This window comes from Seriola aureovittata, chromosome 5 (assembly GCF_021018895.1).
Source record: "Seriola aureovittata isolate HTS-2021-v1 ecotype China chromosome 5, ASM2101889v1, whole genome shotgun sequence".
Classification (NCBI taxonomy): domain Eukaryota; kingdom Metazoa; phylum Chordata; class Actinopteri; order Carangiformes; family Carangidae; genus Seriola; species Seriola aureovittata.
In genome coordinates this window covers 27,173,647-27,317,825 of record NC_079368.1, presented here as the reverse complement: position 1 = coordinate 27,317,825, position 144,179 = coordinate 27,173,647, and the positions used below count along the sequence as shown (strand labels likewise).

Sequence of the window (144,179 nt, the reverse complement as noted above, 5' to 3'; positions counted from 1 at the left end):
AAAGCGAGTAATATGGTTCATCCCCTCTCCCTCTCCATCATACATACACACTCATTTACACAGTGAGCTCAAGTTAAGATGTAGGCTCTGAAGCCCTCACTTTCCAATCCATGGAAATCACTGTCCATGGGGGAAGATAATGCATTTTTTCCCCAGGGGTGGTGAGCAAAGAAAGAATGATTGTGTGTATGCATTTGTGTGTGTATGAGTGTTTTTACAACAGTGACATTGTTCCAGATGACAAAAAATGGATTTAATGTCAAGTGTCAATTAAATCTCCCTCCCTCTCTCTCTCTCTCTCTCTCTCACTCACTCACTCTCTCTCTCTCTCTCTCTCTCTCTCTCTCTCACTCTCACTCACTCTCTCTCTCTATATCTGACTTTGCTCCAAGCTCTTGTGCTCTAAAGCTGTCACTCCTGTACCAATCTATCACAGTCAGACTCAGCCCACACGCTTAGTACATTCATTAAATCTTTATTAATCACAATTCATGATGGGGATGTGGCTCGTACTCATCCTCTGTCACTCTCTTACTCTCTCCATGTCTTAATGATGGTTAATGACTGTGTGACTTCTGCGTGTTGTTTATCATAGTTCGGCTTGATAACATAGTCTGGGGGTGTTCCAGTTCACCCCCACACTGTGCTTTAATGATGCTTAATTGAAAACTTTGTTGACAAAGTGTATGACATTGGACCCTGAGAGTGCTAATTGGAATAATTAAGCTTTGCAAACTTTACTTGAGGGGACCAAAGACTCGTGGGTAAATAACCTCTCTTACCCCATTCCTTGGGCTTCAATATAATGAAACACTATTGAAAGGGCGACATGTTGGCTCAGTGACAAACACTGGTGCCTCGCAGTCTGTAGTGAGTGGTGGTAGGGCTTGTGTTGGAACATTGGCCCTGCATGTTTCTCCGTGGTGTCTCCATCTTCCTGCTGTGGTGACCTGAGCTCTGTGTGTTTCAGTGCCTTTCAAAAAGTGTAGCGGCTCTACATATGTAGATCTGTGGATATCAGCCATACCTCCATTTAAACCAGCTCTGTTTGAATGACATCTTTGCATTTAGTTTCTTGTCTTCCCAGAGCATTAGTGCACACAATAACATCTGTGGCTCAGACAAGGGTTATGCAATACAAGATTTTTAACATGGATTTACTTTTTCACTTGACTTCATTTTGCTAGATGGAGCATGGCGTTTGCTGTGTCTCTTGTGTGTGATAATTTGTCCAGTAAAAGAGAATGCCAGGCTCCGATGTCGGGGGACTGCAGCAATTATGGACCGTGTGTTTGTCAGAGGGAAATGGGGTGAGTTGGAAAGCGAACAAAGCTTGAGCGTTGTTTGTAGTTTGCACCTGTTGTGCAATAGAAGCCATGCTGTTTAAACTTATAATTTGAAATTATTCATCATCGTGGTGATGATATGTTGACAGTCCTCAAAAGTCAAAAGAGAAAATCAACATGTTTGAACTGATCAGGATGTCTGATGCTGTTCGACAGTATGTTCAACAGTGTGTTATCTGTTCCGGACTCTCCTCCTCTAAACACTCAGCCATAGAAATTCAGCAAATTTCCTCAATATCCAATCAAGTTGTGCACACTGTAACTGCAAGACCAGCATGTTATCGGAAATGATCAGTCGACGACTATGAAGGTCACTGGAAAGACTTCCGTAGTTTACTATTTTTATATTTGGCACCAAACTAAATCCACTTTAAAACAAACTCAAATATGCACCGCCAGAGGTGGAATAATATTTCTGTCTGAGATGACTCCAGCAGTCTGTGGTTGAATAAACAGACTTTCCAGACACTGAGGTATTGATATGTGGCTGTGGGTCAGCGTGCTTCAGTCTCAGCTTCTATCAGTTTTTTTCTTTTTTTTTTTTACTTTAACACAAGAAGAGAACAATCAGGAGCAGGTGCCCTTCACCTGAGTCTGCAGAGTCTCTCTGCTCCACACTAAGACTCAGTCAATGACCTGCTTGCAAAAGTGGGAAAATGATTTGGACGAATAAAGAAAGTGACTGCAGCACAGGTCAGCTTGTAGTTGTTCTTTTGACTCTGTGATTTTTACCACAAAGCAGCAGGTTTGGTTCGTTCTTTGAAGCAGGTCACATGATGCAACATGATTTAACAACAATAATCTGATGCTTTATTGATTCCCCATCGTGTCTACAGACAGGTCAAAAATTAGCTTCAGCAGGCTTTTAGCTTGTGGTGATTCAGAGATGCTTCAGCGGGTTGTTTGCTGACACGGGTGCTAGAGTTCAGCTCTTTAGTTGAAGGCTGGCCTCCCTAATCACTCTGTCACTCTCACTACTTGGGAAAACTACAAGCAATGCTCAAACTCTGTGAACTCTCCAACTCAGCCCATTTCCCTTTGAATTGAAATGCCAGCAGCCACACAAGGTTTCACCTTGAAAAACCTGCTATACGTCTGTCTCACTGTACAGGTTTTAGTGCAGATATTTTCACAAACAAATCACATATTTTCTAAGACATGCTCGTACTCTGACAGCAAAACTTCAAACTCTTCTGACGCAGCAGTCATCACAGCTACAGTGAAACTGCTTCCAGAAACTTTTTTTTTTTTTTTTTGAGTTATTTATAATTATATGAACATTATTCTTCATCATGTTTTCCTGTGAGGCTAACACCAGTGAGGCAGCCAGAGACCGCTGATGTTGCCAGCTCTGTGTTAAGCTAGTAACTGAGGTGTCAGCTCAGTGTTGTTCTCATTTAAGGAGCTGACAACCAACAGTCGTCACAGAGTAACAAACTCATTTTAGCATAACACTTCTGTCTCTCATCCCCTTTCTTCCATCCCCCTCTCTGCTCATTTCATTTGACATTCTTCTTCTGCTCACTCATCTCATCCATTGTCTTTTCTCCTCTCTTAACTCAGCTTACTTCATCTACCCCGTCTCCCTCTGCTTTCTCTGCTGTGCTCTCCTTTCCTCCATTGTGTGATTTTGTTGTCAGCCATCCACCCAGACTGATCATACTCTGTTTTTTTTTTTTTTTTTTTGCTACCCACTCATTTTCTCACACAATCTTCTTTTTTCCCTTATTCTCCACCTCACTCACTTCTCTTCTCCCTCACGTTCACATTCTCTCTTCCACCTCTCACCTCACCGCAACTTCCACTTTTCACTGTCTCCAACTTAAAATTGTGTTTGCTACAGAGGTGACAGGAGAAGAATATTCGCAAAAATGATCAAGACTGTTGTCGTTGCTGCAGACATATTTCGCTGTTCCTCATACGGTAGTACGCGCTGAGACGACGCACTATGCCTCGACACCTCTCACAGAAACAGTTAAGAGGTCTATCTAGCCGGTTCTGAAATTCACTCAACTGTTTCACATTATGCTTGATCATCTAACTCACACTGCTCTGCATTTTAACTGGCTACAGCTGCAGTAAAACCTGCTGCTGGGGAAAGAGCAGCATGGGACATAACCTGCATTTATAGAGGCCTTATGGATGGGCCTGGGAAAGACTGCAGAATCAACACAAGACATAGAGTTACAGTGCATTTAAAGGGGCAATAAGTGAGATTTTATTGTCCCATAGCAGAAAACAGCTATTATATATCTAGAGGGAGTTGATACCCGAGTTGATCAATACCAATGACTCAACGATCAGTTTGCCAGGTGCTGAGATAACAGGCTTTCAAAACTCACTTTGTAGTCTACAGTCTCCAGTTCCAACAGTCCCACCATCCATTTGAGTCAGAAAGACACCCCGTACCCCAGCAGTGGTGCAGCAACACAGTGTGAAATCTCTTAACAGTCCATTTTCACTCCAGTAGGGATATCATTTATAACGTTCGGGGCTGCTCATTAAACTGTTACAAATAGATGCTGCTGTCAAATAAAGTCAAATGAGCTCCTAAAAGCCCTCTTTTTAGGTAATACATATTTAAACATGAAATGTTTTTGTTTAGAATAAATTATAACTATTCCAGCTCATAAAAGGTCCTTCAGAATCTTGATTAAGTCAAACACGAGATATTGACTTTCATGTCCAATAAAGGCTGCATCCTGTTTTTAATATTCGGCTTTTTTCGTTTTGAATCTAGTGATTTAGCTTCAGTGAGTAAAATTGTATTTGTGTGTTTGCTCACACATGTTTGTACATGTCAGGACAGTTATTAACATAATGCAATCACTTCTGTCCCCTATCTAAGTCACTGTGATATTCTTCCTTTCAGCTTGAGTCAACTAATAATGTGTGATCATCCTACCATCAAGGCTGCTGCCATAGAGTTGCCATGGCAACATCTAGTCCACGCAGTAGCAGCCACTGCGGAGAGAACGGGGAGGCAGAGACATAGCACACACACACTCTCACACAGACAAATACACACACAGATACACACACACACACACACACACAGAGGCATACAGCAGTTGCCCCTCACCACACAAGCAACCCCTGCTCATTTGCTTTAACAGCCAGTGGGAGTGTTAAAGTCATTATAGATCTCCCCAGTCAAAGTCAACGATCTTAAAGCAAGGTGATAACTCATTACACACACACGGTGTTAATGCGTCTCACAGCACACCAGCTGTTTCATAGACGCCGCACTCCAAGACGCACGGAGATGCACACATGCATACACAATACACATACATTCAATATAGTAAGACGCTATTACAAAGAGGCGCACACAGTCCTGCTGCACGTGCACACACATGCACACACAGGGCAGCTGTTTCACTCAAAGAGGCCATAACAGACACATAGACACAGTTAAATTAACCCTTGTTCTGTAATTACATTTGATCTATCAAACACACTTTACTCTCCTCATGCATGCAGCTGACACTGACATTGAAACCGTCACATATACGGTACATTTTAGTTGACAATGATGCATTTAATTAGATGTTAACATGCAGTTGACATTAAACCCCAGTATTATATAATGCAGGACATGACATTAATACCTGTACTTTACATGCTCAGACTACACTGATATATAGTGGATGCTATTCTTAGTGATTAAGGCCTAGTACACACGAACACAAGGTATTTGTTAAAACAGGGGTTTTCCTCCTTTATTCTTAAAAAAACATGTCAAAAAAACAGGCAGTGATAAAACCCTAACCGTAAAGCCATGCGAGCCAATCAGAAACCTGAAAAAAATGATTACCTGTTGCAGTAGGCTAACAACAAAGACATCACAAGCCAAAAATTCTGTTTTCCCTGCCTACAAATCAACATCATCAATGAACATCATCACCTTGGAAGTCTTTTTGCAAAAGCTCAGTTTTCAGTGACACAGTCAGCTTGTGAACGAAAAGCGATAATAATAGAAAAGCTACTTTTTTTTAGAAATATACCAATGGGGGCGCCTCAGTGGTCACCTGGTATCTGTCACTGTCCTACTGGAATAAAGGCAAAAATGCCCCCCCCCCCTAAAAAAAATGAAATATAACAATGTACTGGACGAGGCCTAAATTGATCTATTTCCTGATACTTCAGGCAGCGTTGTGCTGACTAATGACATCTTGAGGAAGAAACACAAACAGCCCTTGAAGGAAGGAAAAAAAAAAAAAGAAACACATCAACTGCACATTCCTTCAGTTCAGTATTCAACATGTCCAAACTAAAATTAAAGCAAAAAAATGTTTTTAGATAACTGTGCACGGAAAAAACACATTGCTGTGGGGTTAAATAAATGAGCTGTCAGATTACTTCTCCTGTGCTTTACCATGAACTCCATCAATCTCTGTGTAATGTAGTGGATCTTTCATGAAGACATGAAGGCCATGACACACACACACATGCACTTTAATTAGCTGCTCCTAGCTCTCATTATGTCAGTTTGTAATTGTTTGCGAACAAACTGTGCATTACAGAATGGTCGTGTTTTTTAAATGTGCGGTAGCAGCAGCCAAATTAAAAATCTAGACAGATGGTGTACTGTGGGAAACCTTTGACTCAACCCATGTTTTTGTCAGGCAGCTCACAGTGGCCTTTCATCCTGACGTTCAACCATGGGATAGAGATAAATGAAGCACAGTGGTCACTGCTTTCGTGAGTTAAAAAATGAACATCACCTTGCTCACCTTCTCTCACAAAGCATCAGTATTCCTTGTCTAGTAGCTCCATGAGTTGACAAAGATGCCTGTTAAGCTTGTCAATAACTGATCTTCTATGTGTGGACTCATTGTGAACACACTTACGTAATCTGTAAGTGACCAGGCTCGAGACGGACACATCATCAGTGCAAGAATTACTCTGTCACATTTGTATTCCATTCATAGGTTCATATTTTTGGATTGCTGTCATATTTGAAAGGGACCTGCTGTGTGGCACGTGAACGTCTTCCTCTTCACTTGGTTTGCACCATCTGTCCAGACTCAGGCAGGGCTGAGGATTTTGATGTTTGGAAAAACATTAATTCCTCTTTCCTGCAAGTATTCTACAATTAGAGTCAATCCAGTGTATTTATTGTCTAACTGTGGGCAGGATAAAGGCAGCTTAACCTCAATGAGATAAATGTAAGGTAATTGTATATGTAGCCATTGTGTGTGTGTGTGTGTGTGTGTGTGTGTGTGTGTGTGTGTGTGTGTGTGTGTGTGTGTGTGTGTGTGTGTGTGTGTGTGTGTGTCTGGGTGTGTGTTCTTAAGAGTGCATGACAGTGCTCAGGTTTGATTCAAGGGCCTATCAGGAAGCAGCCTTTGCATAACTCTGATAGGCCAATTACTGCAGAATGATAGATGATGAGCTCCACAACCAGACAGGTCGTAATATCATGGAGAGAAAAAGCTCTCTGTCCTGAATCACAAATCTGTTCCGCTCTGTCCTCCCTCAAAGTTACATACAGCTTAGTCACATCCTAATAATTTCTATGATGAAAGTCTCTTTTTGAAATGTTTGTTCTTATGTTTTGATCTGTTTGATCTTTGATCAAGTTGGGGGGTACACCTTTTAGTTAATCTTTGTTGTTTTGTTTGGCATCCTTTTGATTGTCTAGAATTGGAAAAGGTTGGCATTTAGTGAGTTTTTTTTTCATTAATATTTGAGAATCACATCAGAGAAGGGATCTTTAACTTATAGATACAGCCAGCAACCTCAACACACACTATTATATTTAAAATGATCAGTTTTTGGTTTGTTTTTAGATTTAAATATTAACTGTGAAAATATTTCACAGTTAAATTCAGGTGACATCGCTGTTTCTCTCTTCAAGAAAAGAAATGTTAATTACCCTTTCCAATGTTTGTCTGTTTTCCCTCAAAGGTCAGCAATAAACATCTTTTGTAGCATTTTGTCACAAAGGCATTTACTGTCCACAGTAATTGTGTTCACAGATGTTAAAGTGGATGAAACAAGAAAATGCCTTTGCTTATTTGCCACTATTTAAGTGCCACACAAAACCAGGGTGACATGACATTTGTTACACATAAGAGCAGTCAGCGCGTGAGCAGAGATAACAGACAGCGACTCCAAAACATAAAGCGTGCCTCTTCTTTTGACAGACATGAAAGACGTCAACTCAAACAAGAAATCTTTAGAAGTTGGCTGAATTCCAAGCAAGAAATGAAATGATGAAATATTTTGACAAAACATCGCCTGACTTCTTTGATAGGTGGGATTGCTCTTATTCCATCTCATTAGCCTGTGTGTAATCCGTCATTCTCTGAAGCTGTCTGTCAGAGCGCAGGCTTGTTTATTTTGTATGTGTGAGAAGCATCTGTTGTCAGAGTGACAGATGAAAAGGTCAGTAATATGTGAAAGGCAAAACATTTATCTAAGAAAAAAGACTTGCTTTGACTTTCATTTACAATTGTTTTTCTGTGATACTTTCGTCAGCTAAGAGCAAACTCGTAAGGATGCTGTTTAAATTTTAATTAAACACAAGGTGCTGTTCAAAAAACTCATCTTAGCTATTTGAAGCTAGCAAATCAACAGTGAAGTGTTTTTTTTTTGTTTCTTTGTTTTTTGTTTTTTTGCACCATTGCTCCTCCAGCAATCAGAACTGTAGCACTCGGAAGGAGCATCGAGTGGTCAGGCATGAATCAGTGTCAGAAGGAAAAGTCCGGTGTTGTCTGACAATACGGTCCGAAACATTTTTGAAAGAGAAAGGAATAAGGACCCACTGCACTAAGGAAAAAGAACAAATTCAGAGCTGAAGTGCGTGGAGGCATATTCATGTCAGCAGGATAATAAGCAGGGCATATAACTAGGCCATACTACGACTGCTGAACTATATATACTGTATAATCCTGGTAATCAGCACAGATCAGTTTGATTTAATTTGTTTTGTGTCAATACTGCATATCATCTAAACAAAGTCTTTTCCAATCTCCGTGTTGATTGGTCTGAGACAAACAATCCCGCTATCCAGCCAGCAGTTGGTGGACACGATCTCCTATTAAAATGACTGTTGGTGGATGTGCTGTTCGAATTAGTGTTTTATGTGTCTCTTCTCTTTTCTTCTCTTCGCTCCTTTCCTCTCCTCTCCTCTCCTCTCCTCTCCTCTCCTCTCCTCTCCTCTCCTCCTCTCCTCTCTCCTCTCCTCTCCTCTCCTCTCCTCTCTCTCCTCTCCTCTCCTCTCCTCTCCTCTCCTCTTCCTCTCCTCTCCTCTCTTCTCCTCTCTCTCTCCTCTCCTCTCCTCTCCTCTCCTCTCCTCTCCTCTCTCCTCTCCTCCTCTCTCCTCTCCTCTCCTCTCCTCTCCTCTCCTTTCCTCTCCTCTCTCTCTCTCTCTCTCCTCTCCTCTCCTCTCCTCTCCTCTCCTCTCCTCTCCTCTCCTCTCCTTTCCTCTCCTCTCCTCTCATCTCCTCTCCTCTCCTCTCCTCTCCTCTCCTCTCCTCTCCTCTCCTCTCCTCTCCTCTCCTCTCCTCTCCTCTCTCTCCTCTCCTCTCCTCTCCTCTCCTCTCCTCTCCTCTCCTCTCCTCTCCTCTCCTTTCCTCTCCTCTCCTCTCTTCTCCTCTCTTCTCCTCTCCTCTCCTCTCCTCTCCTCTCCTCTCCTCTCTTCTCCTCTCCTCTCCTCTCCTCTCCTCTCCTCTCCTCTCCTCTCCTCTCCTTTCCTCTCCTCTCCTCTCCTCTCTTCTCCTCTCCTCTCCTCTCATTCTGCCCAATCAGTTACAATCACAACTGGCATTTTAACCATGCAGTTCCCCGGTTCCTACCAGCACAGTAGCGCAGAGGAAGTGATAAGAGAATGTCCCTAAATGAGAGTGACATGGTTATAGTGCGACATGCTGAGCCTGTTTTTCTGATTTACATTGAAATGAGCCGTGTTTTTCTGGCTATTGTGGATGAAATTAATTATGTAAACTGTCTGCAGGACTAATTTGCATTTCTTGATTGATTTTCGGTCCATGTTGCGTATTCTGTATGAGGAAAAGGGAAGATGAGAGATGGGCACCGTCATTCATGTCAGCATGTTATCATTGAAATTTCAGGAGGCATTTGCCCCCAGGAAGTTCTGCAGATAATTGCAAACATCTGTCTCTAAGTACAAATATATGAATCCTGTTAAAGTTTGCTTGGGCGTGCATGTAGTCAAATTTCTAACTTTGTTCATTTCTGAATGTGTATCTGCCCTGTTGGTGTCAATCAGTGTGGTGGATTAGTTTATTAGTTCATTATTTGCATCTATTTGTTTTCTGTCTTAGTATCCATGTGTCTGTGAGGGAGGTATATCCATAAACACGTGCACGCACATTCCCAGACTGGATTTTTCGTCTTTATTTCTGCCTTTCCATGTGCCCCTCGCTCCTCCACGGTGGATCGCCTGTTAAATATCCAGCCGAATGCTAACGGAATCTTTGTACGCCTGGCTGTCTGTGTGTGTGTCTGCAGCTCCCCTCCAAACCAAAACGAACGACCCAGTTAAATAATAAGCTGAAGCCTAACAGAGGGACCCTATCAACCTCTGAGCTGTATCCTCTCTGAAGCCATCAATCGTGGGACTAAAGCTAGGCTGCATAATGACATTGTGGCAGTGTACTTGCGCTGTGCTGCAAAACATATTAATGTTAGCCATAATGAGTTTGACAGCCCAATATGGTTGTCAGAGATCAGGGAGGATTTCAACTGGCAAACACTGCCCTCAAATGGAAGAGAGCCGTTATAGCATCTGCAGTCAAAGCTGCAGTGTTGTCAGGTTTTGTGCAATTGACTTTTGAAAATTTGTTTTCATTCTTTTGAATAGATAAGAGGTGTTTTGTCTCTGTGATCATTAAAATGGCACTCACACCATCAATTATCATACCCAGTAACTAATTTTATTCTGGACAGTGGTGTGTTACTCTTCTGAATGTCGCTGCTGGCTTGTTGCTGATTCATGCGTCTGCACATTCATTCATGTATGCCTGCCTTTTCATGTATGCTTGCTTCTTTATGTGTTGACCTTTTTCACTTTCCATAAACCTGAAGTTATAGGGTAAACAAATCTAAAACATAGATTCATAAATTGAAAATGCAGATACAATATTTTAACTAAGTGATATATCGGATAAGATTTTGTAGCTTCTGTGTTCTGTGTGTGTGTTCTATGCTTACATGCCCATGTTTCCTGCCAATCTCCTAGAATCTTGGAGCTCCAACAAAACGGGGACATGGATATACTGAAACTCAAGTGGTGGCCCAAGGACAGCCCCTGTGACCTCTACAGCTCAGTCCAGACACGACAGCGTGGCAACGCCCTGGACATACACAGCTTTGCGGGAGTTTTCTGTGTCCTGGCAGCCGGCGTGGTGCTCTCCTGCCTCATTGCCATGGTGGAAAGCTGGTGGTCACGGAGGAAGGGATCCAGGGTCCCCTCCAAGGAGGTAGGAAAATGACGACTGAAAGGACAAATTAAGGTACAGAGAGCGGTATAGGGCCTATAATAGATCCCAGCCCATCTCTTATTTTGAGAGAGGGGAAGGAAGCAGTGCAATAGGCAGAAAAATTGAATTAAGGGAAGAAGAAGTAAGGTAAAAATGCACAGATGGTGATGGGATGGGCGATGGGTTTAGTTTCAGGCCTAGCTGAGGCAGAAAAAGAAGGACGTAATACAAAGTCTAGACTTTGTGGCCAGGGGTGCTAATCTGACAAAAAAAAGTACTTCCTCAAAGTCAGAACGCAGGAGGAATAGTAAAATGAACAGAGCCTTCCTTGTGAAGGAGTTGTGACTCAGCAGCATCTGGATCTTTTGAAAACCTCCTGTGGTCACAGTGTCACTTCCCTTGAAGTAAATTTTCACAAAGGCAACATCAGCAATACTATCCTGATACCACAGGCAGGACGTTTTATTTACACATCTGTCAAAAAGAATCTTGGAGGTCCTATATTAGCTCTGCACTGCTAGAACTGACATTGATCTTTTGCGTGGTCTCGTGTATATAAAGCTGCACAGTCTTGTGTGTACAAAGGTATCTCTCAGGCTCTGAGAGCATTGTATTCATTTCCCTTTCTCACCCATAATCATGATCTTAATGGGTCCGTAAGCTTATAAAATGTCCTGTCATGTTATTAATTCTAATTTTTTGCCTAATTAAAGTTACCGTCAAATTATAAAAATGATTAACCATAGAGACATTCTCAGCCAAAATAAAATTGAATGTGAGTGTAAACTGAATTAAGCAGCAAATTTAACTCAACTTAATTGAAGAGGATGTTTATTTTTCACTCATGTTATTTCTTCTTTGTCTTCATTAGTTTATCTAAAGTATTGCCAATTATAGCAATGCCAAATAAGATGTCTGACATTACGTATGATGTAATTTTAGGTGGCCTGGGTGACACATCCACAATACACATACTAACACACTGAAAGAGTTTCGGTTTAGTTACTGTGAATGAGTTGATGTAGCTGCATGTCTTCATAGTTACAGTCTAGACCATAAGTATTTGGACAGTTACACATTTTTGTTGTTCGGGCTCTGAGCTTCAGCACATTCAGTTTAAAATGAAACAATGGATATGACATTAAAGTGACAAGCACCAGCTTTAGTTTGAGTAGGTTTACATAAACATAGAGAGAAGTGTGCGGGATATAACCCACATAGTGCCCAAAGTTTAGGGATTCAAAAGTAACTGGACAGATGCACATTAAGTCAAACAAGATCATCATAATGATATATTGTGGAAAATCCTTTGCATTCAGTGACTGGCTGAAGTCTTTGACTCTCAGACAACAGCAGACACATTCTATCTTCCCTGGCAATGCTCTCCGAGACCTTCACTGCTGCCTCCTTCAGCTCTTTGTTTGCTTTGGCTGTACATTTAGAATAATTTTCCTGCTGAGTGATGAAATGTTGTCCAATGAGTTTTGATGCATTTGGCTAAATCTGAGCACACAAAGTGATATTATACGTATCTCTGCAATCATCCTGTTGCCTCCATCAGCAGGGAAATCATCAATGAATGTCAGTCCAAAGGTTCCATTGGCAGCCATATATGCTTCAGCCATAACAGAACCAACATCTGACAGATGATGAGCTGTTCCTTTCCAAATTGAATGTGCAGAAGCACAGAGCCCAAAAACACAAATGTATAAATGTCAAATACTCCCCCAAGACCATGTTTACATTGTATTCACATCCTTACATTTCTTAATACGCTGATGATACAAAATCACAGTCTAGAACCTCAGTATGGATAATTTAGTGGCATTAATCCCCATTTACTTGTTTAAAACTAGTGAGTATTTGCTCGGTTGACCTTGTAATATATTCAGTAACCTGCTAATGCTCGTGTTCTGCAAAATCTCACCTTTTTAAATGTTTTATTAATGTTGCCATGATGGTGCTGATTAATTTAAAACAAGCCAAATGTGTCAGTGTCAACAGGGTAATCAACCACTTATCTTTCTGAAAAGTTCATTTTTTGGAGAAAAGACGACCCTGGCAACATTAAAAGCAGAATACCAAAAAAAACAGCCTCAGGGCCTGTTGGAGGCTACAGTGTGCCTTGACCAAGGCAGAGTCAGAAACTGACTCACAGTATTAAACATGGATATTTATACCAGTGTTCTCTCCAAAACAGTGGCAACACCCCACCTCGTAAATTAGCAGCAGCACCCTGTGAAATATCCAATCAGCCTATGTGAGGCTGATCACCTCAGCAGGGATATCATTTGAAGCAATCACAGTGACGCTGGCAGCATCTTCTCTTGGTACAAACCCTGCACTCTTTTATGATGATGGTAGCTTTGTTTGGTCTAACATAGACAAGAAAGGTAAGACTGTCAAAGAAAAACCCAAATTTTCTATGAATGCAGTGTAGTTACATAAGCTCGGGCCCTTTTCACCAGAATATAACAGAGTGATAACCGTCATTGCAACCTCTCTATTTCAGTAGCCTTTTATCCACAAAAGGATTTGACAAGGATTTAAACCAGTTCCCAATTCAATTTCCAACCCCTACCCACCTCGTCACGTCCCATGCCTACTGCTATGTTTACCAAAACACAGAGGGAGGAAGTGTTTGAGTAAATGACTGAAATCAAAAGTGTGAAATTGCAGCCAAGTGTGGCAAATTTTGTATGCAAAACATGCCACTGATGAACTGAAAGAAATGTAATTATGTGTGAAATAATATTTTCACTTTTGGTTTAACGATTATTATGTATGTGTTGGTAAAAATTAGGCTGAGTCATGAAGAAGCACAGATTAATTTTAGCAGAAAATGTTTTTGCCACCAGGTAAAATTACTTTGGCTTCAACAAATGCATTTTCCCTTTTTGAGGAAGCTATTTGATAAAGACAGGTTAAGATTAATTTGTAGATAATGACTCGATAATGAGAATTACTGTATCATACAACCTCCAGTCCTTAGCTATAAAAATCAAGAGGAATTTTAAAGTCTGTCACAGTGTATTACAAATATTGTTGCCCGGTTACCAAAATGGGCTTTGATGGGGGGAGAGAAGATGACCATTACACTAATTAGGATTGTCTAAGTGATCATCTCTGCATTACTACCAGAAACAAGTAAGAGAGTTCTGTCCCGTCACCTTGATCTTTGGCGTCATGATAATTTAAAGTTCCACCAAGAATAAATTAAGAAATATGACAAAAAAGATGGGAATGGAAATTGTGACTATACCCAGGATGATTCAGTGTGAGGTCAGGTTACTTTTCATGATTAAAAAAAAAAAAAAACTAACACCAATCCACTCAAAAGTAATGTCTGCGTCTACATGAAAACTCCATGAACCATCTGTTCCAAATGATGAAATGAGCAGCTCCTGGTCGAACACTGGTGCATCATCACAAATTATTGCATCACTGCAATTTCTAGTCTTTGGAGACAGATGCTTAGTTTCATTCAGAAGTAGTTGTTTAATTGCTGTCAGTTAATGATGTGACTTGAGTGTTGACATCCTTTAACGTGAAAGACAGAAAAATGCTACAAACAAAACTGAAATTGGTGTGTTATTGCAGGCAAAAATGTGGTTTGTGACTTGAATTATGTGCCTCATTAGTTGTAATCACTGCAGTGTGCACAGGCTTGTTTGACAAACTACTTGTAAGTTTCATACAGCTTTGTTTACTGCAGTCCAATAAACCACCTGCAGTTGCTTGTAACTGATCAACAGTGGCAAGTGATTAGTTTTATTCATCACATGTCCTTTGGGCTATTTGTTCATTGATCTATTTAATTGCTTAATTTTACTCACACTGCATGTAGATTCCTTGTTAGAAACGGAATCAATTTAAGGCTAGACTTGCTGATGCTGTAATGGGATGTGTGCACTTCTATGACTTCTGCATAAAGTCCCATGCAGACTCCTCCTATCTCAGTCAATTCGCCATGTGCAATTTCCCCGTGCACCTGGCATGATGTGCCATTAAACCGACTACAAGCTGCAGTGAGAATAGAGCAACATTATTCAACAGGAGGTAGACTGCAGTCTGCTTGAGCTTAATTTAGTTTCTTCTCTATTGCTAATTTCCCCATCATCTAATTGTTTTTGGTAAATCAAGTTTAATATATTAGATATATACACAGCATGCTACTGCTCATCATGTTGAGAGCCTGTCGTATGTGACTGAAACAGAGATTGCACATCTCCTAGTTGATTCAGCATTGTCAGTGTTCTCTCATTTATTATCAGGCAAGATTTTTTTTTTCTAGTACACACACAGACACACACAAACCACATACCCCCTACCTCCAGTCCCCTGCTCAGTTACCAGCTTTAATCTGTCATTCAGACCAGTAGTCTTGTCCACCCCTGAGCAGCCACAAAGACACTAAAGCTTCAGTTGAGTCCAAAGTCATGTTAAGCACAGTGTGGTTCAGCTGCAACATACCCGCCCCCCGCTATCTTCATTAGCCACTAAGAGCAGCCAGTGGAATCAGCCCCTGACTGAGCGCAGAAGGCAGAAGTGTAGTCACAACAGTGAATAGGAGGGACAGCAGGGATCTAAACGGTAATAGTCTTTGATTCTCTTTGTAGATCTTGTTAAAGGTTTTGCATGTTTTGTGGATAAAAGGCTACTGAAATAGAGAGGTTGCAATGACGGTAACAAGGAATCTACTGCGAGCAGCTTATTACGATGGAAGGAGGAAGTTAGGTGCCTGAACCTAAAACTGTGACTGTTACCATGGCGATGAAGGTCCGATATGCCTGCTGCTGGTACACTCTATGAATTGTATCCAAGGTTCTTAACGAGCGAAGTTGGAGGACTTGTTGGACAGTTGAAAATAGCCACTATTGAGTTAGAAATCACATATGGACGCTCTTTATATAATGCAGTTACATTTAGTGATCTCACATTTAATATCTGATGACAGTTAGACTGTGATATAGGTTAAATAATCTACCCCAATGAGGGACTGTACTATGACCACAAAATTTCTTTCATTTCTTTGTTTTCTATACTATGGGAGTAAATTGTATTTAAATACACTTAAAAACAAAGATAGATATCAGTGGGAGAAAAGCAATGGAATATCCAAGTTAAGTACAGACTAATAGTGTATTATTAGAAGAGCCCTTCCGTTGACTCCATGGTGAAAATGAAGTTGGCTCAGTCAGCCATGATTGTTTTGATGGTTGACCCCTGACTTTTATCCTTCACCCTGCCAATAAATTGACCTATTGATTGCCTTTCGTTTAGCTCAAAGGTTACTCAGAGTAACCACTGAACCTAAAGGGGTCAGAATCCTTCAAACAAAGTCTTGTCGGATCACCGAACAGCGTCCGAAACCCCCCGCATCCGCACCCTTACGACACCCGCCAGAATTGGGCGAGCCGCACCAGACCGCTTTTGTAATTTCCTGAATCTAACAATTCACCAAGCATGCCCACTTCACTCAGTGACTGGCCAGGAGGATGGAGGTGAGAGAGTAGGCAGGATTTTAATTTTTCTCTCAAGCTTGATGTTTTCATTTTCTAGACAAGCACTGTCATCACTTTTCATGTGTATAAACAAGAGCAACAACATGAATGCCTTAGAGGAATTATTGTGTCTCCTGTCTCTATGACTGCAAATGTTTCACCTCACCCTTGAGTGTGATAAACATTTTCCCCTCAGATGTGGTCAGACATGTTGTACAAACCAGTTTGTTTCCAACACACTGACACACAGCTTGTCTGTAAAGGCCACTGCAAATTATAAATAGAGCTCACCTCGTCAGTCAGTGTTTTTAATTTGGCTGAGATATTTTGTATACCTTACAAAAGTCTCGTCATTGTTCATCCATACGAATCACTGTCTGTGCAGAATGTTTTCAAGCTGCAGAGATAGTTGCTGAGAACAGAGGAGGAGAGAGTCAGAATGGTACCACTGCAGCATATCCTGACTCAGTGGAGGACGGAAGACAAATTTTAGTCAACTTCAAAGCAGCTAATTAGATAAATTGCATATGTTGCGTTTTATCGGCTGGGGAAAAGTCTGCCTCTGCATGCAATTTGGCCTTAGTCATGGCCAATGGAGTAAGTCTGGTGTGTTTAATGTCATCTAACTTCCTAAAGTTGAATTAATAAAGTGAAGCAAACCATAAAGCTTGTAATTAACTCCACCAGACGCCTTGCTCTCTGTCAGTTTAAATGAAGAACTCGTTGGCCTCCATCTTGCTGTCACAGTGAATGGAAACATCACTTGAGACCATCTCACTGGGCCAACATCACGCAGCCCCCTGCGTATTTTTGCAAACTTCATATAAAATAGGAGCTTGTGGTGTCCCACTCTTTATGAATGGGTCTAGAAGACTTGGCTTAGTGAGATACACTGGCACCACGAGTATGAATTAGGAGTGCAGACTTGGCATGAGGACTCTACTCCCACGCAGTGAGAGACTTACTGTATAGAGAGTTCAGGCTAATATCAGCCACAGTGTTTCCCATGCATTTCGCAACCAGTACTGAATATATTTTATATTACTGAATGTAATATTTCAGATACAACCTCACAGTGTTCATGGATATCTCTAGAATCATTCTGTTACATAGAACATTTTAAAGTTGGGTGCAGTTTTGCCTTTGGGATTATCAGTCGGGTCTCACCACTCACATGTTTGCTAACCATCTCTAAACATTTTTAATTTGAAAATTAAAAGACATATCCTCATTTGTCTTCCGTGAAGATGATAAACACCTTCCCCAATATGGCCCCCCTTACTGTAACACACACACACACACACACACACACACACACACACACACACACACGAGCTTGCCTTCTCACATGCATGCATACACATCACCATTTAGCTCACCTCTTCCATCATGTCAGGCTTGTGTCGATATAACGAATGCTCAAACTTTGTGTCAAATACTCCATGTCATGAAACCCATTAATGCAAGATATACTGTACATTTGTTCAGTTTGTTTTAAACATGCTTCATAAGCCCCAGTGTTTTTCCGTTCATGTTCACTCTATCTCTCAGCAGTCAAGAATCAGGTTATCTCGCCCACAATGACACACACAACTTAAGATTGATGCGATTCACTTCAAATTAGTAAATACTGGCATAAATCATGACTGTCCTCATCCATCAAATTGTATCGCCAAAACATCATCACCACTTGCAACATACATGCTTTCTGTATACATGGAAGCGCAGAATCCACCGTTCAGACTAATTCAACTGAGCTTTTTGTGTCTGTTTTATTATACATACTAAAACATGCATAATCACATACTGTGCATACTGTCTTTACATGCCTTTACATTCATACCTTACGCTGAAATGCTGTGTTAACTGCTTTTGACTGTGGGCTCTCTGTCAGTGTTTGTGTTGTGTGTTTTGTGCTGTGGTTCTGTGTTGTGTGTTGTGTGTATTGGAATGGCTGACACTGTTATCTATGAGGCTGCTTTTCGACGTATGCTTATTTGTGTTTCTACCGGGCTTAAACAATCACAAACACAAAAGCACACTCTTCTAAAGAGCCGACTCACCTGGATCACCAGTGATAAGAGACGTATCATGATTGAGCACATGTAACAAGGATATGTACACAAAATAAAAGGGGATTGTGTAACTGTGTCCCTGGAGTTTTGATAGTACACATTTGAGTGAATTAATGACTACAGTGCAGTACAGTGTGTTCCATTTATAGATTTGGCAACACTTTTTGGAAATTAGTCCTCCTCTGTATTGCTTCTCTTTTACTGTGCTACAAGCATCTAAACTCATTTTGGGTTGGGTGTGTGATGTCTGGGTATGTTTGTAATGATAGTGCTGTATATCTGATGAAAAATAGATCAAGGTGCCCTTAACGCTGTTTTGCGGGCAAGTCTAAACTTTGACATCTTGATTCTTTTGACAAGCTATTTGCAGATTGCCAGTGTCCTGAGGCCCATTTCACTCATAACAGGGCGGCTGTATTGCTTTAGCCTTTTAGGCCTATATATGTTCTTCCTGAGGTTTGTATGAAAGAGTTCTGTCAATGGAATCAACGCCATCTGCACAAATTCAAAACTGAGAGTAACTCTGCTGCTGCAGATATTCAAAATAGAGATAATTGTCATTGTCAGAACTCTTCCATAATAGTTACATCTGTGGTTTTGACCATGTCTGATGTTTCATATAATCCATATAGATTTAGCATGAGAAGAGCAGGCACTTCCTTGCGTATCATCTTCTTTGATACACCTAAAACATCTGACCTCTTATTTTTGAACATTTATGGTTTGGATGGGAATTGCTGATCTTCTCGTTCTAACTCTATACAATGATCTGTGTCACTGTGGCTCAAAGCTCTCATATTTTGTCTCATGTTTTGTTTTTGTAGATAAGTACACTGTGTTGAGGGGTGTAGCGGGCGAGGGGGAGAGAGAGAGGGGGAGAGCAATACAAAATGCCATTTAAACATCTCCCCTTTCCAGGTATATAACGACTGTGTGAATGTCTCTCTGAGGACACAACACAGAACGACCTGCTTAACTGTGTGTGCTGACTGACTGCCATGTCTTTCTTCTCGCTCACCCCCCACCCGTCTGTCTCTCCAATTGACTTCTCTCTCTCCTCCACCTTACCATCCATGTGCCTGATCTTGTCTGTCACTCATCCCCTCTCTGTCTCCGCCCGTCTGCCGATTGTCTGCCTGTCTGTCTACTTGGCTTCTTTTTTTTTTTTCTTTTCTTTTGGGCTCGTTTTTAATCTTCCCACTCAACGTGCATGCACACAAACACACAAACACATTTATATGAATTACTCCACATTTCTCTTTCACCACCCTCTCTCTGTCTGTTTTTCTCCTCCTGTCCTTTTTGCTCAAACACACACACACACACACACACACACGTCACACACTCACACCAGACACAGGCAGATGGCTCATCTGCCAGGCAAGCTGCCGATCCGTGCCCTCACAGCCCCAACGAGCATCCTCTTGCCTTGGGCGGTCAGACCCAGAACCAGACGCCCAACACCACCAACACCACTGCCCCCACCGCTACCCATTACCAGCCCCCAGCATGCTGCGACATTCCCTGCGCCCTGATCGTGCAGCACTCCTACGAACCCACCAACCCCTCCGAGCTCACCCCCAAAATGAGAATGACCACCTTCACCACCTCACCTCCCACCCCAAGGTTATACATACAATAGAAGATAAAAATAAATCATTGGTTAGTAATGATTAAAGATAGATTTTATTTGAAATGTCATGATATATAAATGATAATGGAGTTAGATAAATGACACACACAGAGAGAAAGGTTCAAACTTTGGTGTTCACAGTACAGCAAAGCTCTCAGCTGGAAACAGATGTACCTCTTTGAAACACTTACCTGGCAAGTTGCCAGTTGACTATATGTGCAATGATGCCTTTCTGCCATTAGATGGTGCTGTCTCTCTATCTAGAGGCAAATAGAGCATCATCTTTGACCAGACAGTCAAAGTTACATGCTCTGTATAATTATGTATTTCAGGTAAAAGCCTGCAATGGAGTATTTATTTTATGTAACATAGAGAGTTTATTACAACTGAAGCCAAAAAACCATTTCATGGTCTAAACTTGGCTTTGTTGTCCAATATAATGCCTTTGCAATACGCAGTAAATTAGAGATGTATATTTAAATACATTTCAGGCACCCTTCATTTTATTATGTCATTTATGTCCGTATAGGTTATGATCATTTGGGGGATTCATTGTTGACTTCTCCTCTGTAATGTTACAGTGGGTCTTGCAATGGAGGGAAAAATAACGTTTTGCTTCATTGTAATATAAATGCAGTCAGGTCCTACTGCTTTTCCATCAAAACCTTCCACTTTTCCTTACCTCAGTCCCTTTCAATCACTCCTTGTAGTTACCCATTAATCTCCTGTCACAGACAACACACTGACCATTTGTGATTCACTCTTCTCTTTCACTTCCCTTAATTTCTTTTGATACCAACTCTACCCCTTCGATATTCCCTCCCTAAAAACATTTAGTGTGTGTATGGTAGTGTCAGGACAAACATTAGCGCCCCCTCGTCCCCTCCTTCCCCGCACTGTCCCCTCCTTAGGTGGCAACCAGGGGGCGCCACTGTTGGTCCACTCTGTGCGTGAGCTACATACAGTAGGGCCAAAGCCCCCTCCAGACCCCCCAGACCCAAAGGACACGGTCAGTAAATCTACTTTTACCCACAATAAAGTGACTCCTTTACCCACAAAACCCTGTTTGCCTGAAACACCAAAAGGAGAAACCTAAAGTTATGTGACACCCCACACCACCCACCATCTACCTCTGAGACCCTTCAGGAAACCTTAACTCAGCTCACCTCCCATGAATGTAGAGAAGCACATTGCCACATTTGTGGACAATGCGAACATTTCAAAGTTTGGCAGCCTCCTTTAACACTGTTCACGTGAGCCCTGTCACGCTCTATCCTCACCTCATTCATTGCAAACTGAGCTCCCTTGCACGCCTGTCCACCCCTCCCCTATCCAGTAAAAGCATGAAACACCTCTCACTGAGTGTTACCATCCTTTAGACCATGTGGATAAGTTATGTATATGTGAATATAGTCATATAATGTATGCTTTGTAATTTTTATAAGTTTCATTTACCTTATACTATAAATTAAGCTAAAGCTTAAGTTAATGTATGTGCTTCCTCTATAGGTGGACTTGTTTAGATTGTTAAGACTATATTGTTTGATTGAAGTTAAAGCATCTGTTTTGTTCGATGCAGTTGATAAATAAGCCATAACAGCTGCAGTGATGAATTGTATTTGGCCTGAAAAAGATTCACTTGAAAATGAGATGTTAATCTCAACGTGAATTTTTTAGCATGATGGCCAGAATACAATACAGGTGACAAGAAGCAAAGAAATACATTAGATAAGTAAGGTATTATTGAGCATTTGGACTGCCTTATAGTATAAGTTGTATTTGTAGTGTAATATTAGATAATGTTTGGTAACGCTTGCTCGACAGTAGACCTAGCACCATGGAATGCAGAGCACACAGCATGACTGCGGTGTGTGTATTCCAGATTATCCGCACTCCCTTTAAGACCGTGTAGAAGTGTGTTTATGTTTCTCTCTTTCAATATCCTGACCACAGCTCAGAGTGTGCTTCTCTATCCTTCCCTCCATCTTTCCCCTCCTCTCTTTTTCACTTTCCCTGCTTCCTGTCACATCCATGCTCACCTTCCATCAAACATTTATGTATTACCTTTATTTTGTGTCACCCTCACTCTCACACTTAACCACTGCACTTATCTCAACTGGAATCTCTTTTTTAATTGTGCCAAAACTTTTGTTTGGCCACATGCATGCCCTCTTTCCTTCATCATATCATCATCTGCATTGTCCAACACTGTTCTCTTGCTTTCACTATTATTCCTACTATCCATTTATACTGGTCGGGTGGGCGATATCCCATCCCTGACGCTTGGATACAAAAACAACCCATCCTTGTCCACTTCCTCTTTTTTCAAAATATATCCTCTCTGCACATTTCCCTACTTCTCTATTTGTACTACCTTCACTCCTTTTCTTTCACCTCCTTCCTTCCCTTTCCGTCCTTTATCCAACTTCATCACTCCCATCTTCTTTCTCACCATCTCACTCCTCGTTCTAACATTCTCATCCCTCACTCTGTTCTGCTGTTCCCTTCTCTCTCTCTTTTCTTTTTCTCACCCCCCTGTCCCCTCCTATCCCATCCCTTCTCATCCCTCCTTTTCCAATATTTTACTTCCCACCTCATATTCTTTCCAATTTCCTTCCCTTCTCATTAACCTCTCTTCCCTTCTATCATTTACCATCACTGCTTCCTCTTCTCCTTCCTGCTCCTTTCCTTCCCCTCCCTACCTGCAGGACGATAAGGAGATCGACCTGGAGCACCTACACCGCCGGGTTAACAGCTTGTGCACCGAGGATGAGAGCCCCCACAAGCAATTCTCCACCTCTTCCGTCGATTTAACACCCCTTGACATGGATGCGCTTCCCGCTGCGCGCCAGGCACTCGAGCAAATCAGTGATTTCCGCAACACCCACATCACCACCACCACCTTCATCCCCGAGCAGATCCAGACCCTCAGCCGCAGCCTCTCTGCCAAAGCCGCCGCTGGATTTTCCGCTGGTTTCGGTAGCGGTGGCGGTGGCGGGGGCGGTCTCCAGGACCACCGGACTGGCGGGGTGGGCCCTTTCAGGCAGAGGGCCCCCAACGGTGGCTTTTTCCGCAGCCCCATTAAAACAATGTCCTCTATCCCCTACCAGCCCACAGGTCCAGGACCCAACTTTGGATATGGCAATGATCCAGACAGGGGCACCTCCATATGAGGAGTTGCTAAGGATACAGTTGGTTCAGGAGGAAGAGGAGGAGAAGGAGGAGGCAAGGTGGTTAGAGTCAGTTATGGGGTGGTAGAACAAATACATTATGGCTAAGATAAAAAGTCAGAAGATAGAGATCAGTGTACATAGGAATCTCTCTGTTTTATATGTGGAGAAAATGATGGAGGTTCAGGGGCGTTCCTTATCCTCCTGCAAACCATGCTGGTGAGGTGCAAGAAGGGAAGTGGGGGGTGGGTGGGGGTCTTGAATCTTTGCTTTGTTGTTGTTGTTCTTGTGATTGTTTGGGGGATTATTTTGGGGGATATGTGTGAAAGGGGATCTTTTTTATTGTTTCTGTTTTATGACATGAGGACTGCCTCATGTAATGGAGATTTGCTGAAATGACCCGACTCCTATTACTGTCTGAACCCCGCGTCAGAGGGTTTCGTTTATACGACTCCAACCACAGGAAATATTTCTACATTCTTGTGAGCTCCAGGGCTGCCATTTGTGGATGACTGGTTGTATCTTAAGCCAAGAAACAACAACTAATAAGCAATTATGGGGCAGAAGTTATTTTATGATGGTATATATAACCCATAGTTTTGTCTGTAGCCCTGGGAATGCATACAGCAGCCTCTTGAAGTTTTGAAAAGGCCCCGTCTCAGTGAATATTGGAAGATCCCACTTCTCCAGGTTTACGCTGCCTTTTCACTATGTGGGAGTCCATGCTCAGTTTTCTCTTCTTCTCTGGTGGTGTTTCACCAATACCTGGGGTTCTAAATGTGTAATCATCTCCAAGATGGTGTCCACACAGTGGCTGACTAGACCTAAGACTTTACAGCTGAACACATGCTGACACCTTGATGGTGCATCGGTCTGAAAACTGTTGAAATGCCATGACAGTGCAACAGTATGACACTGTAGAATCACCAGTTTGGTGCATCGATCTTAAACTATTTCTGCCATTTTGGTGCATCAGCCTGAAACTGTTTTCACCATTTTGATGCACATTAAAGACTCTTTATCAATCCCACTGCACTGTACCAGTGCCCACAGACCTGTAAGTGATTGTATGTAGATCTGACCTTTTCTTTTCTCACCTGTATTGTGTGCTTTTCAAGTCAAGGTGAGATCCTCTAATCAGACTCTGAGGGATAGTAAAAAGGGATGATACAAAAAAACAACTTAAAGAGAAAAAAAGATAAAAGACAAGCTGAAAGACTTCAAAAAGCTTATGCTTATTATATGTCTTTTATTGAATTTTGTTTTTGAAAAAAAATAGATTTTAATGCGTGGAATGTGTTTTGGTCAGGAAGTACAAAAAATAACATTGTTCTGAGCTGTCTACTTGTTTTTTCCCTCAGCAAACTTTGAAAAACTGCTAAATGAGTGCTGTAGTCTCTGGTTTTGCATCATTGTCATTCAAACTTTTACTTTTGATTTTTCTTTGTTTTGCTTAATTTTACTGCTGCCATGGCCTGGGTGTTTAAAAGATAAAAGCCCATTCTGTAAGGTCATGTCATGTTTGAGTTCATTGATCACTTCAGGTTCAAGTGAAATTGAGTTGATTTTGTGTTGAGGAGAAGCCATTGCAACAGCATCTTCAGTACAGGCCTTATGTCAACTAGAGAGTTGTACCCTTCCAATTTCCAGTCAAACCCAAAATATCACCGTGTACTGGAAACATTTAAGAGCAGCAAATCAGTGGTTGTGCTTTAGGGTCATGGGAATGTCACAAAGAATCAACGGCCATCAAAATCCAGTGGCTGCCTTTTATGAGATGAGTCCGAAATATACTTCTATTTCATATCTGTAATGTTAAGGGTACTGTTTATATAACTTGTTTTTTTTTTTAAAGTGCCAATTAAATAAAATGAGACCATTAAGGTGCATTTTGGGGTGGGGAAGGGAAATGGTACATTAAGACTATTAAAGGATATTTTGTGGATTAGAGGCTGGGGTGGTAAAATGGAACCAAACCTTTTTCACTAACACTGTATTAATAATTGATAATGTTAGTTGTTTAGAACAAGTTTTCAGTTTGTTATCTTTAAGAACTAAAACCGCAAAATGTTGTGCGTAGAGAACTCAGTCAAGCCACAGTGTTTTGAAGCAAGCGTTCTTAGGCATTCTTTTCTTATATTAGGCTACAGTATGGCTATTGAATGACAAATAGGACACAGACATTTAAAAAGTTTTATTTAGTATAAATGAAAGAGACATTATAAAATGTATATTTTACATGTTGATGCTATTTTTCTTTAACAAAAAGAGAAGAGTATATCATGATGAGCTTTAGTGCTGAGTTTAGCAGTCACATTACTGCAATTGGTTTTCCCTTGTCCTGCCCCTGGTCAACATACACACAAACTCTTTGCTTTTCTCATGTCACCCTGAGTTCATTCTATTATTTGCTGGCTAAATAACAAAAAGTGGCAAGTTGATTAAAAAGAAAGCATGCACAAACTTGCTATTGCTATCTGTTAACATTTTTAATTTCATACATAGAACTACAGGATTTACTTGATAATTTTCAAAAATTTATGATGTACAGTATTTAATATAGGCCTATTTTGTTGTATGTGTTGCATATTATTCAAAAACTGAACAAACTTGGGCCTCTGTTACAAGTGGCAAAGCTTTCTGTGTATAATTTGTCTAATAAACAGGTTTTCTACAGTGGGATCGTATTTGTTGTCTTTGCTAATCTAGACAACCATGAATGAAAGATGGCAAATTTCAAATAGCAAATTGTGAATAATTGCTGTTACATATTATTCTTTGTGATTTAGGGGCTCATCTCTGACAAGGCGGCAACAACACACCAAAGTCAAGTTCTCCTTCATGTCACACCGAACATCTGTAAATTTAAAGAAAAAGGCATGTCACTGATGAACAACTCGTCAGAGATCAAATTTCACACTGAAGAAGCTTCCACATAACAAGTGTAACTGTCTGCTCTTTTTAGTGAACAGAGGCATGATCAAATAATCAAAAGAATACTTGACCAGCAGACTTCACATCTTCCAACAGGATTGCCAGAGTTCCTTCACTCCACAGCACTCACAAGATGAACACACATCACATCTTACTGGTAAGTTGATCCAGGTACAGGTACGTAAACACTTGCATCAAGACAGCTGCTGTAACCACAGGGTTTTTGTATGGATTCTCTCCCTTACTTCCCCTTTTATTATTATTTTATCAACATTTATCATTAGCCAACAAAGGACAACTGATGTGTGATGTCAAAGTAAGATCTAGAATATTCAGTCTACAAATGTGGATGAGTCTGCATAAAAATTCAGTCTTGCAGTTCAAACCTGTAATAATGACTGACCCAGCCTTTGAGGGGGTTTTGTAAATTTGCATGTCACAGTGTAATTTTGACCTTTTAAATTTCAAAGAGCCTATTGATCCAGAACAAGTAAAATTGATTGATGCAGGCAGGGTGTCCTTTAATTGCTAATGAAAAGGATCTTCCCCCTTGTAGCTGCAAATTATGAAACCTAATAGATTTAGGGTGGAATATTTAACTGTTTTAAAGTAAATTGGTTTTAATTGACTTGGATGATATGAGATGATTTTTTTTTATGTGTGCAACAGATTTTAAGTTCAAGCATGAGCTGAGCTTTTGTGTCCTCCACTTTAAATGGGCCACCACTTCAAAGGCCTGTGTACTGCTGTTAACAGTTGGATAGACACACTGCTGAGGACAACTGCTGTCAAGTTCAATGGAGCACTGCATTGTAGTAACCTTTTGTAACCAGAGAGAGGCGCTGTTTAGCTCCCCCAAGTGTCAGTGAGATTTCCATGTCTGTCGGAGGTTGTTGTTATGACAAGATGAATGTCAGCCAGACATTGCCAAAATTGTTGAAAATTAGTGTAGAAAATCAATGTATCAGATGCTGGTGCCTTGAATTCCACTTGGCATATGTGAGTGACTGCCATCTTCTTAGTGTACAGGTCAAAAGAGAGATAACAGTCAGCACCTTAATGTAGTCTTAATCACTTTTGATTTTCTGTAATTTCACCCCCATAGAGAGCAATTCTACACCTAAAGTCATTCTGTCTGTCTTTTTGTTTGGTGAATGTTCCCCTTGATTTGAAGTGTTTTACAGTGACTGGGGGCAAGCAGGGTGTTGGGCACAAAAATATCAACTTTTTTTGTAGTGGAAGAAGTATAACTTTTACTTAAGCAAAAAATTGCAAGGCAACATTGTAGAAATACTCAATTATACGTGCTTGAATTGTACTTAAAGTAGCAAAAAAAAAAGGTTTTATATTAGGCCTATATTTGATGTACTGATGCATGTAAGCAGGCATAGTAATAATACATATTTGAATGAATAGCACATAATACTTTGTAACTAGCCATTATTTTAATATGTAAAATGTTGATCCTCAAAGTAACTTGTAACTAACACAGTCAAAGACTGGAGTAAAGTTTACAACATTTTATAGGCCTACTTATCAACTTATTTTGATGCAATATTTCCCTCTCAAGTACAGTGCTTGAGTAAATGCATGGTTGCTCTCCACCACAGTTAAAATAAATTGCACTTTGCAGGTATTAGTTTGGCAAACTTAAAGTTTGGAGACAATAAAGTTGCCATGGTGAAGCTACTTTTAGAGCTTCAAAATACATTTATATTTTCAGCCTATTTCATCAAAACCAATACCAAACGTGGATTTAGTGAATTTAGGAAAGCATACAGTTACGTTTTGAAATCCCTGTCCAGCTCCCCTCACTCCAGTCTCGTGCCCGTCGCGCCTCGGTCTCCCGGGAGATGGGAATGAGAAGCGGCAGCACGCAGACTCCTCTCGCGCATTGGAATGGGAGCCCCCACCTCTCCATGGAGGAGCCCCCCAGGCGTGACCAATGGAACATAGAGTCTCCATTGTGGCTGCGACACTTTAATAATCGCCAGCTACAATATCCAACCTGTCGGTAGCTTCAGGAGCCCGGCCCGGCCCGTTGGATGGGGGCCTTGTAGGTGGGAAGAGGGGGCGAACGCTCGGCGCCAGACCTCTTGCCCGCAAGACGTCCCCATGATGAATACATGAATAAAAATAGAAAAGAGTGATGTCAAGTTATCTCTGAAATTATGGGATTTCTTCCCACAAGTTGTGTTTTTCTTCACAATTTCCAGCTCCCATATTTTCAGATTACGGACCAAAGCACATATTTCTAACCATTCTTAACATATAGTGTGGGAAAGTTGTCAAAGTTATGATGTGTATACCATCACGGCCTACTGCCTATAATGTCGTTTTTCGTCATTAAATGTTGCTGACAAAAGGCTGTGACTGAGCAAGGATCTATAACAGGTAGGCTTGCCTTGTCCCCCTTGATCATTGTGCCTTATACATTGGGCTACTGTATTTAACATATAGCTGAGGGTATATCCTTCTTATCCAAAATCGACCATGGCAATTAAGTTGAATAGCCAATTTCCACCCAGCAATTAGTCCATTGTTCATTTCCCAGGTTAGGCCTGAAGTTTGCGTCTCAGTAAGCATGGCTTAGCTTTGATCAGTAGACGGTTTCATAAATGGCCGAGTTATAATTTGTCGAAAGTTTATTTTTCCTGTCTATAGCTACAATTTGTCCTTTCGACTTCTTTTCACAGCTCTTAATTAAAATGGCTTATGTGATAATGATTGAATTGAAAAGTGGACATTAGAAGTGATATCACTTGTACTGTCACAGCCTAAGGACACAGTGTGTTCTCTCTCTTTCTCTCTGTGTGTGTGTGTGTGTGTGTGTGTGTGTGTGTGTGTGTGTACTTTCTCCTCGCCGCTCTTCCAGTTGTAATCGCGCGCCACATACAGCTCGTGTCTGTACGGAAACAGTGTTGAGCGCAAGCCCCCTGCTCATGTTTCCGTTCCCTGTGAAGCCCTTTTTACCGACAGGGCGTTCCGAGAGCTGGATCAAAAGGTTTTAGAACCGCTACAAAAGAAAAATGGAAACTGGAGATGATCTTAGAATGAATGAATTGACAATGAGCGCGCGAGCCCCAGGAGCCGCAAAGATTTTTTTTTTTTACTTTTTTTAGGCTGTCTTTTGGTCAAGCCTACTTAGTCCAAAGTTTTTTGTTTTTGGTCAAGCTTTTTATCTGTTAACTGATAATTTGTACAACTTATTTCTTGTTTTATCTTGTAAGATAAAACAATATATATATATATATATATATATATATATATATATATATATATATAGGGTAGTGCCTATATTGAGAATGAGCTCCATACTTTAAGTTGGTTTTGTCTTTTATAGAATTCTTTTCTTTCATAATAGTGACTGTAATAGACACATGTGTACACCTAAGTCTGCCTATGGGACAGAAATGCAGCTTTTACACCGAGGATAAAGGTAGAGGGGAATCAGTTCAGACAGTTGAAGATGGCAAACACTTTTCAAACTCTCCAGCTCACTCTCTATCCTTCTCCCTCCCTCTGACATGCCTGAGATGTAAGACCCACACACGGACAGGTAGGAATTCTGTCCCAGCTGCGCACGTCTCGCGCACGCTTCTTAAAAAAAACTGTCGCCTCCCCTACTGCACGTGCGTCCTGTGGGAGGTTCCCCTTACCTCCCTTGCGTTAAACACTCCTTAAATCGTTACGTTATCATAAACAGTTCGGCTTCTGGGGGCCATAATCACCTCTCTCGGGCTTTACCGAGGCTTCTCATTGGACGTCAACACGCGACCAGCGCGAGGAGGGGGGCTCCCAGACGCGTGCCGCTTTTTAAACCGACGCCGCGCCGCGAGACACCAGAGAAGGAGTCCCGCACGCGACCGTTATAAACACACAGTGCGACAGCATAGCAGTGCGTGACTCCAAGAAATTGTTTTCAGTTATTGATAGCCGGTTTAACTTTGCCTACCTGTTGGCGTTTTGGAAACATGGAGGTCTTAAGTATGGACGACTGGAGCAAAGACGCACTGGAGGCAGTGGCAGCCCTGGGCTCACGGCAGCTGAGTGCGAGAGTGGTGGAGAGGGGAGGGAAGCAGCAGCTCGAGGAGTCCCGCTACGAACCTGGACTGACGCTCGTGGACAGCGGCAGTGATCCACGCGCCTGGCTGGCTTCAATGCAGCCTTCTGGCACCTGCGCGGCACACGCCACTTCACCCGACTACCTGCGGCACTCGCCCTGCCCGAGCACCGGCTCCTACCACGGTGAGAAAAGCTGCTTGTAAATTCTTCGCTGCGTAAAATATTTGGTCAACTTTCAAAGCAATTTCACCTGCAATGAAACATCATGTTTAACAGAAAGCTGGGATTAAGCGCTTTTGCATAGGCTACTGAAGGTGGTAGGCTAAATGGGCAGAAAAAAGCAACAGGCCTACTTTCCTTTACAGATAGGTTAAGTGAAAAGTTTATTTTGTAGCCTACGGTTAAAACATTGTTATGCTCTTGAATATCAACTTAAATTATCACAAGAGTTAGCCAATATGCCTTTATTATAAGTTATCAAACGAGACCAATTCATTGATATTTTTTTCTCTTTATTTTTCAGAGAGTGGCTCCCCGGGGTCATCAGGCCATCCCAGCCCTCCCAGCTACAGAAAATCTGCCAAGAGCCCCTCCTCTTCTTCGCTCAAAGTCAGGGATCTTTGCCGTCTTAAAGGCACGCTGACGGGGCCCGATGATGAGGAATCCATGAGACAGAGAGCCCCGTCCAGCAAACCGAACAATGGGGTTCAGAAACAGAGGCGCGTGGCCGCCAACGCGCGCGAGAGGAGGCGGATGCACGGGCTTAACCACGCGTTTGACGAGCTGCGCAGCGTCATCCCAGCGTTTGATAACGACAAGAAACTCTCCAAATATGAAACTTTACAGATGGCGCAGATTTACATCAACGCACTGGCTGAGCTGCTCGAAGGTCCGGTCGCTTCCAACAATAGCAGCGCCGACAACTCCAACAGTAACAACAACTCGCCAAAGTGTGACATTATGATTTCTTCCGCCGTAAGTTTTGACGGAGCGAAAGACAGAGCGTCCCCTTCACCGACAACCTGTAGGACAGCGGCGGCTGTGCCCGTCTCAGGTAGCAGCTTACCTGTCCACATCAGCGGTATGCCTTTCCGCTCCTCCTTCGACAACGGTTCATTTTCCGCCATGGTTGAAGAAGCGATGTGTTCGCCGTCTCCTTCATCCTCCAATCGGCCAGGCAGTTCGCTGACATCGGCTGGAGGTGGTAGGAAAGAGTCTCCCCGGAGCGACGGAGAGTTTTCCCCGCACTCCCACTTCAGTGACTCCGATGAAATAGCGATGGAACTCCACTCAAGCGAAGAAGATGACCTTTCAGAACTCAAGCTACCCAGCCACCACCATCACTCTGTTTCCTTCTAAACAATTAGCCTAAAGATAAAATTACATATAACTATGTTAACGGTTCACTGCAGTCCACAGCAAAATAATGTCAATCCGTGTCAATCGTACCTGTTTATCTGTTGCTAACAAAATGCATTTTTTGAGAGGATAGAAATTTTAGGTTCTTTAAAAAGTCATGTTCAATTTTCACAATAATTCTATTTTATCAACTTGTTGCATAGTCTAAATATGATTTTTTTTTTTTATGTGATTATAGCCCTAATTCGGTTCTGCCAATAAATGTATAGCCTATAATTTCCACTTTCCATGGAGACGTGGCTGGAAGACCCCTCTGCCATGTCGCGAGCAGCACTGCCATGGGTATTTCCCACGTCACTCCGACCAAAAAGCTGTCTTCCACAAAATCATACCTTTATGCATAATTGTTTATATTTGATAATGTAAAAAAACATTTTGTAGCTGTAAAATGCGTTTTGTTGTGATTTATGTTTTTATTTGTTAATTTGTTTGTATAATGTATTTTGTTTTGCAACTTCAAAAGTTCATGATGTGCACTTTAAAAATCTACAAGCCAGAGGCTTGAGAAATGCGATTTTTGTTTTCAAACCATAAACAATATTATTTTGATTTGTTTGATAGTGTAGTAGCCTACTGCCAATTCCATACAAATAGCCTATTTAATGTAGCCATCATTGCTGCCTTCTTTTGTATTTTCTTTTGTATCTTCAGATGAACTTGTGTGTCTTTTGCTTTCACTGGATGAGATTAATTGACATGTATTTATTACTATGTTTCATTTGATTTGCTTTTTATAACTCCATAGTTAAATTTGCTTAAACAAGCTAAAATCTTGCCATTTATTGTTATATTAATTTGATGTTGGGAATAAAAAAGATAACGAAAATATAAAGTTTCTCTGTATCTCCGTTGTTTCCACACAACCTTTTAGATTACTGAAATGAACTCATCAACTAGCCTGTTATTAAAATAAAATTTGACTGTATTTTTCCATGTAAATTCCACATACGCTATAATAATAATAATAATTATTATTATTATTATTATTATTATTATTATATAGCTGATTATTATTGCGATTGTTGTACTAATAATAATATTAATAATAATTATTATTATGATTACAACAATAGTAATAATATAATGCTTTTTGGGATTCAGTATGAAAGAATTATGAGTTAGGATTGTTAGAGCTTGTTAACAACTAAACAGGTTTATGTCTCACTATTAGCCTATAGCTATCAACAACAACAATCATAATAATAATAAGGCCTAATGATAATAATAGGACATGTACTAGGCATAAAAGATTATGATAAATACATTAGCTACTTAAAAAAAATAAAGGTAATTAAAACGTTTCACTACCTTTTTTGATATTACATTTATTGTATACGATGACATTTACATCTGCAGCCATAGTAGATCAGTCACAGTAAATGGACAGGGCCTTACTAAGGTTTGGAGATAATAAAGATGAGTAAAATTAAAAAGTTTACTGTTTGACGACCAAATTGATGTGGTGAAAATATCTATATGCTACTTGAAACCACAATTTCCATTAAATTGAAGAGACTTTCAACATTTGATTCCTTCTTAGGTAATTTATACAAACTAACAGCGACATGAAACATGTCCAACACGCGCTCGCTCGCCATATGCTGCAGGTGCACGCGCCCCCTGGCCTACAGTCCTGTGATTGAGTGTAAGCTACTGAATTGCAATGTAAGCTGCGACTTCTACGCAGAGAAACGCTGCATTAAATTACAGCACAAGAGTTGTTTTCTTGCAACAAACTTCTCCTCACTCGGCGAAAAGTTTTTTTTTTCCTGAACTGTTGCCACGTCGTCCATTTGGTAAATACCAGATATGGTAATAGGGAGTGTGCATTAATTTCAGGCTATTGTTGGCAGGCTCGTGGGCCGAGGTGTTGGATGGCCTCAATGAAGCACGCGCTGTCAGCTGGTGAGCGCTCACGGGTCCCCACCGTGTCCCCGAGGACCTGACTCGAGAGGGAACACACTTTCTCAACTGAAGAAAGACCCACACACACACACACAAACACACCACTTTTTTCTTTCTCTTTTATTTCTCTCTCTCTCTCTCTCTCTCCATCAGCTCAAACAAACCCGTGCATGTGGACACACGCGCTAGCTCACCCTGACTCTGGCAACTTGTCCTGCTGTGTGACTCAGACTAAAGTGAGTCTTTTTCTTTCTCCAACTTATTTGCGACTCATTTACAGAATTTCAAAAGCCTGGCGGACAAAGCATCGTGGTACAAAAAAAAGCAAAATACTTAGAAATTATTTATGAAATTACCTGAACTACCTGTTTGCTCCCTGTCAGCTCTGTCCCCCACCCACTGCTTCTAGCCAATCACGATGCGTGCCCCTTTGCTCGCCTCTGGAAGGCAGGGAATAAAGGGCAATATAATGAAGATGCTGTGTTAAATTATTAACAAAAGTTATGCAGGTGGAACTGTATCTGGGTATGATCAGACAGCCATCTGCAGCGAGTTCGTGTTGCGGTGAAATGTGATCAAGTTTCCGTGAACATACTAAAGGGATGCTGTAGAAATAGGCTACAACAACAAAATTACACCTTGTGGGAAAATAAAAGACAGATTACCATGATTCTCTAGCGAATTTAAAAATGATAATGATGATAATAATTTCTGGAGGCCACAGACAGTATTGAAATATCTCAGCTACTTTTGTCTCTGACCGAGTCTGAACAATCACTGGTATCAACCGCAGGCTGAAATTAGCCAAAATGAAACTGGGATGCATTGTCCACACCACGTTTTATATTTCTACAAAAACGTTTGTTTATATTTTTTAAATCACACGTGTCGTGTGCAAATAGCCTTAACCACTAGCAGTTCTACAACTGCGTCTGGGTTTTGAAACTAGTTTGCATGATGTTTATGATTAGATTCCTGGTTCACCTCAAAGGCAACATATTGTTACCACATTCCTATCTTCATCTTGTCAAGAGCTTTTTGCAGAACCTTTAACTCACTTTGCATTTTAGAGGGTTCAGTGGGGTTTTCAGATAAGATCAATTAATGTTCTTCTGAAATAATATAGATAGATGATAGATAGATAGATAGATAGATAGATAGATAGATAGATAGATAATAATGACGACTAATGGGTTTTAACTAATGGTGCTCCTATGGAAAGTGGGAGGTAAAAAAAAAAAACAGCCTGTGCTCAACAGGTGGGATGCTGGGCAGGTTGAGGTTTCACTGTTTCACGCGCATTAATTATTTACGCACAGACGTTACGAAAAATAACAACAGTGCTGGAGTTCGAGATAACCTGAGAAGCACTGGCGCGTGTGGACGTTGTTGTGAGTAAAAGAAGAAAAGGAAAAACTTCTGTCATCATGTAGAGTTTAACTTGTTCCTGACCATTCTTTTCGCTCCAATGTTATCTCTGAGCAGCTTCACCGTCACAGCTGCTTCGTTGCTGTCTTTTGATAGTCGTTCTGTTTGTTTTTTGGGGAAGTTGTTTAACAGCGATCTGTATCTGTCTAACACCTTAAGAGCCTCATAAGGACGGATATTCTTGTCCAGCAGACGCTACGATGCTGCAAATCACTTAGAAGTTCCTAAGTATCAAGAGGAATTTGTTGTTGTGGCAAATAATCTAAAGTGCATCAAGCAAAATATAAGATAAATACCAATGTGAAACCAGAAACTGTACTGACACTTCTGTAAAGTAAAAGTGGGCAGCACTAGAGGAACTAATATAGCTAATATTATCATACAAAAATGTAGATTTTATGCATAAAAAGAAAAATCCAGTGAAGTCAGGGGTTGATCTGAAATCTTTAGTCAAGAGGCGCATTCAACATGTTTAAAGCCTCCGCAGTCATGCTCATTTCAATAAACATATTCAGAATACATGCATTCCACAGGTTCCTTTTTTTAATGAAAAGAAAGGCGCTTGCATTTTGTATGAGATATGGGGAGTCGAGCTGTGTGCTGTCCAAAAAGCCACAGGTCTCTCTGGGGACCCAGAACAAAAGGCAGAACTGGGCCATAGTCTCCATCTGCTGTCCCAGAGAGAGAGAGGGAGAGAGGGAGAGCATGGCAAGTGAGGACACCATGGGCAGATAGAGACAGAATAATAAGTGAGAGGGAGGGAAAAAGAGTGAAGAGACAACTGCAAGAGGGGACATCAGGGGTAGTTAAAAGTAAGAGTAAGAGTAACCAAGAGACAGCCATAGATAGATAGATAGATAGATAGATAGATAGATAGATAGACAGATAGATAGACAGATAGATAGATAGATAGATAGATAGATAGATAGATAGATAGATAGATAGATAGATAGACAGATAGATAGATAGATAGATAGATAGATAGATAGACAGATAGATAATCATTTTGATTTTGTTCATATGAGAGTGGTTCAGCTCAATTCAACCAATTGGTTTAAGGACCAATAAACAATCCTTTGTTTAAGTTACCCTAAAGCCTTCACCTCTCATTAGCCACCACAACCCTGTATTATCTAGTGTAGTGTAACCTACAGTGATCACACAAACACACACAATGCAACTGTGACGCAATGAGCACCTGTTGCATTGCATGCTCCGACTCAGTGATGCTATTAATTGTTAATGAGTTTCCTTGGCAGTGCTGTGACACACAGTCACACAAATTTTGGCATTTAAATCCGGAAAGTTGTCTTTCGTGTAATGTCTACTGAAATGACTAGATAACAAAAACAACATGTACTATAATATAATAAAGCCTAATGTAAATATTATATTATAATTATACTATATTATATTATACATAACATACAACTCAGTATTTTGCCAGTATGATCTTTGAGCATTATTATTGGCATGTCGACTCTCTTCTGTTTGTATATAACATTAGTTTCAGTAATTAATAATTCATTCATTTTAAACTGTATTGTCCTGTAAAAGAAATTTGTTTTGCAGACAGGGATTACAGTAAAACAGGTGATTATAAAACATTAACATCATTAGGGACACTTCACCAAATCAAACAGTTAAAACAAAAAGTAGTTAAAACACCAAACAACCTAAAGAGAGCATAAACCATGCATAAGTACTATCTGATAAGGTCACTCGGGGAGTCAGCATCCTGGCACAAAAAGTTGGTCAAACAAAGCACTTACACAGGGACAAGAAGCGTCATCATTCCATGTGCAAATCCATAGCATTTAGTTATTTTCCTCTAGTGTTTATCCACTCTAAAGCAGCGCCCCAAGGCAGTCAGCTCAAACTGAGGAAGACACCAGGACACACAGGAGTCACACAGGAGACATTAAAGCTGTGCCCATGTAATAACCTGTAATACCTGTAGTAACAGTCTATTTATTTAGGCTATTAACTTAAGTTCTTATACTTAAAAAAAGTAAAAGTACATTCAGTAAAATAATGAGAGGATCATTTTACTGCACATTTCATAAAGTTTTATTTGTATATTTGTATTTGCATTTGTGTCTTATCACATTTTGGTATCCACAGTTATTTTCATGTACATACTGATGTTCAATATTTTGTCCTTTATAAAAGTTGCCTTTAAATGTATTAAGTTCTATATTTCTAATGATGTTCTCAGTATTCAACACAGGTAAAAAAAACAAAACAAAACTTTGCACTCACATAAAAGGATCAACAGTATGGCCGTCTCATTGTTTATGACCATACTACAGCAGAAAGCATGTAAAATACAGTAGGCTAATATACTGGAGCTGTGAGTTTGTGTAATGACAGTAAATCCTCTTCAAAATGAGAGAGAAAAAGTCTCCAATATCCTGACTTAATTTGAAATATGTATTAGTTATAGAGACAAAGTTATTGCAACATTTATTTTGAAAGTTCCAGAGAGCTGAGGCGTTTACATCTTCTAAAGAGGAGGTGTTAAACTATTTTGACAAAATACATCCTGTGGTTTCTATGATGACAAGCAGCCCATTCGCTTAAAGTCCTTAATGTCCACCTGCACATACACACACTGACCCAGTCACACACAGCATATACACACTGTCGCGAGGAAGAAGATCATTTATCTCTGTGGTTCTCTCCATGAAAGACATCTGTGGGTGAAGCAGGGTCTCCCAGGGCTTTGTTCTGGGCAGGGTTCAGTTCTTTGTGTCCGCCACCTTCAAAGCAAATGTACATGAACACGAACATGAGGCTTCTTGGGTAACCAGCCCATTGAAGAGCAGCACAATGGTGCTACCAATTATCCACAGTACTCAATGCTCCTGCGGAATCAGTTACATGGCTTTGTGTATGTTTGTGTGTGTGTGTGTGTGTGTGTGTGTGTGTGTGTGTGTGTGTGTGTGTGTGCGTGTGCGTGTGTGTTTGGGAGATACTGGTATCTTTCTGTTAAATATTATTTTATGCAAATCTGGGTGTGTATTTTTTTTTTCTGTGTGTGTGTGTGTCTGTATCATCTTTTAAATCACGTCCTAAAACTTAACCTCTAATCTTTTTGTGATGTTTTGTGTCCCTTTTTTTATCTTATATAGTATTATATAATAATATATCTATATCGTTTTATCTTTTGCTCGCTTCTTCTTGTAGCTCTCGTGATTTACTCTGGGTAATTTTTAAACACTTAATTTCTCTGTCATAAAAATGCAATGTAAACACCTCAACTGCAATGTGCAATGTGTGTATGTGTGTGTGGGTATGTGCGTGCAAGCGTGCGTGCTTGTGTGTGTGTGTAGTATAGTGTAGTTATACTTCCCATTAGGAAACACCTCAACTGCAAGGCTATTTACTCATTTTGACACAGTATGACTTCCAGCAGGGTCAGGTTACAGAGAGCGTGCAGCCGGCCCTCCTCAGCTGGGGAAGAGACCTTCACTCTGACTGCCTCCGCACACATGAAAAGGAAACCTCTGGCCACTTCGGAAGTGATTTGGCTGCAGGTGCTTTTCCATCTTTTTCACACCTCAGAACATGAGAGGTGTGTGAGAGGGTGCAGAGAGGTACGTTGCTCTTGTGTGTGTGTATCGCACGTATTGTGCGTGTATGTCCTCAAACACACGTGAGCAGTCATTAGTGTACCTCCAACACCTAAACCCACCCACCCACTCACTCGACACCGGTCATTTTCACCGCACGTAACCTCGACTGGCAGCCTGCCAGATTCACGTGTACTGTACAAACCTGTACATGCGAGAACATGGACCCATACATCACTGATTGTCACTTCGATGAGTAACCACTGTCCGGTCCATTAGCTTAACCAGTCGACCAAAGTCAATGTTGTAGCATCACCTCAGGAACCTGCACAATAATTGATGATAAGGAATTAAGAGTAGGAAGAATTAATTCTTTTCTTTTTTGTCATCCATTTGCATCATCAGGTTCAGAACTGTATGTAGACTCCACTTGTGTTCCCTAGCAGTCTCACTGTGGTTTGGCTTGGAGAATTGGGATAGTCTCCCACACATTTTGCTTTGCAAAAGTGCATGAACACACACCAATGCTTTGTCAGAGAGGGAATAGGACAAGAACAAGGGTGAGAACAAAAATGGGGATTAGAAGAAGAAGAGAACGATAATTGTTGAACGATTAATGTTAAACTCCCAAAACAACATGAATATATACTGTAACTGTCTAGTGCCCGCTGGTGAATCTTCCATCTTCATTTGAGTCCAATGAATGAAATTTGTAGTAGGGGACGATGTTCTCTGTCCTCTCTTTGCTCCGACTCACCTATTAACTCCATCTCTTCTCCTCTCCTCCCCTCTCCTCTCCTCCCCTCTCCTCTCCTCTCCTCTCCTCTCCTTTCCTCTCCTTTCCTCTCCTCTCCTCTCTTGTCCTTCCTAGGCCCATTGTACAGTTGCCTCCGCAGATCTCCTTTCAGCTAGCAGCCCTACTCAGGTGAGGGATACAGTATATTGAAGGAGATTTTGCTTGTATTTGATTCCGCTTCTTTTCATAATGGCTGAAAGCCTGGCCTCCATGCTGCCCCCCCGGCCTGTCCAGTTCCCAGGGGACCCCCACTCTCTCCCGGGCTGGCCTGGGTGGAGCGGCCTCAGAGTGGGGCAAGTAGGGAACAGACAAGGGTATCACTTACAGCCTTCCTCCTGCCCTCAAACAGCACAGAGCACAGACAGCGACAGTGCACCCCCTCACCTTGCATGTCTCCCTCTCTCCGGTGCGCATAGACACGCAGTGGGGTTGGTGCATGCTCACATGTACATGCACTTGCACATATTTTCCTCCATCTTACCAATTAGAGATATGTGTTCTATAGTTTTCACCCCCCTCATTTCAATCTGTCCATTCAACCCCCGATCCAGGAAGGAGGCAGACCACAATGGAGTTGTGGAAAGCCATTTCTGTGCACTGAAAAGCAAGCAATTGAGATCTGGTGACTAAGAGTGACACAAGAATTTACAAGGACAATGGCACAAGAGCTTTTACAGGGACACAAACTTGATGCAGTCATCGCACAGGCAGAAACATGCACACACACACACACACATGCACACACTTACATAGAGAATGAGCTCGACCTGGGCTCCCTTTTTGTCAACACACCATGTACTGACACACCTTCGGCCTGCTGCATAAACCAGCCAGGTATATCATATAACGTTCCTGTTCAATGTTACAGCACTAAGCTTTAAGCAACACCACTGTCGATGTGTTAAACTGTCTCACTTCAGATCCAGAACCAAGTTCAACTGCTTCACTGGTGGTAAGGCATGGACTGTAAGTACATTACATTCAGAAAACATTCAGTGTAAAGAACATTTATTTTTGAATACATATGATATACTGTGTCATGTTATGATCGCTGCATATTCTTACAAAGTGAGCTCTGTTTAAATTATGCAATAATATAACAATTTAATAGGATTAAATGCTAAGGGCACATAATTAAATGTTACGTCACTCTTAATCTAGGTAGAACCCAGTTTTACGTAATTTCTGATTTCATTGGTTTATAGTCCCTATAATTTATATTGTAGTTCATCTTTGCCCCATTGTACTGTCACAGCTGTAGTGCAGCCACTTGAAATGGTGATACCACACAAATACGGTGTATTTAGGGTTACTTAAGACACAATGTTTTGTTAAGTGTTGCTTGAGGATCAGTCCACTCTCAGACCCAGAGGGACTCCGTGTCCTGAGGAAAAGCCCACCCAATTGCACATCACCCACTCAACAGAGGAGCGGTGCTATCATGTATTTCTCAAGTGGTTTTTTTTAACTCACAGCAGTAGCTGCAGGGCATATTCAGAGACAACAAGCCCCCTGCTAGATTAAAACAACAGCACACTACTTCCCACAGTGAAGGAACTGGATTAACATGGATCTTTTCAATAGGACAGGAAATTTAACAGTGGGTCTGTGAACCACAACCCTCACAAAAATAGCTTGAATACCTTCTTATCAAGCGCTGCTTTTAAAATTTAATTACTACTATTTAAAAAATAGTCAAATCCTCACACCAGTGTACAGAGAGCTAGATGTGAAAACCTCCCTCAGATGGTCTTAACTCCATTCATTTCTAAGTATATTTGTTGTCTGTTGGTTGATAATGCCTCTAGGCATCTTTAGGAGTAAAGAACCCTTACTGATATACAAGATCCCAGCAGGATAACACAGCTAATATAGCTAGACATTTCCTACTGCTGTAACGGATTAGCAAGCCTCTCTGCAGGGGAACACAAACACATGAACAATGGCTGTTTGACCTGACTGTGAGATCAGGCTCATATCCCACCTGTTAAACTCCCTATTCCTTTTAATGAGACATTTTACTTTTCCTCTTTTCATTTTGCAATGAATCATGTACCCCAGTTGCATTATTACTTCCTTCAGTGTCATTACAATGCATAACTATTAGGCAGTTTTTTTTCTGTGAAAACATAAAGTTTGTTGATTTTTGGAAGAAATACCTTCCCCATACAATAAATTACTCTCATGTTGGAGGTACCAATCCAGTTTTTATCGCAAACATGAGAAAATTTCCAAGCACATTGAGTCTTATTTGTTTGTAGCTGATTTGGCTGTCCTTATCTTCCTCCTCCTCCCAGATTAGTGCTGCAGTCTGCCCGTTTTCACACCATTAAGGCCAATCCGCATCCTCTTCATTGGGGGGGCTCCCGTGGAGATCAGTGACGCCTCACTGACCACATCAATCAATCATTCTCCCTCTGACTACCTCTCTCCCGCTCCCTTTTGTCTCTCTCTGTATGTCTCTGTCTCCATATCTCTCTGTCTCGCCCACACAACTTTAATATCTGTCTCATCCCTCTTTCCCACACATGACATGGGAACTACTTATCATAAAAACACAGATAAATGTTGTTGTTGTTGACAGCAATTCATCAACAGGGCCTGTCTTGCACGGTGCTTTGGCCAGTGAATTATAACTATCAGTATCATCATCAACACATAATTCATATTATCTAAGAAAGGGGAATGTCATTTCTTTCATCATTTGTCATTTATGACCCATAACATTCATTGCAGTCATGGCAGAAATCATTGTATTCATGTTTGTTTGTTTGTTATCTAAATTTCTGATATTTTTTGTAAATTTCTCAGGCGAGCCTTTCCCCACAAAGAAAGTTTCATCATGTGCCACGTGTCAACCTAAAGTAGCCATACATCCTGCAGGCTTCCTGAAAAACCCTATACTTGTCTTCATAATGAGGTCAACTGCACAAAATCTGTAAAAGAAGTGAGGTGACAATAGAGATCGGTTGAACTTCTACTCCCTGTATAGCAAAGGGTTTTTGTTCCTGCATTGCCCTCATGGGAGGTCATGTACTGTGACACAAAATGCAGGCCACATATGTGTGTCCCATGAATTGTGATAGTAATATGGGCTTTTTTCAATGCTCCTATGCAATTCCTAGACTGGGTTTCAGGCAAAAATCACTATGGACACTCACGCAATGCTGGGATTGGAGTCGTTGGTGAGGTAACATCGTCATCCTCTTCATGCTCTTCTCTGCAATGCAAAGCACTTTTATCTTTACTCGCTTGCTTTTTCATTTATTTTGATTCCTGTTTTTATTTTCAATGTTTAAGCACTTTGAGCTACATATTATTGGTTAATTCTCATTATTAATATTATTATTATTATTAATATTACATTCTTATCTACAGTATCTGTATCCCCACAAAACCTGTCATACTGTCTCACCTGTCTGTCTGCATACCAACCTGTCTGCTACTCAGTGTGCCTTACCTCTTAGTCTGTATGTCTGCCAGCTAGGAAAGGTCAGCACTAAATGGGCTGAGTGTAAACAATGCCCTCGATACCTAGGACAGGAACAGCCAGTGTCCCACAGCAGACGTCCTGCCACCACCACATGTGATGTGTTTGCCCAGCCCTCCCTATTCAGCTTTGCCCTTCTCCCTCGTCGTCCTCGCTGCACTCGCTGCATCTGTTTCTGTTCTTTCCGCCCTTTTCTACTCTTCTCCTCCTTTCTTTATTCTCAATTTGGCCACTTCTCACTTTTTTTCCCACCAACCTGCTTTCTCTTTCCCGCCCTCCATCTTGGTGTGTCTGTCTTTCCCTGCCTTCCTCTCCTCCTCTCCTCCGCTCTCCCCATCAGTCCCCATCAGGAGGAACCTAATAGGAAATCAAAGTTTCTGGTGGAAGAATGGAGTGGGGCTTAGCGTTACCGTCCCCTGGGTCCTCCCTGCTGAAAGAGGAGTGCAGAAAAGACTCTATACTGGCACTGTGGAGGGGAAGGTTAATGCAGCAGATAGTCTTTCCCTTGCTCTCTTTCTGTGTCTCTTTATCCAGTCTTTTTCTCTCAGACACACACTCTCTATCTCTTTTTTTCTATCTTTTAAGCTCTTTTGCTTCTTGCTGCCTTTCATTCTCACTCAAAAACACCCACACACACACACAAAACACACACACACACACACACACACACACTCAACGCACAGTCGCTGTTTTTATCCCCCCTCAAAAAGTGAATAGCATAGCAGGTGAACTCAGCTGCCCCTGGCCGGATGGTATTTGGTGAGGTTGGATTTGTAGCTCGCCGCCGCCGCACCGTCCGTCCTTTGGGATGTGGTGTGCATGGTTGTGGAATGGATCGTGTGTGGGTGGGTGTGTGTGTGTGTGCCTACCCCAGCCCGGCACGGCATGCACCCCTGCCCCTCAAAACACTGCCTATGTGTAGCAATTGACTCCATGGCCCCTGTGAGCTCAGGTACTGCTGCCTCGTCAAGCACGTCATGAAGCATTTACAAAGACTGTCCCTGTGTATCACTACATGTGGAATAATGTTTTCCATTAATTCATCACCACACCTACAAACTCTTGCATCTCAAATTAAAAGTGTTGGATATAAACTGTTTTCAAAAAGCCTTTATCTTAGATAAAGGCTTGTTGAAATAGAAAGTAAGTCTTTATTTCGAGGTTCAGAGAAGAAAAGAACAGAATAGAATACTGTGAGCAAATGAAGTATCACCTGATTTGATATCACTTTTGGAAAGAAACATTTTTCTTTCAAATTTTACAGGTTTTAATAACTCTACTGAATGCATTTCACCCTCCCTTCACATGAAATAATCACATCATCCACCTACAGTGGCCCTACTCCACAGGGGGTGTCCCAATGGCCTAGAGGTTCAAATGCCACCAAAGGACCACAACATCCCCAATTTGAATGTAGCTAGAACCATTTGTTGTATCTCTCCTTTTTTCCTGTCATCTCTGTCTTGGTTCTATCTAATGGGATAAACTGCCCTGAAAAATTATAAAACTGAAAATTCTCTGAAAGCTGAATCAACTGAATGAAATAATTCAATTTGGTAAAGTTGATTAGAACACTGTTTTTCTTGGAGGAGAATGTGTGGCGTGTGTGTTGGAGTGTATTTTCTCATGTATTGGTATCTTTCATGCACATGCTTATGCATGTAAGGCATCGCACATATCAATAGACTGGCAGAAAGTGCCATGTAAAAAGCCTAGAATTAGTCCTGTATTAGCTGTCACACATCAGCCTACTCTAGGCTGAGCAGTTCAGATCCTGCTGTGTTAAGCTGCTTAAACACTCAGAGGTGGAAAAGATTAAAAAGTGTGAATGCCTCGAGGGAGTGCAGGGAGGGCTGGAGGAGAGGGCAGGGGTTGGGAGCAGTATGAAACAGGGTGGGGCACAGGAGCCAGACCAGGAGGGGGTGGCAGAAGTTAAAACACATCATTTTGTGAGGATTCAGGGCTGAAAGCCATTAAAAGAGAGGAAGACTGAGAGGCCACATGCAGGGGAAGTGAGAGATGATGCTGCGGCTGCATCCAGATTCCCATAAAACAAATTCCAACCCCCTAAAATTTCCTCCTCTCTGGTCCCTTCATACGTCCCCTCCACTACCTTTTCACTCCTTCTCTACCCCTCATGCCTGCACACCACCCACCTGCCCTCTGTACTCCCCCACACAAGAGTTGGGATTCTTGGAAGGTGTTGGGTGTCTAAAGTGTCACAACTAAACAAAACCATTTGAAAACAAAGTGGGCCGGTGAATGTGCCGGCGCAATCCGACCCCTCTCCCTTTGTGGTCCTAGAGAAAAACGGCCTCTCAGAATCAAGGGGATGGAGGGCGGGCAGAGGGAGGCACACCATTTCAATCCACAGGTCCCCCCCCATCCACCCATCCAGACCCGCTTTTACCGCCTCCTCTCCACCCCACATACACCCACACTTTTAAGTGCACCCTTCAAAGGTGAACACGCTCTCTAAAACAGAGCTGTCTGTGTTACAGTACCTCCAAGAACAAGATACTCATTCTCTCTTCCACTCGGTTATTTCTTTTCCCTTTCAGTGGTTCTTCTTTCACTTCAGATTTTAAACAATTCGATTTTCTTGATATCTTGGTTACATCAAAATATGTAGTGGACTTAGACCGGACTCATTTTTATAAATTAATAATACAGAATTCACCAGGAATTTAACAGATATCAAATGTGACAGTTTGACAAGAAAATACCACAATCATGAGTAGGATAAAAGCATACACAAAAGTTATGAGTAAGTGACCACATGTGACATTTGTACAACAGGGTGATGATGAGGTTGTGAGTCAGTCCATTGCTATCTATGTAATATGACAACTTTGGGGATTTACACTGATAGGTCAAAAATAAAAGTGATTACTCATGGTCATATGCGTATAAGAGTGCATGCATTGTTTACATAAATGTCTATACTGTTCTATTATGTTAGGAAAGCATCAAAAGAGAAAAATAGATGTGTTCAAGGCAGTTACTGCTGGCATCAAGATGTCCATGTAATCAGAAGAAACTATTTACCACATATTGGACTAAAGATAATTAGTTTACTATCTTTGAAATGCTTAGTTGAGTCGTTTTCTTTCGTTGTAACTATGAGAAACACAAACAAGTACACAGATCATCTGTCTTGTCTACGCTGCTGATTATGGGAAAGTAATGCCCCCTGTTTATGTGTGTGGTGTGTGAGTGCGTCAGTGTCATGAACTGTCTGTCAATCATAGTCAGAGTTAATTATTTCGTCGCCCCGCTGGGTGTGTGTGTGTGTCAGGAACTCTGACCCAGAGACCTGGGGTTGGGTCACACACACACACACACACACACACAGACACACATACACACAGACACACACACACACACACACAGACACACACACACACACACACACAACACACACACACACACACATTCTTCCCCCAGAGGGTGGAGTGGTCCTCCCATGTCCTTCGATTGATGGTCCATTGGCCACCTGACTATAACCACTTTGCTGACAATGATGTGGACAGTTACATGTGTGTATCTTCTTATGTGCGCACAATCTCTTTGCTGATTACAACATCAGTTTCAAGCGTTATCTCGCCATGATAAAATGGAGAACATTAGATTTTTTTCTTGTCTGTTTTGAACAGATGTTTGTACATGTTATTTGTAATCTTACACTGTATGTGGAGATATATTGTGCTGATTACAAGAGCAATCATTTTTAGCAATTAGTAATGAACATACCATATTTGGCATATTTGCTAAAATCAAACTATTTTTTATATACAGTGTGTATACCACAATGCATTGTGGTATGTTGACTTAGAGAGCTATTGAGCTAAAATCTGGTTACTTGTCTCTGTGCATGTGTGTGGCTGTGTGTGTGTGTGTGTGTGTGTGTGTGTGTGTGTGTGTGTGTGTGTGTCTGTGGGGGAAGGGGGGGGGGCAATCAGGACGGGCAGGACCCAGGGGAGATCAAGTAATCCTGCAGGCAGCACAATCCTGCCGGCAGCACAATGGACACCCCTGGATAGGGCCCTCTCTGTCAGACCACTGGAGGCAGGGGGCAGAAAATAACACAGTGTAACACACTGTGATGTTTCAGTGGCTGGTTAAGTCAGCTCGTGTATTTGTCTCCTGTCAATCTGTGTGTCTTTCTGATTGATTGTCTTAAGCAGCTTCGGTAATTTTAGCAAATGAGACTGAGGGCGCTGATGAGAGACAAGACATTTCTGAATATCAAATTCAAGAATGTTTTTTTTTTTTCAACAGGCTTCTTAACTTTGCAAAAACAAATGTGTACAGAGATGCAAATGAAGTGCACATGATGCTTCATCCTCACAGTAGAATCAAATTTGTACAAGCCTAGATAAATTATTCCTTTGGCCCACAATAGTTAAGTTAGACTACATTCAGGTGTAAAGAAGAAGATCTTCTAACCATGTACACTTTACATTTGACCAGATGTTCTCACTGCCCAGGTGCCTGATTAGAACTGTTTCTAACTGAACTGTTTTCTTATTTTATAGGGAAATATTCAGTTTCATACATTGATTTTCTATAGTTTCCTTTATAATAGTTTAAATATCCCCTCTGTGTTTTTCCCTGTTTCCTCCCCCAGTGTACAAAGGCTGGTTAGCTATCCCACCACAACAGAGAAGTAGGGTCTTTGCCTGCTGAAAAATATTTTGACCCCACTGACCGACATCAGTTATCAAAGCTGAATAATCAGCACCAAACTGCTCGGCGTGAACAGATCTTACCAGCGTGATCCAATAGATGCTGTTTCTGTGAATAAACAATAACAGAAAGCTCTTGTTTTAATCACATCCAAACCAAAAAACCCTGCTCTTCATTTTCCCACAGGAGAGAAATAAAAGCTTGTACAATAACCAGCACCTACATGTGTCTCACTCCATAAACTCCACCTCACACTGTGAGCCAAATTGATGGGGAGTAACCCAAGAATGAAAATTAAAACACTGTCACCTTGTTTTTGTAGATGAAAGATGCCGAGTAAAAGAAAAGTGAGCGGGGACTTATTGGATTAACAGCCAACAGAATCTCATCTGCGCAGATTTGCCTCTGTGCTGTAAATGTGATTGTGGGCAATAACATGTCGATTAAAGGGCCATGGCTGGACTATTGGAGGCTTTGTGTGAGTCTGTAGAGGAGGCGATTAGATTAGTGAGGGCCAGAGTGGGAAGCCTGAGGGAGAGGGAGTGAATACTGATGAGAAGGTCCAGAAGTAACCACTCGAAAAGTAACACTTTTTGCCACATTCAATATTTGCTTTGTTTCATTTTGAAAACATTAGAAGGCACAGGGAACAATGAAGTGATTTGTGAGTTACAGTTTTTGTTGTAAAATATTTACAGCTAATTATTTACCTTAATGTTAAAACCAAGGCAAAGTTTGATAAGTGTACTGAGAATTATCATTGGTTCAGGCATATTAAAAAAATATATATTTCATTGATATTCTGATACAATATTAAATCAAGGATGGAAACTAAGTACAGATCGGTGACAATGACAGACATTATAGTTTCTCATAATTTTACACTTTCCTTCCAGCATCCAGCAACATCCTTGAGAAAAGTGGAATAGGATCCTGATCACACTGAAATATTGTGTCTGTCCTTCAGGCAGTTCTCATCTTCAACCCTTTGGTAAGTAATATCACTTTTAATAACCTGGTGTAATAAACACACATTTAGGACAGGTCTGCAATGACAGTGCTAACAAACAGCATTATACCAGAAGAAGAGTAAAAAGGGCAGACACGGCAGACAGGGAAGCTGAACTGATCAAGCAGCTTCACATGACTTAAGCAGAGTTCATTCATTTTGTTGATAACATTACAAACCTAAAAGGTACTTGGACAAGTGACACAAAGGTCATGTCATATTTATGCTTTCAGTCTTTGTGCTGTTAAAATTCATTTTATAGTTAGCCAGGCATGTCTAATGTTAGCAGCTTATGAAGATACACACTCTTAAAACCTTCCTTACACTTATGTTTATGGTTTGAAAAGATGAAAAAAAAGATATGACCCTCCAAATTCCGTCATACCTCAGTACAGGTTGATAAGATAAGACTGGGCCGTTGCTGTTTGAGGGAGACGTTTAGCAAACAATCAGTTGGAGACCTGAAGTGACATAGTCATAATCACCACTTACAAAAAGACCTCCTTACCACAAAAACCTACCTCTTCTGAAGCAGTTTTCTTTTTTTAAGAAAGGCCTTAGCTGCAGCTGTCAATATTTCTTCTTAGCAATGATAACCACACCTACCTTTCTTTCTACATGCTATACTTGTCTTCACCTCATGTTACATCGTCCCCATCTCCACCTCTCATTCTCCTCCCTCCACCTGTCTCCCCCAAATGACCAAGAAAAGGCCTCTCTGATTTCCACCTGACAAATTGTCTTATCGGTCAGTGAGCCGATTGGGGCGAATGAAAACATGACCTTCTCAGGCGGGGTCTCTAACAGAGAACTCCGGGTACACTGATCAGGGCTGATAAAAGCTCAAGGAAGAGGATACTGCACACTCACACAGAGACTAATCTCCAGGTAGACTACACCGATCAGCTATGATAAAGCCATAGGAGGATAAGGGAGAGCAGTGAAGTCGCAAACAAGCACCATTAGGGTTATTCTATTCATACTTAGAGAGAGAGAGAGAGAGAGCGAGAGAGAGAGAGAGAGAGCGGGGTAGGCAGTTAAGTGGCTAACAAGACCCATTAGTAGCACTTAAACTTTCAGAGTGATGGTTAGCAGACAGACTGAGTGACAATCTTGCTGATTGACAGATGTGGGCAGGAGCTGAAAGGGAGGAGGGGAAAAAAAGGAAAGACTAGGATATGGAGCGAGAGAGAGAAAATATATTCACATATATGCAAATAAATCGATACATTTTATGCAAAAAAAAAAAAAAAGATCACAGAGGGGAAGTAGGCTGTGACAGAAATGAAGATTTTGATTTGCACTGAAAAAAAAAAGTCCATCTCAGTTCATTCTCATTGTTCATTGTTGTCTATATAGAATATAAAAAACGTAGAAATCAGAGAATGAGACGAGCTCTGGTACGGAGTGTGAAACATGTGTCCATGAGTTTTAAGTCTTATCAGACCCCCCCTGTACTGCACAGGTATGAAGCTGAAATTTACAACTCTACTAAGATATTAGAGTAACTATTATTTAATCTAGCAGCTGTGAACAGTTCAACTTTGCTGTTATGATATTTCCATGTTCATGTCAAGTAATATACCATAAATGTGCCCTTGCTTGTACGTATTATATAATATACAACTGGTCCATGTGATGCTACATTGTGCCGCGGTAAAAGATGGCTTAATAAGGAAAGGGGCCACAGTTTTTGACGCCAAGCTTGTATTGGTGCAAAACAGCCAGAGTCTTGGTATTTTTCATTTTGTTAACAGATGTCTGTTATGAGCAAAATGTGTTATGACATGAGGCTTTCTTCCAACCTCATCTGGCTGCATCCCTGAAAGAAGATCAAATCTATCTGGAATGCACAATAAGGAGAAATAGCAAAAAAAATAATACATTTATAAGAATTAAAAGGTCAAGGGGTTGTGCAGAGAAGAAAGGCAGGTGTAGGTGGTAGTGGGAAGAAATAGAAGGATCAGTGGAGGGTGGAGAGTGCATGGGGATACAGTGCAAAGGGCTGGCTAACCTTTCAGATCTGCCCCATTGTCCCACATTAAAAGCATCAGCGTCCATTGTGAGTGCAGGGGGACAAGGTTTCCCTGCAAGCCGAGGGAAGTTAGACGAAGAGGAGAGAGGAGGAAGATAGAGATCGACAGAAAGTTAAAAAAAGAAGAAAAAAAAAGTCTGTGGCCAAAAGGATGTGGCTTGAACAAAAAAATGAGTAGAAACAAAAAGTATGATGGAGAAAAAGAGAGGAAAGAAGAAGGGGTGAAGGTAAAACAAGTTGGGGTGTGTGCACAAGATAAACGGCCCCTCCCCTTTACCTCACGCTTGGCTGCTCCAGGACGGAGAGAGAAGGAAAGAGAGAGAGAGGGGATGGGGGAAGAATAGAGGGTCACACTAGACAGTGGGGGCTTTGTGGGCACTTATCAGAGACTGATGGCAAAGCACTGGACCCAGAGACAGTGAATAGAAAAAGGGATGGAGGTGTGTATGTGTGTGTGAGTGTGTGTGTGTGTGTGTGTGTGTGTATGTGTGTCTGTGTGTGTGTGTGTGTGTGTGTGTGTGTGTGTGTGTGGTGTGTGCATGTTGGACTGGGGATGTAGAGGAGAATGAGCAATGAAAGATAGAGGGATGATACAAATAAAGATGAGACAAGAAACTGTGATGAGCAAAAATGGGTAAAAGAGTATGGAAAAGAATGGCAAGCACATGAAGCAGCAGCATAGCACCCTGTAGATCACTTTACCAACCTGAATGCACCCTCGGGTGAGACTGAGCAAGGGAGAAAGAGAGGGAAGGAGGGAGCACAGGGACACCAACAAAGAGCGAGAAGGTCAAGGAGGGGTATATGATCTGGAGGGAGAGAAAATGGAAGGCGGAGGAAGGAAAAGACTGGAGAAGATTGGGTTACACAGCAGGAGAAGTCCAGTGTCACGTCCATCAAGGTGGTGTTTCCACAGAGAGGGTGACTCTGCTGTGAATGTCTGAGAAATCAGGATTTGTGGTGAAAATGTAGCAGAACTCTGAAAGAAAAGTCCTTTTTTGTTGTTGTTGTTGTTGTTGTTGTTGTTCCTCACTTTCTGACTCCATCTCTCCCCTTCACTTTCCCACTTACACACACACACGCACACACACAGACACACAAACGCACACAGTCAGCGGCAGCTCCCAGCTCCCTGCGGTGTGCCTGCTGAGAGGGGTCATGTCAGACATCAACTCCCGTCGCGTCAGCTCTTTTTCTCCCACAATTCAACACAGCTGAGCCTGTCACCACTCTAACCTCCCTTCCCCCCAAAAAAGGCCCAGACACTGGCCCCGAACATTCACATAGACACGCACATATTTATGATGTACACACATAAGTCAAAATGCACACACACTCACACGAACACTCTCGTTCACATGTTTTATCAAACACACACATTTAGATGCAGTGGCATCCCAGAGGAGACAGACCCCCAACTGGTGTCCACCAGCAGGGGTGCTGATCCTGTGCTGACATTCCCATCCCAGCCGTCTCAACCTCCCTGCCAGTTTACACAGTAGAGGCCAGGACACACACACAGTCACAGTTGTCTGAGCTGGTCTGCCAGCAAAAGGAACGACTTAACAGGTTTTTCACTCTCTTCCTGTCTAGGCTCTTTTCTCCTCAGATAACTTTATAACTTAGTTGAAAGGTTCTGCCACACCTTGTACATGCACATTTCTGTGCATCTGCATAATGCAGTGTGGTTGAAACAGTTTGCATCTTCATGTGCATCAGGCTGAAAGTGAACTCCTAACAAAAGTTTTCTACTCTGATTGCAAAGTCCTTCAAACTGCTGTCAAACATAATACTGCAAGCAAATGACACAATACTCTCTGTGATTGCAGCCAAAAACATTTGCACTAATACATAAGCACTAAATGTAAGACCATGATTAATAGCAATCACTTGTCATTGGTAAACAACTGCAGGCAATGTAAATTTGTGAAAAAGGTTTGGCTGGTCAGTTTGTGCACATTGCCGTTATCAAAGCATAAAAAGTTTGCCACTTTGCTTGTGCTCCAAATTCCATTTCAAAGCACACAAAGTACATTTAGTCCACTGGTAAATTTTCAAGTAGCTATTGTCTTCTTGTTTGCCAGAGAAGGCACATGTCTACATCTGTGAGATGTATTGAGAAATGCCAAAGCAACTGAAGAGAAAATAGGTGTCATTTTTATAGGATTACGTATTGACTCTATATGTTTTGAGCATAATTATACCTAGAAATCCAGATAGGACACCCACTGCTTGGCACTGTTAACGAGGCCTATATTTTTTCCAAACTACTTAAATCCCATGACAAAGACAAATAATTAATCATATAGCTCATAATATTATATGTCTAAATGACAGAGATATAATTGGCATCAACTGATTAAACAATTGTAGACAGGAGGACAATTCAAAGGCATGCAGTGCCAACAAAGCGCTGTCTGAACAACGTTCTGTAAGGCAGCCTGGGGATCAGTCATTGTCCCCCTGTCTTTCTGCACGTCTCCTTCTGTTTAATTAAAACACTGTGTTAATGTGACAGACCCATACAAAGTTGACTGCTGCCGCTGACTTCTGCTGCCATAGAAAAGAGTGAAAAACAAAGGGCAACCTCTTAGTTGAACTGCACCTGTAACAAATGCAAACTTTTTTTTTTTTTCAGCCATGATTATAGACAATAATGCACAATCACAGCAAAGGATGCTTTCATGATAAAACAAGATTATAGCGTAAAAAAAAAAAAATGAACATATGAAGGAAATGAAATCAACATTGTTTGATTAAGGAGCGCAAACAGGACAATACAGAGGAATGCAGCGCTAACAAAGCTCAGTTTGACTGATGTTCTGTAAGGCAGCCAGGAAGATCAGTCATTGTCTCTCTGTGATTGGTGGGTTGTCTCGGCTGCTCCGCAGCATCACCTCCAGCAACATGGGAATTCTCCCCTGCTGCTGTTTCTCTTTGCCTGCAGAGAGAGAGAGTGGTTATATGAGTGATGACTAAACAAAAGCAGCACAAAAGAAGTCAAATGAGTGTTTGATAAGTTATCTGACAACAGATATGGAAGAGGATTTGAGAGTGTTTTAATGATATTCAATGGAGATGTGCTAAATATGGAGAAATCCAAATGAACTTTTGCTGCTTCTATCAAGTACATGAATGTTATATTGCAACATGCAAGTGTTCAAGCCTTTGTTCGCAAATACACTCTGTAAATTACATGAACAGACAAAAGTCCTTTCGGCCAGCTTTGTGCAGCAGAAGTTAACCATATTGTTTGATCATGCACTAGTCTGGGACGTTTTATCTACCTAGCTAGTGTATGACATGTAAATAATGCGTAATTAACTGTGAGTTAATAAAGATAAACTGATGATCTATTAGGAAATGCATTGAGAAATTAATGATCATCATGTTAATAGACCAGTTTATGCATTAAATCATCATGAGTCATGGATTAGCTTTGCTTGAACCATTTTGATACTATTTGCCAAACCTGATAGTGGTGAGGTGGTTGAAGTGATACTAGAACAACAATCCATCTAATATCTGTATTATTGTGAATCACTCACTCATCTATTCTTAAATGGTCAATGATGAAAGTTGGTGCTGTCCCTCTTCAGAGAACGGCAGTTGTGGTCATCTTGACTTTATGTCAGTTACAAGGGATTGTAATGGTGATGGGTTTTCGTAGCAGAACAAAGAGTCATCACACCTATGAAAACCAACACCAAACTGAGTGGGGGTGAGGTTGTATTGAAAATATTAAAAGTCTGCAGTAGGGCAACATTGGTTGGCATATTAATACACTCTGGCTCAACCGTCTCTGACATAACAATAATAATAATGTTTTTCATCATATATCTCATATTCTTTCTTCTCTTTGTTCTCTGTGCAGGTTCAGTAACAGTCAAGCACCACCGGAGCGCTCTTTCTCAAGGACTCTTCAACAGGACAGATGATCTCCAGCAGCATAGCACAATGACAGTGTGGGCACTCTGACTTTTCAATTTGGTATTCCTCTGTGTTGTCCAGCAATGCATGCTGGTATGTATTTGGAACTTTCAGTATTCAAACTTGGACAATCATAGCTCATGTTTCATATTATCTCTATGATATCTTCTTTGTGTTTTCCCTCAAAGTGTTATATCAAATTAATAGCAAAAAAGAACTGTTGTATATAGTGTTATGTGTGCTAATGAGAATCTTCTGGGACTGATAAATCAATATGGGAAAAAAAGTAGAAAAATACAAGATTTTTAGATAAGATATTTTATATTCTTTCATATGACAGCAGTGGAAAATATTGTGTGAATTGTTGTTATGATAGAAGGTGTCAGCAGTATTGGTTGCACTGGCATCAGTGCAAGATGATAATTGCTAATACTCGAACCATTACAAATGAATCTGTAAAAATTACACTGTGCACAAACCAATTACATGCCCCCGAGCCTGTGGTGTGGATAGGGGAACACTTGGCATAAATGAAAGTCAGTGGAGCAACCAAACTGGTTTGAAATGAGTCATAAACTGTTCAATAGCAGCCAATAGCAATAGCAGAAAAAATGGAGTAACCATGTTCTGTCTATCTCACTGTTAATTTCTTTGTCTCTTTCTTATGTTTAACGTGAAATGTGTTCTGCCCTCAGAAAGAGCTTTCATATGGGGTGGTGTGTGTATTTCCTTTGGATTGGGGGGGTGGGGGGTTACATCCCAGACGTGTTACCACGGTGACAAGGTGCTCCCTGCCGCCGTCGGGTCTCGGCCAAGTTGGGCGCCATGGTGACTGGGTGGTGACAGACTTTGTGACGAGTCCACTGGGACACCATGGTTGGGTCAACCTTAAAAACACACGCATACGCAGACATGCATGCAACGCACACAATTACACGTGCACTTGACACAGATACTAAATATGCAAAACTGAAGCACATATACGTAACAACCAAGATATGCAGACAGAAACTTTTCACGTTACAATGGATACATGTACAGTATGAGAAGTTCACACACCTACAGTATGCAGACTCAGCTACCAACCCACTCATATCACCTACTTCCCTTTTGCAGTGGGAATGATTCCAGACTTTTATCCCACTTATTGCCTGGAGCCAAAACATCCATTAAAACATCCACAGTGCTCATCTATGTTTGTTGATGCTATCATATCACTGTGTGTGTGTATGTGTGTGTGTGTCTGGGTGTGTGGGTGTGTGGGTGTGTGTGCATGTTAATGACTTGCCTCAGCATTGGGACGGCCTGGTGATTTATATTTCAGTGTTGTTGCATGTGCGCCTGCTTGTCTGTGTATGTATGTGTGTGCATTTCCCATACACACATAGGCCTACTATATAGTAGACAGAGGCATACACAAAAATCCTGACAAAACATAACAAACAAAGGAAAAATAACAAATGTCTATCCTAATATAGATCTTAGAGATGCACACAAACACACACACACACACACACACACACACACACACACACACATACACACAAAAACCTTGACCAGGAAGACAGGAGAAGGCAAGGAGCCACAGTTTGAGCTTCCTGCTGTGAGGGGTCATGACCCCTATCAGACTCTGTGTCAGTCTGCCTATTGTGCCCAGGGTAGACCGCAAACACACACACACATACACACACGCAATGCTATAACTTACATGGTCTCCATGACGATGGTGGGGGCGACAGTAAGGCGGCAGGATGGCGCTGTATTGACTGCTGGGGTGCTCTGATGAGAGGACCTGATCTAATCATCATAATACATTCACTGTATCAGAGCAAGATCTGCAGGTGTAGACGCGTTATATGATTATGAAGTGTATTTACAGCTGTGAAAAGTGGATCACGGCAACATGCAATCAAAGTAATATATGCAAAAGAGTTAGTTTGTATTTTGTGTTTTAAAGCACTGTATAAATTACTATGATTTGACTTATATTCATTTGAGGAATGGTTATTACAAATTAAATGTGTTTTGTGTTTTTTATGTAACTTTCACAGTACAGGATACAGTAAAATCCAGTTCTAGATGAAATCCAGATCAGACAGACAGACAGGCTTCCAAAAAACAAAAAATAAATTAGGTTTTATTTGATATTTTTTTTATCTTTTGTGAAGTGTTGAAAGCAGTCAAACTATGGGTGAATGTAAGTTTGTGTGTAGTGTGTGTGTGTGTGAGTGTTTGTGTGTGTGTGTGTGTGTGTGTGTGTGTGTGTGTGTGTGTGTGTGTCTGTGTGTGTGTGGTATATGGAGGGAGTGATGACGGAGTTCTCTGCCATTGACTTTGACCATCAAAGCCAAATGAATACAAGAGCTACAATTTGGTAATTAACTGAGGTAACACATGTTTGTATTTCTCTTACGATTAACAAGTTGCACTGTAAGTCTGGTACAACTCTGATAATAGAATGCCATTCAATTTAAAACTTTATATTTTTACACCATATCTATTAGTGAATATATACATCGCGAGTAATAAAACCTTAAGGGTCAACATGGGAAGTTGCCCTTTTTTTTTTTTTTAAATGAAACAAATATCAACAAAATCCTTTTCATGGAACAAATTTGGCCCAATTTCTGTCAAGAATTGTACTGCTGCTGTTACAGTAAACTTTGAAATAGCCAAATTCAGAGGGACTGGCTTCAGTTTCATATCAGATTCCACATACTTGTCCTAAATTCTCCTTGTCCCAATCCTAATCAGTGTCAATGATGTTTGACCACATCATACCTCTTTCTTTTCTATCCTGCTGGCGTCTAATCTAGTCCACTCTAGTAAGCTCTTTATCACTCTTCAGCGTTGGCTGTATCTTACAATGGGGCACAGAGATCCAGCACATACAAATTCCTCTGTAAGAGCAAGTTGTCAGTAGAAAAGTGGGAATTCAGACTCTGCTCACAAAATAGTCTGCAGCTAGAGGATACAAAACACACCTACACAGGGATGAAGAGGTTGCAGGGTTTGTATTATACAACACTTGCAGGTAAACCTTATCCCACCTCTGAGAATGTGTATCTGCTGCCCCCTTTTGATGAGTAAATATATGACAGTCTTTGACTTGGGCCAATATGGTGTTCCACATTAGAGTGTGGCATCTAGCGGACAGCACAGAAACAGGTGAATATGGTTATACTTGTCTGTCTGTGTATGAAAGAGAGTGACTTTATTTGTTTTTATATTTATTTTGTGTTTCTTTCCCTGTAAAGCAGCCTTGGACCTTGAAAGGTGCTATAAAAATCCAAGTTATTATTATTATTATTATTACTTGTGTGTTTTTGTGCATGTGTGATACCTTCTACTGTCTTTATTCGAAGTCTGTCTGTCATGTTTGGGATAAAGACAAAACCTTGATGTACTGCTGTTTTTTAGATTCTTAAATCTCCACTTTGGTCCCCTTGGATTTATCTTAAAAGGACACCTCTTACTGTAAGACAGAAGTACACTTGAATGTAGTGCTGCAGACAATCATTTTGTCAATCACTGTGGATGATCCAGCCCAAATTTGAGATTTTCAAAAGTAATTGGACACAATGGCTACAAGGCTACATGCTTCCTGGGCAGCTGTGTGTCATTTCAACATTAGGTCATGCACAAAAAAGGCTCACATGGCTCAGAGTTGACTGAGGGTTTAGAGTTGTTTTAGATTAAGCTCAAGTAAACATGCCACAGCTGGGAGTCAGTTTGGGCATTTAGGGAGGGGCAAAAGTGCACCACTGCAAAGGATGGGGGTCATTGGATTTATAAAAATCCTATAGCTGTACTCTAAATACTTGTTTAGTCATCAGTTTTGAAGTTTGCCCTCAGAGCTAAATTTCATAATTTCGCCAATCGCTTATTATTTCTGGATTGGGTTGAAATTTGTACACAACATCCAAGAAACCTTAAGGATACCTTGCAACATGTATTCATGTAAATAGTTGTTGCTTAATGTTTTTACTCAAATAAACATCTTTAATATTAAAAAAAAAAAAAAAACTCAACTAGTTTTCACTTTCTTGCAACAAATCTTAATTCTGTGTGGTATTCTGCAGTTCTATCACATCTAAACGTTATTTGGTCCTGCAAATCTTTCTAAAAAATAGCTTCAGAGCTGAAGAAGCACTTTATTTACTCTTTATATTTTCCCAAGAAGGGTTTTCTATCTTTTTGTAACAGTAAATATAGCAAATGTAAATAATACACTATAATGTCCATATAATCATATCTGTTTGCACGCCATGGATTCAGAAACAGAAAAAAAGGTAGAAAGTGGCCTTGTTAAAGCCGGCAGTCATTAAGTCAACCATGGCCCAAATATGTGCCTGGTCTAATGTGGGCCGGATCACCATAAAAGACTCTTCATCTGCCCCGGAGCTGGCCCAGTTCAAAAAAAAAGGATCTGTACCGGTGTTTGCCCGTTGTGCCAAAGGACACCGGTCCACGTCCGTTGTGCGGATCTGGTCCAGAGTTTTTTTTTTTGCAGAACTCGGCCGGATTCCAGTCCAAATAATTTTTGCTATCTGAGTTAATTGCTTTTATATACAATCTATGCTTATATCACCATATCACAGGTTTCATAAGTGAAATTGGACCGACTGTCAAGATAGCTCACCTCCTACTCTTATTCACACTAGTGGGATACATCGTTTTCCACGCTGTAACACCACAAGACCATAATACACCCAATGCATTGGGTAATAAAAATCATTTGGAGAGCGCCGTGGAATAAAACACAAACAAGGAGTGTGAGCTATATTAACGATGTAGCTTGTTAAACAGAATTTGAGCAGAACCGGAAGTACGCTGAAGCGTACTACCTTGACCTGCCAGTGAGTTTCCGCCCACCTCTTTCTCTAACCAATGAGCGAAGTCGGCACACCATCCTCCAGGGCCGCTGTAGTTCGCGGGAAACCGGCCGTAATCTGGATACAATAAACATAATTGTACTGGAGATTAAACAACCTCTTTTGATACGACGTCAATGTGTTTAGTACGTTTTAAATAGTCACGGTTACAAACGGCGTTGTGACACAGCTCAAAATCGCCGTCTTTGCAGGACCACTGCCCTGGCTGCTATGCTAACATCCGACGCTCGTTAGCTAGGTTATCACATTGGCTAACAGGAGCACTGCTGCATGCGACTGGACAGAGAAAAAATACTGCTGACAAGAAAGAGACAAAGGACAGCGGTTGTCAGTCACGAAATATAATGTTAAAATGAGCTTGTTCAATCTCGACCGTTTTCGTTTCGAGAAGAAGGCAGCGACGGCAACGGACAAAGACCAGGATAGCGGCTCCAAAAGTCCAGAATCTGAGAAGGAGAACAAGCCAGGTAACTAGCAAGTGTTAAAGCTAGCTTACATTGCTGGTAGCCAGATGTGTGAAGCATGCTATCGTTAGCTGTAGTTAAGTAATAGGAGTATTAACACGCTGTCGTGAAAACCGTCGTCTTATTATATTTACACATTACACATTTGTAGATGTGCCTGTATGTAGCTGGGCAGTTCGTTTTAATACCTCGATGGCAACATGTCAACACCAATGTTGTGAAGCTAATTAAGAAATGAGGCCATTAGAGCTTTGTGACAAGATTACTCCACTCTTAATACTTCAAGACCAGAATAAGATAACAATTTATATCACAACGTTATCATGAGATCATATCTATGTATCACCCAGTTGTAGCTCAAGTAGGTTTGGATGACAAGATACATGATCACTGAGCCCATCACAGTTTCTGGTATGGGTCCCTCCAGGTCCACCGTTTATTATTTCTTCCTTCAGGGGTCTTTGAAGGAGGTTAGAGGGGTTCCAAATAAAATTATGTGGTGGTGTAATTACACTGTTAATATTGTGTCATCTTTTTAGCATTTTATGGAGGTGTCACTCTCCATGTTATCACTATGAATAGAAGAACAGCCCACCCTAAAGCCTCAGTATCAGTAAATCCTGATGGGACTAACTGTACTTTCACAGAGAGGCAGGCAGCACAACACTGACATACATCGTAACACAAAAGTTGCTGTAAAGTAAGCAAACAAACAAGAAAATATACAAGTCCATCCTGGTCATCTTGTCTCTTGTCATCTATTATTGCTATGCAACTGCTAACTTATCATTTTTTTTTAATCATTTTGTTTTTCAGCTCAGATGAATCCAGTCAAAACTCCATCAAAGTCTCATGCACGAGGAGTGGTTTTTGAGGAAGTCATTACTATTGATTTAGAGGAGGACGAAGGCCTCTCTGAACCAAAGACCAAAATAACATCAACTATGAAATCCAAGCAAGTGTCTGTTTAAATGACAACAATTCCACTTTTTTTCACTTTAAGTGGATTCATACTGTTTTACACTCGTCTTGTTTTTCTCCAACAGGAATTCCACAGAGAAATCATCCGAAATTGTGCCATTGGATAATACGGATGATGAGGACAACGAATTGGATGCAAAAATTAACAAACTCCTGGAGATATTTCCTCATTTGACAAGGCCACAGCTAGTAGAGGTGAGTTGAGATAAATCAGAGGCATTGCAGCTTTTCAGCACAGAACACATTAGTTTAACTCTGGATACTGCATTCCAATTTGCATGGTCTGTACTCCAGTGTTTCTTGCCATCAAACATTTCTCGATAGATTTTACTGACTTTACTATAGGCTTATGATTTTGCACTGTTCAAAGCAACTTCCTCTGTTATGTTTTCAGGTCATTGGAAGCACAACCACAATGGATCAAGCCATATCTATCTGCCTTCTGAGGTTTGGTGATGAGGAAAGTAAGTAATCACTTTTTCTATAAGCACATAATGACAGCCCATCCTCATTTCCACATGAACAAGAGTTAAACACTTTCCCGTGAGGGGTTCTACTATGAGGAAGGCGTATTTTGTAGTTGGAGAAAAAACATCAATTACCCACAAAAACACCATAAATATACATTTTAAGGATGAAAAGTTGTTGATTTGTATTCAGTAATGTTGAGCTCATTCTCAGGGCCATAAAGCAAATTCCAAACTTCATGCAAGATGGCATGTCTGAATTTGGTGTTCATTTGGAAAAAAGTAAGAAACATTTCCAAATGTGGGAAAACTGCTGTTTTTACTGCAACATTTGAAAATATTTCTTCAGTCAGGAGTTGTTTTGAGAAAACTGATTATTTTGTCTTTTCAGCCACAAATCAAGGCAAGAAGAGAAAGTTAGATGGATCCAGCAGTTCTCAAGGCAGTGGTGACAGTCAACCCAGCAAGAAGAAGAAACCATCAATAGTAGTAGTAAGCATGATGGACCTGCACAAGCACTGCATAAGGATGATCAGACTGATTGTGTGTTTATGGTGATCATATAAACATTCAGTGTGACTGAAATCTTGTGAGCTGATGGTAGAAGGTTTGGAGGAGGCCTAGATGTATTAGGCAGAACCATTTATTGAAGCTTGAAGTTAACAAGTGTAATGCCACCCAATTCTGAAGAATTCCTTCATGGTCAACCGTAACAATTTTTACGCCACGTCACACTTAGTACATGTTCAAGTGACGTTATTCTTCCTGGAACCACATCACATCCATACATGTGCAAAGAGTAACTGGTACCTAATTCTGACTTTAAGTCACCTTTACCTAAGTAATGTCCTTTTCAGAGAAGATGGGTGTAAATCATGACCCTTAGGGGTATTATGGTTATGATGTGTTATGGCTATTCACATGTCTTCCCTTATCTCAGGGGGGTCTGTGCTGGACCTTTGTGACTATGGTAATTTCCAATGGAGAGTAGGCATCCTAACATTAACAGCTGTATAACAATGAAACACTGCTGACAGTAAGGGACCTGTGTGACCTGTGGAGAAATGTGGCCTAATACTGCATGGAGACCTACAGACTTAATATTAAGGGGAAAAACACCTAAAGAGGGAAAAATTCCATGACAGATTCCCTCTTTTCTATAGTGAGATCAGCACGAGCTAACCTAACTAACCCAGGGTCAGGGCAGAGAAATCGTCACACCTACTTACAACAAATCAATCACAGTATTTATATAATAATGAATAATTAAGTAAATCACAACTAATAAAGTCCAATAATTGAAAATGTTATACATTGAATCACTGAGTCAATTTGAAATCCCCCATGATGCCCCAGTCTGCCACCAGTAAATCCAAACGTCTACATAGAGTACATAATATTAATACTATGCATATGATTAGAAAACACTTAACACATATAACTAAAGACATGCATAACATTCTTTTTATCATTGTACTAAAATATAAGAGGAACCATCATTATTATATCTGCAAAGAATTATTAAGTTAGCAAAGCCAACCTATTATTACATATTATAGCCAAATTAGTAAAGTAAAACAAAACAGAGGGCTAGCAGCATGCACATCTAAGTAGTTTATTTAAGACTTGTTCACCTTCTTTTTTTTTTTTTTTTCTTTCTTGAAAAGCTCTCTGATGATGAAAGTAAAGACGGTAAAGAGCCAAGCTGGGAGAAGCAGGAGGCCATGGTGAGAAAACTGCAGAAAAAGTTTCCTGACCAGGACAAAGAGGTGAAGACACACAGACACACGGTTCCACTCTGTAACACATTTAGCTTTTTTTTTTTTAATGATTTGAGTCCAATCTGATTCTACCCTCCCAAACTGTATATAATCAACATAACATGACAACTGTACTCTCTCGGTCACTGAGCCTATGAGTTTGTGATGTCATATGATACAGTATAATGTGATGTTCCACAAGTCCAGAGTAAGGAAGAGGTATTACTCCCCTTTCAGTTTAACCTTGCAGAGTAGCAATTGCGTCACAGCTAAAAAAACAAAAAACAAACTCAGAGCACTACTAAAGCCGTCTTTCCATTTACTACAGAAAGCAAGTTGTAAGTAGTTTCTACAAAATGCCCCCTGAAAATAGTCTTTACTGTATTCAACAGAACTGCAGAGAGGAGGAAAATAGAAAGTGTTTACAGTGTATCACCTGTAAACACTGCCATCATAACCTTAATTTTGAATGACTAAATTATTCAGTAAATTAATGAATATGTAGGCAGTGTTGAGATGATGTGATTTGCTGCACCCGAAAACATCCAAACTTCATTATCAACCAGTAAACATAGGCACTGAGGATAACACAGGGAACCGCGAATCATTCCGAAATACAGTTGTCATCCTGTCATATTTATAAACCATCTGCTTTATCTTTCATTTGAAGCAAAAACCAATGATGGTCTTAGTTCATCATCTGCTTTACAGCTACTTGCAATGATGAGTTATCCTAGGGTGATTTTCTAAGCTGATTTTGCGAGGCTGTTTTCTGGAAACTGAGTATCCTGTGTTTTAGTTGTGACTTTGGCTGACGTCTGTCTTGTTGTAGGAGCTGCGGCTGGTGCTGCAGGAACACGACTGGAATGTTGAGGACGCCCTGCAGGTTCTGCAGATGTTCTCAGACCCAGGTGTGAGCACAACAGCTGTCATCTGAATCTAGCCATCTTTTCATTTACTTGATGTATATACATACTTTTAACTTTCATGTTGCCAGCTGATTCTGATGCTTATTCAGGCTGTTTTTTTTTTTTTTTCTGTTGTCAGATAATACCAGCTTCAGCTCACCTGAGTCAGAAGAAAAGAAATCCAGGAAATCAAAGAGCAAAGACAAGTCAAGCAGGGACCACAAAGAGTTGAAGCACCCCAAAGATCGTGCAGAGAGTAAAAGTGATCGTAAGGATTCTAAAGACCACAGAACTGTTACTGAAACAAAGGGAGACAGTACAGATGATACAGAAGCTACAAAGGACAGTGAAGACTCTTCAGACTCAGATGACAACAGAGGTTCCAAACAAAGAATTAGCGCATGGCCTAAACGTTCAGATTCAGTGTCATCATCCTCCTCTGTCAAGGAAACAACTACCTCCTCCTCATTGAAGTCACCCTCCTCTTCCTCTGCTGCCCAGATGCTGTCCAGATTTGCCAGTGGGACCAGTATAGCTAAGAAGCAGGCAGCAGAGAGAAAGAGAAAGGCACGTGCCTCAGATGAACATGTCAGCTCTGAGGGGGACAGTGATGATGAAGAGGACACAGTTAGCAGCGAGTTTGAGGACTCTGATGATGAGCTGGACTGTAATAGCGGCATGACAGAAATCAAGAAGGAGATACTCACCTTCTTCCAGGATGCCTCTATAGATGAGCTGTCGCTGATCGCTGGGTGTTCTGTTAAGAAGGCCCAGAAAATTGTGGAACTGAGACCCTATGATAGCTGGAAAAGCCTGGTGAGAGTGTTTCTAAACAAATACATCAAATAGACATCATGCAGGTGATTGCTTTATGTCAGTTTGCACATGGTATTAGTGGTGATAGGTGAACATCAAAGAATAGCAGTACAGCAGTCAGTACAGCATTCACAGAATGAAATCGTCCAACCAAACACCTGTAAAATGACTTTCCCCTGTGTAGAGACAAGACATTCCTTACAATCTATTGAATAGCAGAACTCTTCACCTCCTGATATATCTCATCTCATGCTCTTTTTTGTTTTCCATACATCTATCTGTTATCATTGAGTAAATGTTTAAGAACAAAACAACAATAGGGCAGTTCAATGTTTAATATCTTTGTATAAATCAAACAGAATGATAAGGTAGTGTTGTTAACACATTTTTTAATGTGTGTTTGGTTTTATAAGGTGTTTTTAGAACCATTTAGAGTCACACATAGATATAGATGAAACCTGACAAGGCAGGACTGTCTGCTTCTTAATGCAGTGACACCAGTGAAGTAATTCAGTGATTGATAAATTATTACATGATGTGGCAGTGATCAGGGACTAAATGATTCATCAGAGTACTTCCTAACAGGTTGTGCAGTCGCGATGAGTGGCTGTTAAATTGTAATGGTTCTGTCCTTTTCAGGTCGCAGTCTTTCATAAGGAAAATGGACTCTCAGAGAACCTACTGCTGGGCTGCAAACTAGTCCTCAAAGAGCGGAAGGTTGTCCTGGGGCTCATGTCCAAATGTGAGACCATTTCCTCAAAAATGGTAAAGCAGGTCACTGTAGTGACGGAGAAGGGCACAGGGACCCTGAAGCAGCCCAAAGTACTCAACCACCAGTGAGTAAAATGCACACAGACACACTGAAATTAATCCACAGTCTGCAAATTTGTTAAACTAATAAATTAAAAAAAAAATGGGGTGCAATCATATAACTCAGCCAATTCTCTTTAAATAAGCATATAGGTGTCTGTAGATTTTGGACATTTTCATGTAATTTTTAAAGGCACAACTTGCTCAATAGCATTTTTGGGTTAAGTAGTATTCATTGGTGTCAGCTTGCTACCATACCCAAACACATGTATAGTAAAAACATGAGTATACAGAAACATTGTATGAAACGAGAGAGCCCACCTTTCCATGAAATGTACTGTATGTACATAGTCTCAAGTTCTGCTCCGAGACTGAATCATAATGATTAATGAAGTGTAACAAGTGATCAAATGGATTGTAAAGAGATGTGCCCACAGTTGGAGGATGCATTGTTTTTGAATGCCAGACAGTTTTCTCAGTTTCAAAAGTGTTATTTAGCTAATTAGCTAATTATCAGTATACATGCTGAAACATACTGGGAGTTCTCAAGGTGATTTATGCCCACACAGAAAACTCACTGCTTTCGCTGGTGTTACAAGAGTAACGGTTTTGTACATTTGTTTCCATTAATGATGTATTAGAACTTATTGGAGACTTCCACTATGTGTGTTGCGGCTTTCTAGTACCTTAGAAAGTCGCTTGTGAGGCAGAATAGGTCCTGTGTATTTGTGTGACACGCTGCTGCTGTTCCAGGGAAGCACACTGAGTCCAGAGAAGTTTCGAAGGTTTTAATGTAACAATTGGATAATACAGCGGCTTTACACGCGCCCATTTGTTGTTAAATGTGTACACTTGGCGTGGTGTATCAAAGCAAACAAAAGGAACATAAGCGATCATAAAAAACGGTCAACAAAAACTACGGCTACCCAGACTCGCCTCACTCTCCCAGTGCAGGTGAAGCAGGTCATAATACAACCCACCGGCTGTCAACGACGGTGCTCACGTGACTCCAAACACTGCACGTCCCCATGGCAACTAGACAAAACCAATCAAACACAAAACAAACGATCAGAACCAATATACGGCTCCTACAATGTGTTTTTATAAAAATTAAAGATCCTGTTATTGATTGTCTTTCAGGTTCCAACTGAAACCCTATCAGCTGATTGGTCTAAAGTGGCTGCTGCTTCTGCATGAGCACAAGTTGAGTGGTATCCTCGCTGATGAAATGGTAAGGCAACCAGCTCAGGACCTGTAGGAAGAGGCAAGCCCAAACACAAATCAAAGAGCCTATCTGTAAACATGAGTGTTACTGTGTCAGACTCAAAGGGTTCTTTGTGTGGATATATTGCTATCCTGCAGGTGAATAAACAAAGTAGAGAGGAAGAAAGAAACAGAGTAATAGCAGAAGCGAGTTACGTTTGTTGTTTTAGCCCCAAGACGGTGAGAGAAGTGAGAACCTTGATTTTTATAGTTGCTGTGGTGCTGTCTGTCAGGATTTTGCTGTTTACACTTGTGGTTTGTGATCTGAAACACAGATGTTCAAATATCTTTTTTTGTACCTCCACCTGGCTCTTTCTTTAATTCTTTGTATTTGGTATCTGACTGACTATATCTCTCCTCTCCTCCTCTTTCACTCGCTTCTTCACTCCTTCTCTCAGGGTTTGGGGAAAACTATCCAGGCCATAGCGTTTCTGGCCCAGCTCTACCAGAATGGAATAGAGGGTCCTCATCTCATCACTGTGCCATCCTCTACACTGGGTAATAGTCTCCACAAATTCACACACTTTGCTACTTTGCTTCATATCAAGTGTTAATGGTTGCTCCACTTCTGCAAATATTAATACAACAAAGCTGCTTTTCTTGTATGAAAGGTGCTATATAATTAAAGCTTATTATTATTATTATTATTGTAAGTTTATTATTGTAGTTTCCATAACAGAAAAAGAGCAATGCACTCCTCACCTCACATGTTGCTCTGGTGTATTTAAGATAACTATGATAATTTATGTAACTGCCCATTAATAATGCAGTGTTTAAGTCTGTGTTTTTTGAACTTCTTGGAGCTCTTTTTTTTTTTTTTTTGCTTTTGTGGTGATTCCATTCTCTCTGTCTTGTAGATAACTGGGTCAGAGAGCTGAAGCTGTGGTGTCCAAGTCTCAAAGTTTTAGTCTATTATGGTAAGACTTCTCATTCATCATTTCACATTAAAATCTCATGTTGTGTTCCTTTATATGAATTAACCCTGCAACTGACCTTGGAACATGAAGTATGCACAATGAGGGTTTCCCATACATAGACTTTACTTGGGTGGGCCGAACAGGTATATTTATGGTCCGCCCACGTGTGGTGTTACGTTAGTAGACGCAAACATGGTGGATATTGAACAAGTCAGTTCTCAATTCCAGTCGGTGGCAGTGACGCTGTTGGCACAGGTAATGAGACAGCTGAGGGAAAGGCAGAAGCAGCAGGTCCCAGTGTGGTTAGAGCAATATGTCACTGCATCTTAAATAGAAAATTAAATTAACACAATGCTGCATGTTAATTTACAGTACATTCCTGGTATGCTGCCTGCTGTGTGTCCATGTGCTAATTTAATTGCCCATTTGTTTATTGCTTGAGCCCTCTGTCACATTGTGATCTCTTTCAAATGAATGAGGAAGTAGTACTTTTGGATACCCTGCTATTGTATGTACATGACCTTAATCATTCTTATTTTGTTCAGTGCATTTGGAGGGCAGACATGATATTTTCTCACATTTTGAGACAAAAGCAGAGTGTGTGCTCGTATGATCTATACAGGATCTGTGGAGGACCGTCGCTACCTCAGACACGATATCCTCACTGAAAATGTTGACTTCAACGTCATAGTCACCACGTGAGTAAACACACAGACATCATGGTTTATAGATCATTACAGCAAGTGCTACTGGAAGACCAAATTGGTGTCATCTATAAGGGCCGTCGAGAGCCTGAAGCAGCTTTTCATGCACAGTTAATCATTTAGGTTGTGTTTGCTTTGTTTCATAGGTACAACTTGGCCATAGGGAATGATTATGATCGCAGCCTTTTCCGCAAGCTGCGTCTGATGTATGCTGTGTTTGACGAAGGTCACATGTTGAAGAACATGAACGCCCTGCGCTACCGCCACCTTATGGCTATTAATGTTAGTAACCTGTCATTATGTAATACATTCTCTACCACAACCATCCCACCATGTCTGTGCTGTCTTCATATCTGTCATAGAATTCTTTACCTTTCTATCTTCTACATCCAGATGTATTGCTCATAACGGTTTGGGATGTCTGTTTGGCTCTCTCACTCTCTCCCTGAAGGCTCAGCATCGCTTGCTGCTAACAGGAACTCCTTTACAGAACAACCTCTTAGAGCTGATGTCTCTCCTGAACTTCATCATGCCTTCTATGTTCTCCAACTCCACAACACAGCTCTCCAAAATGTTTTCTATGGTAAGTGTGTGGGTGCATGTGAGACGGGAAGCTCAGTTTGTTTGGACAGACTGTAGCTAACTGTGATTTGCTCACCTCACAAAGTCAGCTACTAACATGTCAAATTTGAATTTGAAATGCTAAAAAATTATTTGTTTCAAGTGGGAAAACAACAACAAAAATGACTTGTTTTGACTTGGAAGTTATTATTTTTTATTTTCTTTTTCTTTTGGCCAATCTGATCAAAATGTTTGATCCTCTGTTATGTGTCAGAAATCTCATGAGGAACAGAGCCGTTTTGAAAGGGACCGTATTTCTCAGGCTAAACTCATCATGAAGCCGTTTATCCTCAGAAGAGTCAAGAGTGAGGTGAGTTGATCTGGCAAAATAGCAAATTTGTAATTTGTAAATATTATGTGTTTCAATAATGTTCTAAATGGAAAGCTGGCATTAAAATCTCCCTCTTTTGTGAAACATTTCGCATATACAGTTTTTGCTCAGCCTAAATGTTTTCATTCTGAGGTTATTTATTTGGTTTTTGCATCAGGCTGTGTTAAAACTGATATTAATTGAATCTAATGATTTGGTTCTAATTATAAGTTATAATTCGGCGACAAAATATACATTTCGGAGCATTTTTTCTTATTTCGACCAAAGCACACATGCAGAAACAATAGATTTCCTTGGGCAGCACCACTGGTTTAATAGTGACAATAACAAGATCATCATCGGTTAAAACCCTGTTAAGTATTGTGAATAATTAACAGTCTTTCCTATTCCAGGTCCTCAAGCAGCTGCCAGCAAAGGAAGAGATGGTAAAGTTCTGCACAATGAGTGAGAAACAGCAGGTTCTCTACCAGGCCGTCTTTGAAAAACTCAGGTCTTCCACCAACGGCGAGAGTAAGCCTCATTTAAATGGCTGCACTAACTGCTCCTTATTGTCACTGCATTATTTTTGTACAAATAATGAAATGAATTTGTGGTAAATAATTTGTCATTGCCTTTTCTCTGCAGAGCGCGAGTTGTGTAATGTGATGATGCAGCTGAGGAAGATGGCAAACCATCCACTGCTTCATAGACAGTACTACACCACAGAGAAGCTCAAAGCCATGAGCAAACTCATGCTCAAGGTCAGTCCTACTCCCTGACTGTCCCTTGTTTGTTGTCATTTTTGCTCTGTGTAACTAACGCATAGTCACCCTAACGGCATTAGTGCCAACTTTAGTCCAACACAAAAAGTCTGAAGCTTTTTGTTAACATTATACTGTATTCTGCAGAAGCTCTGAGAGACAAATGATTTTTCTGTTGTCTCTGTAATTTTTTTCTCCTGGTTCTCAGGGCTTTGGCAGTTTAAATGAAATTCACAGCCTCTTGTGGCTGAAATTAGTATTACAAAAACAATGCTTCTCCACGACCCCCCCCCCCCCCCCCTTTTATTTATTTATTTTTATTTACTCTTTTACTTTTTTGGGTTTCTATTCTCCCTCATGTTAAATGTTTCTATCTTTCCATCCTTAGGAGCCAACTCACTTTGATGCAGATGCTGTACTGATCCAGGAGGACATGGAAGTGATGTCTGACTTTGAGCTACATCGTCTGTGCCAGCAGTACTCCTCCATCAGCTCATACCAGCTCGAAAACAATCTCCTGCTTGACTCTGGGAAATTCCACTACCTCACAGAACTGCTGGAATCTCTTAGAAACAAGGTATATACAGATGTGCAGAATCATGTCTGTGGTTCATGCAGGAGTAGCGCACACTGCATGGGCAAAGGAGTAAAAGATAATTTAGCATAACTTTTCTTTAATCCCACAGGGCGACAGAGTGGTATTATTCAGTCAGTTCACTATGATGCTGGACATTGTGGAAGTGCTGATGAAACATCTCAAGTATCGTTACGTGAGACTGGATGGATCTACGCCCATAGCCGACAGGTCAGAGTTGTGTCAGATTCAGTATATTGAAGTCGGATCGACTGTAGCCAATAATTCATATTTATTAATTCCAAATCTTGTAAAAAGGTATTTAGTCACCCGTATGTCAAACAGCATAAATTATCCTTATTACACATCATCCTTTGTAATGGGACTATTGCACATGCATACATTACATACATAAAATTATATTAGTTGTTATATAGTTATGTATTAGTTAACCCTAGAGTTTAGCATGTTACTTTGGGGTGAAAATTTCTATGTCACATTGAGAAAAAATGTTCAACTTTGTCAGCATACTGTAAATTATGTCACATGTAATGTCTAAAATGAATTTCTTTGTCCTGCAGGATTGTGTTGATTGATGAGTTCAACACGGACCCCGACATATTTGTGTTCTTGTTGTCGACACGAGCTGGTGGGCTGGGCATCAACCTCACCTCAGCTAATGTTGTCATTCTACATGACATTGACTGCAATCCCTACAATGACAAACAGGCAGAGGACAGGTGTCACCGTGTAGGCCAGACCAAGTAAGATGAAATCTGTTACTAATACTCTTAAGTTTTACCTGATGAGGTCTTGTGATTGCATTTCCTTCTTATTTATCAATTACATAGTTTTATGTGTTGATTCACCGTAGAGACTAATGTACTTAACATTGCTGTGTGTCAGGACTGTAAGGGTGATTAAGCTGATTAGTAAGGACAGCATCGAGGACTGTATACTGCAGTTGGGCCAGAAGAAGCTGAAGCTGGAGCAGGACATGACTACAGCTGAACAGGGTGAGGAGATGTATACACACACATATTTTCTCAAATGCATGCACACCCTGCCCAATAATCATAGTATATTAAGTTCAAAGGTTGGTTACCATCCAAGTAATTAAGTTACAGGATCATTGCATTGCTATAACAAAAAATATTGAATGCTCTATGCAAACTATAAAATTGAAGATAATAATATTGAAAATAAAAGAGTGTGCAATGCATATTTATGTCAACATTTGTGTGTTCTTTAATAGAGCACAGTGAATACGCACATAGTTCTTTGAAACAAATGGGGAGTAGTTACTTCTCCAGTAGCAGCTGTGTGTACATCATGAACACATGAATGATAAATATGTGATAAGTGAGGAATACGCACTTCCAACCTCGCTCTGCTACTTCCAGCTCTGTTAATGAGGGTTTACCACCTCTTCAGGCCTATTTTAAGGATTTCCTACATTTTAAATCCTGCAGAGAGCAAAAATGAAACATTTCAATATTTGTTGGTGAAAGTCTCATAAATCTTTTTCTAAAAATGAAAAGCTATAAAAAATATAAAAGAAGCATAGTTGATAAGTACATCCACATATAAAATGTGATGAGGTTTATTTCACACACCAGTGTGAACAAAGTATTTCTCGGTTAACTACACAAAGCTTTTGATAATTAAACATGTAGAGCATTGTTACATACAGAAGATTCAAATGTTTTAGTTACTATACAACTGTTCAGAGGTTCTCCAAGATTACTATCACGTTTCCACATACAGGCAGTAGGTCCAACGCTTGAGGGATTGTTGTGGCATGTATTTTAGCCATATCTTGAGGCATGCAGAGTTAAAATTAGTTTACTTGCATTTACCCTAATCTTCTTAATTACAATTACATTACAAATGAAAAACATAAAGTATTGTTTGTTCTTTAGGTGGTGAGGGAACCATACCTGAAGATATGGCATCTTTGCTCAAAGCTTCACTGGGAATGTGATACACAGACTCAAGAAACTTGACTGTACAAATACATTTTCGATGGCATTCCTGTGATCCTGGGCAGACTTCAGTGTTCTGACTGAACAAACCACTTTTGCGTCTACACCGTAAAACTACTGAGAACCATATGCTGCCACGAAAGAACGTTGTGATATTGAGATCTGATTGACTGTGTAGCTAGCTGTGCCTAAAACACTATTTTTACATGCACACAGTCATTGCTCTTACTTTGTCTACGAGGCCAGTATATAAAGGCTAAACAAATACGTTGCCCTTTAAATATTATGCACTCCACACGTTACGCAAAGAGATTCCGAGCTATAGAAACTTGAAAGAATGCGGTGTTAAGAAGTTCAGTCCAAACCGTTATTAATGCAGCATGTGTTGGAGTACACCATCAAACTTGTGATTCTCTGAATATTATGACTGAAAGTATCAAAGTTTAGGTTCACATAACCTGTGTGATGTGAATGACGCCTTGTATTATTTACATTTAGATGTGTGTACGGTATGCTGGTAAGGACAGTGAGAATGCTGATAAAATATTCAAAATTGTTGTATGGGTATTGTGATTACATACTGAAATAGGTGGTGCACGGAGAATAGTAGATTTTCTTTTGCCATTCTTCCTACCAGACAGTGTCACATCTGGCCTGTCGTACTTGCCAGTTTTTCTAAAAAAAAAAAAAAAAAAAATATTTGTTTACATCCAAATATTTTTTACTGCTACGATCCTCAGCGCCATTTGAACAGCAGCAAGCAAAGCAACTATACTGAAAATGTTACCATTCACATTGATTTCCATAGCTGCCATTCCTGATCAGTTGCAGTTACATCAAAAATTCAGCCAAGTATCTCGAAAATGATATTCTATGTCACTGGTAGTGTAACGTTTTGATTTTCATCCTGATGTCATATGTAAAAGGCTAACACTGTTACCATCAGTGACATTTTTTAGCAGAGATAAATTCAAAATATAACATAGAATGTCTTACATAAATATGGTGCTTGAATTGGTTTTTTTGCTGTTTTTCTTTTTTAAATATCTTGAGTCAGGTGACAGAAGACGATGGTTTGAGGAAGCAGCTGCTGCATTCATGTACTTTATAAGTGGCTAATGTGTTGTCAGTGTACAAGTGTTAACTGTAAAAGCTTTTACTAGGTAATTTGTATGTTTTTTAGGTTCCCGTTTGAACTAAATAATAAATATTGGAATAAATATTTGTGTGGTCATGCCTACAAGGGTTCAGCAGGAGGATCCACCAATAGGTTCATGTATTAATAATGATGATAGACTTAAACCTTTCTAACGCCAGGTATGGCAACACGGTCTGTTTTATACATTTCAAATGGGTTTTGACTGAAATGGGATGATATTTGTAAAAAAAAAAAAAAGAAAAAAAAAAAAAAGGCTAATATCAAAAGTAAATGATTTATAGATAAACTAAACATGCAAATCTGGCAATCTTGAATAGCTAAATGGTTACTGTGTATGGCATACAATACAGCTAGCACATTGAGGAAATTAGTGTGTGTTTGGCCTTGAGGTTATCAATGCATGTTCAATATATGTCATTGCATCAGACTCAAGGTTACTTACAAAGGTAACTGGCAGTGTCCTCAATCAAAATCTTTTTATTTTCGTATGTACAGTGGATGCACAAGGACAATAATTTGGTTCTTTAATATAGAGATATTACAAGACATTTACATAGAAGATGACTAACAACTGCTATTTTTCTATTCTAATGATGGTGCGTTAAAATGAAAGAGAAATGAGTTTACTAGTAGTTAAAAATTGTGACACTTAACTTATCAAGAAAATACTAAAAATGTATATTAAAACATTGTGATCTAATAATCTACTCAGCATTGGGTGAGTATCTTCCACACTTGAAGCCTGTCAAGTGAGCATCACATTTTATGGTGTAGGTGAAGTAGAGAACTCCTTTGCTGAGCTGACAGCTTAGAGAGTGAGTTCCTCGCTCGGGAAACACAACACATATCCCAGCTCTGTCATTATAGAGAACATCCCTGTCCCAGACTTCAAACCTCAACTCCTGACCCAGTTCAACTGAACCAAAGTTGTAAGTGGCATTCCACACTGGGTCATTGTTGTCCATTACCGTCTCAGTCTCCTCGTACATGCCGTTGTAGAAGATTTTCACGTAGGCGTCTGTTTTTGTGAAGGTGTCAGCCCTCAGACCTGCCGCTCTGTGAATCTCCAGTCTGAGAGTTCCTCTGCCAGCTCTTAAAGGACAGCAGTTATGGTCCAGGTTTGGAGTTGGGGAACAGTTCTTTAAACCAGCCCGATCTGCCTGCAGCTGGTTCTCTTTAATATACTCGGTGACAATGCTTCTCAGATTAGCACTGATCTGTGAGTCCTCCACCAAATGATGCAGAGGGAAGATGGCGTAAGAAACCACATCGGGGTTGTTGTGGAGGCTGTTCATCCAGCTGTGGTACGCTTCAGATGGGTCCTGCTGGTAGAGGATGTCGGGGAAGTACCTCTCCCCTCCAATAACCTCAATCCTATGGGTCATGAAGCCTTGGTAGAAGCCCATGCTCATATTGCCCTTCAGGACGTGGTCACACTTGTTGGAGAAGGATACGTTAGCAGGGAGGAAACCCAGAGCCATCCGGAGTTCCACATTCAGGCAGTTTTTGATCTCAGACTCAGAGAAACCCTTCAGTGTGGCCAGGCAGGTCCTAAAGGCAGTGACTCGCTTCACCTTACCACCAAGCTGGACCTAGGAAACGCAAATAAATGATTAAATGAAGGTTGAAAGCTCCCCATTAACTCCATGTCATGAGCTTCAGCATTGTTCTCCACTTGTTAAAACATTCCTATAACAAAAAGACATTCTGTATCATAAAAAGTATGAAAAGAAGATCCTGTGTATCCAACACATTTCTCTGACCTGGTGTATGTAGTGTGTTCCATAGGTGTCTATCAGCCGTCTATACAGGGCTCTGCTCTGGCTTGTGTTCAAGCTCTGTGGGAGTCTCTTCAGATGCTTTGTGAACTCTGCACTCAGCTGGGGATGATCAGCCAGCCTGTAGCTGAAAAAACAAAAGGCATGTGGTGTTCAACCAGGACACTGTGAGAATGTAATCTCAATTTATCTGTAACCTCTGACCTTAAGACATTGTAACTATGCTAAAAATGTGTTTCTTTTGTGTACCATTAGTTCCCTTTTACCTGTAGTAGGTGCAACTGATTTCATGGATGGCAAAAGTGGCTTTGTCCACGCTGTGCTGCGAACGAGCAAACTTTGCCATGTCTGAGCGGCTTCCTCCCAGCACTGCCCTGCCAATATTATCGAGGCTCAAACCCAGATCCCAGTTGTTATTAACCAGGGAGTTGGAGCTGCGCAGCAGGGAGTCCACAGAGTGGTGGAGGGCACTAGAAAGCTGCTTATTGCAGCGGCTGAAGGGACGCCAGTCGAGCACCGCTGCTGGGAGCCTCTGAACCTGAGAAGGATAAAAATGACAGGATGTACATGGGGATGCAGGTGCAGGAAGAAAATAGTTAAAGGAAGTGGAAAAAACAGAGCAGAAGGCGCTCTGTTGTGGATGGAAATAAGGGAAGGGAGTTTAGACTGAGTGAAGATGCCGTGAAAAAGAGTAAGAGGAGAAGGCTGAGCAGCAAGTTTTCCAGCTTTCACCTGTCCATTTTGGAAGCGGTTTGGACACAGTGTGCAGGTGTGGTTGTCAGCCAGATGAGCTTTGACATTGATGACATATGCCCCTGTTCGACGCATCCGCACCACATCAAAACCCTCTCCTGCCAGGTTGTGGCCAGGGATAAAAGGAGCTTTCTCACACTCTGACCCAGATCCAGTCTGACAGCCCTGGACAGCGCAGACCTCCAACATAACTGGCAAAGCCAGTACAATCAGAATGAAGTTGCTCCGTCGATAGCCTCCTGCTTTCATGGTTACCTAAATGTAACAGAGCACACTGAGGTTGAAAAAGTAGTCGCTAAAGTCTGGATTTTAATGATTGCTTTGTATAAGCACATTTTGCTATTCACCACTCCCTATAACATTTAGGGAGTGTCTCATATGAATCCCAGTTAAAGTATTTTTCAAACATGCTTTTCAAAAACATTTCCACAGGTTTACCATTGAACAGACATATAATAGGAGATGAATTATGTCTGTTACACAGTAAATGCAGATGAGCCTCTAATCCTCTCTGCTTTAAACTGGAGTAATCCTGCCACAGATGTTGTCAACATTTAAAACGTGCACAGCAGAGACATGCACTAAAAACAGCACATTATCAGAGGACATGGCACCCTTACCTTGGACTGTTTGTTTTATTGTCCTTCAGTTTGTGTCTTTGTCCTCCTTTTGGAGTTGTCAGGCTTTAGCTTTCTTCCCCTGCTAAAATGCCTCTCTTGCTTTTAACGCTTCCTCCTCACCAAAGCCCATCGATGGCACAGCTCACTGTGAATGATGAACTGCAAACTGGCTAAAGTCTTGATCCTGCTGGTATTGAGATCACGACTGAGAGAGCTTTGGCTTCACTGGCAGCCTATGCTGAATGCCTACTGGGCGCACTCTTTTGTCTGTCCTCCGCCTCATAAAACAGACCAAGGAGGGAGTTGCCCTGCTTCAGGGCTATGTATCTGTCTCTCTATCCCTCTTCCTCTCGCTCTCTTTCTCTCTCCCCTAAGGCCGTACCAATTTCCTCAGCATGAGTGGGTTTGTTTTCATGTTCAAGATCCAGCTTTATGAATCCCTCACAGCTGCGTGTTTGTGTGTGCACGTGCATGTGTGGGGGAGGGAGATATTTGTATAGTCACGAGAGAGAAGATGCACATTGCCCTGAGCACTCTTTACGGGAAATAGATATGTGTATGTACGTGCACGTGAGTGTACAGTACATGTGCGTATCTCTGCTGGTGTTAACTGTGTGTGTTTTTGTCTATATAGTGTCTGAGCCGGCCTGTCTGTGTACTGATAACCTTACCAAAACCATGAGGTCAGCTTCGCCATTGTCTATTTATGGATGTGGGTGGAATGTAAGTGGTTTTTGTCAGTGAGGTCAGGGAAGATAAAAGTGTTCTCTCTGTGCAAGAACTTCCATTCAGCATGAGAGGGAGAAATTATTTGTTTTTCAACCCAGATTTGCTGTTAAATTTAGAGAACCAGTATGTGCTTTGGTGCCACGTTTACAGATTTATGCATGAATCTAGTGTGAGTTCACTTCAACTGGCGCCGCTGTGTGTTTGTATTAACATTAACACTATACTTAGCATATTTACACATTTAGAAATCTTATCCACATATCAAATCTTATACAGACCTTTTGACAGGCCAATTACATTGTGCAAGTGACCACTTACCAAGGTATTTTTTTTTTGTTGAGAATTTCAGACATTTCTGAAGTTTTACACGACCAGAGACATACCAGGCATAGGTACAATATAAAAATGAAGACACAGATCCGTGAAATTGTTTTAAATGCCTTTAATTAATACTTAAGCGCACTGCAGAACAGTTTAATTGACATACATTTAAGAAATACTGCACAAAAATAAATCTGACATCTAATGCTTCTCTTATTTAAAAAATATCTGTAAAAATATTAATTGTTAATTTGATTTTTGAATGATACATTCAAACAAAGTCATAAAAAGTATTCAAATTCTGTAATGGGGGATGAACATATTTGTATACTACTGCACTGGCATTGTGCATCTTGGCCTCGTGGGGGCAGTATTGGTTCACGATGGCCTTTGGAAATCACTTCTGCTCTGTTTTCAGTTTGCCATAGGTAATCTGAAAGGCAGATCTGAAAGGCAGTAATGTTTCCAATGATATTGTCTGAAGTTAGTAAATGCAAAAAGGCAAAGTTAACCAATGCTAAATAACAGCTTAAAGTGTATATCATGCTATCACACACAATCTATTAGAACTATTACATTTACTATCTTTTTACTTAAATGTGAAAATCTTCCACTCCCGTAAGATATGTAAAAGAGATATCTGAGGTGACAATCAACAGGAAATCTGAAAATAAAATCTGTCACATTAGATTAACCTGCTTCTGGGCGCCAAGCCTCGAATGTGTGTTTTTCTCAAGCCTCATCTTGCAGTGTCTCCGTCTCTCCTTCATCTTGCCCAACCTCTCCACGTATTTCCTCATAGCCTCTAGTCATCGTAAACCCAGGCAGTCTTCTCCGTCTCTTCACCAGGAGTACTGTCCCGATGACGACCAGCACCATCATACCCATCACCCCAAAGGCTATGCCTGCCTTTTCTCCACCAGACATCTGGCTCAATTCTGGGTTAAGCTTGCGTGCAATTTCTTTGATTTCCTCTGGTTTTGCAAGTTTCCACGCCTTGGTCTGCCCCACTCTAACCCAGCTCATTTCTCCTTCAGTCATCACCATTACAGTGTTGGTGACTTGCATGGTGACAAGTGGAGGTTTCGTGAAAGGAGGCAGATGGACTGGCAGCAGCTGCCCACCTGTGAACAGTCCTGACTGCACACAGTAAAGAATTTCACAGCCATCGCTCACCGTAGCAAGGTGCTGACTGAACTTTGGAGGGCAGCGACGTTGGCCTCCTGCCAGCGGGTTGCTTGACTGACAGCTGAAAAGGCCTCCGAATGGTACTGCGTATCTGGTGCCGGATTCATAGTCGTTACTCACACAGATCATTTGGCCATCCGACAGAAACTTGACTGAAATGAAGCTTTGTGGGCAGCTTTTGGCTCTGGTGAGGGGGTTCAGGAGAGAGGGGCTGTATATGCCTCCAAACAGATACCCTGTGTTGTCCGGGGCCTTTCCGTTTACAGAGCACCAGTAGGTGTTGATGCGGGCGGAGCGAACATGGTACATATCCTGACAATCTGATTTATGACAAGTCTTCAACCACAAAAATCCACAGGCATAGCTTTGCTCATAACAATGGTGCACGTTGTAACCCTGTTGTCTCACTTCTGATCTCAGTAACGTTGGGGAGTAAGGTGAACGACAGGAGAACTCTCCTGTATCAGGGTTTTTCTGGGCCAGGGCATCACAAAGTGGACCTGCATCTGGGCTCAGTTGCACACACATTTGGTAGACACCACCAAAACTGAGGTTTGTAGCAGGGCCCTCACAGGAACTATCATCAACGTTGGCCTGGAAGTTAAAGTTCTTGGAGCCGATATCGACACAGCCAGGGCGGGTGTTGACCTTGTAGTAACGCTCTATGGCTTGATTCACTCTAAGAGCCACTTTGTCAACTGTAGGCTGTGGCAGATCAGAAATGGTGTTTGTGTTTATGAAGTAGGGAAGAGGAAATCCTGAGCGATCAATAGCAACCAGGTTGTTTTTGGTACTTTCCTGCCACTTCTGCAGAGTGATGCCAGGATAGAAAGGTGTGCCGCCACCATGGCTTTGAATGAGAGAGTACTGAATGTTGGACTGATATGTTTGAAGTGATGAGCTTTGTTGGGTAGTTTGACTGCTTATGTCGAACTTGAGTTTGTCAAAAAAGTTGAGGCCAGCCTGAGATGTGACAGAAGAACCTTGTGACGCACTGTCTGACACATATGTAGACCGGAGGTAGTCTTCCTGAACCAAAGACGCCCCAGCATCGACGCTAGTGATAACATGAGTTCCATAGTCCAAAACCATCCTTTCTGAGAGGTAGTCTGCGTTCCTCGTCTGGTTGTTTTCGATGGCATCAGCTATCTCTTTGGCTTTTTGAGCAAAGCGTGTGTCCAGAGTGAAGTCTGGATAAGCCTTAACTGTGTAGATGAAGTTTCGGACCTTTGAAAGAAAATAGTACAACACAATTGATGTTATGTTGTTTTTTTAAAAAAAAACAAAAAAACATTTTATTTGCTTTGTCACATCTGTCCAGTGACTGCAGATGGGAAATAGCCTTCTGACTGACGCAGGTACATTTATAGGTGTTTTTAATCCACACCACCTCTGTTAAATAGACCAGAACTGAACATAGAACTGATTTATAAGCAATCCAAAGTAGAGAAGGCTTAAACAAAAAAGATAGAGATGATTTTAGTTCTTGATCAACAAACTGCTTTTTATGTTTACTGCTTTTTTTATTTTATACATGTAAACCAAAGCAAAGTTAAATCGTACCTGCACTCTGGCTGTAGTTGAAGAGTCTTTGACCTGATGGGTTTTCATCCTCTTGTTCTCAATAGAAAATTTGCCATTCAGCACAGAGAAGAAAGATATGTCTGCATTTATGCTGTGCGCTATAGAGCTTTTCTGCTCCAGCCAGGAGTCGATTATCTCTGAGTTGGTCTCCACACCCGTCTCTTTGTGGGGAATGACAAAGACCTCGTCTGGGATCAGGTAGACCCCGTCCTCAGTGGTCTGGCACTGGAAGTAGCTGAGGTTCATAACTCGGCCCATATCCATGTTCCGGAGGTTGTCCCAGCCTCCACCTGGCAGCACCTCCAGTGCTGTGATGGAGACGTTGGTGGAGGTACGACATTGCCTGAGCCCATTGGTTGGGCGGCTGATTGGGACAGGAGAGCAGACATGAAGGAGAGAGAGAGCCAGGAGAGTCACTGCTGACTTCATGCTGACTGTGTCCAAAATGAGTGCTAAGACAGTTCAATACTGTATATCATCTAAGCCAAGTTCCTCCTTTTATTTTGCAGTTTATCATATGACTAGCAGGAAGATCTTGTTTAACAACTTGTGGGGGTGGATACAGTCTTGCTTTCATTTGCAAGTCTGCATTTTTTTATGTTCCAAATATTCTGTAGGCTACTTAGTAACAGAAAAAACAATTCTATGATCCAAGAGTTTAACCTGAATACTCTTCCTTAGTTATGTCTAAGATTATTTTCTATCACAGAAAAATAAACGGTATAATATAACCTTTGCAATATCATAAAACCTACAGCAGGAGATGTTTTGTTAAGCCATATACTGTGATTTATATCCTGTCATTGCAGTCATTAATGCTATCTTATTCAAATAAATGAAAGATGTGATTTTCTCAGTCAGTAAATGCCATGTAATGTGATGAATGATTAATCTGTTGCTACATATTAACCCAAAATAAACAATGAGACAAAAATGGAAAAATTCTTTACAGTTGAAATAGGCTTGGGTTATAAAAGCACAGTGCTGAAATGAACTGTGTAAAATGAAAGGAGTAATATGCACAAATCATGAGGACTTTCCTAAACGTACGACACTGGAAGAGTTTGGTTATTTTAGGTGTAATCAATCTCTTTATTTATTCCACAAAAGACAGGGTAGGTTAGAAAAAAAGAAAAGGAACACTAGATCTCAAATTTAATCTAAACCCAATAAACCAGGGTTTAAAGGAACCAGGTACACTGCAGAGGGTTAGAGATGTTTTGTTTCACAGTTTTATTTTTTACTCTTATGGTCAACTTAAAATTATCAGCAGACTTCCTCTTATCAAAAGGAACAGAAAGCAGATTTGTTAACAAGATCTATTGAAAGGAAGTTGCTGTGTTTGCACGATCTGTGTCTCGTGAGTGCATGTCAATGGGAATGCCTTGAGAGTCACATACCCAGCAGTCAGACTTAAGCTTAAATGTCTGGCAAAAATCCAGTGTTTAAAAATGTGAAACAATGTATGTAGCAGTAACCTGCTGCATTGCAGTGAATGAAATAGATTTCTGACAATATGAGAAACAATGTGAATGTATGTCTTATACCACCTATAGGGAATTTACCATTTTTTTTCACATTGTTTATTTTAGGTTAATATGTAGCAGCAGATTACTCATTACATCATAAATGATCTCATATTATCTCTATGTGCTTCCCATCAGCACACAAACAGGAACACTAACACGCTCACAGGTGATAGGACACACAGTATAAACTTCCCCACATTCAAGCTTACCTACATCATAAAGAAAAACACATGGTTTATCTTTCAAGTTGCTTAATTACTGGTGTAAAATTACTTCATATCATGAATACCAGAACAAAAATAACAAATGTATAAGATTATGTTTTTAAAAACTTTTATGTATTTGATGTATTGTTAATTAATGCCAAATACCTCTGTTTTACTACATACTGTTTTGTTATGTTACTACTTTGCTCATGATTTTTTTTCAGAGCTAACTTTTTCAATTCGATTCAATTGAATTTTGTAATAAATAGACTAACCAAATCTTGGCTAGATTATATGAATATTTGTCATTTTCTATGAATTATCGTCGAAACACAATTTTCAATTCCCATTGTGGCTTCTTTGTATTTCAGTTTATATGTAAAACGCCATGTTCATTTTGAGCAGAACATCATTTTACAGAAACGTCATTCGACTTGTTAAATTAAACAAAAACTGACCTGTGGTCCCAGCCAACTGTCTTTCACTACCTCTCAGTGAAGTAACTGTTCCCGGATCCGGCCACTAGATGGCAACACGGAGCCATACAGCTCATGAACTCTGCAGCTGTGCGAGTCACCGCACAAGGTATGAAGTGCTTTCACCTTTTGGGTTCAGGGCCTCACCGCTTCAGCTTATCGAACCTAAAGGCTTGTGTACGAATATGGATCATAGCCTTTTGTCATAGTTTTTACATTGACCTGACTCAGCATTAGTTGAAATCCAAACGCCGTCCGCCGTTATTTCTCTATAATAGAGATCATTTCATCTGCTTTTTAAATCCCATCATGATCTTGGATGAGAATGATATTCCTGTATTCACCAGGCGGACTTCACTATCACATCAGCCGTACTGAAACGATGTCATGTTTTTTCCCGCTGGAGATAAGGGGAGTCTCAACGAACCCGGGTTGCCACGCCCGTTCAGACTTACTGTTGTCAGTGATGATCAGCTGCGCTTTGCAAGCAGCTGGTGCTCTGCAGACACCAATCTTCGATAAAAACAAACAAGCAAACACCTTACAAGCGGTGGTATATAGTTTGTCATCAAAGTTACTTTTCAACAAGTTCTTTCTAGCTCTTACTGTCTGTTCGTGGCAAGAGTTGTAGGCTATCATGACAGAGATGTGCGACAGTTTTCAAAGACGGACGCAGAAACGTGTTTTTTTTCCGGCTAATGTGGGACTACAATCGCTGTTTGTGCCGTCTGCCAATTCACAAGAAACTCATTTTGTATGTGGTGATAACATCTGCGTAAATACACTGGGCTGGACTTCACGGTCCCCGTGCGTAATGGTGCGTAAATGCGCCACTCCAAAACATCCTGCGCGCCAAAACAGAAAACTCTTTCCCCGTTAAAGACCACAGAACACTTCCTTTTTCCACGACAGTGAACTCAGTGGTACTGAATGACAAAGTGATATTCAGAAGTAAATAGTACACTTAGTCATAAATGTAAACATCTACTGAGACATGATGTATACCTGACAACAGTAAAGGCTCAATTAAGTTTCGTTTTCTCAGATTGATGTTGTCAGCCGTAAGCTGTTTCTGCACAGACAGAGAAAACACATAATCTGTTCTATATCCAGTTTGTCATTGTTGTTCAAAACTGACAAAACCACACATCACGCTCTGTAAATTAAAAAAAAAAGTAATAGGTTTATTATTTCCAACAACAGCGATTCAATTCATTGCAGGCCACAGCAGATTGTGGTAAGAAAAGGTTCACAGCAGGTTCAGTATTTTCTACTATAGAAAAGCTGTAAAATAGCTCAAGCAAACTCAAGTTCTTGGAATGAATGCAGAAGTTTAGTCCACACAAGAGTTAAATGCCACTAGAAACACTTTTGTTCGGCATTCAGTGTTCAGAGGGAGAAGTTCACTTCTTGGCAGCAGCCCTGGTCCTGGTTGACTTGGTGACCTTGCGCTTTGCCTTCTTGGGACTCTTCGCCTTCTTGGGCTTCCTGGCTGCCGCGGGCCTCTTGGCTTTCTTAGGACTCTTTGCCTTCCTCTTCTTCTTAGGTGACTTCTTGGCTGCTGGAGTGCCACCTGCGGCTGCTTTCTTGGCTCTGGTCTTCTTTACCTTTTTCACCGGCTTCTTCTTTTTCACCACCTTCTTCTTTCGAGGTGTGGGCGGCTTCTTGTTCAGCTTGAAGGAGCCGGAGGCCCCGGTGCCTTTGGTCTGGACCAGGGATTTGTTGGCCAACAAGCGTCTGATGGCGATGAGTATTCTGGCTTTGTTCTTCACCACGTCGTATCCTCCGGCCTTTAGAGACTTCTTCAGGGCTGCCAGGGATGTGCCACCGCGCTCTGTGGATGCAGACATGGCCCTCAGTATCAGGTCTGACACTGTGGGACCTGTCTTCTTCCTCTGAGACTTGGCTCTCTTCTTTGGAGATTTGGCCGGAGCCGCTGAGGGCAAAGCAATCAGCGCAGAAGACATTGTAATAGCACCACTGCTGGGATCAGATGAGTGAGGTTTCTCAGAGACGAGGACAGAGTGATATCTCTGCTTGCCCTCTTGACGGGTTCAGGGTTGATAAAGCCCTGATGAGAACCGTGTAGAGTGAGACCCGCCACCACAGCGCGCCTCTTCTCTCCCACTCAAACCTGATAAAGTTTGTGTTTTCTCCAGCTGGATTATTCTGGAAAAATTCAGTGTCAAATGTTGAATATCCATATAAAAAGCACATCATAAGAATGAGCATGCTCTCTACTGTCTATATCTATATTTTCATTCAGGGATTTGATAAAGGCTTTTTGTGCAATTACAAGTTGGCTGTTGTAAAGTCTAATTTGAGGCATGTATTTTGAACATTTTAACAAGGTTACACCCTCTAACCAATCAAGTGCAGACTTTTAGAATTAAATATGGTTAAATAGTAATGTGTTTGGTACACTGGCTGCAAAATTTAGTTTTATTTCATCTGTTTTTACTAATTAAATTCAACTTAATATGACCAAAGAAACACAGTTGCCCTGCAGACCCATGACAGAGTGACCTCAACATAGATATAAGTTCCTGAAATTCAGTAGCAAGGACAGTTTTAATGAAAGCGTGAAGTGAAAAAAGTTAGATAACCAAAATTAAGTTTTATATCATCATATTTATCTACTGAAAATATTACTGTAGGCTACTGTATGTTTCTGTGTGGAGGGAGCGGGACCTCAGCCAGAGTAAGAGTTATCAGCCTGTGAGGAGGGGCAGCAAGAGAAACGAATTCAAGATTAATTTCCCGGGTCTTTTTGAACTTTAGGCTTTTTATGAAACAACCAGTGTGAGGTGCATTCACATTAGTGTGCATGTCTGTACATTTAAAACAAGAGTCTTTCTTATTAAAGCGATGATCCATGGTTTGACAACCAGTTTAATCACTTGATCTGGGACGTGATGCCATAAAGAAATGCAATAATTCCATTCCAAGCTTTTAACCTGCTGCGTCCTCTGCATATAAATAGATTAATTAAAGTAAGTGCAAAGGAATCAGTGAAGTAGTATATCATACGACACTGAATATTCCTCTGATTGCATTTCCTTAACAATATCGCTTTAGATTGATGAACAGCACAAACATGTACAGTAGTGTAGGTTAGTATAGCGTTGCAGACTATTTGAAGTATGAAGTTCAGTCAGATTTCAAACATAAAATACAACTTATCTTATTTGTAACCATTTTGTTTTCTTTTACATTGTTGACAGGTATATTCATATACAGTAGATATGATTCATTGATGAAAAATCTGTATTTTTTTGTGATTCTCACATTAATATTATTATATATCCAGGTCTGTTTGATGATGTGTTTACAACTATTATCATTGTTGATGAGAACAAACCTTTAACAACAGTACAAACCCGAGTTTGTTGTATTGGTTTGATTTGCATTTACGTGACATTGAACAGGACAAATCAACCTAAAAAGTGGTCCAACATCTGAGTTACTCTTTGATAGTATTTGTTTTAACCTGGAGATGATTATTAGACACATGAGCTGGAATATCAGTAATCTTAACTGTTTCAAAAATACTTGAATAAACTGCTCGAACCACACAGATAAAGTATGTGTGTCTGGGGGGAAAAGATTGGCAAATGTAGTCTGCCTTCTGTAGTGCACTGATAGCGCCTCCTCCTGTTACACACAAACACACACATACAAACCCACGCGAACACACAATGTGTGTTACAACAAAGTAAAATGAATTTCATCAAAATACAGTTCTGTTTTTTGATTGCAAGTCTGTACAAGTAGTTATTTTAGCTTAAAAGAAAACTGCTGGTGATGACTGTAGAAAGCTTTAAATCCAGTCTAACATGCACTGGAGCAGAGAACAGAGGGTGAAGCAGACATCTAAGATCAGATGAATTTGGACCAGTCGGAGAAACTTCCTGAAGAGAAACGGGCCTTTTCGATAACATAATCGACATGTTGTCTCGCTAACCATCCAACCAAAACTTTTACTTCCTTAAGCAAAGAGGTACTGCAACTGTTTTGGACTTCATGTGGTTTGTGTAGTTTGTCTACAGGGACTTTTAATGAAAAGTATTCAGCACTTATAAGTGACTCCTTTTAGAGTATGTGCTGCTGTTGTTTGAAAGTTATGAGGATTTGTTATCTGTGTCACAGTCAGAAGAGCAGCTGTTACCTGATGTTGTGCTCCCTCACACTTAAATGAGTCAGTGGATTAAATCACCCAAATGAAGCCTATTTTAGACATTCACTTCAGACTTCCAACCCTCCTGTTGAAGAAGCGTTGATAGAACCATTGTTTTGTAGCAATACAAGCCCACTGTGATTTATTGCTCCAGGCCTCTCTAGTATTTGTATGTCAGAATAATTCATGTCATTGCTTCTAACTGCTGAGGAGCAGGAGAGCTCTCATCGTGATCCTGTGAAAACAGCCACGAGTCAATCATACCGATACACGAACAGATACAGCAGGTTTGTGGTACAATAGTTGTGTCATGAATAACTTATGAAAAGGGCGAAAAAAAAGACTGAGCGCCATCGCGTCTTTTATTTTTTAAAAAGTTGTGTTAAGGCGTGTCAAATCGAGAATAAAGTGTGTTCTTTGTTCTGTATTGAAAACGTTTCTCCAAATTTACACATTAGCCTCTGTTTTATTTCGTTATTAGACTCCTTTGTTTTCTTGTGCGTGTCTTCGGGGCTTTCCGCGCTCCTCCGTGAGCGCGCCGTGTGATGTGATGCAGCTCTGTAGCTGAGGGGCTGTTGGACCTGTTCTCTTACATCGCTCTCCTCCCCAAAGCATGTGACCATGTGATCACATTCACTGCAGCCGGACAAAGTGAGAGAACTTGTGACCGAACGAGCGACGGCAGGAGACACTTGGCGGCTCTGCGAGAATAAAATCCGGAGTTTAGTGACCCCATAGTTTCTTCTTCAGTCTCCTCACTTCCGCCATACAACATGGACTGCGGGATCTTCACGTCCAAGACCATCCTCCTCTTCCTCAGCTTGATATTTTGGGTGAGTCATGGTGCCATTTCTCCACCTGCGAACATTTTAATTTATACTGACAGCTAGAGAGAGGAGAGCCGAGATGTGTTTGTTGTTGTTTTTTTTTTGTTTTTTTTAACTTTAAACCATCGTTATTTGTTGTGTAGTAGTGTCTGTGAGCTCTGTGTTCTTTCAGGTTTCTACAAATCAGAGTTGTGACTTGATAACCGCCCTGATATCAGTAGTATTATTACTATACTGTACTTCCTCATTTGAACTGTTCCCCACTGTAGTTCACGTTTGGACTATTTGTTTTTAAAACCCTAGTAAGTGTTTCTAAATAATGTGCCCAGAAGAGTTAAGGGGAACAGTGATTCACTGGGTCACCCATCCAGTCTGACCGAAGAGATACTCCATCTCTTTTACACTTCTGCTTGTCTACAGTCCCCGTACTGTAATCTGGCCTACAGTATATGGACACTATGTATTTAGTGGGCCACTTATGACTGACTCCTGACCAGAGTTTATTTCTGGCTTTTTGTCAAAGTAAACTTTGGATTTGTATATTGTTGGCTTATCATTCACCAGGTCTCTCCTCATTTGGCCTCGCTGGCAAACAGTCGTCAGTTGTCCTCTCTCTCAGAGCAAATGGGTTTTGAAGGGACCAACTAAACTTCTGTGCTGATGTCTGTGTAATTAGATTATTGTGAGATAAAACTGCCCTGAGTGTTTATTTTGAAGGGAAACCACAGACATGGTTTATCTTTTCAATTCAAGTATCCACATAAATTTTTTTTTAACTTCCTTACTATTTTAACTTCCTTACTTTAAACTTCTCTTTCTTCCCAATGTAGTGCTTTATCTTCCCCCTTTGCATTTAACGCTTGCCATTTTCCCATCTCTAACAAGTATATGAGTTTGTTTAATGAGTCTGTTTTCTAATGTTTATAGGGTTTATTACATTCCTCCAGTCTTTCCTTTAAGCGAGGCTTTACACACAACGTATGTCATATGGCAAAGATCTGTGACATTTAACGCAGGTTTCTATTTGTGAAGCAGCAAAAATTTAATGCGATGATCTCTGATTTGTAAACCACATAACTCAAAAGATCACCCACATCAGGTGTATCTTGTTTCTCCTAACAGCTGCAGCTCAGTTGTGTCGTGCCTGTTGACTGGTTATGAAGAATGTGGGGCCAACTTTATTTGGCCAACAGTGAAGCACTAAAACAAACCAAATCCACTTATTGGAGCAAGACAGTGATGATCCATCTTTGATTTTTCCACTGATTCATCAGGCCAAGAGTCTTGAGCAGTTGTGTGAGTTAGATGATGAGAAACTGCACATTTTGAACAAGATTAACTGTAACCAGAATGTGGGAGAGATGTTGAAAATTGTTTTAAAAAAATTATAGTTCAACCAAAATATCAGCTTATCCTTTTACACACTGCCTGACCCACTGCCAGGTCTGTATTCAGGAAAACATTTATATGCAGCTAAACACAGAACAAACCCACAAAAGTTTATATAAAGTCTTTTAAAGATCCCAAAGTTCCAAAAGATGGCAGATATTAATAAACAAATATATTGTGTAGAGTTTTTATTGACGATGTGTATAAAATGATCCACTTCACAACTGATGTAATGGTGCTGTGATAAATCATGGTTTCTTTGTATTCTAAAATGAATCAGTTAATGTGTCTAATTGCGTAATAGAAGTGTTTTTCTAAAAGAAAATTGGGTGATTTAGGGAGAAAATCAAAATTTTAAAAGGCTGTGCTCTGAATGTTTGGAAGCACATGAGCAGAAACGTCACGGCTGCTGTCTTTCCCAGTTGGCTAAACTTAAATCATGTCTGGCCCTTGAACCTGGTCCGAGGTACAGTGCGGTTACAGAACATTTGCAGTGCAGGGACCCGCTAAGATCATGGCCACAGACCAAGAAACATCGCTCCAGAGGTTTCTCACATTCCAGAGAGGTGGCACCGTGCATGGGCGCTATATGTTGTGTAAGCGTCTTTGTGCTGCTTCTTAGGAACAAGATCTGAGTTTCTGGAAAGATTAGGGGTGAGCCACGGGGGGGGGGGGGGGGTGTTAGACAGACTATTCCACAGGGATCCCGTGACTGTGGAGTGATTAAGAGAAGTTAGTCATGGGGCTGAACTGAGGGATGAATGATTGTTAGGCCGCACAAAACACACATTCTCACATACAAACAAACATGTCCACACTATGTATAACTCATATCATTAGAGGGGAAGTAATACTGAAAATGACACAAATACACAGACACACACACAAGGGGGATTTCTGATTAATATTCTGAGTAATAAAGGGTTGTCTTTTTACCTCGAACTTTCCAACTGGAAATTTAGTTGATCACATATTTTCTTATTCTCATATCCCCGCTGTGCTACCAGGATAAACAGTACAAACAGGATTTGCACAAAAAGCTGTATTTGAGTGTAATTTTATTTACAGTTTAGATTCCGAAGTGTTATTTATGTAACTTCCATCACTCAGCAGCTGCTTTTTCCACCAACAGGCGTTTGAATTGACACATTGAGTGTCAAAGGGCAAAAGGAAGTCAGGAGTGCTGATAATGAGATAAATCTATAAAAAGCCACATTTTTCTGAAACAGTTGCCTCTGTTCTTGAAGTCTTTGTAGTATGGACCCTCGAAAACCTTTGAGTTTTTGGACCAGATAGTTAAACAGATACACAAAGCGGAATAAACAAAGGTGCCATTTTACAATAACATGATAAATCATCTTGAAATTGTCACTGTAAGTTCAGTCTGTACTGTGTTTTCACACAATTGGCCCATAAATGTGCAGTCTTATGACTGGTGAGCTCACTGCTGGAGCATGACTTGAGCATAAGTCATGATTATGGTGTGACTTGATGCCTTATCCACATCTGACTCCACAGGGATGGACCACCAGTGACCTTACGGCTTGTTTTCATCACATGAGGTCATATCAGATAATGATATTAGAACAAATCCCTTTGAGCTGTCTAAAAGTCTTTGAAGTGTTTTTAGAGAAGTGTCATAATTCAGTGTAGTTCATGTTATTCAACTTGCTGTGTTTTAACTGCGTCATGTTCACATACAAAAGACCAAATGACTGACTCATATCATACATCAGTATTACTGAGTGGAAGGTTAAAAAACTGCTCTTTCCTCTCAGTTTCTCTAGTATTCAGTGTACAGATTATCAACATGACGCTTTCAACTACATCAAAGAGAGGAAAAAGAAAAACAGATCATGTGACAATCCTTCCACTTGTTTGATTGTGCGTTTGTTTTCTGCTGTACTTTGTTAAATGCAATTGAGGTTTTTCTGGAAAAGCTGCAGATCCATTACTTTATGATTGTTGACTCTGTTTAGCACAGATTTAAATAACTGGAGAAGAAATGGTCAAAATTAGGAGAGAGTGGATAATTTAGCTCTCAGCTCAGTAGCTAGTGCTTATTGTAGAATGTTGTGTAATTAAACAGTTATTCTCAGTGGGATCCTTATGTTTGTGTTTATTCCCAGAATAAAAACTTTGACAAACATACATGAAAATGAGAAAACTAGTGTCTTCAAATGATCTGTTTTAAAAAAAAAAAAAAAAAAATTCTTTGCATTTGCTCTTAATGTTATAATCATATAATTCGTTTACTGACTCTGATCTGTATGCACACATGGTAACCATATCGCTAACACATTATGATTTTCCTCCTGCCCGCAGGCTGCAGGAGCGGTGTTGGCCTACGTTGGAGCCTATGTGATCAAGAGCTATGACAACTTTGACAGTTTCATTCAGGACAAGTACACGCTTGTACCAGCAGCCATCATCATCGGCATCAGCGTGGTGATGTTCCTTTTTGGGCTGTTGGGATGCTGCTCCACAATCAGAGAGTCCAAATTCGGCCTCAGCTTTGTAAGTGTGTGTGTGTGTGTGTGTGTGTGTGTGTGTGTGTGTGTGTGTGTGTGTGTGTGTGTGTGTGTGTGTGTGTGTGTGTGTGTGTGTGTGTGTGTGTGTGTGTGTGTGTGTGTGTGAGAGAGAGAGGTGAGGTGTAGGCTATAATTTGTGCTTCAGTCGGTTCCTTGACATTTCCTTGTTTGTTTGAATCTGAAGTCTGAAGGTGAAAATGCAACTGCAAACATTTACAGTTTTTCAGTTAAAGTTTTAGTTGTCAGCTTTGATGTTTCATTTGTGAACTTTTGTTCATCCTTTCACCGCGTTTCATTTCTATTTTATTCAATACATTTCTTAACAACTTCCCATTTTCTTCCTCTCCAGTTCTTCCTGATCATCATGGCGATCTTTGCCGCTGAAATAACTGCTTTGGTATTTAGCTTCATCTACCAGGGCCAGGTGAGTCACGGATACATATTCTCTGTCGCACAATATTTGCTGCAAACTGTAAAGTATATTAGGATATATGGTATTTAATATCCGTCATTGTAAATCTGCTTTGGCACACTAGCAAAAGCACCTGACTGCATACATTGTGTGTGGTTTTTTTGTTTCAGATAAGTGGAGATCTGGAGCGCTCTATGAATGGAACCTTTGAAAAGTATGATGGACAGGGCACTGAGACCAAAGGTGTGGACTACCTGCAGCAACAGGTTAGTGTCGTGGTCTACTGTATATAAATAGATGGTCTAGCTTTGTTTTCTCAGTTGTACTTTTTCCTCTTCTGCTTCACTTGCTTTCTCTCTCGCTTGCTTGCTTTCATTTCCCTCTCTTGTTCTTTCATTTTACTCCCCCTCGGTCTTTCACTCTCTTGCCTTTTTAAGAAAAAAAGAAAACCCATCTTAAAACAGCAACAGCTAAAACACAATATACGTTGTATTTTGTTTGTGATGTATTTATTATTATTTATTTTGATAACTGTCCAGATGGAAACAATAAATGTTATTAGAGCTAAAAAAAAACTCTATTTTGATTTTATATAAATAATAAAATAAACTCTCTTATGTGTTAATTCAAGAATGTATAAATGAATGTAAAGTGAAGACCATTACAAACTTAAAACATTTTGCAATAGTTTATAGTTCAGTAATACAGACAAATAAAAATGATGTCCATAAAGCACTACTGCGTTGTCAAACAACCAGACTTGCTTAGCTGCGTCAGATTCACACCTCTGGGCCTGTCACATGTCGTTGTGGAACATGCAGGAAGTTACTCACTGAAGTAGGAGTTAAAGCAGGTTGATGGAGAGTGTGCAGGTCAAAAAATAAACAAGACTTCACACATCCCTAAATTACTTCCTGTACCATAAAGCACTCACTATACTCATGTAGATTAATGGTAGGTGGATATTTCGTATAACTGTTTCTCATATAGCTTTTATATTTCCCTCCATTTTTATCATTTTTTTCTTTTTAGTTTTCCTCCTTTTTCATCACCTGTCCATTCTCTCTTTGACTCTGTGCAGTTGCAGTGCTGCGGAGTTAAAAATTACACCAACTGGATCGGCACAGCGTGGTATACCAGCCACAACAACACAGTGCCTGTGTCCTGCTGCAAGAACAGCACCGCGCAGTGCACTGGCCGACTGGATCAACCAGACCTGCTTAACGTAGAGGTAAATCACACAGAATCACACTTTGCTATTTTTGACATAAATACTGTGTCAGTGCACATGTGGTTACACATGCTTATGCTGTTGTTGTGTTGGGAATAGTAAGCTGTTTATTTGGTCTTTTAACTGCTTCTCCAGCTGCAACTTGAAGACCAGAATGATTTTTATTTTGACTCAAAAAATAAAATCTGCAAAACCTAATTATCTAACAGACATTTTAATGAAGACATTGCCAAGGTATGATCAGCACATATGTTTACCCACTGCGTATATTTCAGGGTTGTGAGCCCAAGCTGACGCGCCTCCTCCAGGATGTGTGGGGTTACGCCATGCTGGTCATTCTGGGCTTCGCAATCATCAAGGTAAAGACGGGTGCAGTCAGCATGACCCAACACACGCTTAAGCAGCATTTCAACAATATGCAAAATATGTGGTAGTAAGCTGTGGAGTAAACTGATATTGGAGATACACATCAGTCAGTGCAACAGATGGTGTATCTTATTGGAGAAATTGAAGGCTACATGTTATACTTCTCCATATGCTTTGTTGTACCTTCCAGGTGCGTGTATTTCATAACTGAGCAGTAGTTGTTTGGTACATTAGAGCTAGTCACAGGTAGAAAACAAGCTGAAGTCCTGCTGAATGAGAATCAAATAAAGGATCATCTGTCTTTGAATCCACTCGTGTAAAAGAACAATGATAGTCCTGTTGACAGCTACTCTACACTTAACTTATTAGATTATGCTTTTCAACGTGATCTTTCTAAGAAAGCCAAACTCAGATGTGGCCTTACAAGGGGAAGATATCTGAGAGGAACGTCCTCCTTCTTGTCCCATAGGCTACTTTCTTACTAGTTCTTGTTCTCTCACATTGATTGAGTGAAATACTTGATCCTATCCTAACCTGCTCAAATACGGCAGTTAAAGTTCCATTCCAGTGCAAATTTGTTCACATAACCTTACACTGCTTCAGAAAATACATTTTAAGAGCTTGTGTATGATTACCTTTACTTTTGTTGCAGTTCTTTGGGATGCTGAGCGTATGTGTGATCACCTGTAAAAGTGGCAGCCGGAGGAGCGGCTACCAGCCTCTCTATGCCTGAACCACCTCCTGAAACCACCCACCACCCCCTCACTTCAGTCCTTTAGGTTTTCTGACCACTTGATATCAGCAGGCATCCTTATTCTGCAGTGTACAGAGGCTTCCAGGTCAAACGTATACAAATCTAAGATTTACTTAAATACTGGCATATACACACAGTGGAAAACTCTTCTCCTTGTAATATCACTCCTCAGACGATATCTGACATAAATGTGACGTGGCTTTGAATTTTGACTTATTGTCCTAATTTCCATTTTGGTTGGGCTGCCAAAGGTTTTTGTACTGTTACAACCGAGCCTCTTTGACATAACACAGACAACAACAACATAAGAAACCATTTTTAAGCAGTAGTTTGCTGCAAGACTTACTCGTCTGAAGCAACTTCTTGTTTCTAATGCTTGTCTGTAAACTTCATGCAGCTGCCGTGAAATCACAGGAGAGAAAAGGTGACAGAAAAGAAAACTATTTTTGGACATTGAAACTTATACTTGTAAATCCTGCTGAGACTTCTCACTCTGCTGCATCATGTAGATATTCTTTTAAAGGACATTATTCTTTGGATTGTACCATAATGTGGGAGTACAAACTATATATTAAGCTTTTTGTGATTGTGAACAAGAGTATAGCAGTTTAATGCCTCATTTAGGATTGCAATATTTATAGTCAACTGAATGAATGAATACATTATATATATAATGGTATGGTCAGTTAACTGTATTTAATGAAGTTACAGTTTTACATAAAGTAGTTTGACTTTGTGTTTATGATGTTTCTAAATTAAAAAGGTGAATATTTCACAACAATTTGGAGTTTGGAGCAGTTATATCACATCCTTGTGTTGCCTTGTTTCTGTGGTTATTTTGTTTTTTTTAACCTCTTGTAAGGGACAATATTAAATCACATTTCTAGCTTCATTTCAAACAGCAGGATTTTTTCTTTTTTTTTGTTACAGGAGGCCTCTGTTACCGGGGGCACATTCAGAGCATCACATTGAATGTGACCCACGGTGGTTATCTTTCTCTCACCTCCTGACTCTACTGATAAAGAGGCCCTTTAGTTTGGCACATACAGAAGATAGGAGTGTTCGTGTTACATAAGCACCAAAAAGATAAATGAAATTATAAACTCACGTTGAGGGGCGTAGTAGTCATCAATCATCACACAGCACAGATTAAAGGGTAGATTTCCCACTGATGAGGCTGTAGATATAACTGATTTCAACCATTAGTTTCATTCAGACTTAAATTATCCGTTTACTTTTTTCATAAATGATTCAAACCAGCCATGCGACAAACCCCTTTTTTTTCCCCTTTTGCGAGTGCCAATCCTGTAATTACCAAACCCTAAACCACAATAATCCATTAGCATCAGAACACATCACTGTAGGTTTTTGCGTTTGTGTGTTTAGTTGCAGTAACTCCTGCAGGTGGTGGTAGAGAACCTGCTCTGAGTTTGAAATCTAAAACAGCAGTTGTGGTGATGAAGGGGCCCAAGAAACACGCTGTATGTGCTCTCTGCAGAGGTAGTACATATATATTTTGTCATTCAGTTATTATAAGTATATATTAATGGACAAAATACATGAATGCAGTGAGTCTTAAATAGGATTTTTACATGTTTTAGAGCTTGAAGAATCACAAATGAATCTTTATTCAACAATTATTTAGGTACTTCATATTAACAAAACTTTCATGTAACTTGTTACTTGTGTTGGAGTTTCAATTAGGCTATCTGCTCTGTGTGATTAACATCAGTGTGTGTGCCGTTGTTTTAATGTTGTCCTCTGATGTAAATAACCCCGCTGCCCTGTCTCAGTCTGTGCCCCTCTTATATCTCTTGACTGCATATCTTATTCTATGCGTGTCCTCACTGCTCCAGGCTGCGTTGGCATTTAGACACAGCCGGTCCTTTCCAGAGAGAGCTGTTGGCACACATGGCAAGATAACCTTGTCAGCTCTGAGACCTGTTTTCCTCCCTCTTTCCTTAAACTGTCTCTTTCTCCCGTCTCCCTTTCTCCCTCATGTCTCTTTATCTCTGTGTGTGTCAGGGTGTCAGTTTCTCAGCTCACCTTTTCCCTCCTCACGTATCTTTCTCTGCCTGTTTCTGTTTTACATTTGAGGTGTACTTGCATCTCTGCTTCTGACATGGAAGACTCGTCTGTTTTCTGTTCTGTGCTCTTGTTTTTCTCAACTTCCCTCACTCTGTAGTATCTCACGTGTTAACCCTTGATATCAGATGGTGCAGCAAGAAGATAGAGCTCTTTCTCAGTAATGCTGCATATACTGAACTGTGAATAATACCAACCTAGAAGATTTTAAATCATTAGTGTCTGTTTATTTAGGTGTACTATCCATATCGACATTAATATGTGGGGTTACGTTACATTTTGGTGTTTTTCTTGGTTCATAACATGAATGAAAAGGCTATAAATTAATTAATTAATTAATTAAACTCCAAAAACATCCATTGGATCCTACATTTCCCATAATGCAACTGGATAGCTCTCCCCCGCTTCCCTAAATGCCCACTTATTTCAAACATCACACCTCATGCCTCTCAAGTCCAATCTGAGATAACCTTGATGACGTCATTAAGGTGAATATCGTACAAACTGTGGTGTGCATTTGAAAATTTATATATAATACATAATATGTTTAGATATATAGGAAAACAATAGATTTAGATAGCATGAGGTTTGAATCAGCCTGTTCAGCCTTCACTCTCTCTCACCTTAAAGGGAAGAATGAAGTGGAAAGCACTGAATTCACTGAGCTAAGAGTTGTTTGTGCATATGATTTGCTGCTGTAGCATTTTCTATTCCCTTATGGGTCATCTTCACTCACCCACAGATGTGGCCCCATTCTCTCTCTCTCTCTCTCTCTCTCTCTCTCTCTCTCTCTCTCTCTCTCTCTCTCTCTCTCTCTCTCCTCTTTGGGTCATCAGTCAGCACAAACGCACACCAAGCAAGCCGACTAAGCCAGATGTCGTCACAGGGAAATTTCAGCCCTAATTTATTTATTTCCTTTCCTACTTAGACAGGGATCTGTTGGAGGGAGGTAACCTGAGGAGGACACACACACAATGCTGCTGCTCACACGCCGTTTCTGTGTGTCTTTGTAGAGACCCGTGGACTCCTTCATGACCTGCGTAACATTTCTATTACCAAATATCTTCTCTGGAGTTGTTTTCTTTTGTAACATACCTGCTAGCTTTAGCATCAAACAAGCCGCAAAGACCCCCGCTTACCATAAACACCTTGATGTATCACATGGTAGATGATAGGTAATGTTTGTTTTCTCATAGGTTTGATAGGAAAAAAGAAGGACCTTCTCCTTTTTATTTAAAAAAATATACAAACAAACAGGGGGCTAGTACAGTGTCCTGGTTTTGATTAGATTCCTCGCCTTCACACTTCTTTCCAGGGCAGATCCATAAATAATGACCACACATTGTCAAGACCAGGAGCAGGTGCAGCTGACAACATACCTGCCTCTCTCTCTCTCTCTCTCTCTCTCTCTCTCTCTGTGTTTCTGTAAATAGCCACCCACCACCGAAACTGTGATGTCTCCATTTGTCAGATGCTATCAGTATTAATTAGAGAGGTCTGCCTGAAAAGAGGAACAGAAACGCAGCACAGATGCGGAGAACAAAGACTCAAATGGACCAAAGGAGCAGCGAGAGTATCATGGCATTATCCATATTATCTATAATTTTCTGATTTAATCTTCGAAACATAAGTTGTTTTAAGAGATATTCATGTCATCGAGCTCTTTTTCCTCGCTTTCATCTTCTTTTCCTTTATTTCTGCAGTCTTTGCCTGTTCTCAGCTTTTTTTTTCTACATTTGTTTTTTTTTTTTTGTCATTCCTGTTTGCTTTCTTTACTTCTTTTTTATTGTTTATTGTAAGTAGATACTAAGTGATTTGGGGCTAATAGCATTTCCTCTACCTATTACTTTTGAGATGCTCATAAAAATAGTAAATTTTGCGACAAACCTGGAAACGGTCCCAGACTTAAAAATCGAAGATATTTCATAAACGCTAACAAGAGCTTATTTTTGTGAATGTCATCTAGCTGATACATCAGAGCTAACGACTTTAATGGCAGGTTGTGATGTTGCAGTGTTTCAGAAGCTGTGTCAGTGAAATGAAAACACCAGAGAGTGATTGTAGATACACTTTTGAACTGCATCACTGTTAGTCACAGTCATGAGGGGAGCATATCACAGCATCAAAAGAGCTATTAAAATCATGTTTTTGTGTGTGTGTGTGTGTGTGTGTGTGTGTGTGTGTGTGTGTGTGTGTGTGTGTGTGTGGGTGTGTGTGTGTGTGTGTGTTGAATTCATTTAATCACATCATCAGTAATTATTGGAATTATTCCTTGAATTAGCATAAAATGTTTCTGTGAAGTATTAAATCAACAGAAAACACACTTCCAATAATAGTGAAAGACAAAACATAGATATGACGTTTCATTTTAAACTGGTCTTCTCCGCCACTGAATAAAAACATCTGGAATAAGACTTTGTTCTGATGCAGCTGCAACAAAAGTATTCAACAATTTCCTTTTCACTACATTCCATTTGTAAACCTGTCTTATCTTACCGACACGCAGGGAAGGCAGCAGATACACACCTGGAAGATGTAAAGCAAAACGTTTCTTTTAATCCAAGCGGTTTTGCTCTAGCGACATCATACAGGAGGTACAGGACTTCCACTGGGTCCTTGTTTTGGAGGGGCCGAACATTTCTCTGTCACTTTCAAATTTGCAACAGCACCAGCTCTCTGATTATAACCTCCCCTCAGTAATCAGAGGGAACCACTGAGCCATCATCTACTTTAACAAATCGTTCATCAGATGGCTGCTTCACACACTTCATTTAGCCAAAAAGTGTCCTAACGTAAAAGAAGTTTAAAATGAGCAACAAATAGGAAGCAAAGCAAAAATGTCAAATCATCATCTGTTAACATGACTTTCAATACATAATTGATACAATTAAAGGTCTGTGCCCTGCGCAGTAGCTCTGCAGTCTTGAATTTTAAAAAGTGAAGGCCCAATGATCTTTCATTTCCAGTCTAGACATCCTCGGCCCCCAGTGATCTATCTGACTGTGATGTCTCCAGGTTGGCGACAGATGGGATTGACATGTTTAACATCGTTGTCAGAGTTACAGGATCTTGTATCTCACCATTAACTCAGAGATCTCCCACACTGTGCTTATTCTCACTCATCTAACCAGGCAGAACTGGCATACAAAATCCAGACACTCTCCTCTCCTCTTCTCACTGATTGAGCCGTAACATCAGTGTGTCACTTTACACAGGGTTCATTACATTAGGTTACTCCTGGGTCTCAGTTCTCTCTACAGCATCTCTCCTCTTTGCTAATCCCTGCAGCTGTAGCACCTCTGCATAATCATTATTACATTCACTATGACCTGCCTTCTCTTTTTTTAAGTTTCTCTCAGTGTGCTGACTCTCACAACCACCCTCCACTAACCACAGGCTATGGGACCTTGTAAGTCAACAGATTTTATAAAATACAGCCATAAGGCACTGCAGACATTAGTGGACCTTCTGTTTCTGTTAGGCTTTTGTTCTGCTCTCTCCGTCTTGGTGAAGGCCTGCAACAGTGCATCGAGTTCAAACTGAGTTTTCTGAGGGCATTAGCAGTGGTTTTGGGAATAGCACAAACTCAAAACAGAACTGAAACATAATAATAATAATAATAATAGATATGATAATAAAACTTTCAAACTTGGATTTAGGCCAACAAAGTGAAAAATGGGAGAAAGAGCACGTAAGAACTGCCTTTTTCATTTTCTTCCATGTTTTTCATTGTAACGCATTTTACCGCATAGACAGTGATATCCAGTGAAACCAGACTCCTGTTTCCAAGTATAAGCATGTCATCTTTGCTTTCACTGACATGACATGCTTATACAAGCTTTTCATTTTCACTCCCTCCATGATCTGCAGCTCCCTACAGGTCATTGACATGGTGGCGTCCTCCCTGTTAATATTCAAATATTCATTCACTACCAACAAAGGCTCCTTTCTAGCTTCCTCTCAAACCCACAAATTCTGCACCTGTCAGGATGATAGATGACCATGGTAATGATCAAGCTATAATAATCATGGCAAGAGTTAAACTGACTGATTTCTCTCTGTAACTTTCATATAGTCTTATAGTATTTCATCTGTGGGTTTGGAGACCAAAACCGACCCCCCCCCCCCCCCCCCAGGTTTAACTGAGGTCAGGGTGCTGGAGTCCGAGAGAGAGAGAGAGAGAGAGAGACAGAGAGACAGAGAGAGAGAGAGATGGGTACTTCATCATCCGTGGTGCAGTGTGTATGTGAGAGTGTGTAAAGCCACTCAGGTCTAGATGTAGGGTGATCCCTCCTCTCCTCCCTCCCTCAGATCGCTCCTCTGAAGCGCTGACAGAGAGCGGACAGTCGCCCACAATAACTGGTTCAGCCTCTGGCTTATCAGATCGGATCCCCCCCCCCCACCCCCCTTACTCAGCTCCCGGTGCCGACCCGTGCCTGCTGTTCCTGTATCATCTGAATCACACACACACAGACAGAGATGCGGACGTGTTTCACTTTCTTTGCTTCCAAGGACCCGTATCTCTCACATCTTTTCCTGGGATCTTTGTTTCTGGACGGCAGCAGGCTGCGGCTGCGTAATACTCCGGTGAGTAGTGATGGTTGCTGTTGTTATCTTTGCGTGTATTTCTCTCTTCTTCCTCTTGTTATTGCACACGGAGCAGGTGCTGACATAGATAAGATAAAGTGAAGCTGGGCTTGAGTGGGGAGAGGGAGAACGGGCCCGTTTTGTCGTTGGCACACTTTTTCCTTTTTGGAAACGGGGCTTCATGCTTTATTAGAAGCACTTAAATCTCAGTGTTTTTGTTCTGTCAGAGGGGCGTTACTGGAGTGTATGTAGACACACAAAGGCAAGCTGCACGAAGCCAGTGTGCAGAGAGGATGCAGCGTTTCCCATCTGAAGTGTAGCCGCCTAACGCTTGCTGGGAAGCACACTGTGTTAAAAAACAAAAAAGAGAAAAAAAAAAACAGTCAGGGACACAGAGGCAGCTGCACAAAGCCAGTGTACAACAGGGTGTACCGTTGTTTGCTCCCATCTGCCGTCACCTACCAATTCATTAACATCATACTGGCTCAGAGTGTAGAGGGTAGTTTCATTGTCTCTCCACAACCCAAATTAAAGAGTATTTAAAACCAAAAGTAGATATTTCTAATTCTTTAGTAAAACAAATGAAGGTATTTTATTGCACTGGATCGAGAAACTGTTCACGATTTTTATTTATAAAATCTATTCTTGCTGCATAACCTGAAGAAATATGGAGAATAAATGCTCAGAGAGAACACCAAGTGCCATCTCCAGTGGTTATGCATTATTTATAAAGTTAGCCCAGTGCTGCACCTCCCACCCAGCACCACTGTCAATGCTCCCCCTCCCTCTCTCTCTGTCTCTCTGTTCTCACCTTACACTCTCACAGCCTCTGACAGTCAGCCTGACTGAGGCGAACATGAGTCTGTTTAGAAGTGTTTCGAAGGCTGTTAAAGAACAGTTGAAGAGCAATTGCTTCGCCCCCATTTCTAGAAAGAAAGACTGAAAGAGAGAGAGAGCGAGAGAGAGCAAATACTCAACTCTGCCCTCAGGCCTTTGACAGCAAAGAGATTTGTTTTATGGATTGATGGATTGTTTGAGTTCTTACTGCAGGGATCTAAGGGTGTGAGAAAGTCAATGCTTTGGTTTCATACCATTATATGACCTTCCCAGGGGTTGAAATAAGAAATAAGCGCTATCAGAAAATGCAACAAGAAACAAATGAAAGAATACAAAGTGGACTTTCCATTGACAAAAAAAGCCACCATGTTAATCTGTTCCATTCATTCCCACTGTCTCTGCTCTGAAACATCAGCAGCTTCATAGAGCTGATATCCATTGAATCGATGTGATGATCCTCTCTAAGCACATTAAGTTGCTGGTGTAGATTAGGTTACACTGCCATTCAGTGTTATGTAATGGTAACTCTCCTACGACACAGACACTGTTGACACACACACACACACACACACACACACACACACACACACACACACACACACACATACAGGCGCTGTTGCTGTGTAACTTTCATCTTTATCTTCCTTGTCTGTCTGTTCTCTGTTCATCCTGTTTCCTCTCTCTTCCTCCCCAGGAGCAGCAGCAACAGATGTGTTGAGCGACGCAGCTAATAGCAATATCTTTCCACACTGACCACAGCCTGATGCTTAAATCCTTACATTCATAATAAGGCAACGGGAAGCAGATTACTGAGGGATTATACGCATGCACATGTATTGTACGCGCATGCACACACAGAGGATAGCACAGTTCCAGGATTTGACCGCTGTGCCACTGTGGAGCTCACTCTGAATGAACTCGTGTGGCAGGCTGGCTGACTGAGACACCGTGGTATCATGGAAGAGGAGGAGGAGCCAACTGAGTCTCATTGAATTTAAAACACATGCCCCCGCCTCCCTCCTCCTGCATCAGTATCGAAGGCTTTGACTGGCCGATGAGGATTACAGACAGAAAGAGAGAAGAGTGCAGAGCCGACCGTCCGCCTGTTGCTGTCCCATGATGCATCTACACATGTAAGAGCAGGATCAGTCGCACAGAGGGCTGTTTCTATGGATACCCCTGCCCTGGGTAGTATTAATAAGACTCACTGATATTCTGACTATCTGTGCGTGGAGAAGATACAGTGAGAGATTAGATGTGCATCCCTGCAGCATCAGATGACATCTGTGGAGCAGTAAAAGACATCATCATCAAGTGTCAGGAGGAAAACGTTGACGGATTGTTTTTTTCAGATTTGAACATGCACTGTAGCTGCTTTACCAACACATGTTTAAACCCGTGGCTGCACAATCACTGACTAAAACAAATGTTAGCTTTCTTTCCGCTTGGTTTCATATATTTTGATCCTTTCTGAGGTTCAGTTTTTTTGCTCAGACACCCCTTGTCCTAAACTCCTCTAAGATAAGTGAACATGTGAACATTAACAACGGATGGTTCACTAAAAGGGTGATTTAATAAGAATCTACACACACAGGACTAATAGAGGAGGTGAAGTGATGCACAAAGAAACCTCTTCTTAGGCCTGAACAAAATGATTGTAATTTTCTAAGATAGTCCTACACTTAATAGGCCCCTAAAACTGCCACCATCTTCCACCAGACAAAACAGACATCTACATGCACCCGCTACCCAAAGAAAAATCAGATGTCTAGTTAAGGTTCTGGACTCACCAGCAAGATGTGGCGTTGTGCACCTCAGACGATAACAAAGAAGTTTTAATTTAGAAACTGTTGGGATCCATCAAGTGCACTGAACCGCCTGAAATCTATCTATCATCTGTGTCTTATACCTCTAAACTGAGCTATCATGGCCAGACAGGAAACTCCCCTCTTCCTCCATGGCTTCGACCTCAGTGGCCACTTTATTGACCTTCGACCTCTCGGCACAGGTGTCACCGGCCTAGTGCTCTCAGCTGTGGACCAGCGCAATGGACAGCGCGTGGCAATTAAAAAGCTGGTGATGCGTGACGCGGTGACGGTGAAACATGCCCTGCGGGAGGTCAAAATCACCCATCGGCTGCACCATGAAAATGTGGTCCAGGTTCATGAGGTTTTGGCGCCATACGGACGGCCGCTGCCCCGAGACCCAGCCCAGCTCAGTGCCCTGTACATTGTGCAGGAGTGCATGGAGACGGATATGGCTCGGCTGCTGGAACAAGGACCTCTACCCACAGGTATGGGGGCTTAAAGGGGGGAAAGAGTAAATTCTACTTAAGTAAATTGCAAATGTTTTTTCTACTGGTCTTTCTTGTTACGTCACTCCTGGCCATGTTTACACAGTGATTTATTGGATTTAAAAGAAATCCTTTTAAGACCTTGTTAGCAAAGACTGTGGCAAAAATACCACATTCAAAAATGACACATTTGTATATTTTATTCCATTTTTTGCACTTGAACAGGTCACGCTACTCTGCTGTTCTACCAGCTGCTGAGGGGACTAAAGTTCATCCACTCAGCTAACGTCCTGCACAGAGACCTAAAGCCTGCCAACATATTCATCAACACGGACCAACTGCTGCTCAAGATCGGAGACTTTGGGTTGGCCAGGATAGTCGACCCTCACTATTCTCATAAGGTAACAGTGAGGGGCACAAAGAACCAGCCCCCTCAGGTTTGGAAATTATGAATGGCTGGCTTGGCTGTACAGTGGTAGTTGGACGTCTTACTTTTTAAAGTGCTCACTTATGAGAAAAACATGAGAAAAAGACATATAAGCTGGAGTTTTAGAGTAATCAACTACACATGTACAAACTTTTATGGCCATAACCTAATTACTCTTGCTCATCTTTATTGGGGCATGCAAATGTAGACAATGGTGCCAACTTTAACAATTTTGACTAGGGGCCAATAAATTCCTGTGATGTGTGTTATTCCTGTGTTATTCTCTTTTGGTTCATGCTCTCTTCACAAATTTTATCTTAATTTTATAAATCCATAGTCTTCAGAAGACAAGCCAGCATAAAGGTACTTGTTTTACAAAAAGTAATCATACTATAAAAATTTAGTCAGTGAAGCTGATAAAGTTAGGAGGATGTTTCACTCTCCTCATTGCTCTGACACAGTGTGGGTTGTTCTGCTGGAAATGGAAGAATTTTAGGATTGTTGTTGTATTAAACATCATCTCTGTGAAAAGATTGCAACTCTTAAACCCTGGCCCGGTGTGGTTATCCGACAGCAGTGCACTAACCCTTGTCCTTGTGTAGCAAAGGATACATTACAGGATGGGATACTGTTGCAAAAGAATCCTCCTATAGAGAATCAGCGAGCTTTGGCACATGTTTTTGTCTGCCTCACAATTGAAATACAGAATAATTGATCTGTCAGTCTGCTGTTCTTTCAGTGTCTAATCTCAGGTGACATCTTTGACATCACTGGTCTGATTCATCTTTTGAAAAGTATACTGGCTGGCTAAATGCAGCCAAAATTTCAATATCTCAAACTTTGAAAAAAGTGTGTCATTGCTACACTTCTTAGACAGAGTCTACATGTTGCGATTGTAGTACAGCCAAGCTGTCTTTTTTTCTATGATTGGTTTCTCCGATTACACACCCCCATGTCTGATGTTGCCGACCTGTGTCTTTTACAATAGGCCTCTCCAGCTCAAACCCTGCTATTACTGTAACATCTTCTGCCCAAACCTGGTATCAAGTTTTGTGCTAATCAAACCCTGTAATTAGCCTGTCCATTGTAGGTGAGGGCTTCTGAGAGATTAATGTGACAGTTTACTGCTCCATTGTGCTGATTTATTATGCATGAAGATCCCACAGAAATACTGTTACACTAGCAGGGTTGTGTGTGTGTGTGTGTGTGTGTGTGTGTGTGTGTGTGTGTGTGTTTGTATGTTTGTGGGTCTGTGCATGTGGAGAGGAACTCTTGTGAAAGGCGAGCTTTGTCAGCCCAGAACACGGGACTGGAGACCAGCTGGGTGCAGACACAGGGGGTGCATTTGGAGGGGAGAAGAAGGGTGGAGGGAATGACGGGAGGAGGAGGAGGCAAAAAAAAACAGATGAGGAGCAAGGGTGAGAAATACTGAGTCATAAAAGGGTGATGGAAAGAAAGGTGAAGAGTAGAAAGGGAGAAAAAGAGGGAGGGTGAGCAAAAGTGCAAAGAGGAAAAACAAGGAAAGTGGGACAAATAAAAAGATCAAAAAATGGGAGAAATTAAGGTAGTTTGGGCATGCAAGATGGCAGAAACCCTAGACAGATAGATAGACAGATAGACAGATAGATAGATAGATAGATAGATAGATAGATAGAGATAGATAGATAGATAGATAGATAGATAGATAGATAGATGGATAGAATTACTCTGATTTGTTTACTGGGAGTTAGTTGGGAGTCTGTCCCATCGGATGTGTCTGTTCGCAGCAGAACATCAGTTTGTCACTGTTCATTAGCATAAAATTGCATTACCAGATTTATGTGTGTGCGCTAGTGTGTATGATGATGTGTGTGTAAGATGATGCTGGGCTATTTGTGATGCAGTGTTGACACCAAAGCAGATGCCTGCAGTGAATGTGAAAGCATCTTCTCTTTTATTTAATTATGCAGAGCCAACGCGCTGCTTTTTCAAACCTTCTGTAGTAATGGATGACAGCAGTTCAGACTTCAGCTGTGATGGAGATTCATAAATAGTATTAACTTTTTTATTGGGCTATAAAACAAGACTGGTGGCTCATTTATGCTGCAATCAAACAGAGTTCTTTCATCACAGTCGACCTTCAGGTTTTATATTGTGTCATACTTGACGGTAAAATTGGCCGGTATAGATTTCTAGTTCTCACCACTGAATGATCTGCCCTCTTTTCAATTAGCTATAATTGCTTCAAAAAAGTCTTGTTTTGCCTTAAATCTTTAATTAGAGCTTCTGCAGTATCTTACACGGGAGGTGTATTATCACAGCAGTTTTGTGAGCACACTGTGACTCTGCAGTGAATTGAGATGAGGCTGTTGTACGAGCTGTCTAGAAGTGTGCTTCTGACAACCCAGACAAACATTTACTCAGGTGAAAGGAGATGACAGAGAGGTTGAGAGGAGAGAGGAGGAAAACAGAGGCAGAGAAAACATTTGTGATGTTGTTTAGAGTCTACACCAGTAGGAACTTAGTGTTTCTGTTGTGAGTGTGCATGTGTGAATGTCACCTGCTGATGCAGTGCTGGATCCGCCCAGAAATTATTCATGACCTGGATGAAGGACGGAGAGACAGAGGGGGAGGAAAGGTGAATAAGGAGAGGAAAAAGTAAGCGAAAAGAAGGGATGTAAGGAAATGAGGTGAGGGGGACAAACAGAAAGATACAGTGAGGATTGACAGGTGAAAATTAACTGAGTGGAATGAAGGAGGGATGAAACATGTGAGAATGAAGGTGAGGTAAGCAGGGGTGGCAAAACGAGAGGGAGAGAAAGAGCGTGTGAGAGAGAAAGAGTGTGAAGAAAAGAGGAAGGGTAGCGGAAAGAGAAGCACCAAGGTGAGGAGTTTAGATTAAGGTAAACGGATGGAGAGGAGAGTAGGAAGTGGTGACGGGGAAGAAAGTCGAGAGGAAGGAAGAGGAAGTCAGAGAGGAATGAAGGCATCCAACAAACCTTTTATATTGGTGAGCAGCTGTGACACAAAAGTCTGCACAGTGTGTAGTGTAAATATAGCTACAAAAATGAAATCTAAGACCACATCTGTGCAAGACCTAAATATGTTTCTTTTTCTGTTCAAAACAGTTTCCAAAGATGTTCTATGATGAACTTTTATCATCAATAACAATAACAACCTGAAAATGTTGATATGAAACATGCCCCTCCTCAAAAGTCACTGTCATAGGCTTGTCAGGAAGTAGAAAGGAGAGCACAGATGATCAGGAAGGAGGAGCTAGACAGACAGACAGACAGACAGACAGACGTAGAAGACAAGGTGAGTGTATGTTTGTCAGACCATCAATGAGCACTCAGCATCAGTTTCTGCTCCGTCATCTCCTGGCACACAGAGGGAGGGCATGAAGGGGAAGGTGCAGCGGAGGCAGAGTGGGCCTGGAGAGGGAGGGAGTACAGAGCATAAAAGAATGAGGTAAAGGACACGTGATGAAGGGGTGAAGAGGAGAGGAAAGCAGAGGTGGCACAAGAGGAGCATAGGTGAAAAAAGAATAGAGAGAAGAGAAACAATAAGGCTGTAGAGCTGACAAAGTGTTCTCAATTCATTGCTTTTTATTCACAGCTAGTCAATAGTGCTGTGGATCTGGGCAACTTGTTCAACACATTGTATTCTAGGAGTGATGTAACTCCTAAAAAAAAGCTGGCCCAGTCATTTTGACATGTAAAAAACATTTTGGCCAGGCTGACTTCTATGTAGGGGAAGTGATGTATAACTGGGAACATTGGCGTGTGTGGCCCACAATGCATAAAGCCCCTGAGTCATGCCTTAAACCTGCTGATTGAAATACAGTTCACTATCTTTTTATTTACCATCTTCGAAGATGAAGAGGTAACTCTCTTTTCAGCTCTCAAGTAAAATATGAACCTATTTTGGGTCAGACCTAAAACAGAGGGCCTATGTAGTGTAATGCTATGTTGGTGTTACAGGTGCCTCAAGATCATTTTAATCTAACTAGCTCACAGAGTAATTTCTGTCATCCATCTTGAGTATGAAAACTCATCTGGGCCAGGTTAAATCCAGTCCTGTCTATATAGCATAAGCCTAAATAGAACTGTTCTGCAGGACGGGCCGGACAGAGCCAATGGTGAGATGGGAAAAGAAAACAATGGACTTTAGGAGAGGGATGATGGGAGAATAGAAGGGGAGAAAAGCATGAGGGAGGGGTAGGAGATGGGGCTTAGAGGCAGATCCAACACTCCAACAAGGAACCCCTGCCTCATTTTCCAACACAAAAAGTAAACGAAAATAGTATGCCAATAATGAAAAGTGAATGAATTATAACCATATTTTGTTATGAAGTCTATTATGACTGCTGTTTAAGCCTAGGGCAGTAAGTGAGATCAGGAGAGATACAAGGTTATCATGTAGTAAGGTGGAGTGATATGTAATAGGCAATGAGAGTGTTAATGATAGCAACAGGCAAAAGCATCTCATTATAAAAAAATCTGGTTTGTGTATGAATATGCTTGCCTGTGGCTCATCTCCATGCACGGCATCATCTGTGTTATTCACAAGGTGAATGTTTACAAAAGTAAAAGGCAGAAGGGAGCCTTGTTGGACCAGAAGACGTGTATTGTTGTACAGCGGAAGCTTAAAAAAAGGTGAGACTCAGTAACTGCAGGTAGAGATTCAGGGGAATATTTTCTGCTGGAGAGTGTGTCCTGAAGCCAGTTTCCATCATACAGCTGACATAACATGATGAAGTCTTTGTGGGTGTCAGTCAAAATATCCCATGTGAACTCAAGCTTGCTTTTTGTAGCTGACATTATCGACTTCACAATGCTTCCACTCCAGCAAAAATGGCTGGCAGCACGTTGCCTGCTGGACTGGGATGGGAATTTTGAACACCTCATACACATGCAAGTGCATGCAGTTGTATGGTAACAGCTAACAAGCCAATCTGTTGCACGCTCATCACTAAGATAACCACAGTATATATTCTGTTGCTTTAACTTACCACTTTCTCTCTCTCCCATTTTTCTCTCATTCATCTCTTCGCCTCCTCCTCCAGGGCTATCTGTCCGAGGGTCTCGTAACTAAGTGGTATTGTTCCCCCCGTCTGCTCCTGTCGCCCAACAACTACACCAAGGCCATTGACATGTGGGCCGCAGGCTGCATACTGGTTGAGATGCTCACTGGACGCATGCTGTTTGCAGGTACCTCTGCTGGTTTGTTCACGATGACCTTGACGTCCTACAGAAACATTATGATATTGCCTACTTTTAATTTGATGATATCATAAAATATAATCATATCATTAGTATTCAGCAGAAATATATTATTACTGAACTGACTGTCTGACTGTGTTTTGACTCCCACAAAGGAGAGTGCATGTAAAAAATAACATAAAAAATTAATAATGAAATTTCGTTTTCACAGCCTTTAGTGTTGTATGAAAATAAAGATAGACATGCTAAGTTTTTGAGGATGAACTTAGTACTCTTGCATGTACATCTTAGCAACATTAAGATGTAGCCGAAATAAGATAGAACATTGAAATCAGGCTTCTTTGACTAGCTTTTTAAAAGTTCCTTCTAGCAGGATCAAAAAAGATCTTTAAAGGCTGTATCATAGTAGAAAAGTGAGAGCTAAGGAGAGATTTTCTTTCCAGTGTCCTCCACCAAAGACGCTTTATTCCTTTTCTTCAGGCTACTTCTTTGCCTGACCAGAATAACAATGATGATAGTGAAATTCTCACTGTCTGAAGCAGATGTAGTTCCTCATGACAGGCTGATTTGACCTCCACCAGCCTTCCATGCCACAGGGGAGATGGTGCCACAAACTCAAGAGCTTCATCTGTTCCTTGGTGTTCCTCTGCTAGATTTTCACACATCAAGAGTTAAACATGTTTGCCTTTCATTTCACTTAACCACCACAGTTTACACAGCACAATATGTTTTTGTTTACCAGAGAGGAAGCAGTGCACTCTCATCCAAATACACTACAACTGCTGGCTTATTTCTTAGTGGTCAATGTGCTGATATAGCACCACCTGCTGGTGTCCATCAGTTAAAGGGCAAATAGTCATTGTATGACATGGGTGGAAAAATATTGCTGCACTGCTCTTTGTGGGCTGAAAACTTCAAGCATGTTGCACTTCAGTTTACACCACAGTATGTGACCTCACATTAGTTTGTCTCCATCAGTTGTCAAGGAGAGAGCGTACTTTGGGGACTTTTCCCAGGGTTGAGCTTGATCGCATCTGACTCCTTCCTGGTTGTGTACGACCCCCAACAAACTCAGGTCGATGCCAAAGCTAATAGAGCTTTAACTTTAGGACTGGGCCATGGTGGGGTAAATGTCTGGCAATATTAGAAAGATATTAGAAGGATGTGGCATTTTTACCCAACATCCAAAGAAGTGCTTTCCAACAGGTTGTACTGTGGACACAAAATTCCCTGGTGCACACAATACTGTTAACTGTTGTGGAATCATAATGTGGTTGTGACCAGAAAAACAACATGCCTGAAATTTCAACCTTCCCTTTTATCATCTTATCTGCATTGACGCTTCTTACCTCACCATTTCTTTCACTCTCATACCTCCTGTAATTCCTGTTTCACTCTAATTGGCCACCTTTTTTTTCTGCTTATGTAACTGATCCTTTGTCTCGTCTCTGCTTGTCTCTGATTGGCCGGTCCCCTTTGCAGGAGCTCATGAGCTGGAGCAGATGCAGCTGATTCTCGACTCAGTGCCGGTGCTGAGAGAGGAGGACAGGCAGGACCTGCTACAGGTGACGCCTCAGTCGCTGCTGCAAGTCATATGTCTGCAAGCTGATAGTTTAAATATGGAACAGGAATGTTGCTTTCAACTAGAATTTTCTTTATAATAGGGATTCATCCAGAAGGGCGCCTTGAATACTCCAAAGAAATGTACAAAAAAAAAAAAACACAACAGAATTATGCACACGTCTTAACTCCACTGTCATCCTTTCCCAGGTGATGCCTTCATATATCAGTCGTGGATGGAGAGTCAAGAAACCCTTCTCTGTCTTGTTGCCTGAAGTGGATTCTCAGGGTGAGCAGAGAGAACTAAGTGGTGGGAAGAAGATAAAGGTCAAGCAGTGTGAGACTGGGGACAAACAAGAGTAATAGAAGATTTGAGGAGGAAGAAATATACAGAAAACAGCAGTTTCTCAGGGCTGTGAAGGTTGGATAGTAGGGAGGAGAAGTTCAGAGGTCTAACACCTATAATTTAGCCCTGAGACACAATCATTTTAAGGAGAACACACTACATGGTCACTACATTTTATTCCTCCTCCTCTTTCTCCCTCACTCATTCCCTCTTCCTCTACTTTCAGCTGTGGACTTCCTTGAGCGTATCTTGACCTTTAACCCCATGGATCGGCTGACAGCTGAAGCAGCGCTGACCCACCCCTTCCTCCAGCAATACTCCTGTCCAGCAGATGAACCCACCTCCTTGCATCCCTTCCACATCGAGGACGAACTGGAGGACAGCCTCATCACCGAGCAGAGCCTCAGCAACAGCAACAGTCAGGCCTCCAGCATCCACTGGGACAGGTGTGTAGATTTACCTTTGTAGACACTGGTGGGGAAGGATGATTTTGTCTGAATTTTATATTGTGTCAATTTGCCATTGCTACTGGAGTTTGTCTAATTAATAGACCTCTGTTCCACATTATCAACGGTCAAAAAGTCTGTTCTAAGTTGTTGATTCCTCATCAGAGGAACCAGAAACCACTTGTATCCAAAACGTAATTTCTTTGGTTGTAGACCTGCTAACCTGTGTTTCACAAATGGATTTAGAATACTTTAGCATATACTAACATACTTCTGACTAACAAAATTAATTTAAGCTCCTATCTAACACTGAGGTTTGACTGCTCAGGAGCTTTTTAAGGAAACTCACTGAGCTTCTAGAATATTTTCGAACACTTTACTGCATTTCATTTAATCCACCAACCACAGGTCTGACTTAGATTTTAATTTTAATCCTAGTTTTTGCACTGAAAAAAATGGTCCAAGTCAAAGTGTACGAACAAAAATTTTGGTAAAGCATAACGAGAAACTACCAGTTTACTTACTATAAATAAGCACATCCGACTCAATATGCTGCAAAGTGAAGTTAATAGAAATCCTTCATTACTTCCTCTCTGCAGGTATGAGAACAGTTTATCAACAGACGTGTGCTGGCAGCAGTCAGGCGGGATGTGCCGCTGCATGCCCCATGGTCGCATTACGTCTGACCTCGGAGACACGACAGAGGAAGAGGATGTGCAGAGAGACCCCCGAGCCAGTTCCACTTCACTGTTAGAGGAGGCTCAGGTTTTTCTTATTTTTCTGTCATTTTCCCCCATACTGACTGATTTGTACTTGGGTGTAACTATTATATTATTTTATTGAAATGCACAGAGAGTCGTAATGAAGCTAATTACTGACCCATGAGTGTTTTATTTGTTTCACCACCTGCTATTTGGCAAAATGAAAATTTCGCCATACAGGAAATTGTTTGTGGTTGCGACATCCAGTCTGGTGGTAAACACTATAAATGCACTTGCCATTGTGTAGTGTTGCCATCACTCTTTTATTTATAGTGTCTTGAGGTTTAGGTGGTCAAATCTTATTGCTGTCACAATTAATCACACATAGGATATTTAGTAACAAACTATAATGAGTCAAAATAGTTGAACACACAACTAGAATTAATCCTTCACTTTGCTTTCTTCCCCATTTATCAATCTCCCCATCTTCCTAACCAACTGCTGCCCCCATCCCGCCTGTCTTATATAGGTCGACCCACGCAAATATTCCCACAGCAGCTCAGCTGAGCGCTTCCTGGAAAACTCTCACTCGTCTCTGGAACGAGTCTGTGGTTTGGGATATGGGGACCTGGATTGTGGCCGCTCCTGTGACTACAAAGTGGGCTCTCCTTCATATCTGGATAAAATTGCCTGGAGGGAGGGCAAGCCTCAACACTACTCAGAGCCTAAGCTAATCCTGGATCTGTCTCATTGGAAGCGTAACACTAACATCCTTCCTGTGCCTGCTGAGCCTATTGGAAGCAGTGTGGAGGACCTGGGAGAGATGAAAGTGGAGGAAGCAGAAGAGGAGGAGACAGGGGATTTATTCCAGGAGATCTCTCGCTGGGTTAAGAGCACCCAGTCTCGTCTGCACTCACCCAGTCCCAGTCCCTCTTTAGAGCCACGTTCACCCTCCTGCTACACCTCCTCTCCTCCTCTTCCTCTCTCCCCGACTGACCTCCCAGCCCCAGTCTTCCACTACACAGAAGTTGTGCAGCAACCATCAGCTGAATATGATGAATACAGACTCAGCCCACTTCCACCTGTTACATCTTCCTCTAATTCCCTTCCCTCACTTCTCCCCTCATCTCCCACCTCTCCACTTCCTCCTCATTCACCTCGAGCAGTTTCTCCCCCCACCTCGCCACTTTTTAATCCCCCAGAATCTCAGCCCCTTTCCTCTACTTCCTCCATTTCTCAGCCAGTAAATGATGACTCCTTGGAGTCACTTCCTGTCAAGCAAAAAGACCGGCTTTTCGACCTGGATGTGTTCATATCCCGAGCACTGAAACTGTGCAGGCAGAATAAAGACAAAGCAGACGGGAAGAGAGGAAAAGAGGGAGGGTGGAGGGAAGAAAGCAAACAGCCAAACATTAACCGAAAGGTGCCCCGGCTTCCAGAGCACAGGACCCCACCACCACAGACACCTAACTCTTGATGTTGACTTTCAGCTTCGGGGCCCACAACATTATAGCATCAATATCGGTAGCACTTCCAAATGCTCATAGTGCTTTACATAAAGGGGTGTCCATGGCTGAATATGCTGCTTAAACATTAGACGTTGGTGTTAGCAGCTGTTGTCTTTTGGTACATGCCACACGCGGTGACTAAAACCAGCCACTTAAGCAATCCTGCAGCTTCTACCCTCTCAGGTAAGAAGAGGTCAGAGAGCATCTGGGTTAAATATAAATAACCATGCTTAGCACTGCAAATATCAAGGATTTGTTCTACGTGAGAATATTTACAAATAATCAGCTAATTAAAGATTATGGTATTTGTGATTTGCTATCTTTTGTCAAGTTAAAGATGGGTCAAACTTTGACTTGATAGCAACTTATTCTGTGACGCAAACAGTTGCGATTGGAACAGTCAGTCTGTTAAAAAAGAGTTAGTCCAGGATACTGATAACAGCAACCTACTGGAGTGGGATCACTTGGTTTGTTTTTGAGTTAGTTTGTTTTCTGCTGCGTGTCAGTCATTCAGTCATTTCTTGAAATGTCAGACTGTCTTCCAAAGGTGATGTTCACCAAATAATGAGTGTGACAGGGGAAATGCTTCTTCCAAGTTTCTCTGAATGTATAAACTGAAAAATAATCAGTCAAATTATGCTACATGGTAAACCATAAGGAATTTATTTGTTGCTGTTTTAACTCTCCCATGGTGACATAAAGAGCTGTCACTGGTAAATGCCTTGTAAACTTGTATAAACTGTTATATTTAATTCTATAGTATATTTCTCAAGACTGTTGTCTTGATATTCTAGTGTCTAAAATATTCTTGTTTTCTTAGTTGAATGCTAGAGCACAATTTTGTGTTAATTTGGAGTGAGTTGTATTTTGTTTAAATGTGGAATGCTAATTTATGATTATTCAGTAAACTTCGCTCTAGTTCCTATCATAAATAGTTTCATATCCTGTCTGCCTGATGCACCAAACAAGGGTCATCATCTGCTGTACACTTACTGAAAATTTACTACCCTCTCTGTACTAGACAGCCCAATATCCGTCACCGTTTTTCTCACTTAAAAATTAACCACAGAAAGCTCTAATGCAAACAAACATAGCCTATATTTTGAGGAATGTAGATCCTTTACAGCCTTTATAGGAAATAATTTGTACTGAAAACTTCTCAGTGCTGCCCAGTAACCATAGTGATATATGGAAGAGAAAATGAATAAAGCATATATATTTTGAAATACTTTTCTATTCAGCATGGTAGACAGTAGACCCTCAGAATGTTATTTATTCTGGCATCTGATGACCCCCCCCCCCCCCAAAAAAAGTCATTATCAATTCAAGGCTGTTGGCTTGTGTCTCATACTTTCTCAATCAAGTGCATCTGACATTCACTTCACTTGTCAAACTAAAAAGCTAATGTTGAGCATATGGAAATGGCATTTAAGTTATTCTGCTGAGGTGCCAAAAAGAAATTCAGTTAAATCCATGTGCATCTCATTCTGTAGCCAGAGGAAATTAGCTTCCACCACACCTGGTGTCAATGAAGTGTATACTTTGTACACATACAGCCCATAGACTAAGTCTGTGAGCTGTACATACACAACGGCACAGCTATTCGTAACGTCAGAGGCACAATACTGAGATGTATAAAAAAACACAGCCAAGACAGCTTCAACCCCCCCCCCCCGAAATAAGACATGTTTTATCTGTTCAGTGATCTTTCAGTCCAGCATCTCATACCCATTCTGACTAGACCAACCTCCACAAGTCTTTCATACCCTCTTATATATAAACTTGAGTCCATAGAAGCCATGCAAGCTACACACAGAACAGTATCCCTTTGTGTGCAGTACTCATAAGGATAAAGCTAAAAAAAACAAAAAAACATAAATGTTTTATTATCTTTTTTCAAACAGCTGTACACATAACATTGCTCTGAAAAGACTGGCTTTCATAATATCTGCACCTTTTATAAACACTGTAGCCAACACACACAGGTTGTGAGCAGGTCATCATTTGCACAACAAAGTATAACAATGACTTCCAAAGGATCGAGCCATATGTGAGAAGAGTACAACCTACTGGATGGTACAGCAAAGGCAGGTATGGTTTTTTATATTCACAATAGACATGAAGCACATATAGAGTCACTAGCACATTCAGAAATACAGGTTTTCCTCAGTGACTACTGAAAGTCCACCACTGTCAATGCTCATTTTAAAGTATTAACCATACCTGGGTTGGATTGCTGGATTAACTGACAGAAGTGTTCAAGTCAATAAAAAAGTGCAAACTGTCCATTTTCTGGTCCAGAGCCATTTATCTATATATGGAAATAGATAGAAGCTGTGCTGTACTTCAACTAATTCAAAAGGGTTTCAACCTGTACATGTTCAAATTTTGCATTATAGTTTCCTCTGCAGGTAACCTAAGTCAGCAATAACATCATTGATGTATAACACAAACATACTGTAACACATGTGGTTACTGAGCCAGTTCTTTGAAGTGGGTGAAGTAATGTAGAAAATGTGCCTCTGTATACCTCAATGGTTCGAGCTTGCTGAATGTAACATATCCTCTCCCTTCTGCATGGCTTTCACTACTATTCAACTTGCTTAAACTTTGTTGTTTTCATTATGTGTCACCTTGTGAAACAGTCATAATCCTCTGGGCTCTTATTTATTTTGTATTCATGCTTCACAAAGGCCCAAGCTTCTCATTTTGAAAAGGTTTTTAAATGCACCGTATTGTTTGATGGTATCTCTTTTTGCAGTTTTTCTGTTTTTGCTGGACAATTAATAAAACAATACTTAAACTATTGTTGGACCGTATATTTTCTGTGGTCCTGTTGTAATACCAATTACATATTAAAGAAAGATCACTGGAATTAGGGACAAGTAGATAATAAAAATACAATAAAACGTGGTCTAGTTAAAATGTATCTTAATCGTCATCACAGTGTATAAAATTCAGCACCCTGCTTTTATTCCCTCAGTCCGCAACGTGAATGTCTACTGTCGCCATGGGAACAGGAGTCGGTTTAATAGTTAACGTTAGCTTAGCCTATTATCAATGAACAATAAAATTGCAATACGTCATATCTGAACAAAACAAATGTCAACATCAACAGCCACACTATCAAAGATCTTAATCAGGTCCCGTCGCTTCATATCTTACAACCGTTAACATAGTGCATGTTACTTGGCACCGATAACAACATTTAGAAGAATGCGTTGTTCTACCAGATACAGTCTTCGCTTATACCAAAGAAGCTCTGTCTCTGCTTCCGCTTTGAAAAGCGGAAATGACGTCATCAGCAGATGATCACGTGTTTTCCAGAAGCCGAGCGATAAGTCGATTTTGGTTTAGCCCGGGTTCAGACTGGCGAAATGTTTGTTTCAAAACTCCGTGTGTGTAAAATTTAAATCCACAAAAGTACGGATTGTCGATCTGTTCACACAAATAATATTTAAACAAATTTACCTGCATACAAAAGAGTCAACAGAAAAACGGATACAGAAACAAAACATAAAAACAATTCTCATTTAACTAAAAAAAAACACACACTCAAATCGAGATAACCTGCTTCTATAGTCATTACGACAAAGTGACTTCCCTTCAAAATTCTTGCGCATGTGGCAGTCTTTACGGTTACCAGGGAGGAAATCCCAGCATGTGATTGGATGAGCGGCCAAGTTCTACACTGCGTGGGTCTCTTCTTCTCACCACCACTCTGCTGCATCTGTGGCTGCTGTCAAGGGATACACCAAGCGGTCTGGTCATAGTACTTATACAGCAAACTCCACGAGAAATATGCTTAAGGGACAGTGACCTTGCCAACGGAAGGAAACGCAGTTTTATAAATTTCAAGAGCAGGTAAGCCGAGCTGTTATTCTCTTAAAAAAAGAAAGTCTGTGCCATCTAGCAAGTTCCTGTTTCTCAGCCGAGAATTAGCGAGCAAGGAATTGGAGGTCTGAATGAATGACAGCATGTAAGTCATCAGGCATTAAAAGTGTTTCCTTTTGAATTGCTGTGCCAGTTTAACAAAAGGTTACAAACACTGGGACTGTGGGCTATTCTGTCGTTCGCTGTTCGCTGAAACCGGGGCTCAAATAACGACACAGCTTGGATTGTTTTAACGTTTGCTCTGAGCTAGCAAAATGCTAGCTTGCACCAGGTGTTAGCTGCTTTTTGTTTGTGGCTGTGTATGAGATTGCTAGGCTAACTCATAAGTTTACCACTGCAGAGTTGCAGTTACAGTTTTTTGACATGCCAATCTCTCCACTTCCATCTCTAAGGAAGCATTAAAGCAAGAGGTATTGTCATTCATTTTATTAGGCAAATAATATTAAATCATAAAGACAGAAGTGATGAAACCAAATATTTTACTGTCCCTACTTGGGTTATCATCACTTATACGGCACAGCAGCAGACAAATAACAAACAACTTGCACAGATTCTTCACTAAATGATCAGTTCAAACGTGAATCGATGTCAGCTTTTGAATCCATCAACGTGGAACAACCTGTCATTGCAGCCAACTGTGTGGTATGTCTACAAAGTCTTGAGTCTTTGAGAGGAAAAAGAGAATAATAGCACCTGTCAGTAAAGTCACACCTACCTTTGTAGTAACTATGCTTAATCACTGTTTATCCATTTGAGGTAACATTATTATGCTAACACTTTATACAGTAGTTTAAATTACTTTGGCTTCATAATATTGTACTCTGATCCCAGTAAATTCCACCTCCTAAGGCCATAAAAAGTTTAAACATGAAAGAATATGTGTGGGTGTGATTGCTTGTCAAGACAGGATGCATAGTCTGTCGGCAGGTCATTTCCTGTGACATCTTTTGTTATTACATTATGCCTGCTTCAGTCAATACAGTCATTGTGTGCACACATTTTTTTTATGTTAAGAGTACTTCCACACCCAGTAACGCAAGATATGATTGTCTGGCTAGGTTGTACCAGTTGTGTGTTCAGTTTGCCTCATCTATTAAGAATTAATCTAGCTATTAACCCAAATTAGGTAGCCTACATGAAGCAAAATGTCCAGTTTTACTTAGCACTGAGTTATAAATCTTTAAGCTGTGGCCAATAAACCTAAAGTTTATCCAGTCAGGTGCAGTACTTTGAGATTTGTCATCTCCAGTCTTGGCAAGATACTGTATTTGCTTGGAGATCTCTGCACAAGCTTAGAATAACCAGCTCACTATAATTTTGATTAATGGTGAAGCAACCCAAATACACAATTCTAGGTGGGTTGGTTGCCTGCTTTTATGAGCTATATGGATACGGTACAAACACGTCAGACTAGCTTCTGGCTATGTTCAGGTAGAGCATTCACACTAGTTGTTCCAGCACTGATACAAAGCTGGCTTATTACTGTTTTTGTGCCAGAATTGCCTTGCTACTTGGCAGGCACAAAAAAGTGCAAAACAAGCAGTTAATATGGTGATAAAGTCTGGGATGAAATAAAATCAAAAAGGACTGAATTATTTCCACTATATGAAAAGCTGATCTCATCTTAACTTCTGGGACTTTATATATTGTAGAAACAAGTAAGAAGCAAAGCTTAGATTTTCAAAACCAGTAGATATTCCTGTACACTGTACAACACAAAGACGCGAATTCACAGAGGTTGCATCAAGTCTGTTTCCCCTCAGAATATCAAATTAACAGAGAATTAAACTTACTGTCTGCTGCTTTGGCCGGGCTTTATTGCGGCTTTCAAGGCAATGTTTCCTAGATATGTGGTTGTAAGCCAAGACTCAGCCAGCTGGCTATGTTAATAATTTCCTTCATCAGATACTTTGGTCAAACAGAGGGGCACATGATCAGACCACAGTGCTTCCTCTCAATCTGTTCTTTAACAACAAGTGCAGGCTAATGGAAAATCACACCCATTGTTTCCTGAGGATTTTTTTAAGGTCAGTGGTACTTTATTAATTGCCTGAGTTGTTCATTAAAAGTAAATCAGCATAGTGTGATTAAACACAGCGGTTGGCATAAGAAATAACTGCTACAAGTACTATTTGATGTAGCATGTGAGTAGCATCTTGTTTAAATGCCTTGTTTAAATGCTTCTATTTTTATATAGAGTTAATGTGTGCTATGTATTGTTTAGCTGGAGTCTCTTGTCAGGTTTATAACTACTATGTTGAGATTTTATACATTTATTTATCTTGTCTCCATTTATATTTTCTTGTGGTTATGACTGGGTGTATAAGCAAGAACAGTGTAGTGAGGAATGGAGGACAGCTGGAAAATGTTGACGACACAGATGAATGCTGTTGTCACATTAACTGGCCATAGGTTTGCTCTTTTGCCACCTGAGCTCAACTGCATGTTGTTCCAGACCATGCAGTGATTCAAAGGAGCCTTTTTTCTCTTTTGTCAGCCTATAGGTTTACGTTTTTGGTAACAACTGACTGCAGACGCCTGTTGTTTCCTCATGAATCCTGGATTTCAAAAGCAATACTTATACTCGCCTCAGTCACTAAAGGAACAGAAATAGAAACTGCGTGCATGTGGCTGTCCCCCACATAACTTGCTTAAAGGTCCAGTTGCATTTCCTCTTGTTTGGGTCTTGACATTAAGCAAGGCCAAAATGAATTTGAGCAGGGTAATAAAATTAATGATTAAAAAACTAGTGAAGTTAGCATGTATAACTGTTGGGTTGAGATATGATTTTGGCTACATCTCTTTTTCTAACATGACATTAACATTTGAAGTTGTTCTTTCAGTCCATTGGTTCTGCAAGTGATTTCAGAGTCAGGGGATGACCTTCTGCTACACCCCAAAAAAAAGCTGCTCTTAATTGTCCCTAACCTACAAAGGTGCATTAGACGAACTGTAAGTGGCCTCTTTCTGCACCCACCACAACACAGCACAACACAATACAGCAGCGAGTCACAGGTCACATGCATCACATAGCTCTTACAATGACGATACTATTCCAGGCCGCCATCAGCAGCTGAAAGTAGGATAGGGGCCCTTGTGTGAAGTGAGTGTGCAGTAATGTTTGCTTGTTGACGTTGCATCAAAATTGTGCCATCAGATACCATTTTAGTTTATTTGTATATGAGCTCGTTTTATATCCTTCACTCCCAAAATTGTAGAACTGTAGAAGATTTGATTTGTTGATGCAAATACTGAAATGACGTGCCACATCTGATTTCTGTGATTGTTAGTTTTGTCTTGTTACATAAGCATGTTATCGGCCCGTCTTCCCCATCTTTTCTGTCTGTTGGCTGATGTCGCCTTCTGTCTTCATGTGGAGCTCATTGCGAAAAGGATTATGACAATCTTTCAAAGCTTCGTTTCTCAGATCACGCACTAAATCACTCCTGTCCACACACAGATTAATGACTAGCCACTGCTGTCAGCGTTTTTAATCCTTGACTGTGGGACTATCCCTGTACACCAAGTACATTCGCAGGATTCTGTGAATAAGGATGTGTCCGTTGGCTGCCAGTCTTCATTGCTGTTAGCTTAATGTTGTCTCAAGGTGTGATAACAGTGTGATGATGTCATGTGTAAAGGTCATGGTAGAAGTGCACTTAAGGTCTTGATTCTCAGAAGCAATAACTCTAACAATCTGTCAGATAATAATTTCACATGCATTCGCACCATAAACATTCAAATTGACACGAGTGGATTTTTATTATCTTTGAATCTTATACCAAGTCAACTCGAGATGGGAATGAAATATTTGTTTTACAGTTAGGATCTCCACAAATATAACCAAAGTTGTCCTCACACACAATGTACAACCACGTAAGTATAAAAAACTAGCAAAAGCCTGGTAATATTCAGAACCCCTGTCTGGAGTCCCATGACAGCTACTCACTGTAGCTGACTTTTGCACTTTTCATAATGATCCTACCAAATGGGAAGATGAAAATAAAAAAAAAAACATTATGTACGGTTATGTTTTAAACTTTGTTTCTCTTTCCTTTTTCAGCAGCTTTCTACCTGTGCACCTTCCAGACCAGTGACTGTCCACCATGTTGTCCAGGTTGAGGACAACCTGGTCCCTGAGGCCCTGTGTCTCTATTTGCAGATGGGCACACACCAAAGAGAAGGGCAAGCCCCTCATGCTCAACCCTCGAACCAACAAAGTGAGTTGGTCACTGAAAATGTCTGCATGTGGCAGCATTTAGACAGACATGGTGGTTAAGCAGGTGGCAGCTTTATTAACATGTCTTGCAGCGTGTCAGCCCATTTGTGGAATGCCAATTATGTCATGTTTGAATTGTGCTAATTGGCATAAGCTTTTTGTGTGTAAAATAATTGTAATGTATTTCAGAATTATATCATATCCTTTGACTGCAATGTAGAAAGGATTACAAAGAAACTGACTGCAAGCCATAAATGGAGCATATGTAATGTAACATGTCTTTTTATGATCTGTCTCCTTTTGACCATGGTTTTGCTGTCAGTAATGGTTAGTTTTCCTCATATCCTTCCCTTAAATTGGGCCGCATATACACATCTTTTTCCATCCTTTTAATCCCCTGACACTCCACTGTCTCCTTGGAGGTGTCAATATCACTGTATATATCCCAGGATAAGAATAGCAGAGAGTTGTGTTGTAGTGTGAAGGATAGGAATTTACTCTATGTTTGCAGACTGTCTTTTCATTTGACTACATTTCCTCATATCCTAATGAACACAGATATATTTATAATTCTGCAGGCTGGTAGAAATTTGAATCAATCCTCAAAATATGATATTTGTACAAGAAGTAGAATATGTCAGCATTCACATGTAATTATCACCAAATATACAGTACTTTAAAAATGTAAGTCGGTCATGCAAGTCCATGCAGTTACAGGGAGCAGTGTGGAATGTTACAGTACGAACAGCATGGCATTATAAAGTACAATCAGTAGGTGCTTCAGTTAAGCTTGTCAATAGGCCAGTGATAGGTACTTACTGAAAAACTATAAAAACCTCTTTTTGGCAGCTGGCTGCTGTTTATTTTATTCTGCTGTTTGACTTGGCCTTGCTTGTAGCACTTTGATTGGTTTGAATTAGAGACCTTAAGGGGATGGTGTCAGACTTATAGGAAGCTTAACAAATTTTATTTTTCATTTTTAATCTATTCAAAGGGGCTGTTCCTGTGTTGTCATTTTTCAAGTACTGAGAGCGGGATTAAAACAAAAAACTTATTTTTCTATTTCTAAAACGTGACTTGACTGTTGCCATAATTACTGACAAGAACCTAGCATGTTTTTTTTTCTGAATCATTTGCCTAACAAAAGAATTGCTGAAAAACATAATCTGATTCTTAAAGCTCAGATGATAACACTTTCTCATTTTTCATTGAACAATTAAATCTGTGAACTTGACAGAAGGCTGAAAAGCACTGGTTGAATTATTGGGTTGGTCAGTTGGGTTTCTGACCGCACCTAGCATCACTTTTTCAGTGTGGTCAGAAATGTCCATTAAACCATTGCCAAAGTGTCTTTCTATTTGCAACTGCTTCGTATGCTATTTTATGTTTATGTCTGTTTCGCACAAGGTGCCTTTTCCTGCCATTCTTTGTCTTTCATTATTTCATATTTCATTCTGCTCTTTATATTGCTGCTTGCTGCTTTTTTTAAATGATGTGTCTTGCTTCATGTTCTTTGGGCTGCCCTGTGTTTAAATGGTGCTGTACAAATAAACTTGCCCTGCCCTGCCATGCCCCTGTAACCACACCCAACAGTGCTGTCACTTACTCTAGCAAGATGGGGGCTTGAGCTGAAGAAATGTTGTTTCAGGCCATGAAATAATTCAAAAGAGTTAGATCTCAAGCCTGCCAAGAGGTTAAAAATGACATTTGTAACACGAGCCTGTGGCTGCTTGAAGTGACATGATCTTACTCTGTGCAGGTTATGCTAAACTTAGATGAGACTAGATATGTTGTGCTTAATATAGACATACCATGCTGCATGAAAACTGGTCACAGGTTATCTGGCTAATGGCCCTAGAAATACAGTACGCAGAGTAAATACGTTCACGTTGCACTTCTGGCCTGATTCCTCATTCAAATCATTTTATCTAGTTTAGAAACTTGTTTGCTTATCAAAACCAACTCAAGAGTTAAAAGGCAGAAGAGGGCTTAAGGCCACAGGTATTTTAGTACTTTACTTTTGAAAGTAGTTTTGCTATCTGTCAGTAGCCCCCTTGACTTTCTTGTAGCATTAACAGTCATTTAATTCATTGTGTCTTCCTTCTAAAAACACTTAAAAACTGCATAAAGCAATATAAAAACAGCAGTGTGCTAGTTACTTAGAAGAAGACGACTATATCTGCCTGAGCAGATGTGACTTGCATCAGCAGACTGCATCATCGTGACTCTTATTCTCTCTCACTCACACATTCGCCGTAAAGGTCATAGTGTTGCAGAGAGACATTGCTTATTACATTGCACTTTCAGCACGATAAAATCAAATATATATATTTTTATACATATTTTGTAAGATGATGCTTTGCTGTGATCCCACATTCCTGTACCTCAATTTTATTCATTAGTTATAAAATACAGATTTTCACCATGTAGACTCAAAATATATGAAATCTTTGTAAAATGTAAAATTTGTTAAAAGGATGGGTAATTTAATTAACACTTATAAATGATAAACTAAGAAAGATATCTCAAACCAGTGATTTCCCATCTAATGTATACTTGTTTAATTTGAAAAACCATTAACTGTTTAAACCCATATAGATTTTATGTGGTTGTTTCAATTCACTTCCAGAATATAGAAGCACATACACGAATATTAGGATATACAGATAGATAGATATATTTAAGAAATACATACACAAACAGTACAAATATCAACTTTTCAGGAAGTGCATTATTTTACTTTTTATAGGTTAGGCTACTTTTTCAGACCTGTTTGAATCACTCGAAGCACTCAAAATGAATGAACAGCAATCTGAACAAACCGAAAGGCATTCCAACTTTCAGATTAAGCTAAGACAGATACAACAAAAACTAAATATCAGAGGTTTGCAGCATGTTGCATGATGTTGAGAGGAACTGAGTACCAGAGCTGAGTGAAATGAAATGCTCCATCAGCATGACTCAGCATTTTGCCAGGGGAGCCCTCAGCTTTCATCGCTGTCACAGTATAATCAGCCCCTTCCCCAGCCCCAGACGTGATGGATTCCATGTGGTACGCCCATATTTCATTCAGTGCTGAGCTTGTAAACCCCCCCCCCCACACACACACACACGCACGCACGCACGCACGCGCTCATACACTGCAGGAAAATGAAAACACTTTGCACCCCTCTTTCAGCTCCCCCATTCTCTCTTTTATAAATCATTGTTTCTCAGTGGTTTTCATTGGCTTCTCTTAGGCTAATCCCCCCTCTTGCCTCCTTTTCTTTCTATCCCCTGCTGCAAAATGTTTTCATCTGGTGTCCCCCCTTTCACTCAGCTGTCAATATCTCCTGTAAAGAGTCAATAGGTCAGTTCTGTTTAATGGCTCATAGGTAATGCAGTGCGCCTTCTGGTGTCAAAACTACATCACAGTATGTGAACATTTTCTGCAATGGGGGTACTGAAAATTGGTTCAGTGATTAAAGTTTTATTTTGCTGAGGAATATTTTAAGTATGAAACTTCAAAGCAGCACATATTTGCTTTACACCTCCATGCAGCAGAGAGAGGTAATATTGCACATATGTGCTTGCTCATTTTTCCAGAGAGTATGAAGGAAATGTCAAGGGGCAAAATATTTAACATTTGTAAGACCAACTTTCAGTGGAGGAACCTCTCTAACAGAGTTTGCGTTTCACTCATGAGCTTTGATTAGTCATTTCCTGTAGGCAGTGATGTGTACAAATGCAACAACCTAATTTAATATGGGCAAACGTGTGGAATGGAAAGGTGAAGAGTTCAGACGTTCAGAGTCGAAGCTGAAAACAGCAGCCCCTCTGTCCATACTGTATTTGCACAACCACAGTACCTGTTGAACTCTGAGGTCACTCAAGTCTACTTGACTTTCAGATTATTCTCTACCCTCATTCTCCTTGTCTCCCCGCTCACTCCTTTTTTTCTTTTGTGTGTGTGTGTGTGTGTGTTTCTCCCCAGGGCATGGCCTTCTCTCTACAGGAGCGACAGATTTTGGGGATACATGGTCTGTTGCCTCCTAAAGTGGAGACTCAGGACAATCAAGCCATGCGCTTTCAGAAAAATCTCAAGAAAATGACTGATCCCCTACAGAAGTAAAGGCATATTTGGGAGAACTAGAAAGTATAGCCACAAAATGTTCTCTGTAGTGCTTTTATGCATTTGTTGTTTTCCACACAGGTACATCTACTTGATGGGCATCCAGGAAAGGAATGAGAGGCTTTTCTATAGGGTGTTGATGGAAGACATAGATGAATTGATGCCAATAGTCTACACTCCCACTGTAGGCCTGGCCTGCACGCAGTATGGACACATCTTTAGAAGACCCAAGTAAGCATGCAGTGAAACTCTCAAGTAACAACTCCAAAAAAAGCAAAATTAGATTAAAAGAATCAACTACTGGGGTTTTTTTGCTAATAATCTGAACCTTTAATGCATGTTCTATTTGATGACAGACATACTGTACCTGTAGCACTCTCAGGAATACATATTTAATACAAAGGAAAAAAGAGTTAATCAGAAATATCTGTCCCTGGTGTTCTGCTGAGAAATATCCTACATGCTGGTAGTCTTCATTCCCCCTGCTTGGCCTGATGTGCACAAAGTTTGCCTCCTGTTCACAAGTGATGAACCTTTTGAATATTTAAAGGACTCTTCTGGAGTTGTGTCAACACCCTTGACTGAAATAATGTTAAAGATGTTGTTCTAGTGGATATATATATTTTCTTTTTCTATTTTATTGTAGATAGATTCATAACATGAAGTAGTCATGTAGTCACATCTTGTTTCTCTCACCAGAGGCTTGTTCATCTCCATTCGGGACAGAGGACACATCCGATCCATCCTGGACAACTGGCCAGAAACTAATGTTGCAGTGAGTAGTACCTGAAAACCTCCCCACGATAACACCTTTTGAGCTAATGTCTATATTATTGTGTTCATTATAGAAATGAACTGTGTTAATATTGAGATAGTCACTAATAGATATTGTGGTGATACAACTATGAATAGATGGAAATCAGAGTAAGTCTAAGGAAGTCTCGTTGATTGACCCATTACTGTCCACATTTTCTACATCTGCCTGGCTAAGGTCCAGCACAGTTGTGTGCTTGTAAAATGTTGATTTGCAATTTTGCTGATTTATATACTTCTCACCCCCTCCCCCTTCTCTCTCTGTAGGCAGTAGTAGTAACTGATGGAGAGCGTATTTTAGGATTAGGGGATCTGGGTGTTTATGGAATGGGCATCCCAGTCGGAAAACTTTGCCTGTACACTGCGTGTGCCGGCATTAGACCTGAGAGATGTCTGCCTGTGGTGATAGATGTTGGCACAGACAATGAGGTAGGACGCTATAATAAGGCTATGTGTATGTTTTCTGTTTATTGTGTGTGTTTGTGTGTCACTGCTTTTGTGAGAGTATAGTGTGAAAACTGTTTATCCTTTCATGTTTGTCAGACTCTCCTGAAGGATCCACTGTACATGGGCCTGTACCAGAAGCGAGACCGCTCACAAGCCTATGATGATCTGATTGATGAGTTCATGGAGGCTGTGGTGGACAAATATGGACAGGACACACTGATCCAATTTGAGGACTTTGGGAATCACAATGCCTTCCGCTTTCTCAGGAAGTACAGGGAGAAATACTGCACCTTCAATGATGATATCCAAGGTTCACATACAACCCATTGTCTTCAAACATTTTCTAAGGCAGTGGTTTAATTAGTTGTGTTATATGGGAATTAAACCAAAAAGAAGGAGCATAACTTAAGAAAAGAGACAGAGACTTCACTGTTTACTGTTGTTCTTTTGCATATTTCCAGGCACTGCGTCTGTAGCCCTTGCTGGTCTGTTAGCAGCTCAGAGAGCCGTTGGCAAACCCATCACTGAACACCGAGTGCTTTTCCTGGGAGCTGGAGAGGTAAACTAAAATTTATCCAATAATCAGTCAGTCCAAGTTCTCTTGCTTTTGGTTTCTTTCTTGCTGTGTCTTGTTTCCTCTCCTTTTTCTCTTCAATATCGAACATCGAAGTCCCATATATCGAAATAAGAGAGTAGGCCTTTTTTTAGGCCTGTCCCCTACTGACCCCCTACTGGTAAAAAATAAGAAATTATAACATTAAGTTATAAATGATATAATTCACCATAACATGTCTGAGAAAAAGGATGATTTGTTCATTCTCTAATTTAAAAATAAGGGTTCAAGTTTTGACACACACAAACATTAACATGTTTAACTTAATGAAATTATTTTTCTCCATAGGCTGCCCTTGGAATTGCCAATCTGATTGTCATGGCCATGATGGAGACGGGTATGAGTCAAGCTGAGGCCAGAAAAAGAATCTGGATGTTTGATAAATATGGCTTACTAGTAAAGGTTAGTGTTTGTAACAAAACATTGACTAGAACATGCATTAGATGTCTGTGTGGCTTCCTGTCTGGATCACTGTTTGTGCAATGGATATTTGGTTATGATATTATTTATTTATTTGTGTGCCACTGTTTGTGACTCCAGGGTAGACAGCAGGAAACGGACACAAATCAGGAGGCATTTGTCCATGACAGTCCAGGGAATGTACAGAGCTTCCTTGAAGCTGTCAACACCATAAAACCCACAGCTATCATTGGTAAGGAACCTCTCATTTTCTGCATTCATGTAACTTTAAAGCCTCTCAGTACAGTTTGGAATCTTCATTTTAAAGTTTTATTATTAAGGTATACTTGTAATTTTGGCCTCATTATCCAAAGTATACAGTGGGTATAGAAGACAATCACCCCCTTTCAAAATTCACATTTTGTTGCTTCACAGCCTGAAATGAAAACACAAAGGAACAAAATTCTTTCAGCTTTATTTACGCAATGCAACTTACAACATTCAAGTGAAAGAAAAGAAATAATCAGCAAAGTAAATATAGCAACAGTTCTAAAAAATAATAAACTCCAATAACTTGATTTGATAAAGAATCACCTTTACTGCCCAGTAGAACAGCACTTGTGAACTAAATCAGATGTAACTTGGTGTGACTCAGCGAATGTAGGCTGTGGGTATATGCCTGTCCTTTGGCCACAACAACCTCCAAGCTAGCAACCTACACGCTGGCAAGTTTTGACAAAGATTTGGATTGTGTAATCACTAGTTCAAGTTTTTTGTGGAGTTTTCTTTGCAGGGAAATAATCATTTTAAAAACGGTGTGCAAACCATGTGCAAATGTTTTACCAAAACAGGTAGACTAGAGTCCACAGCAACTATTGTTTCTCTCACCCACTTTCAGGTGTGTCAGGAGCTGGACGTCTGTTCACCCATGATGTCATCAAGGCCATGGGAACCCTGAATGAACGACCAATCATCTTTGCCCTGAGTAACCCCACCAATAAAGCAGAGTGCACAGCAGAGGATGCCTACACACTCACTGATGTACACATTCTTTCTTTTTGACTTTTCTTTCTCTCTTTCTGTTTGTCTAACTCATAGACAAAGCAGGAGTTCCTATGCTGTCAAATCACCATTCCTCTTTTTATTCTTTTCTTTGTTTCCTTTCATCACTCCTCCCCTTTGTTTTCTGTGTTCCACAGGGTAGATGTCTTTTTGCCAGTGGTAGTCCATTTGGTCCAGTGACTCTGAGTGATGGCCGCGTCTTCACTCCTGGACAAGGGAACAATGCTTACATCTTCCCAGGTGAAGAGAAAAGAAAAGTGAAGCAATGTTACGATATGTTGAATAGTCTCTAGTGTTAAGAATAAACAAATCCAAGTGTTTTACTTTTCCTAGTGATTGCCCTGTGGGAAAATGCTGTATCACTTGACAATAACTACATGCAATCTCTTCTAAAAACCCATGCTATATGTATGTTGCAGGTGTGGCCCTGGCTGTAATCCTGAGTGGAGTGAGACACATCAGTGACACAGTATTTCTAGAAGCTGCCAAGGTCTGAAGTAGTCCTAAGTCTCTCTCCATCACTCTCATCTTTAAACTTGCCCTCACCCCATTCTGCATTTTCTTGCTGACTATGTATTGTATGCATATGCTCTGTATGCTCATCTAAACCCTCTTTAACCCTATGATGTCTCCTGTTCCCTCTCTTTCTAGACTCAGACACAACTAACAGATGAGAAAAGACTAATCCCACTTTGCACTTTTTCCATCTGTGTTCTTCCTTCTTTTGCTGCGCTATATCTGACTTCATAACACTAATTAATGCAATTAATGACGAAAACCACATGATGCTTTCCTGCCAGCACTCTGTTTAATATTGAGGACACTGTCATTTGCATGGTGTTAATATTAGTGGCAGTGATTTGGTCATTTCTATCACTTGATCTAACAATTCTTATTTTTCTTATATAGTATTATCCTTATTTTAGATCATGTTTCTCAATCAAAAGCACATAATACATTCATGACTACACACTGGTGTGGATGGCAAACAACAGAGAAATATGTAGATAAGTAATAATGGTAGTTGTTATGTCTGTGTCTAACTATAGAAATTCATCTGCACCCTAAAAGTATTTTTATACTCTTTCCAGACCCTTGCTGAGCAGCTGGCGGATAAAGAGCTAGAAGAAGGAAGACTATATCCTCCTCTTTCCAACATCAGAGAGGTCTCTATCCAGATGGCTGTCAAGGTAAGTCTCTGGAAATGATGATTTCTCTTGCTGACAAACTAAATGCCCCAACTTTGTCTATTGATAAACCTGTTAATGTTAATACAAGCCTTCACCGTTCCTCCAAAGTTTTACCTCTTCCGTCATCATCTGATTTTCCAAATCCATAACCCTGTTTCGCCACAGCCCGACAGACTTTTTAAGCAATACCATTAAGTTGGATATCGTTTAACAATTTCTCAAGACACCATTTTGTTGACACAACACTGCTGCCCTGCTGCTGCCTTTTCTGTTGCTGTTTGTCTGTATACTGCTTGTGTCTCTCCTTTCCTCTTGAATGCCATCATTCTCTTTTTCTCTATAGGTGGTGGAGTATGTCTATGCTAAAGGCATGGCGTTCCGCTACCCTGAGCCTGTGGACAAGGACAGCTTCGTACGTGCTACTGTCTGGAACACCAATTATGACTCCTTCCTGCCAGACACCTATGACTGGCCAGGTGTCAGCTTCAGCCCCAAGACTAACTAGAACTAGAACAAACTCTCACTGTTCCCAATGTTATGTCACTCTCTCCCTTTGTTTTCCATTTTACTCTTAATCACAGATCTTTTGAGATGATCATAGTTATCTTAGTGCAAGCATACTGCTTCCATATCACTGCATTTGCACTAACACAGTCTTATGAGATCTGTGAAAAGGTAGAGTGTGAGGGCACTTGGAAAGATAAGGACATTTGACTTTGCATCATAAGTAAACCTGCATGGAACTTGAGGGCCACCTGGTGTTGGCAAAAAGGCAGTGTGGAAATCTGGTTTTCATTGTTGAAACCTTGAGATACATTTTAATTATCTATGTTCTACTTTGAAAAGCAAATGACAACAATAATATCAGAAAGTGGGCAATTACAGTTAGTCACCTTTAAATATTCTTTGTGATTGTCAACTGCTCTTGATAAGCAGAAACCCAAACACCAAAACACAAACACTAGGTAAATTATATTATGCTGTATAGCAGTCCAAACACTGGTAGGCTACTGAAGGTTAAAATGGATTTTTACATGGTAGTGGAGATGACACTTATTATTTGTGTTTGTCAATCTCCACCATCTTTTTAGTCATAAATTACCTATAAATAAATAATAAATATAGTTATAATAGGTATAGTTTCCCTTTTGTTAAGAAATGCCCTGTACAATACCATTATCTTTTTCACCTATTTTAAGCATTACTTTTTCCACTCCATAGTTAAAATAATGATGACTTTTAATTTTATTATTTATTTTTGTACACTCCTGATGTAGAAATGTTATTCTTTGGTTAATACTGACAAACTCAATTCTTTATGTTTAGTCCAGTTACTACTTTTCTGACTATATGTGGCTACCTAGAGATTGCCAAACATTATGCAAAGTTTTAACATAGGGTTTCTACATTGCCTTTTTCACATCAAGAGGGCCTCTGGTGTATTCACTGAACAACCAATGCCTGATGTAACACATATTGTCAGACTTCTTTTTAAGCCGTGTACATATCAGGCCACATTGGTAATCAGCAATAGTCCAGTAGAGCAGAGGGATAAAGAGCTTGGCTTTTATGTGTAAACGGTGAAAAAGAGAATAGACAGTGTAACTCAGGGGAGAAATAAAGTGAGTATTTAAAGAAAGACCTCTTAATGGAAAATGATGAGATTGTATGAAGGGAAATTAAATTAAATTTATATCTAAAAACATTCAAGGAATCCTCCAGCTTGACAACACATCCAACGTCCACTCCAGCATTTTATTTGTTCAATTGTTCTTGTCACATTATGTTTGTTTCTCAGAATTTATTTTGTTTTATTTTTGTGTGGTGTTTTTTGATGTTTTGTTAAGTCATCAACTCTCCTTAAATGAATTGTGGTATGAAGACCCCTTTTGCTTAAGTGTGATATACATATTTAAGGAAACAGTGTGCAGTATAAAATAATTGGATAAACTATCATTTTTTTCCTTTATTATATTTTATTTACTGTACAGGCACTTTTGTGGAAAAGTGGGACTGTGTGCTGAAAGAGTAACTATAAAGCTGTCTAAAATACGTCCAATACGTGTGTGTTTGCTGGTTGGTGTGTGGGTTTCACTCCATGGAACATATTCAACAACACAACAGACTTACAGGCTAGGTCTCTGTTCACTGTGATCTACCATGATCGAGGAAAAGATAAACTGACTGTTACAACTTCATCTACCATGATCTAGAAGACGTTGTAACATAGTCAAGTTTAATACATGATTTACACTGTGAGCTACTCAAAAACTATATTATTGGTATCAAAAGTTATTTAACCAACTAGCCCAGTTGGGAAAGGACATCACTGAAATCTTGACATTTTGCCCCTTTTAATATGGTTTTCATTCTCTCTACCTTTTGGATCCTTGGTGACAAAATTAATGTACAGTTTTTGGTGTAAAGGGTAATGGTGCCTGAAAGATGGATTGTTACTGGCAACTTTTATTTTTGATGAAGAAACTTAGTAATGCTAACAAGTCAACTTTAACTATCCTAAGTGTCAACAGAGAAGCATTTTTATGTTGAACCAGATAATGGCATTGGTAGTTATTTCAGTATGTTAAAATATATATGCTAGTCCACTGTGTATATTTTAACCTCAGGACTGTGTTTTATGACCTTCTGACTTCCTGCACTGAAGTGCCAAAGTGTTCAAAGTCACTCCATTTCCACAACGTAGACCTCTTAACATGCTGCAAACAGAGATGAGAAACAACCCATCAGCACTATGAATATAAAAATTGCTGTTTGTATTGTACAAAATGAAGTAATTGTGTGTTATTCAACGTGCAGCTTTTTCTCTGATAGACTTTGCAGCTTCTGGTTATGAATACTTAATATGTTGTTAAAGGCAACGTTTTCTACATATAACTTTAGTTTTATGTAAAAGAAACTATATAATGGTTAAACCCCATTAAGTGTTTGCTCATGTCATGTGTTTATCCAGTTGTTGTTACTGACTATAATTGTCCATTACGAGTTTTTACTGTGTTGTGATCGGTGATTGGTCTGCTCGTGATTTCCTCCACATTTCACTAAAGTGTGCATTCATGTAGTGCTTTGTCCTTTGTCATTCTGAAGTTTATTTTTATTACACAGTAATATTGCCTTAGCGTTTGTATGCAAAGTGCAGCATGTTTGTGCTGCTTCAGTGATGTTAAAGTGCAGAATAAAACCTATTTTACACTGGCTAACTTGTCTGCTGTTTTAATTTTGTAAATGTTTTTTTCGGGACTGATTCATTGACATTTTAGTTTTGTATCAATGGTATTCAATTTTTTTTTCATATCCACTGCCGTAGTATACTAGGATGTTTTTATGACTTTTTATGCCTTACTGTGTCGTTTTTATGCCTTACAATACTATGTCGTTTTTTTATGACTTTTTATGCCTTACTATACTATGCCGTTTTTATGGCTTTTTATGCCTTACTATAATATGTCATTTTTATGCCTTACTGTACAATGACGTTTTTATGACTTTTCATGCCTTACTATAATATGTCGTTTGTATGACTTTTAAATCCTTACTATAATATGTCGTTTTTATGCGTTACTATACTATGACGTTATTATGACTTTTTATACCATAGTATATGACGTTTTTATGACTTTTTATGCGATAGTATATGACATTTTTATGACTTTTTATGCCTTATGACGTTTTTAGGGCTTTTTATGCCTTACCTTACTATGACTTTTTATGCCTTACTATACTATGATATTTTTGGGTCTTACTATACTATGTCGTTTTTAGGACTTTTTATGCCTTTTTATGGTTTACTATACTATGACTTTTTAGGACTTTTTATACCATAGTATATGAAGTTTTTATGACTTTTTGTGCCTAACTATACTATGACGGATTTACGACTTTTTATGCCTTACCTTACTGTGACTTTTTATGCCTTACTATACTATGATGTCTTTAGGACTTTTTATGCCTTACCTTACTATGACTTTTAATGCCTTACCATACTATGACTTTTTATGCCTTACTGTACTGTCCTTTTATGCCTTATTGTACTATGTTGTTTTTATGACTTTTTATGACTTACCATATTATGACTTTTTATGCCTTAGTATACGATGAGGTTTTTATGACTTTTTGTGCCATACTATACTATGTACTTTTTATGACTTTTTATGACTTACCATAATGACTTTTTATGCCTTAGTATACTATGACTTTTTTTGCCTTAGTATACTATGTCGTTTTTATGCCTTACTATTCTATGACGTTTTTATGATGTTTTTATGACTTACCATACTATGACTTTTTATACCTTAGTATACTGTGTTGTTTTTATGACTTTTTATGCCATACTATACTATGTCGTTTTTATGACTTTTTATGCCTTAGTATACTATGATGTTTTTATGCCATACTCTACTATGACGTTTTTATGACTTTTTATGCCATACTATGCTATGTTGTTTTCATGACTTTTTATGACTTACCATACTATGACTTTTTATGCCTTAGTATACTATGTTGTTTTTATGACTTTTTATGCCATACTATACTATTTTGTTTTCAGGACTTTTTATGCTATACTATACAATGACGTGTTTATGACTTTTATGCCACACTATTCTGTCGTTTTTATGACTTTTTATCACTTACCATACTATGACTTTTTATGCCTTACTATACTATGTCGTTTTTATGACTTTTCATGACTTACTATACTATGTCATTTTTATGACTTACCATACTATGACTTTTTATACCTTAGTATACTATGATGTTTTTATGACTTTTTATGCCATACTACGCTATGAAGTTTTTATGCCATACTATACTATGTCGTTTTCAGGACTTTTTATGCCTTACCATACTATGACTTTTTATGCCTTAGTATATTATGACGTTTTTATGACTTTTTATGCCATACTATACTATGTTGTTTTTGTGACTTTTTATGCCATACTATACTATGTCGTTTTCATGACTTTTCATGACTTACCATACTAAGACTTTTTATGCCTTACTGTACTATGATGTTTTTATGCCATAGTATACTATGTCATTTTTATGACGTTTTTATGACTTTTTATGCCATACTATACTATATCGTTTTTATGACTCTTTATGACTTACCATACTATGACTTTTTATGCCTTAGTATACTATGACGTTTTTTATAACTTTTTATGCCATAGTATACTATGACATTTTTATGCCATACTATACTATGTCGTTTTTAGGACTGTTTATGACTTACCATTGTCACGCGGTGAGGTCAAGTTGGGGTTTTTGTCCTGTCTCTATGTCTTGTCATTTCCTGTTTTATTTGGAAAAGTAACTCTCCTCTCGTTTCAGGTCACTTGCCGTTCCTCATGTGTCACCTGTCTGAGTGTCTTCCCTGATTCCTAATTGTGTCCACCTGTTTCCCATTTGCCCTCATGTGTCTTATAGTCTGCGTCTCCCTTTGTCTTGTGCTAGAGTGTTTCGTTCCGTTCGTGCACCCCAGACAGTGATCACAGATCTTGCCTTGCCTCTGCCTTGTTTTATGTATTCTTTACCTCCATGCAAGTGTTTTTTTTTTTGTATTTTCATAGTTTAGCGTCATCTGTTTTGTCAAGTTTATAGCAGTTTTTGGTAGCCTCCTTTGGAGTGAATTTTTGTTCTATTTGTTGATCCTTGGGTGTAATTGTCGAGACTCCGTTTTTTGAGAGCATTTTTAGTTGGTCTTTATAGTGTAGTGTTCATAGTGTTTAGCTATTGTCTTCCTCCTTGTGGAGTGATTTTCTGTTGGTTTATTCCTTTTTGTTTCTGCAGTTTTGTCCCTCCATTTGGAGTGGTTTTTGTTTATTAGATTTGACTTGATAGTATAAATTCCATAGCTGATTTATTTTGTCACTCAAAGCCGAGGTTGGAATATATTAATGAAGTCTGCCTTGTTGTACACTCTGCATCTGAGTCCTCTTTATAGTCCAGGCCTGACAACCATACTATGACTTTTTATGCCTTAGTATACTATGACGTTTTTATGCCATACTATACTGTGTTGTTTTAAGGATGTTTTATGCCTTACCATACTATGACTTTTTATGCCATACTATACAATGATGTTTTTATGATTTTTCTGCCATACTATACTATGTTATTTTTATGTCTTTTTATGATTTACCATACTATGACTTTTTATGCTTTACTATACTATGACGTTTTTGACTTTGTATGCCATACTATTTCGTTTTTAGGACTTTTTATGCCTTACCATACAATTTTTTTTTTTAAAGTATATTTTTTGGGGCTTTTATGCCTTTAATGGACAGCACAGTGGAGAGTGACAGGAAACAGGGAGGCAGAGAGAGGGGGAATGACATGCAGTGAAAGGCCGTCCGATACGGGATTCGAACCGGGGCCAACTGCAGCGAGGACTGTAGCCTCTAAACATGGGGCGCCTGCTTAAACCACTACGCTACACGACGCCCCATACAATGACTTTTTATGCCATAGTGTACTATGACGTTTTTATGACTTTTTATGCCATACTATACTATGTCGTTTTTATGACTTTTCATGACTTACCATACTATGACTTTTTATGTCTTAGTATACTTTGAAATTTTTATGACTGTTATGCCATACTATACTATGTCGTTTTTATGACTTTTTGTGACTTACCATACTATGACTTTTTATGCCATACTCTACTATGACTTTTTAAGACTTTTAATGCCATTCTATACTATGACTTTTTATGCCATACTATACTATGTCGTTTTCAGGACTTTTTATGCCTTACCATACTATGACTTTTTATGCCTTAGTATACTATGACGTTTTTATGCCTTAGTATACTATGACGTTTTTATGACTTTTTATGACTTAGCATACTATGACTTTTATGCCTTAGTATACTATGACGTTTTTATGACTTTTTATGCCTAAGTATACTATGACGTTTTTATGACTTTTTATGCCATATAATACTATGTCGTTTTCAGGACTTTTTATGCCTTGCCATACTATGACTTTTTATGCCTTAATATACTATGACGTTTTTATGACTTTTTATGCCATACTATACTGTGTCGATTTTATTACTTTTTTTGCCATGCTATACTATGCTGTTTTTATGACTTTTTTGCCATACTATACTATGTCGTTTTTATGACTTTTTATGACTTACCATACCATGACTTTTTATGCTTTGGTATACTATGACGTTTTTATGACTTTTTATGCCTTACCATACTATGACTTTTTATGCCTTAGTAGACAATGACGTTTTTATGACTTTTTACGACTTGCATAATATGACTTTTTATCCCTTAGTATACTATGACTTTTTATGACTTTTTATGCCATACTATACTATGACTTTTTATGCGATACTATACTATGTCGATTTTATGACTTTTTTTCCCATGCTATACTATGACTTTTTATGCCTTAGTATACTATGTCGTTTTTATGAATTTTTATGCCATGCTATACTATGCCGTTTTTATGACTTTTTTGCCATACTATACTATGTCGTTTTTATGACTTTTTATGACTTACCATACCATGACTTTTTATGCTTTGGTATACTATGACTTTTTATGACTTTTTATGCCATACTATACTATGTCGTTTTCATGACTTTTTATGCCATAATATACTATGACGTTTTTATGACTTTTTATGCCATACTATACTATGACTTTTCATGCCTTACGACACTATGACATTTTTATGACTTTTTATGCCTTACTATACTATTTCGTTTTCAGGACTTTTTATGCCTTACAATACTATGACTTTTTATGCCTTACCATACTATGACTTTTTATGCCATACTATAATATGTCATTTTTATGACTATTTATGCCTTACCATACTATGACTTTTTATGCCTTAGTATACTATGTCGTTTTTATGACTTTTTATGCCATGCTATACTATGCCGTTTTTATGACTTTTTATGACTTACCATACCATGACTTTTTATGCCTTACTATACTATGACTTTTTATGCCTTACCATACTATGACATTTTTATGACTTTTTATGCCTTACCATACTATGACATTTTTATGACTTTTTATGCCTTACAATACTATGACTTTTTATGCCTTACCATACTATGACATTTTTATGACTTTTTATGCCTTACCATACTATGACTTTTTTTGTCTTAGTATATTATGATGTTTTTATGACTTTTTATGCCATAATATACTATGACTTTTTATGCCATACTATACTATGACTTTTTATGCCTTACTATACTATGACATTTTTATGACTTTTTATGCCATACTATACTATGACTTTTTTTGTCTTAGTATACTATGACTTTTTTATGACTTTTTATGCCATAATTTACTATGACGTTTTTATGACTTTATACCATACTATGACTTTTTATGCCTTACTATACTATGACATTTTTATGACTTTTTGTGCCATAATATACTATGTCGTTTTTATGACTTTTTATGCCATACTATACTATGACTTTTTATGCCTTGGTATAATATGACGTTTTTATGACTTTTTGTGCCATACTATACTATGTCGTTTTTATGACTTTTTATGGCATGCTATACTATGCCGTTTTTATGACTTTTTATGCCTTGCCATAGTATGACTTTTTATGCCTTGCCATACTATGATGTTTTTATGACTTTTTATGCCTTACCATACTATGTCATTTTTAGGACTTTTTATGCCATACTATACTATGTCGTTTTTATGACTTTTTATGCCTTACAATACTATGACTTTTTATGCCTTACCATACTATGACTTTTTTGTCTTAGTATACTATGACTTTTTTATGACTTTTTATGCCATAATATACTATGTCGTTTTTATGACTTTTTATGCTTTACTATAGTATGACTTTTTATGCCTTAGTATACTATGACGTTTTTATGACTTTTTATACCTTACCATACTATGACTTTTTATGCCATACCGTACTATGACTTTTTATGCCTTACTATACTATGTTGTTTTTATGACTTTTTATGCCATACTATACTATGACTTTTTTTGTCTTAGTATACTATGACGTTTTTATGACTTTTTATGCCATACTATACTATGACCTTTTTATGACTTTTTATGCCATACTATACTATGACTTTTTTTGTCTTAGTATACTATGACTTTTTTATGACTTTTTATGCCATAATTTACTATGACGTTTTTATGACTTTTTATGCCATACTATACTATGACTTTTTATGCCATACTATACTATGTTGTTTTTATGACTTTTTATGCCTTTCCATACTATGACTTTTTATGCCATACTATACTATGACTTTTTTATGACTTTTTATGCCATAATATACAATTACGTTTTTATGACTTTTTATGCCATACTATACTATGACTTTTTTTGTCTTAGTATACTATGACGTTTTTATGACTTTTTATGCCATAATATACTATGACGTTTTTATGACTTTTTATGTCATATTATACTATGACTTTTTATGCCTTACGACACTATGACATTTTTATGACTTTTTATGCCATACTATACTGACTTTTTATGCCTTAGTATACTATGACGTTTTTATGACTGTTTATGCCATACTATACTATGACTTTTTATGCCTTAGTATACTATGTCGTTTTTATGACTTTTTATGCCTTTCCATACTATGACTTTTTATGCCATAGTATACTATGACTTTTTATGCCATAATATACTATTACGTTTTTATGACTTTTTATGCCATACTATACTATGTCGTTTTTATGACTTTTTATGCCATACTATACTATGACTTTTTTTGTCTTAGTATACTATGACGTTTTTGTGACTTTTTATGCCATAATATACTATGACGTTTTTATGACTTTTTATGCCATACTATACTATGTCGTTTTCATGACTTTTTTTGCCTTTCCATACTATGACTTTTTATGCCATAGTATACTATGACTTTTTTATGACTTTTTATGCCATAATATACTATGACGTTTTTATGACTTTTTATGCCATACTATACTATGTCGTTTTCATGACTTTTTTTGCCTCTCCATACTATGACTTTTTATGCCATACTATACTATGTCGTTTTTATGACTTTTTATGCCTTGGTATACTGTGACGTTTTTATGACTTTTTATACCTTACCATACTATGACTTTTTATGCCATACCGTACTATGACTTTTTCTGCCTTACTATACTATGACATTTTTATGACTTTTTATGCCATACTATACTATGACGTTTTTATGACTTTTTATGCCATACTATACTATGTCGTTTTCATGACTTTTTTTGCCTCTCCATACTATGACTTTTTATGCCATACTATACTATGTTGTTTTTATGACTTTTTATGCCTTGGTATACTGTGACGTTTTTATGACTTTTTATACCTTACCATACTATGACTTTTTATGCCATACCGTACTATGACTTTTTCTGCCTTACTATACTATGACATTTTTATGACTTTTTATGCCATACTATACTATGTCGTTTTTATGACTTTTTATGCCATACTATACTATGACTTTTTTTGTGTTAGTATACTATGACGTTTTTATGACTTTTTATGCCATAACATACTATGACGTTTTTATGACTTTTTATGTCATACTATACTATGACTTTTTATGCCTTACGACACTATGACATTTTTATGACTTTTTATGCCATACTATACTATGACTTTTTATGCCTTAGTATACTATGACGTTTTTGTGACTTTTTATGCCATACTATACTATGACTTTTTATGCCTTACGACACTATGACATTTTTATGACTTTTTATGCCATACTATACTATGACTTTTTATGCCTTACGACAATATGACATTTTTATGACTTTTTATGCCTTAGTATACTATGACGTTTTTATGACTTTTTATGACTTACCATACTATGACTTTTTATGGCATGCTATACTATGACTTTTTATGACTTTTTATGCCATACTATACTATGTCGTTTTTATGACTTTTTATGCCTTTCCATACTATGACTTTTTATGCCTTAGTATACTATGACTTTTTTATGACTTTTTATGCCTTACGACACTGACATTTTTATGACTTTTTATGCCATACTATACTATGACTTTTTATGCCTTAGTATACTATGACGTTTTTATGACTTTTTATGCCATACTATACTATGACTTTTTATGCCTTACGACACTGACATTTTTATGACTTTTTATGCCATACTATACTATGACTTTTTATGCCTTAGTATACTATGACGTTTTTATGACTTTTTATGCCATACTATACTATGACTTTTTATGCCTTACTATACTATGACGTTTTTATGACTTTTTATGCCATACTATACTATGACTTTTTATGCCTTACGACAATATGACATTTTTATGACTTTTTATGCCATACTATACTATGACTTTTTTTGTCTTAGTATACTATGACTTTTTTATGACTTTTTATGCCATAATTTACTATGACGTTTTTATGACTTTTTATGCCATACTATACTATGACTTTTTTTGTCTTAGTATACTATGACGTTTTTATGACTTTTTATGCCATAATATACTATGACGTTTTTATGACTTTTTATGCCATACTATACTATGACTTTTTATGCCTTAATATACTATGACTTTTTATGACTTTTTATGCCTTTCCATACTATGACTTTTTATGCCATAGTATACTATGACTTTTTTATGACTTTTTATGCCATAATATACTATGACGTTTTTATGACTTTTTATGCCATACTATACTATGACTTTTTATGCCTTAGTATACTATGACGTTTTTATGACTTTTTATGCCATACTATACTATGACTTTTTATGCCTTACTATACTATGACGTTTTTATGACTTTTTATGCCATAATATACTATGACGTTTTTATGACTTTTTATGCCATACTATACTATGACTTTTTATGCCTTACTATACTATGACTTTTTATGACTTTTTATGCCTTTCCATACTATGACTTTTTATGCCATAGTATACTATGACTTTTTTATGACTTTTTATGCCATAATATACTATGACGTTTTTATGACTTTTTATGCCATACTATACTATGTCGTTTTTATGACTTTTTATGTCTTTCCATACTATGACTTTTTATGCCATAGTATACTATGTCGTTTTTATGACTTTTTATGTCTTTCCATACTATGACTTTTTATGCCATAGTATACTATGACTTTTTTATGACTTTTTATGCCATAATATACTATTACGTTTTTATGACTTTTTATGCCATAATATACTATGACGTTTTTATGACTTTTTATGCCATACTATACTATGTCGTTTTCATGACTTTTTATGCCTTTCCATACTATGACTTTTTATGCCATAGTATACTATGACTTTTTTATGACTTTTTATGCCATAATATACTATTACGTTTTTATGACTTTTTATGCCATACTATACTATGACTTTTTATGCCTTAGTATACTATGACGTTTTTATGACTTTTTATGCCATACTATACTATGTCGTTTTTATGACTTTTTATGCCTTGGTATACTGTGACGTTTTTATGACTTTTTATACCTTACCATACCATGACTTTTTATGCCATACCGTACTATGACTTTTTTTGTCTTAGTATACTATGACGTTTTTATGACTTTTTATGCCATAACATACTATGACGTTTTTATGACTTTTTATGTCATACTATACTATGACTTTTTATGCCTTACGACACTATGACATTTTTATGACTTTTTATGCCATACTAT

At 39.9% G+C, this 144,179-nt stretch overlaps 9 protein-coding genes across 13 annotated transcripts in view; 6 read left to right on the top strand and 3 right to left on the bottom strand.

Annotated features, from left to right (window-relative positions):
- The window catches only part of grid2 (glutamate receptor, ionotropic, delta 2), a 469,811-nt gene extending 443,955 nt beyond the window's left edge, over window positions 1–25,856 (top strand). Inside the window, exons 15-17 of one of the 3 annotated variants that reach the window (XM_056376390.1) lie at window positions 10,558–10,798; window positions 19,732–20,003; window positions 22,719–22,974. In XM_056376390.1, coding sequence (XP_056232365.1) covers window positions 10,558–10,798; window positions 19,732–20,003; window positions 22,719–22,824 — 619 coding nt within the window. In that variant the 3' untranslated portion in view covers window positions 22,825–22,974. Of the gene's footprint in view, window positions 1–10,557; window positions 10,799–19,731; window positions 20,040–22,718 lie in introns of all 3 variants that reach the window. The other 2 variants (XM_056376391.1, XM_056376388.1) reach the window with 2 other exon arrangements.
- Window positions 25,857–29,454: 3,598 nt separating this feature from the next.
- Window positions 29,455–32,404, top strand: atoh1a (atonal bHLH transcription factor 1a). Its single transcript, XM_056376823.1, has 2 exons — window positions 29,455–30,362; window positions 30,703–32,404. Exons 1-2 carry the CDS (start codon window positions 30,089–30,091, stop codon window positions 31,536–31,538), a joined length of 1,110 nt encoding a protein of 369 aa, XP_056232798.1. The 5' UTR covers window positions 29,455–30,088; the 3' UTR covers window positions 31,539–32,404.
- A 26,951-nt stretch (window positions 32,405–59,355) lies between these two features.
- On the top strand, window positions 59,356–73,913 carry smarcad1a (SWI/SNF-related, matrix-associated actin-dependent regulator of chromatin, subfamily a, containing DEAD/H box 1 a). Its single transcript, XM_056376915.1, has 23 exons — window positions 59,356–59,817; window positions 60,631–60,769; window positions 60,861–60,990; window positions 61,190–61,259; window positions 61,654–61,754; window positions 62,930–63,031; window positions 63,855–63,933; window positions 64,070–64,746; window positions 65,386–65,582; window positions 66,697–66,787; window positions 67,218–67,317; window positions 67,677–67,736; window positions 68,359–68,434; window positions 68,587–68,722; window positions 68,892–69,023; window positions 69,276–69,371; window positions 69,785–69,902; window positions 70,017–70,132; window positions 70,521–70,709; window positions 70,819–70,937; window positions 71,288–71,470; window positions 71,613–71,722; window positions 72,629–73,913. Exons 1-23 carry the CDS (start codon window positions 59,703–59,705, stop codon window positions 72,688–72,690), a joined length of 3,198 nt encoding a protein of 1,065 aa, XP_056232890.1. The 5' UTR covers window positions 59,356–59,702; the 3' UTR covers window positions 72,691–73,913.
- Window positions 73,914–74,311: 398 nt separating this feature from the next.
- prf1.5 (perforin 1.5) lies at window positions 74,312–77,427 on the bottom strand. Its single transcript, XM_056376916.1, has 5 exons — window positions 77,002–77,427; window positions 76,361–76,636; window positions 75,895–76,166; window positions 75,614–75,755; window positions 74,312–75,442 (listed from the first exon to the last, which is right to left on the bottom strand). Exons 2-5 carry the CDS (start codon window positions 76,628–76,630, stop codon window positions 74,555–74,557), a joined length of 1,572 nt encoding a protein of 523 aa, XP_056232891.1. The 5' UTR covers window positions 76,631–76,636; window positions 77,002–77,427; the 3' UTR covers window positions 74,312–74,554.
- Window positions 77,428–78,157: 730 nt separating this feature from the next.
- mpeg1.1 (macrophage expressed 1, tandem duplicate 1) lies at window positions 78,158–81,289 on the bottom strand. The gene is made up of 2 exons (XM_056377515.1): window positions 80,803–81,289; window positions 78,158–80,466 (listed from the first exon to the last, which is right to left on the bottom strand). The coding sequence occupies exons 1-2, from the start codon at window positions 81,250–81,252 to the stop codon at window positions 78,784–78,786; spliced, it is 2,133 nt and encodes a 710-aa protein (XP_056233490.1). The 5' UTR covers window positions 81,253–81,289; the 3' UTR covers window positions 78,158–78,783.
- A 2,908-nt stretch (window positions 81,290–84,197) lies between these two features.
- On the bottom strand, window positions 84,198–85,073 carry LOC130169665 (protamine-like protein). The gene has a single exon (XM_056376569.1). It carries the CDS (start codon window positions 84,999–85,001, stop codon window positions 84,438–84,440), a length of 564 nt encoding a protein of 187 aa, XP_056232544.1. The 5' UTR covers window positions 85,002–85,073; the 3' UTR covers window positions 84,198–84,437.
- A 2,720-nt stretch (window positions 85,074–87,793) lies between these two features.
- On the top strand, window positions 87,794–95,502 carry tspan36 (tetraspanin 36). The gene is made up of 7 exons (XM_056375303.1): window positions 87,794–88,044; window positions 91,753–91,944; window positions 92,308–92,382; window positions 92,541–92,636; window positions 93,452–93,601; window positions 93,877–93,960; window positions 94,620–95,502. Exons 1-7 carry the CDS (start codon window positions 87,985–87,987, stop codon window positions 94,698–94,700), a joined length of 738 nt encoding a protein of 245 aa, XP_056231278.1. The 5' UTR covers window positions 87,794–87,984; the 3' UTR covers window positions 94,701–95,502.
- A 5,718-nt stretch (window positions 95,503–101,220) lies between these two features.
- On the top strand, window positions 101,221–117,523 carry mapk4 (mitogen-activated protein kinase 4). Of its 2 annotated transcripts, XM_056375987.1 has the most exons (9): window positions 101,221–101,393; window positions 102,925–104,523; window positions 104,749–104,924; window positions 109,998–110,142; window positions 111,637–111,719; window positions 111,925–112,003; window positions 112,287–112,506; window positions 113,106–113,271; window positions 113,737–117,523. In XM_056375987.1, the coding sequence occupies exons 2-9, from the start codon at window positions 104,157–104,159 to the stop codon at window positions 114,682–114,684; spliced, it is 2,184 nt and encodes a 727-aa protein (XP_056231962.1). In that variant the 5' UTR covers window positions 101,221–101,393; window positions 102,925–104,156; the 3' UTR covers window positions 114,685–117,523. The 2 variants fall into 2 exon arrangements, with proteins under 2 accessions (XP_056231962.1, XP_056231963.1); XM_056375988.1 differs by lacking the exons at window positions 111,637–111,719; window positions 113,106–113,271; window positions 113,737–117,523 and having other exon boundaries at window positions 112,287–112,425.
- An 878-nt stretch (window positions 117,524–118,401) lies between these two features.
- On the top strand, window positions 118,402–134,681 carry me2 (malic enzyme 2, NAD(+)-dependent, mitochondrial). Of its 2 annotated transcripts, none has more exons than XM_056375990.1 (15): window positions 118,402–118,579; window positions 122,676–122,829; window positions 126,802–126,935; window positions 127,021–127,170; window positions 127,639–127,714; window positions 128,020–128,181; window positions 128,296–128,509; window positions 128,661–128,758; window positions 129,101–129,214; window positions 129,353–129,464; window positions 130,110–130,252; window positions 130,411–130,513; window positions 130,693–130,763; window positions 131,365–131,463; window positions 131,807–134,681. In XM_056375990.1, exons 2-15 carry the CDS (start codon window positions 122,716–122,718, stop codon window positions 131,966–131,968), a joined length of 1,752 nt encoding a protein of 583 aa, XP_056231965.1. In that variant the 5' UTR covers window positions 118,402–118,579; window positions 122,676–122,715; the 3' UTR covers window positions 131,969–134,681. The 2 variants fall into 2 exon arrangements, with proteins under 2 accessions (XP_056231965.1, XP_056231964.1); XM_056375989.1 differs by having other exon boundaries at window positions 122,673–122,829.
- The last annotated feature ends 9,498 nt before the right edge of the window (window positions 134,682–144,179 follow it).

What these genes read in the sequence shown, in the direction of transcription:
- tspan36 (XM_056375303.1), top strand. Translation starts at nt 87,985, where the DNA reads ATGGACTGCGGGATCTTCACGTCCAAGACCATCCTCCTCTTCCTCAGC. An exon ending in TGGACTACCTGCAGCAACAG is followed by an intron (nt 92,637 to 93,451) that starts GTTAGTGTCGTG and finishes GACTCTGTGCAG; the next exon opens with TTGCAGTGCTGCGGAGTTAA. An exon ending in CAGACCTGCTTAACGTAGAG is followed by an intron (nt 93,602 to 93,876) that starts GTAAATCACACA and finishes CGTATATTTCAG; the next exon opens with GGTTGTGAGCCCAAGCTGAC.
- prf1.5 (XM_056376916.1), bottom strand. Translation starts at nt 76,630, where the DNA reads ATGAAAGCAGGAGGCTATCGACGGAGCAACTTCATTCTGATTGTACTG. An exon ending in ACCGCTTCCAAAATGGACAG is followed by an intron (nt 76,167 to 76,360) that starts GTGAAAGCTGGA and finishes TATCCTTCTCAG; the next exon opens with GTTCAGAGGCTCCCAGCAGC. An exon ending in ATCAGTTGCACCTACTACAG is followed by an intron (nt 75,756 to 75,894) that starts GTAAAAGGGAAC and finishes TTGTTTTTTCAG; the next exon opens with CTACAGGCTGGCTGATCATC.
- mapk4 (XM_056375987.1), top strand. Translation starts at nt 104,157, where the DNA reads ATGGCCAGACAGGAAACTCCCCTCTTCCTCCATGGCTTCGACCTCAGT. An exon ending in ACAGGCAGGACCTGCTACAG is followed by an intron (nt 111,720 to 111,924) that starts GTGACGCCTCAG and finishes ATCCTTTCCCAG; the next exon opens with GTGATGCCTTCATATATCAG. An exon ending in TCCAGCATCCACTGGGACAG is followed by an intron (nt 112,507 to 113,105) that starts GTGTGTAGATTT and finishes TCCTCTCTGCAG; the next exon opens with GTATGAGAACAGTTTATCAA.
- mpeg1.1 (XM_056377515.1), bottom strand. Translation starts at nt 81,252, where the DNA reads ATGAAGTCAGCAGTGACTCTCCTGGCTCTCTCTCTCCTTCATGTCTGC. An exon ending in CAACTACAGCCAGAGTGCAG is followed by an intron (nt 80,467 to 80,802) that starts GTACGATTTAAC and finishes TTTCTTTCAAAG; the next exon opens with GTCCGAAACTTCATCTACAC.
- me2 (XM_056375990.1), top strand. Translation starts at nt 122,716, where the DNA reads ATGTTGTCCAGGTTGAGGACAACCTGGTCCCTGAGGCCCTGTGTCTCT. An exon ending in ATGACTGATCCCCTACAGAA is followed by an intron (nt 126,936 to 127,020) that starts GTAAAGGCATAT and finishes TTTTCCACACAG; the next exon opens with GTACATCTACTTGATGGGCA. An exon ending in GGCCAGAAACTAATGTTGCA is followed by an intron (nt 127,715 to 128,019) that starts GTGAGTAGTACC and finishes CTCTCTCTGTAG; the next exon opens with GCAGTAGTAGTAACTGATGG.
- atoh1a (XM_056376823.1), top strand. Translation starts at nt 30,089, where the DNA reads ATGGAGGTCTTAAGTATGGACGACTGGAGCAAAGACGCACTGGAGGCA. An exon ending in GAGCACCGGCTCCTACCACG is followed by an intron (nt 30,363 to 30,702) that starts GTGAGAAAAGCT and finishes TTTATTTTTCAG; the next exon opens with AGAGTGGCTCCCCGGGGTCA.
- smarcad1a (XM_056376915.1), top strand. Translation starts at nt 59,703, where the DNA reads ATGAGCTTGTTCAATCTCGACCGTTTTCGTTTCGAGAAGAAGGCAGCG. An exon ending in TTCCTGACCAGGACAAAGAG is followed by an intron (nt 63,032 to 63,854) that starts GTGAAGACACAC and finishes GTCTTGTTGTAG; the next exon opens with GAGCTGCGGCTGGTGCTGCA. An exon ending in CCCAAAGTACTCAACCACCA is followed by an intron (nt 65,583 to 66,696) that starts GTGAGTAAAATG and finishes ATTGTCTTTCAG; the next exon opens with GTTCCAACTGAAACCCTATC.
- LOC130169665 (XM_056376569.1), bottom strand. Translation starts at nt 85,001, where the DNA reads ATGTCTTCTGCGCTGATTGCTTTGCCCTCAGCGGCTCCGGCCAAATCT.